The sequence below is a fragment of the Paramormyrops kingsleyae genome, chromosome 7, assembly GCF_048594095.1.
Source record: "Paramormyrops kingsleyae isolate MSU_618 chromosome 7, PKINGS_0.4, whole genome shotgun sequence".
NCBI lineage: Eukaryota > Metazoa > Chordata > Actinopteri > Osteoglossiformes > Mormyridae > Paramormyrops > Paramormyrops kingsleyae.
Genome location: NC_132803.1, coordinates 9,976,449 through 10,118,776, shown reverse-complemented (window position 1 = coordinate 10,118,776; position 142,328 = coordinate 9,976,449). Strand labels below are relative to the sequence as shown.

The following is a 142,328-nucleotide window of genomic DNA, read 5'->3' as shown; positions in this document are numbered from 1 at the left end:
TGAATCGCATTCTATTTCATTAACTGAAAAAATAGCTTGATTTATTTTTAAAAATCATTTTCTATTCACACTGTTTTCTTTTTTGTTGGTTGTTATATCGAAACAATTTGAGACACCTTATTTAAAACGGCTAAAACACGGAAAAGCATAACTGCATTCGTTTGGTGGATCAAGTTCCAGACCAGTTCAAATGGTTTTAAACTCCAGCGTAGCTGAATAAATCATTATACGCGGGTGGCTGTTTTTGTTAAATCAATGCCAGGTTTGTCCTGTTATCCAGTTTTGTTTTGCTTTTCACATATAAGTCATAAGCCTTTCCACTACCGTATTAAATTCTTATACTAAATGAATCGGTATTAGTTTCGCAAAGGCATGGAGATGTAGCCTACTGCTGGGTGGGACACATGTTCGCCGAAAGAGCCAAACCCCTAACGCCCCCTACAACTTCGGAGGACTTTCCGCTTTGCGCTGGTGGAAACAACGAATCTATCATCTATCCAACCTTTAAACGACATCCTTTGATCAGACATATATTTTGATTTCTTATCGAATTGCTGTAGCTGCTGAAGATATTCGAAAATGCCATTCACAGCTGAAAAAATATGTAAAATAAATATTGAACAGTTCAATAAACGAGTATAAATGATGAATAAATGAGTCCGAGTTCAGTTTGCACATATTATTTTAAGTATAAGAAATTTAAAATATTGTTAAAAAAAAACAAGTTATACTATATAATTTACATTTATTCTTACTATGGACATTTTAAAAAACAACAGACAATTAAAATTATTTGTTGACATCACTATGAAATGTACAGGTGTATATATGACAGAGATGGAAAATTTGTGTATTTCTGCTCTAATATGATCTGGACATTATTGCAGAATTTTATTATGACTTTATTTACTTGTCTGAGCATGCCTGAGTCCTAAACTGTGCTCTGTAATCCACTGAAAGCCCCCCTGCACCACCACCCCAGTGAGGCCACACCCACGATCGCATCAGCAGTTCTGAGAGGCTGATAGGTTAGATGTCTGCAAGTATCCACCTCCGCCTGGCGCCACTCGGCCCGGGAAACCCTGTGGGCAGCGCGGCCCCAGGACCTGGAAATTCCACGGGCCTTGACCCTCCCCCCGAGGGTGAAAGGTCGCCACGGGGTCAAGCAGTTTCCCCTTTCAGTACCAACAGAGGCCTTTGATAAGGGTGAAATGTGGAGCAGCTCTGGAGAAATATTTCAGATGTCTCAGGTAATGGTAATGAAGCGTCATTGCCGCGTGGCGTCCCTCAGAGACGCTACTCCTGGAGTCACAAAAACCTGAGATGTTCCAGCTGGACACGGGATCCCACGAGCTCCAGCGTGGCCCAGGACAGATATCCTGCTGGCGATCATGCTCACCTCTCACCATCCTGCTTTTGCGAAAATCAGACACGTCCATTGCTTATTTCGGTTAGTGGGGGGAGTTTGTTTGTTTGTTTGTTCATTTGTTTGTTTGTTCATTTGTTTGTCTGTTCATTTGTTTGTTTGATTACTTGGCAGATGCTTTAGTCATAGTGATATAGGGGTGAGGCAGATATTTCTTAACGATCATACAGATGTCAGCAGCAAATATAGGTACAGGTGTAGGTAAGCTGAGCTTCCAGTGAATGACCAGTTACAAATATAAAGAAAATATGTTTAAGGATCTAACATTGATTTGATAATTCGCTATATTCATTCCATGCAGAAATTTCGGTTTTCTGTCAGGGCTTTGGTTTTGAGGGCAACACGAGCACGATAGTGGAAAAGAGTGGAAAAAAAGAGAGTGAAAGGAGGGAAAAAATTATATCATAAAATGGGGGACTTTGGCACCTCAGCCAATCAGAGGGCTAGCTGTGCATCCAATGCGCTGCGAGGTGTTGTTACTTGTCAGCTGGTCACTGTGATGGACCACTGTTTGAGTTACAGTCTCCTGAACTTCCCCCTCATCCAATGAGGCTGGATGGCCCCAATGCAGATTCACTGAAGCCAGATCAGCTCCCCCGCCCCCCCCCCCCCCACACATCCGGTCAGCAGCTTATCGACCAGCATCCTGATCCCACGTTTCCTTCCTAACTGTGCCGATTCCCTCCCTCCTTCACGGCGGCTGTCCTGTGCTACCAACCCCCCCCCCCCCCCCCATTGCCATCCCAGGCGCCGTTTCGCACTCTAGGAAAAGGAAGTCTCCGTGGCCCTTGCTGGCTCTTTGGCTCTTATCCCCCTGGTTGCACCCCCCCCCATGCCTCTCCGGTTTCCTGTCCTGCTGCTGGTGGGATTTGTGCCCCAAAGCCAGGCTGTCACCATCGTTTTCGCCCCCCCTTGTGTATTCCCATTCCTGGTACCTTTATACACCATTATACGAAAAAAGGCATCGGAACCGATCCACTGCGATTCATAAAGACACTGGTAACGTGAGATAATTACTGCTGCCTGTCCAAATGCAGTGAGCACTGTGCCTGTTTTGTGCTGCCAGTTTACATTATTAGCACATTCGAAATTTCCACTGTGCCATGGATGCAAAGGAATATCTGATCTTGCAATTGTCATGTGACATATAAAGCAGACTTTGAAATGACCAGGACAGTTAGAGAAACTGAGTCAGATGCCAATGAACCACATGTACAACCTCCACAGCTGATTCTGACCAAAGAGGTGAGAGTCGAGGGAATCCGAGGAAGGTTGTAGTAGCAGCTAGGATGATAAGATCTGGGGGCTCCTTCTATTTGTATGCAGTTGCATCAGAAAAAGAGAGTGTGTGTGTGTCTGTGAGTCTGTGTGTCTGTGAGTGTGTGTGCGTGTGTAAAATGCTTGCGTTCCGGTCAGCATCAAGGTGCATATCTGTGTAGGGCTTCTGGAATCTTCCTGAGCACAGGAACAGCAGAAACACCACCCACCCGGTTGGAATGCCACGCATGCAATTAGCTCTGTCTTTTGTGGGGGACTGAGGGGTGTGGGGTGGAGTTGGGTGGGGGCAGGGATGGGGGTTGGGTTGGGGGTGCCTCAGGGTGAGTAGAAGAGGGCCTGAGCTCACGACCAGAGCCAGGGGGATGGTTTACATTTCAGAGTAAGAGGACTCAACCACCCCCCCCCCCCCCCCCCCCCACACACACACACACACACACACAAATACAGAAAAAAATCTACTTCATTAGCCTTTCTCAAGTCATCAATACCTATCAATGCCAACTGGGCTCCGGTCAATAGCCATTCTTCTGGGGGGAGAGAAATGATGAGTGGAGACACTGCGGTGGGGGAGGGGCAGAGGGAGGAAGACAGAACATTCTGGAGAGGAAGGAAATGGGCAAATGAAAATCCAAAGCACCAGAGAGCTTCACGTATCTGCAGCGATGGCAGCAGGAATCATATTATTGACAGCATTCGGGTATGAATCCCAGAGACAGTCCTCTCTGCGGACCCCCCCGCACCTCGCCTCCACACGACCCCTTCCTGACTGGGGACACCAACGTGTGGGAATTAGGAAGAAGCACCTAATCTGGTAGAATTTTTTATTTAAAAAAAAAAATCCAGCAGGGGAAGCATCGATTTAAGGAGACATTTTTATCGCCTGTGCTCTTCGTTGCTTCTGTCCGGCACAAAGATGAGAGAGAAGGGGATCTGATTACGCTAAAAGACGAGGAAGGACAGCAGATTGGTTCACACTCATGCACATTGCAGTGTTTTCTTCTGATCTTCAGCCTGATACTGTTTTGGTTGATTCATTCTGTCCTTTTTTCTTATTGAAATTATTACTAAATAACAGTAACCAGAAAAATCAGACCGACAGACATCAAAATAATTAAATTCAAACCAATTTTTATTATGGTGCACAGATACAAAAACATACAAATAAGCTGAAAGTCATTTATATTTCTTAATTAGAAGAAAAGGAAATAATCATAAACATGCCTATCGAAACATGTAAAGATTTTGTTCATGGCTATAACAAAAATAACCAGAGAAAATAATTTCAATGATATTAATAACACAACACACATGAATCAGCATTACTGAATGGCAATATAATTTTGGATCACCCTTTCAAATTTAATTGCTTTCTTCCTCACAGAAAAAGATCATGCCCCCTCCCCCCCATTTTAAATACATACTGTTCAAATAGCAAGCTAACAATTAGGATAGAGCTGTAAAGCATAAGGAAAACTATAAGAAATTTATAAGAAAATTTATAAGAAAAGGAACCACACCTTCTTCCGGAATATTTGTTCTCTTTATGACAGGTCCCCTGTCTTTTGTATTTGTCAACATTGCCTTAAAATTAAGGACATCATTAAAAATAGTAATACAATAACATCAACAAAGATAAAAAAAATAATAAGAAATTTCAATTGCAATTTTAATTGTAAAATACACGTAATTTTATATTTCAAAATAGATTTCTTACTTAAATATAAACAGAAATAATTAAACATACAAAAATAGACATGCAACATTTTTTGTGTGTAAAAAAATAAATGATTCAGTATTTCAATATATTTACAGGTATAATTATTATAATCAATTGTTTAAAGCAGATTTATGGGAAGCACCACCTGACACAATAATGCTATTATTATGCTTGATTGATAGTAGATACATAATCATAATAAGGAGAAAATATCACCGTGTCAGTCTGCAGTAAATAGTTATTCGTCCCCATGAAACGGAAGTTAAACATCACAGTAATTAATACAAATAACATGTGCAAAGAAACGATACAATTCCATTTTAATTATCGATAATTTTACACAGAACATCTGGAAGTTAGTGTACATTATAAAGTTTCTCTATGAAACTACTGTTGAACATCATACTTTTGTGCCAATTACACGGTACGTGTCCTTTTTATATCTGAAAACATCCTGCTTTTTTCTGTTAAGACGGTTACCAAGGTTTTTCTTTGTCTAATACTAACACCACTGTTTACTACCAACACATTTGCTATTTTGTCTATCTCAACTTGAAATTAAACGTTCATGTAAAAGAAGTAAACACAAAACTGTTAATTTCATTTACAAACACAAAGATTTCCCAAAGAAACAAACGTTTCGTTTTACTGCACAGTGGGAAGTGAGAGATTACATTTATTTCTAATTGTTGATGTACACAATATCACTATTAAATTTTTTTTTTAACTTACTGCAGATTTACATACATATTTTGATAACATTTTATTTTTACTTCGTGTTTGTATGATATTGAGTAATCCATGATACACACCATGCATTGCTGGTGTGATATTTACTGAAACATTTAAGCGTGTACTATAAGAATCCCCAATTAGGAGTCCTAAAGTTATGGGTTAAAGGGGTAAAATAAAGCCTCGATTTACCAGTATATTTTACTTGAACTGTATATTTAGCTGCAGTCTTCACAGTGATCCAGTGAAGTTCTAAAGACCGGTATAATTTAGTCGAAGTCGAAATGCAATCGTGGCAACGAGTATGAACATGGCGGAGCGCAACCCTAACTAGCAGACGTGTAATAGCCACACCCCGGTCTTATGCGCCCCCCCCGACTCTTTCAAGTAGTGTTTGCTCCGTTGGAAAAATTGCTAAACTTCAAGTCGTGAATTAACAGCAAAAACGCGCAAACGAAATGGAGAGAAATGGCTTTGTGCATAGCAAATATAACGTCACGACATAAATTTCATCTGATTGATCGCTGATATTTGAAAATAAATTGGAATGCAAACTGGGATGTGAGGTATTTACAACGTTTCCAGAGCTGAATGTAGTTTTAAAAAGTGGGACACCTCGTTTTTCTGCAAGAAACAAGGGCAGTCTATGTCGATTGAAAGAAACTAAAGTTTAAAATTTCATCAATTGCAGAATAGGCGCTGTCAGTCTTTAATTTCCTTATAATTAAAGTTACCATAACCGTGCACACAGTACTTTGGTTATACTACGACCAAGGTCCCTTGTCTCGATGAAAGACAGATATATTTAAGAGGCTGAAAGTACCGGCGTATAATCACAAAAAATACGGCAAGTTATATGCATACAGTCAACTAAGCAAAAGGCAAAGCAAATTGAATGTTTTCTCATCAAAAAAGTCAGCAGTTTTTTTCATTAAGTCGTGACTTTGGCCTATATATCAGCACTCACTTCAGCGTCACTGAAAACACCGCCAACAATGATAACATCAAAAACACAATTATGAGACACCTGGCGTGATTGCATAAGATTGCGTTTGCTGGAAAAAACGGATGTCCCGCCCTCATAATAGCTCGTCTCCATTGCGAGACCTCAAAACCCTCCAACCACAGGCTGGACGTGCATAAGCCCTCCGTTTTGCCAGTGCCCCATGGATTGTTTGCGTTTAAGGCACTCCCAATTACATTTAAGTCAATGGACAGCAGAGCTGCATAACAAATGTCTGTTTGTATACACCCAAAATTCTGCAAGGCGATTATCCTACCTATGCTTTTTTTCATCAACTCACCTTTTCCACATGCGTATCAGATATACTTTTGAAAAATACTGGGCATAAGACATAAAGTAAATAAAAATCATCAATGGCCCGTTTCGTACTTGCGCCCAACTCCATGAAAATTTAGTTCTTAAACCATTAACATCCAAATCTCTGCGTGCACCTGAAATATGAACGTAGGAATACATGGAAAATGTTACATTTAATTAATAAGGGATTGCCCTACGGTTATTTATTTCCATGCTTCTATACAATACAAACTCAAAAGGAAAAAAATGTGTAATTAATAGATACACGTATCCATGGGTGTGTTTATGTATCTGGGAATAAACAGTGAAGGATTGCGCAAGCACGTGCGTGTTCCAACGAACGGAAAGCGACACTGCACTCAGTAAAATCATACAACTAGTAACCAGCAACGAGAAAACAGTGACCTGGTGTACGAGAGTCATTGGGACATTTCCAGTTTGTGACTGCATGGGTTCAAAGCATATGTGACATCAGTCAGCACAGTTTAATACGTGGTTACCGAAAACGAGTCTTACTCTCACGACGTTTCGGGACAAAAACAATATGGATCAAGCGCGATTATTTGCCTTGTGTTTCAGTGTCTTTCCTTCTTTCGAAAAACCCCGCGTTTTCTATTAAAGTCCCCCGTCTTCGCACAATCCTTTCTCTTTCAAGGGTTTGCAAGTGTGTAAATATGTAAAACGCCCCTTACCTTTATTTAGTGTTGTCGCCACTACATTGTGAATTGAATCATATTTCACACACCGCAGCCTATGCAAAGCTGCCCGATTGTCTGCGCTTGTTCCCGTGAGTGTTTCCTAAGTGTATGTGCCCGCTATTAAAGAATATAAAAGAAATGGTTACTTGTTTAGAATTGTAGCTTGCAGCTATTTCGGAGTGAATAAATTATTACGAACCTAGAAGACTGGAAAGAGAGAGAGAGACCGACCAAGAGGAGCGTACTTCCCCAATCTTTGTGTCCCATTGAATTCACGCCCTGCCTTACATCAAACGCTTTTTTGCCGACCAACTGCACAATCCAGTTCCCGCATGTCACTGGTGAGGGGGTAACCAAAGGCGGGTCCTTTCCAGTGGACAATACCATTATTTCAGCTCCCGTGGCTTGGAATGCCACATTTTACAGCCCATTGCTCTCCTCCAGGCGTCGAGCGCTATCTGAGCGCCACCTTCGATTCCTTCCATGCAGCCCATTTGGGGATATATAGTTAATACTACCAATGGCATAAAGAATATTACGATAAATGTTAAGGCTTCGAACATCACGTTAAACGCACCTATATTATTATTATTATTATTATTATTATTATTATTATTATTATTATTATCAGGCTATTATGTTTTTTTTTATTCGCAATGGTAGGATTTCATTTAGTTCACACAAATCCACATGCCACACCCAGTTACTTCAAGGGGTTAAACCCAAAAGCGTTGGACACCAGCATAACCAGAAAACGGATTTTGTGGAATGTATCTACTACAAGTCACGTGTTGTCACCGGAGTTTCCATGTGTCGTTCCCATAATGCTTAAGCTGCGAGTGTTCAGCCGTCCTATAGCCTTATCGTGAGGTGGCCAGTTTTGACTGAATGGTTTAGCTGCTGAACTGCTGTGGTACAAAGACAACCACGATCTTTGACCTATACCAAAAATACCAAACTGAAAATAAAAATGATGCTTGTAATACTGTTTCACACTTTACGAAAGTCCAAATTTTCTTGCCACCTAGGTTACATCCGACTTAAACCTTAAATAGTAATTTATTAATGTTTTGTCCGAAGTATCCTCATTATAAAATTATTTGCCAATTTATTGCATTGTAGTTTAGTGAATAATTATCAGATACAATGATTTTGGCCTAGACCTGTTAAAATTGTGTTTCTTACCTTCAAAGTGATTATATAAATAGGCTACAACAATGATTTAATATTAATTCAACAGTGATTTAATATTCAGTCTAAATCAAGGAAATAGGTTATTGTTTAAGAGGAGAAGCAGAATAGAAAATAATTTTAAATAATGATAACCACGGATCACGTGTTATTTCAGTGTCACTTCCGTTTTCATTCTTTTCATCGTTAGAAAAATATCTACAAATAATTTTATGTTTTCTAAAATGTTTATTACAATTAAATACAATAGGCAACGCTTCATACAACAAACACACACACACACACACACACATATAAATATTTGTTAAGGTATCATGAAAGTTGCTGCCTCATTTCACCGATGAACTGTTTTCAAATTTTCTGATTTGCGTAAGGATTCAAAGGGGGGGGATCACAAACTATATTATAAAGAAGCATGTTGATAAATTAGCGTATGTGTTAAGCTTACTGTGAACGTACCTGTAGATTAATATAACTGTAATATATATATATAGCCTATAAAGATTAGCTGTTTTTTCAAGATAATACATCACTCATATATAAGGTTGACAGGGAGATAGCAGAAAATGTAGTAAGTGAAAATATAGTGGCATTCCGAAACAGAAGCGTGACAAGGGATTTGTGAATGGAAGACAGTAATTGTATATTCATTGTTGAAATAAATATATTCTATGACACTTTTGTTACATGACCAATCATGGAACAGATAAATTGATTAAATATCCCGAAATTCAACCAATAGCATGTCATGTGGCAGAGACTAGCGCAAGAAGCAGCCAATAGAAAAAAAGCATGCAAATAAGGAATTTGCTACAGCAGGATCTGAATGTCAACTAGTCAAAGATGGAGTCTGGAGCCGAGAGGCCGTGAGGCTGGCCGTGGACGATTGGCTTTTTTTTTCTCGTGGATCAGCGAGATGAAATCCTGCGGTCGCTGTTAGATAAGATGGAGTAAAACCCGAGGAAGGCGAGGAAACGAATTTTCAGTGGTTTACGAGACGCGTTTCCCGTATCTTTTGATCAACTTTCCCCCCCTTTGCCTTGCGGATTGTCGCTCTCTTGGCTAGGTACCATTCATGAAATTTGGGGGTCCTCGCTCTGTTTGTGAGTAGCATCCGGGTGATTGAGCGGAAATGGCGGGAGCTCAGGGCGAAACGGGGAAGTTGGGGTGGAGAGGGATGGGAGGTAACGGGGGTCATTTAAATGGATTAGGTGTGCGGGCTGGTATTGCGCGTTGCATGTGCCTGTCTTATGCAAAGCAGAAAGCGTGATTTTTTTCTCAAGAATGGGCAGCTGGATTGAGATGGCATGTACCCCACCCCTCCTAGGGAGGATTAAACGTCCCGTTTGCGTGAATATTTCTCTCCTTTTTTTTTTTCCATGCGTTGTTCTGCGTAGAGCGACTGATATGAATTTGACAGAGATTTGTATTAATTCGTTTGTCAGGCAGATGGGATCCCCCGCCTACTTTAAAAAGGTACGATTTAATTATTTCCAAAGTGCTGTTTGAAAAGGCATCGTTTGCTGAGCAGCTAGTTACGCTGGAAGCGCGATTTACCTTCTTGCAGTACGAGCCATGGTGTGTTTAGCAATCTTTTATTGTGTGTTGTGTTGTCGGTACGACTATGCCAGCGTTTGTACTGTAGAGGTGATTTGATTTTATAGCATTATCTTATCCGTGCAATTAGTTATATAATAATTTATTTTTATAAATGCATAGTATACGTCTATCTGTAATTTTAATTATCATACCTTAAATTGGCTGTATTAATGGCAATATGCGAAAGCAGAACTGTTAGGCCCAGTATTTAGAATGCAAATTAATGGTTTGCCTTGTGGGAATATTTAATACCTGATGCCAAACGTTTTTTTTTATTGCCATTATTCCCGAACATTTTGTCTCTAGTGCAAACATAGGGAAAAGAAGACCGGTCTGCTTATTCTCGGGTCCAGCGTTTTGATGTAATGCAGTATCCAGATGTTTCAGTATGCTGTATCTTTGTATCTGTTTGTGTCAGGGGGGTCTGAAGTGTTTGTAGAAGTGGGACAAGAATATTAGCTAAATGTATATATTTTTCGGAGCTCCAAGCATGCATTGCAGGTATACGTGCAAATGCAGTTAATTTTCAGTGGAACATTTATTGGTTTTCGTTACATTGGTCCATTCTTGACTTGAGTCTACTACTTAACAGTGGAAATAACAAGCACCTATGAGCCCCCGCCCATGAGGTGTCAAATTGCCCTTTTGGTAAAAGGAGTAAGAATAGTGTATGTTAAATTATGGCGTCTGGCGTTGCATAGCGGAATGTGCACTTTGTCCCATTTATTTCCGTGTTTTTTTTCCCAGGATTTGATTTTCTACATTAATTATACCACAGGAACATTTCTCATCTGTTTCGTGAAATTCTTTCGGTTTATCTTTTTAAAGAAAATTGTAAGCATTTTTTTCAAGTGAAGTCATTTCGGGCTCGTCTGGAACGAGCGCCTCTTTATTATACACATTAACTTAAAACGTACTCGCTGTGCACCGAGTTTCTTGTTAATTTGTATATTCGAGTTGGCTTAATTCAAATGCGTATTTAAACGTTTTAATGCCGTGCATTAAACGAAGTGGACATATTTGGGAAGTTCAAGAAAGTTAAGAATTGCCAAAATGTTTTTTTTTTAAATAATACACGCTAAAATCAAAGAGCTGTAATTTTCTCCACATGTGCTTATAACTGCTATATATAAATGATAAAAATCTTTGTGTTTTGAAAAAGAATAGCTAAGGTATGTCTGTGGCCTTATGGTTATGGTCTTGCTGATTTTTGAAGTAGAAATTTAGATAATAGTATTTTGACTGGGACCTGCAGGAAAGGGCTTGTTCTTTGCACCCAAAAAGCACAGTTTTAACCAAACCAAGCTCATGATGTAAAGTTGGTCTGTGGATTTTTCTGTAAAAATGTGGAGACGTGGAGAAGTTCCTGGCTTCACTGATGTTGTTGTCCAAAGCCCTTTTTCTGTTGTACTACTGGAAATTTAAAATGAGCAGTGCAATATTAAAAGGGCATTGGCTGACAGATGCATAACACACCATAGCCCTGACTGCCCTTACTTTGAACTGCATCCTTTGTACTTAAAACAATCATATTGAAGTGTACAGAGGTATGCAGGTTTCAAAAATCTTAGCTTCTTATATGTATGGCTAGGATTTGCTAAAGTAATTTTAAATTGTGGGCACTGACAATTCAGCATTTAACCCAAAGGTGAAAATGTGCATCATCCTTGACACAAATTAATAAATAACATTAAGCAAGTACTAAACAAAAAAGTTGTTTTTTTTTTTTGTTCCATAGATTTAAATGGTGTAAAGGGGGCTGGGAATTGTAATAGATTGTGTAAAAGGGTATCTTTTTAAATTGCTATACACTTAGTGGTGTTAAAATACAGCTTAGATTTTTGCCTCTTTCAAAGCATGTTTTTAAGAACCAGTTATGATTGTTTTGCAAACAATGTGTTTTTATCAGATGGAAGGACCCGATGTCCACATTGGGAAGGTGCCCACTGTAGTGCCTGTCAGAATGAAGGACGAGGGAGGAAAGATGCCTTCCCTTGTCATGTGCAGAGTGTGACTGCTGGCTCCCTAACTGAGTGGTGTAACGTGCAGAGTCACACACCTGGAGCCTAGTGTGTCGAAACTGCACAGTTTTGCTTAAACATAGCTACGCATCAATAACGTGCTGCACCCATTCGTACAAGTCAGTATCTATTATTTTGTGCAAGGGGTGATGTCGCTTTACTGGTGATTTTAATTTTTTTCTGATGCTGTGAAATGGTTCTGGTGGCTTTGTGTTGCGAGAAGGCAGCGATTCGGCCTGTTCTTTGTGTTCTTGCTCTCCTTTGGGCAGGATATCGCCTGATCCCCCTCGTTTTCTGATTTCTGTGTACCTGTCTTATACAAACACCTCCTCCCCCAGTTGTGTCCGTCCAGAAACTGCTGTAGCTGCGCCGTACGTCTGCTTTGTTTGTGTATTTTTGTCATACAAGCGGAGGTCAGTTGCTTTGACGACGTTGCACTACTGTCCCACCGTTGAAGCAGTGCAACAGTATTGTCATAGCATTCGCCCTCCGTGCTCTCACCCCAGGAGAATGCAGGAGGATAAGGGTGAATGAGAAATCCTGTTTTTCTTTTTTTTTTTTGTGGGGGGGGTGGGGGTGGTGGTCACTGGGAGCAAATGGCTGACTACATGTGTAAACAGTCACTGGGCCGGAGTGGATGGGGATGTTTCTGAAGGCGGCACTGAGTGTTTGTGTAAAGTTTGTGTAAATGGCCACCGTCACTGAACACCAGAGGATGTGTGCATGTGAGTGCTGGCTTTTTACTCTTTGTGTTCCTTTAGGCTGAGCCTGATTGGCTGATGCTGTATTTCCATTTGCTGTGAGGTTCCCTAACACTGTGTGTGTGTGTGTGTGTGTGTGTGTGTGTGTGTGTGTGTGTGTGTGTGTGTGTGTGTGTGTCTTTGTGTTTCTCCATCAAAACCATGTTTTATGTGAATGACAAGGGGGGGAAAAAAATCATTTTCTCTTTTACTTGTTTTTGTATGCAGAAATATGTAGGTATTTGTTTGCAACTCCTGTTTTTAAATGGGTTTATGATTGTCTTGTAAATATGCTGCAATGGGGAAATTATCGCGAGAAACACTATGAAGGGATTTCCGACTTCTTTTATTCCCCCTGATGTAATATTACTCGGTATATTTCCTCATATCGTAAGCAGAAGGTTATGATTTGTGTATGTCTCGTTTGGAAGTGTTTGAGGAGAAATTTTAACACATTTGCCCATGGTACCAAATCTCCCATAAATTAAAGATGGAAAATTCAAGAGTTTTTATTCCTAGAATTCCGAAGGTTCCGGAATAACAACTTTCATATATAAATACATAAATCACTGGAGAAAGAGTTTTTTTTTTTTTTTGTGCCATTAAATGGAAAAAAGTGTTTGTTTTTAAAAAAGCAGTTGTAATATATTAACAAACCTTTTTTTATATGTGTATTTTCATGAATTAATCTGTAAGGTTAATTCTCACTGACGTTTTTTTTTTATTATTTGGTCCAAAGAAATGTGTATTTAGGTTAATAGAGACTAAATGTTAATGCTCATGATGATCCTTCATAGTTACGTGGTGTGTGGACTGTGCGGTGGAAGTGTGAGGAGTGTGTCGTCCCGGGAGCGGTGTGTGATCTGTCAGTGCGTGCAGCATGCCGTCTCAGAGCGCGACTAGAAAGACTAAGGAACCGTGGCAACGGAAGGACAGAAGTAATGTTTTAGGAAAAGGGGGCAGGAGGATCCTGCAAGGAGAGTGTGCTCACGCCGGGGAAGCGAGGGAGAGCGTCTGGCTGGTAGCAGGTCGGTGGGGGAAGGGGGCTTATTTTTGTGGAATGTGAGGAAGGCAGGACCTCCACCGTGAGATGGGGAGGGGAGAAGGAGGGGGGCTCAATCCATCCTTGGTCACTGAGCTGTTCAAAGACACCCTGCAAACGCCGTCGTGTTTTCACTGCAGAGGTGTGTGTGTGTGTGTGTGTGTGTGTGTGTGTGTGTGTGTGTGTGTGTGTGTGTGTGTGTGTGTCTCAGCGGCGTCCTAGTGAATCTGTGGCTCGCTCTCTCTCCTCTCTCGCTAAATTAAGCCCGACGTGACAGAGTATTCTCCACACTTCGTGTCCTCGGAGCAGACGCCGTTCCTGATTGAAGGAACCGAACGTCAGGTTGCCGGAACTTCTCTGGCCTTCCGGAGATTTCCAGCTCGGTGTCCTGAGCGCATACTTGAGTTCGAATGTGACGTGGAGTTAAAGGACGCCGCGTGGAGCCGGCTACGGCTCTTCATAACATCACGCTTTATTTCCTCTATGACACCTTCTCACCAGCATTCCCAGTAGGAATATTGACTGTCTTTAACTGCACAGCTTAACAATATACAGAGTAACAACATTGTTACTGTTTTTGTGTGTGTGTCCCCCCACCCACCACAATACGTGAGGAAACCTTAAAGATCAAGCTAACATATGAGCATAAAAAGAAACTGGAGGGGTGTGTGGGGGTGTTAGATGGGAAACTGGGGTGGGGGGGCAGGAGCGACCTTACATGCAGGAAGGATGATCCGCGGAGATGGCAACAGACATGTTGCGGCTTGCTAGAATTTCTCTGTTGAAAATACCAGAATGTGCAGAACTGGAGAGTGAGAGCCTAGCCTAGCCGGGGCTAACATGTCAGGCAGTTGGTAATGCAGCCGATCCCTGCTTATGGGGCTGGTTGAACTGGGCGCTTTTAGGTTTTTGAAGCCTTTGCTGTAGTCTCTCATTCTTGGATATCAGTCCAAACTTGCTCTGAGAGTCATTTACTTATGGCTGAAGTGCAGTTTTGGTTTAGTTGGGGAAAGCAGTGCCCACATTTTGTGAGTGTGAAATTGTGAAATGCACCATTTGCGATCTACCGTAGTTGTGTAGCCTCTTTTATTCCTTGAAGTTGTTTATGCTCATGTATGAAATTTATGGTGAAACATCCTAACCTTCGAATTGTTGGTCATTGTTTAAGTGATCCAGCATACCGTTTAACAAGTTTTTTAGTTTATTTACAAAGAGAGAATTTGCAGATTATAAACACCACACAGGAGAGATTTGAGTATTAAACAAAGAAGAGAAGCCATGATTTTACCATCTAGAGTTAGTTTAAATGTTTATGTAGAAAATAAAATCACAGCTTAATGCGCTAATAGCATGAAGTTATATCAGAGGTTACTATAGATACCCCGATCTTGAGGAGTCTGTTAAGTACAACTAAACAAATTGAAATATGTAAAACAATATGAATTACTAGGTCACTACGGATATTGTGTAAAGAAGCAGCAAGAAAATGATTTTGGAGGGGTAGATATGAAATCTTAATTTTAAAACAATTCCTTGGTGTTCTTGCTTGCCTGCTTTCTTCCGTGGACCTGACCAGTCCATGCTGGTTTCTGTTTTTTTTTTTTTTTAATAAAGATTTGTGCAACACTGAAATTTTCCCAAAAGAATATGTGGGAATTTTGCAATAGTTTTAGTATAGGGAAGTTGCAAGATTGAAATTTGGAAAACGTAAAAATATGCAAAAAAACTGCAATTAAAAGGAGTCTATTGTGCTTATCAGAATGCCATACAAACAAGTTATGTGTTAGCAAGTCATTTAATTTAACATTGCTTCAAAATTCACATTGAATAATGATTTAGTGTAAATGAATTGATGCTTGAATTGTATTTAAGTTTAACAATTTTGAATGAATCAAATTTCTGTTTTATTTGTAATTTGAAGTTAATAATTTCCGTAACATTTACAAGTGTTTAGTATGCTTTCACAAGTACAAAATGTTTCAAATTAATTAAACTGTAGATTATTTATATCCAGGATGTTTCATTTGCTACAGACTCAGGTACACAATACAATGTAATCTTTTCCATTAAGTTAAACATTTTGTTTACTTTCATCCTTCCATCCAAAGAGCAGAAAGCCTAAATAAATGTTATTACTGTGTTGCATGGGCTTCTTTTATCAGTCCCTCTAATTATATGTTTACAGTTTTTGTTTTGTTTTAAATAAATTCAGTGTAGCTCTGACTCATGTAATTTTTTTCTGTCCTCTTAAAGATTAAGCTAGTGGGTTCTGATTGGATCAGTGTGCTTTCTGAATGTGTGTTTCTGTGAGCGTATCGCACATTTATGGCGCCGAGATGAGCCTGAGTGTGCAGCGGGTCGCCCTTGGGGCAGCCAGGTAACGTGCAATAGCAGCGGGGGCCGAGCCTCAGGGCAGCGGCCCTGGTCCCGGGCGCAGTGTCGCGACACGGCGAACTGCGTGCAGTTTGCCTGGAAGAGGCTGGAAACCATGCAAGTACGTATCTCCCTCCCGTGCATGTGTGAAAGAGAACGACAGGCCTACAGGTCAGGAATCTGTGTACCGCTTTCAAAGTCTGTTTTGCCTTACTGGTGAGACCCTATCAATATTGCCTCTGCTTGTTTTTATCTATAAGTAGTGCAATATTGCTTATAGGGTCTTTTCTTTCAGGAATTCTCTTCTGCATCTTACAGGAATCTTACAGAAAAGCAGCCATTATTGTGTTTTTGTTTTTTTTTTAAAATAGGCAGCTATGATGGGTGTTTGGCAGTTCAGGTTCCATCTGATGGCGGCTTCTTGCAGTTTGCTGTTAAATATCACTGTGCCAGATGTGAAGCTGAGCTGCGGAGGTTGATGCAAACGTCCAAGCAGGAATCGGTGCCTCAGAATGCAACAACCTGTCTGCTTGAGACTAATGGAGAGCTGGGTGGTACTACAATGAGCAATGGGGGGAAAAGGGTGTGTGTGTGTGTGTGTGTGTGTGTGTGTGTGTGTGAGACAGAGAGAGACACACACAGATGTTTGTTTTAATTAGCCATTCTTTTAAGTCCCCTTAAATGTTCAAAATATCCACACAAGGAGGTGACCAGTTTACTAATTTGCCAATATTTAACAGTCACCCGTTATCATAAATAGCCAGAAACGACATCAACGGCCCTGTACATTTGTAAGCTTAGTTCTAAGATCTTACGCTTGTGGTCTATGGTGCAAAAAGTTCCGTATGTTTTGGTGTGTAGGGCGGGATATCACATGGTGCTGAAGAAGGTAAGACTTGTCCAACTCAAAGAAATGTATAATTAATTATTTAAAATTGTTACATTGAACCATTGCTCCAGTTATTTCAGGAGGCAGGGCTTTGTCTTACCAAGCTACGTGTTTTCTGCTAACTTTTACTCTTTCCCTGTTGCACTACTGTGGGAACCGTCGCTAGCAGTGCAATAATGAAAGGGCATTGGTTAGCTCGACAGCGCCACCATCGGTGAGACGCGTCGGGATCTGTCCAGCAACCTCACGGGTGTTTCTGCATCACGGAAGCGTCAAAATTCTACAGATGGCCTAGTGCTTGTAATTATTTTCTAAGGTCAATAAAAACTGGATTTCATTCTGTTATTTGTATGTAGATATAAATAATGTTACGCTTACAAAGTACGTTGTATTTATAGAGTTGTTACCGCTAACGACAATAAAAAATAGATTCCTTCCTACATTACAGTACAACTGAGTGGTTTTAATTTTCTTGAAAAATGGCTTTAATGAAAAATGTACCAATGAAGGCATAAATAAGCTTATTTCATGGGGCATTATGCACTTTGTTACGGTTGTAATGCCTTTCCCGTGTACTGTCAACGATCCTAAAATAGTTCGCCACCAGCTGGACACAAGCGGATGTGATTAAACATACTGGCATCGTGTAACAGCTGTCTGTCTTTGGGGAATGGCCGTCTCGTTTTAAGGCAATCAGCGTTTATATTCCATAGAAATGTGTGCTTTGCTTGCATTGGGTCTTCTGTGACAAAGAGTATTATAAGGGGTTTTTCATTTAAGGCACGAGTGAGCAATTTAGTGTGAATTACGGTTTAAAATGTTTCATGCGATTAGCCTCCTGTTTTTAAAATAATTTAGTAAAATATTTTGCGTGCAGTAAATGAACGGCACGTTTTTAGTATTCAAGTCATTTTTTTCTGTATGTGAATGTTTTTAAAACTGACTTTTACTCCATCACAAACCACAAAAACTGCAGTGAGGTGTGAAGTGTACCGAGTCAAATTCTGCTGGCCATTATGTAATCTAACTTGTATCATACCATCTAAATATTATTGGAGAAGTTACGGAATCTCCATAAACAAAACGACATAGACCTGTCTAGGGTGTTTTCCCCCCGAATAGCTTCAAACAGACCACACTGCGGACACAGACCTTACTGCGGAAAATGAATTTATACTGGATGCTGACCTGCAACACAACACAATACAATGTATTGTTTGGACATATTGTGTCTCCATTAAATACCTTTATGTAAAGAAAAAACGCTCGAATAATGGTCTAATTGGTATGTTTTATATTAAATTAGGCTATTGGGTGAACTGGAATTAAACGTTTATTTTAAATAAAGGCTTCATTGTTAACCATTATTGTGGTTTCGGGTTTGTGTTGTAATTTAAATGTTAGGTGTTAAGTTGAGCATTTGGTTGATTTACATACAAATTTTGCTTCGAGATAGGATTTTAAAATAAAAATCCATTGTTCGCTGTTCATTGTTTTGCAATTAATTTAAGATGTTTTAAGTGCTTAGTAGCGTGCCTAATCCTGTGAATGATACGGAATATCCAAAGGCAAGTGCTTTCTATTGTATTCCCGTCATGCGGTAATAATGTATTATAGTCAAAATCCAAAACGGCACGAATTAATGGAGCTGAAAGATGGAAATCTCATTTACGCGATCTATAACTAAGCTTTTGTTATATATGTCTTTTACTGACAAGCTTCTGATTTCTATATTGGTTAAAACGCTTGTGAAATGCTATGTTGTTTGTACTTTAATAATAACTCGTCAGCCTACTTTGCGTAACTTCTTCAAAAAAATCACATTAGGCTATACAACCGAAACTGCAAAATATATAGATATCAAATGAACATCTCTCGTTTCACGCTGCTACATAATTGGCCATGCATCATCTTTTACTTTATTATGATCCTATAATATATATATAAATTTATTATGCATTGACTTCGTTAATGTGTTAAATTTTTAAAACACTGATTAAATGCTGTGTGATTGACTCCCGAAAATGTCTACAATTAAGTATCGTTCCCATCTCATACTAAGTTGCTAGATTTTTATGTTTGTCCAAAGTTAAAGAACTGTTATACTTACACTGATTTTATATAAAAAAAATAACCTTTTATAGACTTTTAATCTGCAGATTTTCTTTTATGTTTTGCTATGTTTTTAATATGAAATCTGTTTATAGAAAAATGTCGAGCCGCTTATTTCTAGAAATATCAATGACAAGTAGATTTTATCTGCGAGGTAAAAATAATCTTTATAGAGTCTGTATACATTTTTTTGTATAGACGTGGCTATAAGGCGACTTGGTACAGCGTTTGGAAACGTTTCCAGTCAACGGTGGTTTCTGCTTAATGGAAAGTTGTGTTTTGATGCCACCTTCCGGACAAAAGACACAACCCCCCCCCCCTCTTTTAACTACGGCTTTCGTTGTCATTTAAAAAAAACCTTCCACCATAAAGGCCCTGACATAACATAGGCTACTTACCTGTATTAATTACAAGGCAAACTGAATATTGAAGCGATTAATAATTATGACATTTATATAGGGCCTATTCCGTAAATTAGTATTTAATTTTGTACCGACCTTTTTTCGACGGATGAGGAATTGGTTTGTGGATAGTCTAACAGAGATGGTGTGTGTTGCTTAAATGTCTTTAAATAAATGTAAGTCTAATCAAACGACCAAAAATTAATAAGAATTCGTATTTCATGTAGCTAGTTATTACCCAAAAAAACCATCGCGTTCTTAATGGTAAGCGAATATATTTACACACAATTCTAGACATTTAAACGATACCTGCTCTTTTTTGGCCAAAAAATTAAATAAAAATGCAAATAACCGTTCGTATCTTCAACTTTTTCATGCAAACTCTAACAAACAAGAGACATTAATTTTATGCGCTTTATACCGCAGAATCGTACGATGTACGCGATCTGTTTTCACTAACGCAAATGCGACCACGTGGGTCAGGTAGGCTAAACAGGTATTTGGCTACGCGTTATTTCATATAATACTTTAAACTTGATGTCGAGGTTACTGCTTTGCAGTTCCACTGCGTAAAAGGTGAAATATTTTGAAATGGGTATACTTTCGGTTACAATTTTTGTACCGGGTCTCCTGCAGAGTAACTATAAAATGAAACCGAAGCGGCTCATATTCGTTTTAATGTAAATCGGAGAGCATACCGATTTGAACGGGAAGTATTTGTCCTGACTTTGGACATCCACGGAATACGTTGGTTTTTATTTTTTCCATACGTTTAATACATTAGCCTTTATTAGACTACGACGGATCAACGACACTACAGATAGCTGTCACAAATCACAATAATATTTATACAAGTAAAAAGTAATACTTTGCAGTCTGTCTCCCAGTTTACTTTTGCGCTCCTCGAACGATAGGCTTATGCTCAGAATTTGTTGGTCTTATATTAGCCGTTGAGTTTCCGAATTATTCGGGGGCTGGAAACAACTCGTTAATCTAGATGATGGGGTGCAAGATGGTAGGTCGCAAATAAATAAAAGACGGTGGAAAGTTGAGACGAAATCAAACTTCCACATATCGCAGAGTGGGAGAAATGCTAATATGCGCCAGATGATGCTGAAACTTTCATCTCAGGCACTTATTCAGTGGTGGGTTGAGGGAAGCTTGAAGTCTCTCCTAGGAAATGCATGGCAGGGGAGAGTTCCGGTGGGATGCCAGCTAGTCTATCACAGGACACACCCTCCAACACGCGCTTTGGGCCCCATAGCACACCTGATCACGTGCTTGGAACTGCAAAGGAGCAAAGCCAGGAGTATGATTTGCAGGTAAACGACAACCCCGTTTCCAAAAAAGTTGGGACGCTGTGTAAAATGTAATAATAAACAGAATGCAATGATTTGCAAATGATATAAACCCATATTTAACTGAAAATAGAACAAAGACAACATATCAAATGTTGAAACTGGGAAATGTTATTGGTTTATGACAAATGTACGCCCAGTTTGTATTTGATGCCAGCAACATGTTCCTAAAGTTGGGACAGGGGCAACAAAAGACTGGAAAAGTTGTGTGATGCTAAAACAAAACACCTGGTTGAATATCTCACAAGTAATTAGGTTCATTGGCAACAGATCAGTAAGATGATTGGGTATAAAAAGAGCCTCCCAGAGAGGTAGAGTCTCTGTGCAGTGAAGATGGGGAGAGGTTCACCACTCTGTGCAGTGAATATGGGGAGAGGTTCACCACTCTGTGCAGTGAAGATGGGGAGAGGTTCACCACTCTGTGCAGTGAAGATGGGGAGAGGTTCACCACTCTGTGCAGTGAAGATGGGGAGAGGTTCACCACTCTGTGCAGTGAAGATGGGGAGAGGTTCACCACTCTGTGCAGTGAATATGGGGAGAGGTTCACCACTCTGTGCAGTGAAGATGGGGAGAGGTTCACCACTCTGTGCAGTGAAGATGGGGAGAGGTTCACCACTCTGTGCAGTGAAGATGGGGAGAGGTTCACCACTCTGTGCAGTGAAGATGGGGAGAGGTTCAGCACTCTGTGCAGTGAAGATGGGGAGAGGTTCACCACTCTGTGAAAGACTGTGTGGGCAAATAGTGTAACAAATTAAGAATAATATTCCTCAATATAATATTCCAAAGAATTTCATCTACGGTACATAATATCATTGAAAGATTCAGAGAATCCGGAGAAATCTCTGTACGCAAGGGACAAAGCCGGAAGCCAGTATTGGATAGCCGTGATCTTCAGGTCCTCAGGCGGCACTGCATTAAAAACAGACACTATTCTACAGTGGAAATCACTGCATGGGCTCAGGAACACTTCCGAAAACCACTGTCTATGAACACAGGTTGTCGCTGCATCCATGTATGCAGGATGAAACTCTGCCATGCAAAGAAGAAACCAGATCTAAGCATGATCCAGAAACTCCGCCGTCTTCTCTGGGCCCAAGGTCATTTAAGATGGACTGAGGGAGGATGAAAAACTATCCTGTGGCCTGAAGAATCAAAAGTTCAGATTCTTTTTAGAAATCATGGAGGCCACATCCTCCAGGCTAAAAAATAAATTGCCATGTCCGCACTGTGAGACGCCTAAGACAGCGCTACAGGGAGACAGGAAGGACAGCTGATCATCCTCGCAGTGGAAGACCACGTGTAACAACACCTGCACAGGATCGGTACATCCGAATATCACACCTGCGTGACAGGTACAGGATGGCCACAACAACTGCCCGAGTCACACCAGGAACACACAAGCCCTCAGTCCAGCCTCTCTCAGCCTATTGCGGACAGTCTGAGCACTGATGGAGGGATTGTGTGTTCCTGTGCAGGTGTTGTTACACGTGGTCTTCCACTGCGAGGATGATCAGCTGTCCTTCCTGTCTCCTTGTAGCGCTGTCTTAGGCGTCTCACAGTGCGGACATGGCAATTTATTGCCCTAGCCACATCAGCAGTCCTCATGCCTCCCTGCAGCATGCCTAATGCACGTTCACGCAGATGAGCAGGGACCCTGGGCATCTTTCTTTGGGTGTTTTTCACAGTCGGTAGACAAGTCTCTTTAGTGTCCTGCGTTTTTAGAACTGTGACCTTAAATGCCTACTTTCTGTAAGCTGTTAAGGTCTTAACGACCATTCCACAGGTGCATGTTCATTAATTGATTATGGTTAATTGAACATGCACGGAAAACATTGTTTAAACCCTTTACAATGAAGATCTGTAAAGTTATTTGGATTTTTACAACATTATTGTTGAAATACACAGTCCTGAAAAAGGGACGTTTCTTTTTTTGCTGAGTATATAACAAAAAATACGACAAAGACCTCAAAATGTTGAGCAGTTGAAATCTTATATCATGCTATAATGGGACAAAAATTCACTTTCAAAACACCAGCAACTGGCCTCTTCAGTTCCCAGATGTTTACACAGTATTGTTAAAAGAAGAGGTGATGCCACACAGGGGTAAACACGCCCCTGTACCAGCTTCTTCTAAACGTGTTGCTGGCATCAAATTCAAAGTGTGCATATATTTGTCATAAAACAATAAAATTTCTCAGTTTCAACATTTGACAAGTTGTCTTTGTTCTGTTTTCAATTAAATATGGGTTCAATGATCTGTAAATCATTGCATTCTGCTTTTATTTACATTTTACACATTGTGTAACTTTTTTGGAAAGTGTTGTAAAAAAGGGGGATTTCATTAGCTAAACCAGGTTAGTAAAGTCTTATTTCGCGATGGGCAGGAAGCTAAGAGCAGGTCCATGGAAACGTAGTTTTAGAATCCATACAAGTAGGAAACCTATTGCTTAAACTGGTTTCTGAGACCCATTTATATAAGGCACTGCTGCTGCCCTGCTGTGGGGGACTGGGAACATCACAAGAACAGGAGAAATGAATCAAAACTGTCAAATTCATAACCTCTATTGGAACAGCAGTGACAACTCAAAACACTTCCCCGCATTCTCACAGGTACCAGGTGCAGGAGACCCCGAACCCTCTTAACAAAATGAATGTAAATATTTCACCAGCCTTGAAACCAAAAGGAGACACTCAAACAGAATAAATAAGCATTTATAGCTAGGTGAAAAAGCACAATGAAAATCAAGCATGGTACTTTCTGGTCTTCATATACCATGGGAGTAGCAGTGGTTCTTATTCCATTTACACAGAAACCAGATAATTTATGAAATATCTCAGCACCACTTATGGCACCTCTGTGTAACCATGCCCAAACTGTACATAAAGATATTGACCTACCTTTAATAACACCTTGGGGGGGGGGGGGGGGTGTATGGTGGTTCTTATTTAGGAAATTGCTTTTTCTGAAAAACAATGCATTGCCAAACCTGGGGGGGGGGAGGGGTGTACAGTTCAAAGTTCAACTTTACACACAATTTTTCAAAATCTAAATTAATTTCTCCTTAAAACACTCTTTTTCACTTCGGTATTCACAAGTGAGAGAACGGTAGCTGCAGAGGTTTTGGAACCAGAGCGGACAAGAACTTTAATTTTCTACAGAGTTCTTTCCAGGGCAAAGAATCAAGGTGAGGAGAAGATTATGTAGAGAACCGAATGGATGCTAGAGCTCATCATGATGGCCCAGCTCTGCACTCGTCTTGATGAACACGCCCTCCATGGTCTTCCAGTAATTGTGGTGGTTGGCGTGCGGCATGCCGTGCACCTCCCGCTGCCCGCGGATGGGGTGGTTGTACTGTTCCCCAGTGACGCTGAGGAAGACCTCGGTACCCTTGTGCTTGAAGCGCACGGCCTCATCGCGCTCCCAGTATGTCCCACTGCACTGCACGGTCCACACGTCCAGGTCGTCGCCCTCACCGTTCTCCCCGAAAGCACTCACCTCCTGGGGGGTGGAATGGATCATGGTGCGTCAGCAAAACTGAAACCAGACACAGGCCTGAGGAACACTCAGCAGTGCCCCCTGTCCCTCCTGGCCATATACGCTGGCCGCTTACAGAATACACAGTGGTTTCCAGCAGGCCAGTTAACATCAACCAGTCAAATGTTACCACTAGTGATGAACCATTTGCTATATTTTTTGACCCCACTAGATGGTGCTCAGATTTACATTGGAGCATGCTTTGTGCCCTTTTTTGAACAGAGAAAATCTAGTGGGGTCAAAAAAAGACAGCAAATCGTTCATGAAGTGTCATTTTGTTCACTAGTTAATACTAAAGACTTGCAGCTTTCACTTTGGTTCAGGGTGAACTGAACCATTTTATGTTTAAGACTACACAAGGTCAACCTATAATCAGCCAATAAAACTGACCAGCCTCAAAACTGCACCATTCCACCTAATGCAAGCAAAACAGGCAGACTACATATCTAACTCTGATCCCGATATCGACAGATGTCTACCTCAGCTCTCTGCCAGTCACATGCGATTCAGCCGAGTCTTTCAGGGTTTGTTTCAGGGATTGACATGTCTATTATTGGGCATGTCACACAGCACCACATCAGAACAGGAATAAAGAGTAGATTTTAGCGTCAACAAAAAAAAAAAAAAGAGGCACATTGACTGGCAACACCCGTACCTGGTTGCTGGACAACGGAGAGACGAAATGATGAGTGTGGAGGTTGCGGCCTGTGTTCATGTGAGTGATGCGAATGGCTTGGCCGCACTTGATGGGTGCGCCCCTCTCACATGGTGCGTTGGGCTTTCCCCGGATCCGCCAGTAGCTGTTGGCATCATCTGAGCTCTCCACCCCCGTGACTGACTGCTGCCCACTACCTGCAGAAAGGAGAAGAATCCTAAATCAGCTGCTGATATGTGAAACCTTGGGGCTATTGTGAGCCACCAGAATCAAAACAGGGCCCTAGCAGTGCAACAATAATAATTTCAGTACTTATTTAGCTAAAAAATAAACAGCCCATGAACACTACTGGAACTCTGGCTCCAATGTCCCCCACCATCCAAAAACAGAGATCCCCATCCAGCCTGCTGTCTTGCAAACAAAAATGCATTGTTTAAATGCAAAGTAGTTCCTATTTTCTTCAACCTACAAAAGTAAAGTACTGAGAAAGTTTCCCAAGAGGAATATGCCTATGTAAAGAAATTCACTGTTTAGTAGCTGACTTGACTTAAGCGTGGTGTTTAATAACACAGACTAACGACGTGAAGGTTGCCGGTTCAAATCCCAGAAAAAGCCCTGCGGTGATACTCTACGGTATCCTGTAGCCTACTTAAACGAAATCACCCACATAAAAATATAAATGCCAGATATATACATGAATGATGTCTGATAAAAATGTCAGATGAACTACTAAAAGCACATGTCAAAAGGCGGTCTGAAGTCTAAAATCAACCACTCGTTGATTGAAAAACTAACGCGAGGTGCCTCCTTGCTTGTCCCGCCCCCCACTTCCTCATCGGCACTTTCACCCTTCGGATGCCACCTGGGAGGCTGCAGGTCCTTTCTGGGGGACATACATGAAGGAACCATGAGGGTATCGTGTGGAATGAATAAGATATGAGGCCTGCACCTTAATCGCTCACTTTGATGAACGATTTGGCGGAGCTTACTTCATGCATGTTCAACTTGAGAAAAGACAGCAACGTGACAGCTGAAATGAGCTACAATCATAAATCGTAACAAAAATAGCCATGGTAGTGATGCGGTGCTTTGAATACCACTGAATACGTGGGATTCACATAAGCACAGAAACATCGCTGCCATGACCGTATTTTAAACACCCCACGCTGATCGGGCAAAGAAGCACACACAATGAACTTACCTGACCCATATTTAACGTCGTGGGAGTGCAGTCGGACGTTGTGCCGTGTGTTTAGCAACTTGACCAGGGAACCACACGTCACGTAATTAAACTCCGTGTCTCGACAGTCACACTGCAGCGCAATAAAAACGAGTAACGCCAGCCTTCCTAAACAACGCACGGACCTCATTTTGTTAAGCATTAGTTGTAGGAAGTGCTCCGCACACGGGATAATACAGTCAGTGAGCATAATCAGACCCCTGATCCCAGCCAACCACAGCTTGACAGGTAGAGTATACGGAAGTAATGGGTCCACATGCTACTTTCTGATTGGTTACAGTTACTCTCGGAGGGATGCGAACGGCTTTGATTGGTCTCTTCGGCGAATTCTGGAGATTGCGCGTGAACATTCATCTTTCTGGGTAGTTATGTACTTCTCAGGTACTGAGAGGATCGAGATTGTTATATTTAGAACGAACATTTTACATATATTAAGAATGACCTGGATTTTCATACAACATACAATTGTACTTCGCATGTATCTCATGTTACTTCAATTACTTAGGTCAGTTTATTAAATAACGTGTTTTATGTGCATAATTTAAAATGTATTTACTGGAAAAACCCGAAACCCCAGTTGAAAACTAAAGACAACTGCATGCGGATGCGAGTGTAATTTCTCATATCTGTGCAATAGGGCAAGAAACCTACCGAAAGACCATATGAGCAGGAATGCAAGAATATGTTTCAGGATATTGCTGATTTTAAAACCGATTTAGGGCATGTGTGGAAATATTATAGTGTTTGTCATGTTTTCGATATTTATTTTTAATCTATTTACAGTACATATCTTAATTAATCTCGCAGATTCCTTAATTCACAGTATATTTTAAAACATTTAATTAAACCCCGTATGTATCCTATGCACAGGATTCAGTCATTCATTTTCCATATCCGCTCGTCCCATGCAGGGCTGCGAAGGTCCGGAGCCTATGCCGGAGATAACAGGTGCAAGGCGGCGAATAACCCATGACGGGGTGCCAATCCCTCGCAAGGCAATTTGGCAGCTCCAAATCACCTTGGCATGTTTTTAGACTGTGTGGAAAACATGAAGGAAATCTCACAATGACACGAAAAGAAAACACGCAAATCCACACGCATGAGAAGGGGCGGGGAGGCGAATCTTGCTCAACAGAGGTTGATTAAATACTTTAAACCTAACCACGGTACCACCCTCTCAGCCCCACACACAGGATTTTAAACAGATAACTCAGTCCAGTTTTGTAACCACCCTAGTAGCACATGTTAGTTTCATTCATGCCATTACTATAAAATGGCAAGTTATCACTGTCGTCGAAAAACCTAACAATCAGGAGATTATGAAATCGAGAGCTTACCATCACGAATACTTTTTGTGGTTATTGAAAATGGACCTAAAGACACCCACATGTAACTTTTATGGAGATCTGCTCATAAATCCGCTACAGATTTTACTAAAACAGGGGCATGGAGTTTTTAAATCTGGAACACTTAGGTGTCTCTTGTATAAGACTACGAAAAGCATGTTCAACATAATCTTAAACAAACATGGTTAACCAAATGCAACACATTTGCCTTTAATACATATTTTTACATAACTGGTGTTACTCTACCTTAATCACAATCATAACATCTTAACACAATGGTAACTTGTCTAATTGCGGTGATGTGGCCATTCGATCTGAAGTTAAGTGTTTAATAACTGGCTTGGTTGCTTAACATATCCTAGAACATTCTGTTTAGCTAGTTTGCTATGATCTTTAAACAGCTAATCGGTAGCACAATAAAGTAACATCCCAGGATTATGGGTCTCTAAAAATATTTTTATTCTATGTAAAGTTATAGGGAGTTACACTACCCCTTGTTATTTCAAGGATGAGTCTACTACAGGAACCAGACGCCAGCAAAGCACTTTTGCCGCCGTGCGGGAAGCACAGGAACTTGAGACGCCCTGTCGCCGCGGTGCATTCTGGGAATAACCAGCAAATCCAAGATGGCGGCGAGCAGGAGGCTGCATAAGGTAAATTGTCTTATCCATTCTATTTTTTTCTTCCCCGTTCCTAAAAGAGTGTTGTTGGAAACTCACATAATCGTATCTGGTCATACGACTCTCTAAACCGTACATTTCGGCGAGGGCCTTCGACGTAGCTCATATGTGTGTCGCTCTAAGTAGTTGTCTGGTCGTTCATTACATGTAGCTAGCTGCCTTTTTGCGTGACAGTGAGTAAGCGAAGCACCGGCAAAATAGGCCGGGGCCGACCGGGAAGGAGCCAACTCTGCGGATGACGGAAAGTGATTCGTTCTCACAACATGAAATGCCATCGTCTAATACACCTGGGGAGGCGTTTTTTGATGTTAGTGACAGTTCGGCGTGTTATTGTGAGAATGATAAACAGCGCACTGGCTAGCGGGCTAGGTGGCTAACTGGCGACTTTTTAACGACACAGGAAGTACAGTCTTATTGTCTGAATCATCGGACCCGCGTTACATGGCTGGCAGGACGGCTGATCTTTAGGGCAGTTAATGTAAAGTCTGTTGTTTTCCTACAGTTTTCTTTCTAATCGAGCGGAAGTTTCTTCTCCCTTAACCGTGACTGTGAATGTGGCGAAGGTAACGATGTTCCCATGGCGTGTTGTCTATCTGTTCCTTTGGTGGGTAAAACCGTAAGTCTGGAGTTAGGTACGATGTTTTGTGTGATGGAAATATACGCAATCGAAATTACGAATTTAGAAGAAATCGGGGTACCATTGTACCGGTTTGTATACGTATTTAAATGGATCCTCGAGTCATCCAGGAAGAGGTGGTTTCCACGCGTAATTCACCCGTCATAGTTGCTTACTGTAAACACGTTATTTCCTTGTAGATGTTTGCTTATTTATTGGGCTGTCTTACGTGTACATTGTACACATCTCTTAATACATCATTGAAAACAGGCGTTAACCAGTGTTTAACAAAGTGAATAATTCGGTTCCTTAAGGGTGTTGGTTATAACTGGGAGTTTGCGTGTTCAAGTGGATACTCGTTTTAAATACTATGAATTTATTCAAACTTCTGTGGGCAGTGTTTGAACAGTTCAGATGGGGAAATATCTATATACATCTTTTAAATGTATTTTTACGACCGACTGTATAAACCCGGTTGTCCAGCGTCAGGCGAATGCGCTGTATGCGCGCAGATTCAATAATTCGAGTCAAATACTTAATTTCCTTGTTCAAATTAGCTCTGAAGAACCCAGAAGTCGGGATCTAATCGGTCAGTTGAAAGGCATTTCAAGTATCTAACAAACCGCCTTGTTTGTATTGAATGGAACAAAGTCTGTCACTGTCAAAGTTAGTTTCGCTATTGAAACAGAATTGCTAATGGAACATTCTGGAAGGAAAAAAAAACTTCTTGGAAACCAGTAGCATAAGCATAAATTGTAAACCAGTCATTTGTATTTGCTTGGCTGTTTGTATTGTTAAATGGAATAGATATCTCAAAAAAGTGTAGATATTTCTGAGAGGTTTCTTGGGTAATGGCTTACCAAGGCATTGTATGTAGAAGTTGGTCTGCATTTGAGATTTTGCTTAAGGAAGGGTATAAACAGGATTTGTCAGACATGGCAGTATCTGTTTCTTTGGCTTCCAAATGCGGTATGTCTGAGGCAACACTGGTGTGGAATTCAAGGAACTTCAGAACACTTCCAGTAAGCCCTGAACTAACAGGTTCTAGCACATCTATGCACAGGAGTCAGTGTTTTGATGGACAGCAGCAGGAAATTCTCTCCTCGTCTGACGCGGGATTTTCATCTACGCCGGCCTGCCCACTGGGTTCCGACTCCTCTGAAAACACAATGAAACAATGAAAGTGGAACGTTTTGAGGTCCTTTTTCAAAACTGAAATCAAATCAACTCAAATCATTACAGGAAGATGCCCTGTTCTCATGACATAAACAGAATTCCTACAGTTCATCGGCAAGCAGCAGAAGCATTTAACTATGTATAACGTACAGCGATAGGAACAGGGTGATTATGCAGATGAAAGGACCCCCTTGGTTCTTGTGGCCATCCACTAATGTCTGTCTTTAGGATGGGGTGCTGTGGATGTTATGTATTGCCAACCACCGACAGATGTTTCGCTCCTGTTTTCCCCCTATATTCTGTGCACAGCCTGGTTCAGCAGCTCTGTCATCTGCGGAGGCTTGTGAATATGATGTGTGGGTTTGTCTCCCCCCCCCCCCCCCCCCCCCCCTTGCATGTTGGGGTTACAATTACTACTTAATTTGCTTTGGATTCTCACACATTTTTGTTTTTATTTCTTTCACCTCTCAGGAACTTGAAGAAATCCGCAAGTCTGGAATGAAAAATTTCCGTAACATCCAAGTCGACGAGGCAAATATTTTGACCTGGCAAGGTCTTATTGTCCCTGTAAGTATGTGGTATTTGATTTGTGGTAGTTGTGGGGTCCTCTGGCTCAGCCTGCCCCATGAGAGCTTTTAGAAACTGTTTGTGCAGGTTTTTCCATTAGAGGGGGTTCAGACTACAGAGAGAGCGCCTCTAGCTGGGTAATAATAATGCCTGAGGTGTAAGAAGGACATAGGCAGTAATTTATGGAGGTATTTAACGTTGCTTACAAATCGATGACAGACGTACCTGCTTTCGATTAACCTATAAGCTGATTAAGGTGTATGAGTAAGTTACAGGTGGAAGTAAATGTTCGAGGATGACTAATAACTGAGTATCAAAGGTTTAGATAATAAAGCTTTTGTTGAGTTTTGTGGAACAAGCCTGTGTTTGTTTTGTTGACTTTGACTTAAGGAGCTTAATTGTGAGATAAGGAGCCAAAAGGGTGTAAATCACTGGATACAAGAATATTTCTGGTCCTCACCCAGTTTCTGCCTCTTCCCCAAAGGACAACCCCCCATATGACAAAGGAGCGTTCAGGATTGAGATCATATTTCCTGCTGAATATCCGTTCAAGCCCCCCAAGATCACCTTCAAAACGAAGATCTACCACCCCAACATTGATGAGAAGGGCCAGGTCTGCCTGCCGGTGATCAGCGCAGAGAACTGGAAGCCAGCCACCAAAACCGACCAAGGTAGGGAGCGTGATGTCACTCTTGGCAGCTGCACATACCCACAGTGTAGCTCCCTCCAGTGTCGAACATCTGCTGCATTTTTTGATGCCTGAATGAATGGCGCAAATGTGATATATTTTTTTTTTTATCTCATCCTTCTTTATTTTACTTAAATTTTAGTGGTTGTGTGTTACATTCTGTCTAACTCGCATACTTTAATGTCTTTATTTTCTTTAAACTAGTAATCCAGTCTCTCATCGCCCTGGTGAATGACCCCCAGCCCGAGCACCCCCTGAGGGCCGACCTAGCAGAGGAATACTCAAAGGACCGTAAAAAATTCTTTAAGAATGCAGAAGAGTTTACAAAGAAACATGGCGAAAAGCGGCCAGTGGACTGATGAGACCCTCGTCTGCATCCCTGCCCCTTTAGTCCCTCCCCTTCCTGTCTCTGCCCATCTCTCTGACCCCACCCCTTTCCAGAACCAACCAACCACCCACCTACGCACTTGTCATTCTAGCCAACCTGGAGCCCCGCCGCTCCGCCCACCTCCATCTTGAAGCAGGACTTTGAACCAGACAAGTCTCACCTTTTGGGGTTAAGCTTGAGGCTGTTACTAACTTTCTACTGTTTTCCTTTGTTGAGAAAAAAAAATGGTTAGAGGAGAATCTGTAAAGATGGGGGAACTTAAAGAAATGAGGAAATAAGGCAATTTGCGTAACAGATGTTGTTCCCATTCATTTGTTCAATAATAATGGTAATGGCTGCTTAGCTAGACTCCCTGCTGTTGCAGACAATTTTCGCCTTTCAAGGAAAGATGCAATTCCATAACGGGGATGAGTATTCCATCTTTTTCATCTTTGGTGTTATCTCTTTTCTCAAACAAATCATCTTTGTAAAAAACAAAAACAAAACAAAAAAACAAGTAAACAGGAAGACACCTGAAACAGCAAGGTCCTGGGGGTGTGTGACATAATGTTTGTTTCTTAACACCTTTTTTTTTTCTTTGCACAAGTTGCACCGTATTCTGTGGAATTAGCTTTTTAGGTTTTCATGAATCCTTCTGTTTGTAACGCATTGAATAATGGAGAGTTGCAGCTTGGCCACTGATATATTGACTTATGTTCCGAAAAGGGTAAAAGGAAAAAAAAAGACTAGGTCTGTGTGTGACTGAACATAATTATATATTTTTAAAGAATTACTGAAGTATTTTTTCTATATAATTCAATGCTTTCTTGAAACCAGGTTTGAGGAAATGTTACGTTATTTTGGCCTCGTCTTTTGCTGTACTGAGGAACACCACAGGGCTTGTCACCATCCAGATATCTATCGCCTGTGACCGTCGGACACCCCCCCCCCCCTCCATGAATGTGTGCTGAGTATGATGGGGCATTAAGTAGTCAAACACTGCTCTGAAGGAAAATCACACATTAATGGGCAAATGATGTAAAAATGAGTCCCCGTTACTCCCTTCTGTAAATTTCAGTGTGATCCTGAAAAATGAAATAAATGTACGACTAGTCCTACATCTCTGTGTATACGTATATGAGCGTATGAGACACATTTCTTAAAATCTGTGTCTTTTCCCCCTGCTAGTGGTTTTGTTTGATTTGACGCTGCCCCGCAAGACACTGCAATTTACATTGCAGCTTAATACCCGCTACAGTGACCAAGTTGATTCTCCGTTTAATAGTAATTTTCACGGCCAAATTTTTTTTCCCCACCAATTAAAATTACTATAGCAAATTTTCATTCAATTGTCCATTTTCCTGCATTATTTATTCCGTCTATCTACACTTATATTGATATACTTGATTACGATGCTTTCGTGTAAATCGTGAGCGTTTCGCGCCCCCTAGTGGGCAGGACCCAATCCTAAATCGCAGTTTTTCTGTGATTAGGTTCGCTGTAGATTTTCGTGGACTTTTTATGAACGCAGAGTATAGATTGGGGTTATTTAACCACAAATGATTTCGAAAAAGCAATGAATTCAGCTGAAATGTGTTGCCCCGCGGATATGGAGGCTGTTCAATTATGGCCCATCGGAGATAAACGAGTTTTCGTGTTTGTCATCGTGTTAATATTTAAGGAGAAACACGCCAGTATATCCGACATAGTACCAAACCGTACAAAGTCGCCCCGTTTTGTATGGAAGTTGAGAACAAAGGTGATTAAAGAAGGTGAGGAATTGAATTACTTATCTTTTCAGAGCAAATGAGAGGTAGTAATAGAAGTAACTGGTGGAATGTGTGATTGAATTCTTTTGACTAACAATTAGTCTTAAAAAAAATTCTTTAGTAAAGTAAGATGGTAACTAACTTCAATGCCTAATCTTTTTAGAATAGTGTTCAGTGCCATTGGAAAACATTGTGCCCTGACTTCACTTGAATGACTTGGAGGTCCGATGCTGTTTATACGTTGTCTGCAGTGTGTTAGTGTGTGTGTGAGTGTGTGGTCTGTAATGGATTTGCATGCCGTCCAGGGTGCCCCCGCTTTTTGACCTGTGCTGCCTGGTTCAGCCTACAGCCTCGTCGTAACTGTGCCCAAGATGAGGGCTTATGGCCTGCGGTTGGGTGGCATTAATTAAACGCTCGATGCCATGATCCGTCTTAATATCCCAGTGATTTATGATAATCCCTTAATCTTCCAAAATGGGCAGATTTAGAGAAGTTTATAAATCTGACTAAAGATTTGCCGGACCAGTTTGAGTCCGATCATGTATTTAGTTAAGCACCACAGACAGCTGCTTGGTTGTCTCTTGCTATAATTACATTTTACTTAATTTCAACAAATATACATACAACCCCCAATATCAAAAACGTTGGGACAGTATGGAAAATGCTAATAAAAACAAAAAGCATATATATCTTTAAATATACACTCAGATCAGATGACTGCAATGTGCTCCAAAGGTTGGGAGACTCGACTGTTACCACTATGTAACCAACATTTCTTTTAATGACACTTAATGAGCATTTGGACATTGATGACACTAGTTGGTTAAGTTTAGCAAGTGGAATTTTCTCCTCAGTCAGAGACAGATTAGGACTGCAGGCAGACTGGTCTTGTACGCAGCCTCTGCTTGTGCAGGCATGCACCGGCAGTCCGGGCAAAACGTGGTTTGGCGTTGTCCTGCTGGAAAGTGCAGGGACAAGTCTGGAAAAGATGGCGTTTGAATGGCAGCATACGCTACTCCACAATATACCCAAGCCAGGGACACTGTCACACGGCCATCAGGACAGATGCTGGCCTTTGGACCAGACGCCCATAAAACCCTCCATGGTCCTTTTCCTCCAACGAGGGCTGGATTCTCCCAAAACCTGTTCGACATGTTGGACCATAAAACAGGATTCCCTCTGTCACTGTCCACAGGATTCCCTCTCACTGTCCATCTCAGATGAGATCAAGCGTGAAGAAGTCGCCGGAGCTCCTGGCCAGAGTTGGTGCATGGCTTCTGTTTTGCATAGTAAAGCCTTAACTCGCATTTATAGATGCAGCAGTAAGTGATGTTGACCGACAAAGGTTTATGGAAGAATCCTCAAGACTACATCACGATACCCATAATTGATGCATGATAGTTTTTTAAGACAGTGATGTCTGATGGACGAGAGATCAGGCCCATTCAGAAGTGGTTTTCATACTAACCCTTTACATACCAAGATTTGACCAGATTCCTTAAATGTTTTCATCATATTGTGCACTGTAGTGGATGAAATACCCAAAATCATACTAATTTGTCTTCAGGGATTGTTGTTCTCAAAATGCTGGATTTTTAACATACAGGGAAAGTTGGCACATCTCAACCCATTCTTGCTTTTGGAGAACTAGGCCTTTATTGAAGGATCCTGTTGTACTATAACATGATTGCCTCGCCTGTGTAACATCACCTGTTGCACATCACCTTGTCATTTCAACTTGTCACATCGTTATTAGTCCTAACTGCTCTGTCCTAACTTTTTTGGAACAAGTTGCAGGCATCAGCTACACACACACACACACACACACACACACACACACATTATATATATACTGTTTTTTTATCAAACTAAATGTACAAATCCCACCTATTTTGCAGATGTTTTATCAAAGGATGTTTTGATATGGATGTTTTATCACACAATTTGAAACTCTTTATTCACAAAGGACACAAATACTGCTAGCACGATTAGCAGTGGTGGAAGTGGCTTGTAAGTGCCATAATCAGAATCAATACGTACTTTTATCCCAGAGGAAGCTATTTAACGCAGCCTAGGACAGAATCCAGGTGCCCCCCATACAGTTGGAGCAAGGATCGATTGTTTAATGGCATCTTGTGTATAGCTGTCAGTCATAAACTTACACTAAACATGAAAAGTTTAGTTTCTATCAGTAGCATGTTGAATGTGTGTATTTGACACAGCCGGATCTAGCAGTGGGCAATACCCACCCAAATTTCTGCTCTGCCCGCCCAATTGGTCAACTTTAGCCTGGGCCATCTGAATCTGCCAATCACGTTAATTTCATTCGTCCAGTCAGATGTTCTTCTGCGGAGCATCTGAAAAGTGGAGGAGGAATGTTACCTTATTCTCATTAAAACTCCTTCTTGTTAAATCGTGTCCGTTGTTGCTGTAGTTTTTTGTAATGTTGTGTTGAATAGGGACTTTGCTAGTAGGGGTTTAGTTAACTCTTCGATAATTAGCTAGCTGACATTACTGTTGGCTAGAAAGCTCACTAGAACAGTACAGTGGAACCGCTGATTTGGTGACGGTAGCCTCAGTGTAATTTACAAATTAAACTTTATCATAGGTATGTAAGTACACAGAAAACAAGTAATTTATTGTGTTCGCTGCTAGCCACGAATTCGGATCTCCGCGGTATGTGTTGGAGCGCATCCCCCGCGGATACGGGGGCGCTGCTCCTTCAACATTTGACAGTTTGCTAATGCTGACGTCAGCGCAGGGTTGCCAAATTTGATCAGTTGGCTGGAGTGAGATTTTCAGTTCGCACACACACACATACAAACACACACGAGCGTTACATGTATGTAACAGTTTTATTACCTTAACAACTAACAATCATAATAAATAATAATCTGTAGTTTTTACAAACTACCCCAAAGCTTTTGATGTCGCTAATTTTGGGGTTAGAATTGAATAATATAATTAAGATTTCTTGCGTGAGAACCTGAAAGCGTGAGTTTCACGCCAGGTGCGTGAGAGTTGGCAACCGTCATCACTCAGTACAGTATATTACTAAATTGTCTTCGAGCTGGCTGTCACTGCGGGCGGTTCAGGCAGTGATGTTACAGCTTCCCTGTCCACTTCTCACCAGCGCAGCGCAGGTCGCTTCCTCCTTTGTTTGCAAAGTCTGTTTGTTTATGGTTTGGTAATTAACTTTTAATGCATTTTCTCTTTAAGGAGCATCCTTCCGCTATATTACTGATCATGTTACATGTCCTGCTCTTATGTTCTTGTATACTAGTTCATGAATTTGAGTTCCAAATTTGCCTGTAATATGCCAGTAGATAAGCTTATGTTTAAGTTTATGTTTGGTTAGCAGACACTTCTATCCAAAGCATCTTACAGGAGTCACATAATAATAATAATAATAATAATAATAAATAATAACCTCTCTTTCCTGATTATAGAGATGACCATGAGAGCATAATGTAGAGTTCATAAATAGTTCAAACATAACATATGAATATGCCCATGTGCCCCCCCATTTCTCTGGTCACAAGCCCCTACTGCACAGTATAACCCATTGTGTGAAATGCTGCCCCACCAAAATTTCTAATTGCCTCCCCCCCAACCTGGTCAGTCTAGGTCAAGGTCTGGTATTTGAAATCTCTCGGTTTAATATGTATATAAATCTATGGATATTTTGGTGTTGTTGGATTGCAAAGGACCTACAAAACAAGATCATCAAGGCATCCATAACACCATAGGTTCTGTAGATGATTGTTAACTTGGAAAATGACTAAGTTGCAAAGCTTGTATCGCTCATGGTATAATTAATGTTAAAGTTTGACACCGTATTTTTCATAATGGTGCCACAAAGATGGAACAATTGGGCAAGAAAAGCCAGGGGGACCTTTTGTAAAACGGACAAAAAAGAACAACAGCAGGCACAAGCAGATTGTGGTGTGCTTTTCAGTGATGGGCAGCAGAGGGCGCCGTTTGTATGTGTGCATAATGCAGGCCTGCTTAGCTTGGCTTGGGGGGGGGGGGGGGCGGAGGGGGTGGAGAAGGTGTGGACACACCGGGCCCCAGACGGAGCCTCTGCTCTGCCCCCTTCTTTCACTGGCGTTAGCAGCCCCCTGGATCGTCATGGCAACCAGTAACCGACCGCTTAGGTGTTAAGGAGAGGCGTATAATGGTGGGGGTTGGGGGGATGCTATAAAAAGGAGACTGTCCAGTGCAGGCCGGCATTAACCCCCCCCCCCCCCGAAGCCCTCGGCCGTCTCTGCTGCTCTTCTGGGTTCCACAGTTACGCTGAAACAGTCAGGCTGCTCCTGCCTTACAGTCACATGTCCCTCCCTCTTCCTAACTCCTCACAGGTGACTGTTTTACTTATGGATTAAAGTTATTCGGCTCGTCAGGCTCATTCTCCTTCAGTTGATGGTATAAATAAAAAAAAGAATGCTTACCTGAAATTATTTGGCGATTTTCTGGAGGGACAGACATCTGATCATTCCATCCATATTTATATGTGGGTTATACAGCACCTAAGTGCCATTGTCAAGGCTCCATTGAAACACTGAGGCCCGATTAAAAGCCTGAAAGACTCTGTGTTAAACAACTGCTTACTCTATCAGACCCCTGGCAAACAGCTCTGATCTTGGTGGTGGGGGTTCTGATTTAAGAAGGCAGTGGTCTAGCTGGGCACCTGGGGTTGTGCTTGTGTGGTCTTTGTCTCTGGTGGTCTACACTTGTCATCCCCCCACCTGAAAACATTCTCAAGACTTTGTTTTTGGTAAACAGAGTGTGTGACAGAGCCACAGAAGATCACTACGTGTGGCTTTTTGTAATAACTGGGCAGCAGCCGGCGTTAGCATCATCAAACCGTGAAAAGAACTGGAAAAGCTGGCGAAGGTTTTAATTTCACCCTCCCGAAACCATTTCTCTATGCAGTCTGCACCCCTCCCACCGCCACCCTGATGGAAACAACCCTTTATCTGAGGTAGCTTTAAGCTGCATGGCAACCTGTAAATGAAGGTGCCCGGCGACCTTTGCAGACCGCCGGACTCGCGCCGAACCATCAGCCGCTTCCTAGGGAAGCCGCTACCCATTAAATAAATGTGAAGGTGAAAGACCCAGGTGCTTAACCTTCCCTCCTTCCCACTCCCGCGCCTAATCCACCCCCGCCTCCAGGACGGTCTGTCTTTGCCCATCACAGCGTGAAATAAGAAAGAGCAACGTATCACAAAAAGGCTGGAAACTCAGGTACTCTTCCCCAGAATCTGCGTTAATGGGGGACCTGGTCTTTAGGAAGCCCTACAGAAATCCATCGGTCCTCCAGGTGTGAACAGAGGAGGTCAAGCCTCTAAAACTGCATCCCATTTCCAGGGACACCTAGCTTCTGCTAGAGCAAGTATATCATCTGGAGGAGCCCTTAAGTTGCTCCTTAGGTGATCTGCTTGCCAGGGATTCCAGGTGCTGGATCAGAGTAATAAGGCAGTAAAATGCACAGAGTAACAGAGGTCCAGCAGCTTTTCCTTATAGGGAAAATTCAGATAAATTTGGTGATTTGCTGTAGGGGAAAATGGGTGGAGCTTTGTTGTAGGGCAACAAGAGACAAGATGAAGGGTGAATAGCAGCCAAGAAAGACTTTAAAGTACAGAAATAATGTGGGTGGGTAATTAGGGATAATAAATGAGGGCTTGTGTGGGCGGCGCTTAACCATAGACAACATGTAGAGTTTATCTGAAAAGCGGTGCTAAGCAATATTTTTAGGGATACTTAATTTTGCTTGTTGCTTATTTTAACTAATGCTTTTCCAATTTATTGAGTGCTGCTGAATAAATTCACAGATTGCACAGTATCTGGTACCGTGCTGGATTCCTGATTTGTTTGTGTGGGGCTTGCATGCTCTCCCTGGGTCTACCTGGATTATCTGGAGATTCCTTGTACAGGATCTCTGCTGCCTGGGATAGAATCCATGCCGACTGTAACCCTGTACTGCAGGGGTCTCCAACTCCGGTACTGGAGAGCTACTATCCAGTAGGTTTTCTATCCTACCTGGCTTCTGGCCCTGGTATTTACCTGAGAACAGGTGTGGCTCATCAGAAGCCGGGTAGGACTGAAAACCTACTGGACGGTAGCTCTCCAGGACCGGAGTTGGAGACCCCTGCAGTACTGGATAAGCTGTCCTGGAAAATGAATGGATCAACTGATCACCTTGCCTGGATATGGGAGGTATTTTCTGCAAAAAATAAAATGAAAATGATAAAATGAAAATACAATCTCCACAAAGTCTATGCGCAAAAATAAAAATGAAATAGCACCATTTGCATTTTAATTTTCCACTCATGTATGAGTCAGATGTGAAAAATTAAAAAATTAAATTAAATAACCTTATTGTCTTTTCATTTTCCAATTTGACTTTTCATTTCCTACAGTTCACAACATGCAAATTTATGTTAATTGGAGCAGGCAGTGGGCGGAGCTATGGATCACATTGATGTCATTGTACATGGTGACCTGTGTCGCCCAAACTAATGGCAAAGTAACACGCGGCTTAACTTAGTTACTTTTTTGCAGCTTCCGATTCATGTAGCTTCTTATTCGCAGCTTTAGCAGAAGAGAAGGTTTGCGCGGCACCTGCTGCAGTTTTTACGCAAGTCATCTTGGAAATACAAAATAATGTATGAATAAACGGTTTAAGCTCTAGCACGTGTATTTATCAGGTGAATTCATATAAGAATTTCACAAGTATCACTGTAATGAAAATTGTGGAATTACCCAGGCATAATGTGATATTTCTTTCATAAACTGAATATGAACTAAATATGAAATGCATAGAATAAACAAAGGCGTAATAAGCTACCTAGCTGGAAACATAGCAGTCTGGGCCATTGGAATTCCAGTGTTTGCTTACAGCGGCAAACCTGCATAAATACGTGTGCTACCGTTTAAAAATTCTATTCACATTTCATTTCGTGTTTTCAAAATGTGTTAAATATAAACTGTGTAGTATGTGGCTCTGCGGACAGTCCCCTCTAGGGAACCTGGGAATAACGACGCGTGAACGACGCTACGAAATAGAAGCTGCAAATGAGTAGCTAAGTTAAGCCACATGTGACTTTGCCATTATTTGGGGTGACGTGGGCGACCATGGGCAAGGAACAGGACGACGGAATCCGCAGTGAGGAAACGCAGCTGTGGGCCATGGCTCCGCCCACTGACCACTCCAATTAACATATATTTGCATATTGTGAACATGAACATGAAAGAGCAAAGTAGGAAATGAAAAGTCAAATAAAATTAACCTATTTTTTAATTTTTCACATCTGACTCATGAGTGGAAAATTAAAATGCAAATGGTGCCATTTAATTTAAATTTTTGCAGGATTTAATTTTTGGAGATTTTATTGTTTTTGCAGAAAATACCACCTAAACCTGGAAAGTAAAGACGAAAGACATACCCCTTCAGTCAAACAGAAATGAAGAACCAGAAAGCAGTGAACAGTTTCAATGAAAACATTTAATGAAAATATAAAATAAGGTCTTATTGATGTACATTTAAAAAAATGCGATTGTGAACGATGACAATCAGAAGAAAGAGCTTTCATGACACGGTGAGTTTCTAGCTACACACTTTGTAACCCTTTACCTGAACCAGAAGCTTCCTGAGGTTAAGGGTCTTACAGTCAGGGTGTTGCCACTAGCGAGAGCATTACGAACTGCTACATCTGAAGAGGTTACTGTAAAAAATGGATCTATACCACAGGGAGAAAACTGGTGTATTATTTTAAAAGGTTTCAAGTACTAGATTAGCAGCTAAGGCGTTTCCCTTTAAAACAGTGCACTTCCATTACAGTTCCAGGAAAAAAATGAGTTAAAACAGATTTCAGAGATCATTTTCTCAATGCGATTTCTCCAAATATTACATCGGAACTGCAGACTAAGCAAGAAAGAGGTCCTTTGCTACTATATTTCTGGCTAACAGGTTCTCTTTGGGTTACGTCCACCCAGTCACTGCGAGATAAGAAGCAGTGACGAAGGAGGAGAGTTTGTCCTTTGGCAAATATTTCTGGGGAGGGGGGGTGGGGAGGGCATGCACAGATACCCTGGTACTGGAGGGAAGGTGGAGTGATCACATGGGATTATTTAAAGCTCAAAAAACCTAGACTGGTAGATCACCTGTCTCCAGGTTCTGCATCTTTCCCACAATCCCTTGGGGCAGGAATTGCCTTTAACACAGTGTACATGGGATGCACGTGACTGCCGTTTAGTCAGAAAAGGATACAGGAAAGCAAAGAACATATACACAAAATTCCACACACGGGGCAAAGTGGGGGCCTATATTCTTGACAACCATTTAAAGCTTTTTTCTAATGCTGTATGATGAAGCAACAATGAAGACGAGAATAAAGTAACTAACAGTAACAATCCAAACCAAAATCGCTTTTACACTTATGGGAGAGCAAGAAAAGGTCTGGCCAGCTGGTTTGGTTTTAAGAACAGCAATAAAACATTTTTGCCGGGTCGAGCTACAACTTGGAAACAACCAGGAATCCAAGAGGGACGGAGAGACACAGGTGGGAGCGAGTGAGAGAGCGAGCGAGAGAGCGAGCGAGAGACCCGCCTCGGTAGTGGTTTTGAAAATGCCTTCTGAACCGGGTTCGCAGATTGGGTTAACATGGCTTCGCTCTCTTAGACACATAAACAGGACGCATTTACACACAAAGTAACTGACAACTAGAGGGGATGATAACCTGACTCAGTATCAGCTGGGGGGGGGGGGGGGGGCGGTTGTACATTCATCAGCCACAGACGAGAAAACAACAAAACATAAAAATACATAACACTTGTGAGTCCGATGCGATTCATGACTGTCATGAGAGGCCAAAAACTCTGAGGGCGCCCTGCGTATGAGAGCCGTGTCACACCCCCTCCCATAAGCACAGTGCTTGGTCCTGGGGGGGTTGGGGTGGCACAGTGGGATCCGGCCCTGTGCAGCAACGCAAGACGTCCCCAGTTCTTCTCATGCCTGCTGAGGTATGGAACGGTACGAGTCTGTAAACAAGGTGAACCGTGCGCTAGTCTGTGTGACGGCCTCCTCCCGCTCTCTGGCTATACAGCATGGGTGTCGTTTCAACGTCAAGCTGCCCTGCCTTGCCTCAAGGCTGTTTTAACTAGATCTCACAAAAAACTACGCCAGTGTCTTTTGTAATAATACAAAAAAATAAAGAATCAAAGGACACTCGAGCGGAGTGTCCTGCAGTCAGATAATGAACAAACCCTGAAGACGGGCACAGCTTGGAATTGTTTTACGATGCCCTTCCACAATAATGACGGTTAAGGCCTTTGTCCGCTGACACTTCCCTCTGGCTAGCAAGACATGCTAACCAGACCCGGGATTAAGGGCAGCGTGTCTTCAAACCCCAGGTGACCTACAGAGTTTTGTTATAAGCATCTGCTGAGATTTACCTGCTTAATTGGCACTTTTAACCAGAGGAAGTTACAAATTTGACACTGCTACAGGCCAAGGGCCGCGGCTGATTGGAGCACCAGCCATGGGTCTGCAGCCAGCTCCAGCGCAAGCCTTGTGTTCATCGGCCAAGCCCTTAACCGTGTGACACGTCAACTACAGGGCCTGTGCAGTGAGCGTCCTCAGAGATTCCTGACAGGAACACTTAAGGGTGCCTTGGGGGCTGATGAGGGTAGGGTTAGGGCCTATTCAGCATGCCTAAACCAGCCCAGAGAGCACATAAAACCTGAGCCCTTGATTTAGGGTTAGCATCTCTGGCAGCCATTTGGGGGAAGAACCACCTGGAGACTGGAGCCCCCACAGGACCAGCCTGCGAGGCGCTTTCCTACAAAAGCTCATTACCCCCCCCCCCCCCCCCCCACCAAAACTCCAGCCACATGTGACCCCTGACATTCATTTAACAGGGACAGGAAACAGGCTGGTGTTGGCTGGGGCTGCTTTGGGATGCTTCTGGAAACTTCCGACACCCTGAAACTCACCCTTTGTAATGCGTTTCTTTGTCCCTCATTTTAAAAAAGGTATCGTTCGCAACTCAGAGACCAAAAGCTGCTTTTTAACAAGACAGCAGCTCAGGACAAATTTCATTTTTTTAACTACATCGGTGCCTGATGTCATGCTGCTGATGACTAACATTTAAACTGACTGAAGGACGCCGTCTCTGTGCTGAACTATGCCTAGTAAATTGGAGGGTGAGAATATCACTACTGCAGAGGGCGTCCAGACAGAAACACATTTGCAGGAATGTACCTGCTACAGGGTGTCGGAGAGGGGGTGAGCTGAAGATGGGATCCTTCCAAACCCCCAAATCCCCGATTCAAAGTGTTTCTAAAATGTCCAAGTGCCTCGAGTTTCCAGTTCATCTGAAAAGTGACGGCATGTATCTCACCCAGTTTAAGGGTTAATTTGGTTAGAAGGATGATGTCTTGTTAAAAGGATGCCCCTCGGAAAGAAATCAATCCCGTCTAAAAGACCCCCGTGTGGAAAAAGAGCTTATCAAAATCCCGTTCAGTACGAGCTTCACGTTTGGCAAAAGAGAAAAAGATTAGATAAACTTCACACATTGTTTAAGGTTGATTTTCTTTTTTGGTTTGACTCAAAATTAATGCCCTTTTGAAGACATGTATGAACTACACAAAGATTCTCTAAATTTGTACAAGGGAAGAAAAAATTCCTAAAGCTTAAAATCAACATTACCAACCCACCAATCAGAAGATGTTTGTTGGTCTGCAACTTCTCATTGGTCAATAAAAACACTCCGATCCTTCCGCTACAGTGCTTTTTTTTGCGGAACACCTCAATATCCCCACATATTTACTTACATTAAAACTTTGGTTCTCAGTGCCCAGAGCACTCAGGCTACTGGTCTCTTTATCGCTCTTGCCCTCCAGTTCTCATCATTCTTTGGAAACCAAGCACATGTCCATCAGACAATAATCATCCACCCAGGCCAGGCTGAATCTTTGAGGACCCGTAAGGCAATTTAAAGCTGTTAAATAATAATAATAATAATAATAATAATAATACTTGCAAAATACAAACACAAACATCTTGAGTGGTGGGCAGGCTAAATTAATGCGCTGTTACGCTACAACCTTTGAACATATTACTAACATTTAGGACACCCCACACCCCACACCCCACCCCCAATTTCACTCATCAATGTATTGTTCGCGGAGAACAATTCAGAGGTAGTACTGTAAGAAGTCTATTCAGACAAGTCCCTCCTGTTTCAGAAAGGGGGGGTTTAACGTGAAGAATATGGCGGAGGGACAGCTGAAACAGATCCAGCAACAAAATTGACAAGGATTTAAAGACCCACCCATCCCCGGAAGAAAAGCCCCCCCACGCCATCCAGTTAAAACATTCACAAAGACATGTAAAGACCAACGGTTCGTTAAGACAAAGTACCATGGAAAGGTTCAGTTTTCAGAAAAGGGTGCATCCCTAGAGGCTAGAAATGAACATTAATGATAAAAAAAAGCTCCCCCCCCCCCCCCTGCCTTTCTGGGATTTCTGTAATCCCCCAGCATCGGGGAATCAGGAGCTTTGGGGCCCTGTGTGTTTGAGGTACTAAAATGAGAAAAGTGAGGCTATCAGACCCTACGGGGTTAAATATGCAACAGCGATGCGGCTGAGGGTAAATCAGCCGAGCCGTCGCAAGGAAGACAAACCCGACGGAAAGGAGGAGCACCCCAGAGGGCGGGGGCCCAGGTGAAGGTTGGGAACGCTGGTATCCAGTGTCCATGCCCCAGATGGAGGCTGACCACCAGCAGGCAAGTAGCCACCTCACCCAGGTGAGGGGGCACCACGGCTGGGTGGGCAGGCAGGGGCCTCTCTGGGTGTGTCTCACGCCGGGCTGGTGTGCATGCGCAGGTGGCTGATGAGGTTGCGCTGCTGTGTGAACTTGCCCCCGCAGAGCTGGCACTCGTACGGCTTCTCGCCCGAGTGCACGCGCATGTGCTCCGTCAGGCGGTACTGGCGGGTGAAGCGCATGCCACACTCCTCGCAGGCGAACGGCTTCAGGCCCAGGTGGCTGCGCATGTGGCGTGTCATGGTGCCGCGCTGCGTGAACATCTTGCCGCAGATGTGGCAGGGGAAGGGCCGCGGGAGCCAGTGACCCTTCTCGTGTTGCCGCAAGGATGCTGGGTCCTTGTAGCTCTTGCTGCACACCGAGCACTCGAAGGGGCGGGGCTCTGTGCCAGGGGGTGGGGCCACCCTTGCCGATAGGTCCTCGGCCTCCTCCTTGATGCACAGCTCCTCCTCGGTGTGCGTCTCCACGTGGGCATTCAGCCGCTCGGAGCTGGGGAAACCTTTGCCACAAGGAATGCAGACGTATAGGTTGTCGCCGACGGCAACCTCAAAGCCCTCCTGACGGTACACGTAATTGGCACCGGGACTCTCACCCTCGCTCTCGTCACTGTGATCCTTCCCGTTTTCCCCCTCCTCGGCGCTTCCGAAAGCCTGATCCGAGCTAAAGCTATTTCCGTTGGATGGCTGATCGCCGGTGACCACTGACCTCAAGTTGGCCGCTGCTGGCTTCTCTGTGGCATTGGCCACGCCCCCTTCCCTCTTAGGCCACTCCTTCTTGCGGGCAGACTGGCGGAACCTGGCACGTGGTCGGTCTCCATCTGGTAGAAGCGGGCTCTTCTCAAGCGCCCGTTCCCCCAGCTCCATGGGCTCACCATCCTCCAGGTCTGGGGGCTGGCCAGGTTCCTCAGACGTGGCGCTGTTGCCAGCTGATGGGGATTCAGATGGGGGCGACTCGTCCCTGAGGCTTGGGGGGCTGACCTCCTCCGTAACAGAGCTCTCTGAAGGACTCTTTTTGGACAGGTCCAGCCCCACCTCCTGACCATCCTCCTCCTCATCCCCGCCGCCGACCTCGCCACTGCTGCCCGTCTTACTGCCTGATGTGGTCCCTGGGGACCCACCCGCATAAACCTCATCATCCGACACTCTCTCGTCCTGTGGCTTGTCTTGGTCCCGCTGCTTGTCCTCAGAAACCAAACGGTGGACAGAGGCGGGCTTGGCAGAGGAGACTTTCTGCTTGCGGTGCCCCCGTACCATGCCCGGCTTCACCGGGAGGGGCTTGCCGCAGCCTTTAAGCCGTTTCCTGCAGAGGGCCGCCAGATCATGCAGCTGGAGGTAGCTGGCAGCCGTCAGGAGGGCGGTGAACTTCTGCTGGCAGGGCTGGTCTGTGGACGGCAGCTTGCCCGTGTAGATGAAGTCCAGCACTTGCCGGAAGACCGACGGGCTCACCATGTCCATGTCCAGATTCACCAGGTTGTCGTGAAGCATAAGCGATTTGAAGTACATGCTGCTGGCGGCCAGGACGTTCTTGTGCGCCCTGAAGAGGGCGTTCTCCACCACAATGATGACGTCACACAGGAAGCCCTTGGCCCTCTGCTGATTCAGCTGGAGCAGCAGCTGTCTAGCGTGATTTGGTAATTCCATCTCGCCTTCTCTTCCCCGAAAAGTACAACCTGAAATAAAACAGAAAAAACAATGAGTTGGGGAACTCCTATAGCCAATCACACGATTCGACTACAGCCCTAATTGAAAGGATACGGTCCGTGACTGAAAGCCATACTAGTATTTAGCCTAGAATTATTGCTAAATGATCGTTCTTCATGCTTGCATTCTTAACTACATGCAACATACCACTGGAACATGGCTAAAAAGAAAAAACTCATTACTGTTTTAGGATAAAAGGAGAGCAAAATAGGTAAGACAGTAACTTCTTTAATCTCTTTTTTATTATTTTTCCCTGGAGCACAGCTATAATCTTTCAAAGGGATTCCGGAAAGTTCCACCGCAGCCTCCATTAGCTGCCGGTTATGCACCAGGCAGGCCCAAGGCCCTTTGTCTGACAGCAGGGTGACGGGAGTGTGGGCACTGCACCGCTGGCTGTTTGCGGGATTAAGCGCAACTCAATCTGCACACATCACAGGCGGGGGCGGGGGCGTGGCGGGGGGGGGGGAGGCACGGACATTTAACACAGGGGGAAGGGTTTCTGACAGGGTGACTCTCGGGACGCAGGAGAACATCAACCTGCCATCAGGAGCTCTCTTAAAACCCCATGAAGGTATCATTTATCGGGAGCGTGGTAGTCTGACGGGAACCACCCCACTGGATCGACCGTGTGCGCTTTGACTTCGCCCCCAAAAGCCGCGCACTTAAAGAAACCCATCACCTCAGTGTGGATCAGATTGCGTTTAAATCCTACTATTGATCACTTGCTGCACCTCGCAGATGGGTCACATGACAGAGTGAGATGAGACCAGGCCCTGACCAGCTCAGAAAACCTCATTAGTGGTGAAGGTCAGCCGAACATGGCATAAAGCCCCCACTATGCAGCATCTGCAAAGCAAGAGCACCCAGCTTAAACAACACTTCCCCCCCTCCCCCCCACCAGCAGCTATCCAGCCGGCAATACACCCACCTAACCCCACAATCACCACTCTGCGAGTCATACTTGCCTTGGGCAAAAGATTTATAACTTTAAAAATGTTCTCAATTCAAAATGATTATCACTTATATACAGCATCAGCTTATAACACACGCATCCCAAAAGTCCACTTAGGTCATTGAAATTCACTACAGTTTTTGGTATCCCGTTATCTTAAAGTCACATTCAGGGACTGGAGGAAAAAAAAAAAAAAAAAAAAAGCGCTTAAATTGCACAATTTTGTCAAAGAAAGTATTTTATTGTGATTCTAATACCATTCTCTCAAAAAGCAGGTTTACCCGGAGAGCTGTTTTACGTGCCCTTTCAAAAGCAAATGCACTGGGGGTGTGTGCCTGACCGTTATCACGCCAGGCAGGCCTCACACCAACCACGTTATCTTTGCACTGCGCCGCCCTGGTGGCTGCAGGGCAGCATGGCGGGAGTGACCTCACAGGGACACCAAGACATAGCGGTGCGTTTTTAGGAGGAGAATACAACTAAATATCAACTAGCATATGTCTGATCCTTCACACAATCCTTAGGCTATGTTTCTATTTTAAACCATTTATGGGAAACCACAGACAAAATTCAGTTTATGTAAATACCAAAATAATGACCATTTCTGCCTGAAACCTAACCCTTCCTCTAAAACCTCTATCCCTTTGGTGGAAGGCTGTAGATCTCAAGCTACATCTGGAAAGGGGTTTAGACAGTAACCTCTAATCAAGATGCTTCCGCTCTCCTTAACATTCTGTTTTAGACAAGTAACCTGTAACATTACAAGTCTCACTACCACACCACTAGTTCATCAATAAAATGACCGCACAACAACATTTGGTGTCTGCTGGTGGTGATGTCCCTGCTTTTTGTACTAACAGGAGTAATTGCAGGCAAAGCCAAAGCACAGGCGGGGGCTGCTGCACGTGCAGGCCAGCATTGAGGGGGGGGACGCACAGCATAAAAGGGCTACTGGCCAACAGGAAATACTGGGCATTCCAGCTCTAGTGCCAAGCACCTGGAGGTCGCCGTGAGCACTACAGGGACTTCCCCTGCCCCCCCACGATCAAGCCACACACGTACACAGCGGCCTCACAGAACACCTAAGGGGACCCTCAAGATCCCAACCCAGCCCCCTCTTAAAGGGAACCTGCTGCTCATCCCAGCAGCAACAGTCAAAGAATCACACCCACCTCTGCAGAGAGAGAAACCCACCACGGGCAGAGACCAGCAGCACATAGACAGTGATTTAACACACACACACACACACACACACACACACACACACACACACACACACACACACACACACACAAGCAAAGCGCCAAGACAACCACGACTCCGGACATCAAGAAAAGTTACAAGTACACCCAATATAAACATCGTGACACAAACTATCGGCGCGACTTCAATAAGCCGGAAAATTACAAACAGATCGATAGATCGATCAAGCAAACTTTTGTAACCCCGCACTTAAAACATTTCGGTCCTTAGACTAAAATTAATCATTTCATGGGAAATTCCGAGGAATCCAGCCTCAGTCATTTCATTAATTCAAACCGTAGCATATCAGAAAGGCACATTCCAAAGTAAAACACAGAAATCACCTCACCTCCTTATTCACAAAACCTGACAAACCTTAATATGCGATTTGATATTGAATATGTGTCTTGGGGCCCGTTTGCCGACTCGCGATGAGCCGACACCCGCCAGCCCGTACACACTTTGCTGTGCCCCCACCGTAACACGCCCGATCTCGCCAGCTTCAGTCAGCTTCATCAGCTGCAGCACGAACTTTAAGTCGCGCATCTAGGGTGACAGGGTATCACCATGGATCAAACGCAGGTAAGGGAGGAAAAGGGGGGCAACACTACAAACAACACAGCAAAACATATCAGTGTCCTGCTTCTACCGAGTGACACACTCGGCTAAGCGCATAAGTCAGTGCGATTCATATTTTTTCCCCAATAAAGCAAACCACCACCACCACCACTACTACTATGTATAAAATTAACAACTACAATAGTTGATGTAAATCTAACATTTTAAGTGGCATGCTACGTTCTGCAGTGCTGCATAAGCAGAACAAAACGGCATTTGCCAAGCTGGCTGGCTGGCTTTCCCGGAGCAGGCACCAAGCAGGGGAGGTCCCGTCTCCCTGGCACGCCGTAGCAGCCAATTCCACCCCCCGTTTTAAAAAAAACACCGTAAAAGAGCTGCTCCGACGCGGGCCTTGGGACCGGTGCGCTCACGGGACGCCGCGAAGCAGAAAGCAGTCGTTCCGGTACCTTATTGCATCGGCAGGAGCCTTTCTGGATTAACCAGCCCGGTTTACCATCTCACAGCCGTCCGCGCGCCATCTTGCAAGCCTGTGACGTTGGTCTCTCACCCCTGACCCAAATTTGAATACAAGCCAGGAGGAATGGAGAGAATAGAGGGGCGGAAAAGAAAAAAAAAAAAAAAAACACACCCACCCACACACACACTCATCCACATACACACCCAACCCAACCCCGCCCCCCCCCCCCCACACCACACACAGTGTTTATAAATTTGAAGCTATACGATTAGTTGCATTTCAGTTGCCAAGTTAAAAATGTAGAAAAACCTTTTTTTTTCCCTCCTGACCAATTGCATGCTGTATCTTATTTAGTGCCAAAAACGTAACCACGTGCAGTTGGGTACTTAGTGCGAATAGATCAGAGATATTTCTTTGGAGATATATCATGCCTTTCTGGAGAGTAATAAAAATAATAAATAATTCACCATATATACTATACTATATATATATGCGTAAGTTACCGCTAAATACATATAAGGAATCTTTCGCAGAACAAGTGCTGGTTTGCATTTTTCGTCCAACAAAACCGAACAATATGATTTAGTCAAAAATATTAAAATAATTCTCAGATGAAACTTAAAAGCCTGCGTAAATTAGCCAACGACGTGAATTTGTTTAAACAAACTGATCACAGCACGGAGTCTACCATATAAAACGTCATTAAAAGCAATAAATTAATACTGGTCAAACAAGTAGTATAGTTATAGTTTTATTAAATTATGACAGACAACACAAACGACAGACAAAATAATAAGAAAGCTTTTCCATTTCTTTTCTAATTTGTTAGGCTACTATTCAGTTCAGCTAATATGCAAATGTAATTACTCATCAATAAATTGTTGAAACAGACTATTGATGAAAAATACTTTTGCATTTTCTTTTAGTTTGCTCTGATACTTTATATAGGCCTACACGTTTACAGCCTGAGTCGGATGTTGGCAGATTTGTGGAAATCCGAGTTTTCCTTCACTTTTTACCTTCGTGGCTCTGAATTGTTTAAAAACACTTTTCTGTAGTTTCTGTGTCCATTTGGCGACCTTCCCACCTTCAAAGGGACACCTTGCGGAAGACAGACCGGGCGCACATCTTACCTTAAGACGCGCGTCCCACCGTCGCGACAGGCTTTCTGACACGAGTTTTTTAAAACATACAACAGTGTGAAAATTGTGCCTTCGATTCATAACGGCATTTTTTCCCTGTTTGAAAATGCTCCTGTCTTCTAAGTAACGCGGCCACATTTGCTTCGCATCGTGAACTGTGGAATCAATGCACAAACGGCACTTCAGAGAGAGCGTCGGGGAATTGGACAATAAAACGGTAACGCCCGCGCGCCGGACGGGGCGCGCTATAGATAGGCTATATAACATACTGTTTAGCACACTTTTTCTCAGCGAGACCATCTTACACACAAACACACTAAAAATACAACATCCCATATTCACGAGAGTACCGTCAACTTTTTTGGCTTCTCTGCTCTTGAGTTTTTTTTTTTTAAGGTATTGAGATATTCAAGATCCTTCTTATCTGCACGATGTATATTATAATGTACTTATACTAATACTACCTACTCTCTACAGTTGTGCATAAGGTACACAAACACTGTGTCATCTGGATTAAATCTAAACATGTACTATCCTAAGTGACACTTTTAAAGACACAGACAAGGGTGGAAGCCAAGCCGATTTTTCACTCTCACAGCACAGCCAGAGACACGCTACCCCTCAACAGGAATGACGCTGCACAGGTTATTCAGAAATTGGTGCTTGATGTTAGGGAAGACTTGCCCCATACCTGGGACATCAGAAAACCTGCAGGCTGAGTGTGGGAACGACAGAACCCTCTTGTGGAATGGCTTCTTGGGTAACAAAAAAACCCAATCCTCATTTTTCAAGTAAGACCCAATATCTATATACAAAGTGTAAATAATAATGAAAAGATACAAGGAACACAGCACTTTTCTTAAAGGGATCCTTTCACAAGACACTCGGGCAGATTATGCTGAAGAAAATGGGCGAAGCGACCTTTACACTCACTGGGAATGCTGGGTAATTCCATTTCACATTGGGGATGAACAAGACCAGTGACAGTGACCAGTATACAGAATGCACGGAAAGGGGCACCCATGTGTTCTGCCCCACCCCCACCCCCCAGACTCCGGCAGCCTCCTCAGTATGGAATCTGGTTCTGGTAGTACTGCAGCATGTCGTAGGTCTTGCTCCTAGAGGTTTAAGAGGGACACAGAAACAATAAGGCAGTCAAGAGGGCAGCTGGCAGGACGACCCTCAGTCGTCACGGTTACAGGGTCCTACCTGCTACTGAGAAAGCAATTCTGGATGATCTTGATGATGAAGGCGGCTGCTTCCTTCTCACTCATGCTGGGATTGAACCTCTGCCTGCAGGTGAAAAAAAAAACACCCCCCAAAACATTCAAGAGTAGGAATTGTGAAGTAGAGGCTCTACTCACCTTCGTGACATACGTGACAGAAATAAGAACAGGTATCCCTGGCAGGTCTGACAGGTATGACGCCTCTCTTTACAGTGGATTGTGAAACCTGTCACCATTCATACATCAACAGCAGTTTGCAGGTGGGGATGTTTTAAATGACTCTTGCTTGGCGTGTGAGGAGCCTGTAACTGTGCAAAGCTGTCGTAACCAGCTCCGGGATCCGTTCTGCACGAGACACTCACTTGAGTAGTTTGATTGTCTGACCCCTGAAGCACGGCAGGCCAGTGTCCAGCATCAGCGTAACCAGGGAGACGACTGCATCCATGTAGGGCCTGTGGAGAAAAGATGCGAGGCGCTGTATCTCTAACTGCTGCTTGCTGCTGATCACATTCAGGAGATATGGAGTAGCCATCAAGACGAAAATGCAGAAAGACTATGGGCTCGACTGTGAACGCAAAAAATGCTACTGGTCGTAGTACAAATCCAGACCAAGGTTTTGTTTCAACCAACCGGTTGAGTACAGTATAAAGAGTCACAGTCACGAAGGACTCAACTGGTTGGTTGAAACAAAACCTTGGTCTGGATTTGTACTTTCTGGACCTGAACTTTCCATCCAGTAATGGATTACTTTTGTGATTACTTTTGCTGGTCGCTTATGTAATCTCACACCACAATAATAAAGCTCGCTGATTAAATCCTTGTTCAATAGGAGCTGGTCCAAGAGAAGCAAAGGGAGTAAGGAGGCTGCAGTGAAATGCTGACATTATAGGGACTCTGAAGGGGGGGCAGCACTAGGTCCAGCCACTGCCTCACCTGACGGCCAGGAATCCCCGCACGCACATCTCCATGAACCACCTGAAGGGCGTAGCTTCCATCTTCCCCCCCATTATCATCACCATCTCGTCTGTCAGTTTGATGTCCGGCTCCCAGCCCAGATTTCCACCAGGGGAGCTCTCAAACATAAACCCGAAATCTGCGGGGACAATCAGAACGATCGGTATCATGCGGAAGATTATTTACTGGCCAAACACTGAGATTTGACTCTGTATCCCCTAGGAAATGAGACAGTCTATTGAGATCGAGTCAAACAGGAGAAAGGGTCTAACATGGCGGAGCGAGATGGACTGTAGACGGATGTTCTGGTAAGATCATTTGGGACAGACAGTACCGACCAATGTGGATGAGGTGGCCCTTGCTGTCCAGCATTATGTTGCCGTTGTGCCGGTCCTTGATCTGCAGCAGGAAGAGGAGCAGGCTGTATGCGGCCATGCTGCGGATGAAGTTGTAGCGGGCCTACAGGAAGAAGACAGACAGACCAAACCCATTGGCCATTACATTGAACAGTCATTCTGCCTTAACCCTACAATAAGTCCATGACCAAAACTTCCTGCTGGACAGGAAGTATAATCCCCCAATCTAATGGGCAGCATATATATGCTGGAAATGGCCAATTCCCACGTCCTCACCTTCTGGAAAGCCAGTGTGGATTCATCTCCATACTGGTTCCTGAAGTAGTCGTACATCCCAAAGTCAGTCTGGCGACCCAGTTGGTCTCGAGACTTGCAGTCTGGGATGCACTCGATGACGCCGCACTGATTCATGGGAAATTACGACAACAGAAGATATGAGAGCCTTCGTTTCAAAAATAAACAATGAGAGAATATTGCACACAGTTCAATTGCAGGAAAAAATACATGCATGCAGCAAAGTTTAAAACATTCACAACCCAATGATTTATTCCACAGAACAAATCGATATTCCTCCTTGGAGAAGCAGGATTTCTGTTTGGCATTCTGCTTTTGGCTGCCTGAGATGCCCGGGCCCTTTCTGAAACAGGCTGAAATGCGGTGTGAGAATACATTGTGTGGTCTCTTTTCTGCTGGGCTGAGGCCCGCGCAGGGCGGGGGCAGGGGTGGGATTGGGGGGGTGGGGGGGGGTTGTGGGTGCCACAGCGTGGGTGGCCAGCTGCTAACTTACCCCGGGGGCTGTGGCCACTACTCTGTAGGGGAAGACAAAGAGGTCCAAGCCAACCAGCTGGAAGATATTTTTGAAGAGGCCAATGATCTGCAGGGCCAGCATGTCCTGCAGGAACAACCAGGGGCCAGGGGGGTGAGATGACACACTATATATATGTACACACACACACACACAAAAAAAAAAAAATATATATATATATATATAAAAACAAAGGGCACAGTAAGGCCATCAGCTTGTAAACAGACAGGTATACCAATAAATTACCTTTGATACCTAATTATTAATTTCAAAGCCATAACATACTGCCAGTATTGTGGTCCAGTAGATGACTGGTTCACAAAAATGAACTAATTACCCCAGCCATGCATGTGGACGGACAGCAGGGGGCGTTTACCTGTCGGCAGTCATCCCCCACTTTGAAGATGGCCGCCTGCCAGCAGATCCTCTGGGCGAGCTCCCCGGCCTCCTCCCCCTCCTCCTGGGAATCGGACTGGCAGCGCAGCCCTGTGTCGGCGTGGTAACGGGGTCATTAGTAAGAATGGTTGTATGTTGAATTTCCCTCCTTCTGGGTAATTTTAATTTCTTAAATTACCCACTATCTGTGATGAAGCACTTAGAGGAGGCCAGACTGTTACTGATAGCATATAATTATGTTAGACTGGTGTGTGTGTGTGGATTATGTTTATATTACATTGTGGGGACCAAATGTTCCCTACACTGTAATAAAAACCTGTTATTTTGAAGTTGTGGGGACCATTCTAATTGCGAACCTGTGTGTGTGTGTGCGCGTGTGTGTGTGTGTGTGAGGCCCACCTTCCCTCTCCAGCTCGCTGACTCCGCACCGCTTCACTTTGAACCTGGCCAGGTAAGGTGCTTTGGCAGCACTGAGTGGGGTCACATGACACGCATCTTACTAAGGCAACACAACTAAATTAGGTCAATAGAAGAGCAAACCAGTGCGGTCATACTGAACAGCAAAGCGCAGCGGTTTTATTCCTGACATTTAAGTCACAGGGGTGAACCCTTGTGACCATGACTCACCACTGAAGATTCCTGAAGCCACAGTACTGCTCACCTTTGCATTGGTGTCCCAGACTTGTAATCGATGTCCAGGACGATGGCCTCTGGGTTACTGGGCAGATAGCATCCTGGGGGAGGGGGTGGGGGGTGTGGGGTGGAAAAACAGATCGTCCCCTGCAGCTCAGATTAGGACTTATTGCATGAAAATTAATGAATTAAGGAAATGTCAGAACTGAAATCTCAGTGACTGCTACCTATCTTCCTAATGTATCATATTTTACTGAAATCAACCAACTGAAAACTCAGAACATCATGGGAATTTGATCCTTTAGCAAATGTTGGTGGGCTGGACGTTCTGCAAGCTGCCAGACCCAGTGGGACTTGTCTGATGATCTCTCTTAATTAAATTATCACGGCCGTAAGGAAACCAAACTGAACCTGAAAAGCAACAAAACTGCGACGAATCATACATGTCACCATAAATGCTGAAATGCTCTTACCAGGCTGGACTTTGATATCAGACAGAGCCTTCAGACACGCTCTCTTCCTCTCCTCACCCTTAGGGGTGGGCCTACAACACAATTAGCCACTATTAGTTTTAACATCCCCCGAGTATCTTGTCATTCGCAACCTCTTAACTCAAAAGGCTGACCTGGTAATGGTAAGAGACGTGTGGAACAACACTAACTACTTGAAGATCTTTACCTTCACTATCCATGTTGCTTTGCAAGTACATAGAGAGTGAGTGTGAGGACTCATCTAGAGTTTGTGTGGTTTTATATCAAGTTTTCAAATCTCAGCTGCACTATTCACAAAACCCATTCAGAGAAGCTGAGGGAAATCCTCAAATTCATAAGTCTGGGGGGGCATCAGTAATAGAGGCTGTACTTGATGATGGCTGAGACGTTGGTGATCTTGTTGAAAAAGTCGAACTCGCGCTGGTAAAAGTCCTTGGCCGGCCCCGACAGCGAGCCAGTGATCTCCTCCACCAGCTCTTCCAGCAGCTCCCCAATGTCAGCTAGAGACGGCGAACAAAACTTGTTTGGATTTTTGAAAGAGTTTTTGACGTTCCTCCAGTTCGGAAGGGTTCACTGCAGCTTAACTCTTAGGCTTTGCAATAATCCTATCAACATCCTATCTAGAGTCACGACATCAACCAACATGAACTCTGAAAACAACTGGAGACAGATTACCTAGCAGTACTGAGCAGTAATTACACAAGCTATTTAAATGTAGAAACTACCCGGTCAATGATTATAGTAAAAGCATTCTGATTATTACAGAGACAAAAACCTATTTAAAGACGCAAAATAATCAAAACATTAGACCACGGAAGGCATGATGACGTACAGAGAAGAGCGAATATAGGCAGGTAATCCACATCTAGAACCCAGGAAAAAAAACATATTTATAAATCGAAGAGGAGTGAAAATGGCAGTTTGCCAAAAAGAGAGGAACTTCCTGTGGAGAAGCTTTAAAGTCCAAACAGGAAGCTGAATGAAGGAAATAAACAACGTGATCTGAGACAGGCAAGCGTCGAAGGCAAGGAAGAGAAAAATAAAATGGAGGAGTAGAGTGAATGAGAAAAATCAGCTTTACGCCAGCTGTCCCGGACACTGGAGAAAACAACCTCTGTAAATTTGATCAAGTCAATGGAGCAGCAGCCAGAAGGAGAAGCTGAGAGGGATGAGCAAGGTGGGGGAGGAGACAGGGAGGGTTAAATCATGAGAAAACAAGCGGCTAAGTCGTCAAGGTAAAATAAGAAAATTGTGGGAATACATTCAGAAGACGTCCAATGGCCAGTAATCCATCATGAAACCTGAGGATCAGGACAGCATGTAAATTAAAGCAGACGACACAAGAATTGGGAGAACAACCCAAAGCTATGATGGAAAGAAACATGTTACAGCTTTTTAATATCCTCAGTCCACAGATTAGAGAAAAAATCTCACCTGCAAAAACTGACATTTCCTGAATTTAATAAATGTGTCTATTATGAGCAGATTAATGTTAAAGACAATGCAGTTGAACAGTGACCCTCTGATAATGGACTGTTCTGGAAGTTGTGTGTCTGCATATGTCTTTAACACGTTTTTTAGTTTTTTGTCTCACATTTGTCCCACTCTTGTGCACATTAGTCATCAACGTGACTTCAGGCACCATTCGAGATGGAATCCCTTCTCCACGCTGCCTTAACGTACGATCTTTCTGGTGACCCTCCTCGTCCAGAAAAATGTTGGTCTTCATGTTCCAGATGAACTGGTGCGCCAGCAGCTGGGATTTCTGGGCGGCCCACAGGATGTACTCGCGGATGTAGCCCATCTGCCAGAAACATCAAGGGCCAAAGGCCAGTGAGGTGGGGAGTCACCCAGCTGACAAAACCACCCTACGATTAATGAGAAACTCGCCCTAATCCTCCCACCCACAAGGGCCAAGCCTCACCTTATCATACCGGAGCGCTTGAACTATTTGAGGAATGTAAAACAAAATGGCATCCTGAAAGAACGACAAAGCATGACCCTCAGCATTTATCACATTTCTCTGGACATTGCTTATTTCATTTAACAACAAAAGAATGTAGTTTTTCAAGGTTTCAATAAGCATCTGTTAGTAATATATTTATGGCACATTAGGTACTCATGGATAATGTAGTTTTCTATTCCACGTATGTCAAAGGACTACATGTCTTTATGTTATACAAAGCAACATGGTTACAGTTCCAGGGAGCCGCCCAGAGCAGACGACTTACTGGGGGGAATGAGCGCAGCACTTTGACTCCATACTGCGCAGTGAGGGGGTGGGGGGGGTACATGCTGGAGAAGTAAGAGAGGCCTGTGGGGGGGTCGGCAGGTGCCCAGCAGAGGACGTGGCTCAGCTCTGGGGAGTCGGCGTCGATGGTGTGCCACGTCACCAGAAACTGCCCGACAAACACAGCAAGCAGACCTTAATTCCCCAACAAACATCTGCACCTTTAAGTCAGACATGGAACCAAGAATTCAATTTAAAAATCATGTCTGTTAAATGACGGGGCTGTGAAGTGTGTATCTCTGACAGTGTTTGGTTTCTGTACCTACGAAACAAGTGAGAACATGCTTGTCACGAAATCAGATGCCAATCCCACAGTGTTTTCCAAATACATAAAAATACACTATAACTTCTGTACATCAGCCCGTTTTCAAGCTGGTTTAATTCAAGCAGAGTTAGGTGCATTTCTTAGGGCACTGTTTCCCAATCTGGTCCTCAGGGACCCACACACAGTCCATGTTTTTGTTCCCTCCCAGCTCCCAGAGCTAAAGTATGGACAGTCTGGCAGGGAACTAGGAGGGAGCAAAAACGTGGACCGACTGTGTGTCCCCGAGGACTGGATTGGGAAACACTGTCTTAGGGGACCAAAATTTATATTCGGCAAAAACCTTTGAGGCTGAAGCCAAAGCCTCTATGCAGGCTTGTGAGATGCAAAACAAAGGAATTACCCCCCGCCGCCAACCCATCCCCTGGCACATCAGCACTCAGAGCGATACCTTGACCGCCTCCGGGACGTCACTGACCACACCCGGGTCCAGCCGGACCAGTCGGGTCACCTCTGCCTCAATGGCCTCTGCATTTTTGAATCTGAGGGTATGGAGAAAAAGGTCCGATTAAACCTCAGCAGACCAACCCAGTTCCTCACAGACTGAAACCTCAAGAGAAAAAAGGAAGCCTTGAATGATAACTTGACTAAAGCCATTGACAACTGTGGGAGTGTGGAAAGTAATTTATAGACAGTGACTCTCAAGTCACTCTTGAGAGTTTTCCCACCTGGGTACTTAAAGCTAAATCTAAAAGGCATTAGAAAAAGAATCAAGGCTGAGAGGCTTCTGGCCGCATACAGAGGGTGATCACCTGGCCGGCAGCTGCATGGCGAGGTACGGAGAGATGCTCCAGGCCAGGTTCACGTTGTCCTTCCACTGCTTCTCGGTCAGGTTGATATACTTGGATCTCCAGTTGGCGATGCTGGTCTCCACAGACTGCTCCATTGAGATGGCCAGCTCCTGCGTGCCCAGCGGGTTGTACCATGTGGTCAGTCGCTCGATCTCGCTGGCCTGCGGGGAAGAAGCGGCAGAAAGGGTGGGTTATTCCCACGTCATGCAGGCTGCTGAAGCTCCAGCACTTCGTGTGGTACGAAGGGTCCATTACCAACAGGGTCAGCAGTAACGTCCTGCGTTTCATGTAGTACTTATGAAGCTGGGTCCCCTGGCTGCCCTTCTTCGATTGCCCTGAAATGGAGGAGCGCATTGATGACACAGCAACCATCTGCCATCCCAGGTCCTTCAAAACCACTAAAGGCTAGTAATCTAACCATGTAACCCAGTATTAGTACATCACACATATCCCAATATAAAGCTCTGGAAAAAATTAAGAGACCACTCTATATTTTTAAAAAATGTGCATCTTGGTTTAATGGTGGTTCTGCTGGCAGAAGGCTATGCTGCGAGGCAGGATGCTTCCAGGCTCAACGTTTCTAAGACAGCAGTACACAAGAATTAGGTGAAGCAGGAAACACTGGGAATGACCAACCAGATATAGGACAGAAACAACTCTTTAATGTCGGAGATTTCCGTCAACTTATCGGACAGTGCCTTATAAATCAGAGGATGACGTCAAGTGACCATCAAAAAGAATGGGAAACATTAAGTAGTGTGAAGTGCAGTGCTAGGACAGTTTGTATCTGGCTCCTAGAAGCATGACTGAAGACCCATAAAGCCAGGAAAAGGCCCTTCATCAGTGAGAAGCAGGGAACAGCCAGGCTGGAGTTTGTAAAATATGTATATTTTACACAAGCGCATATCCATATATTGAGAAATGAATGAAACTGAAAATTTTGCTGTGGTCTCTTAATTTTTTTGCCAGAGCTGTACTTAAAGAATTACAACTTTGTGCCATATCACAGCCAAGAGCCCCCCCCGTCCCACCTGACTTTTTGGAAATGGTGGACACGCCGCTGGACAAAGGGTAAGTGTTCATCCAACCCTGGGCGGTCTGCTGTCGCGGGTCCATGCTGGCGCGGGTGTCAGCACCGGCCATGACGGACAGGCTGTTGAGGGACGAGTCCTGGCTGTCTGTGAGCACAGAGCAGAGCTCTATTGGATATCACGACTGTCACTCACACGCTCAGCACTCTATTGGATATCACGACTGTCACTCACACGCTCAGCACTCTATTGGATATCACGACTGTCACTCACACGCTCAGCACTCTATTGGATATCACGACTGTCACTCACACGCTCAGCACTCTATTGGATATCACGACTGTCACTCACACGCTCAGCACTCTATTGGATATCACGACTGTCACTCACACGCTCAGCACTCTATTGGATATCACGACTGTCACTCCTCGGTGAGGGAGGTTCTTACTCAGTATGGATATGGGGGTGGTGCTGGACATGATGAGGGAGCCAAATATTCCACCGGACAGTGAGCCTTGGGGGGGGTTGACGCCGGGCTCGGTGGGGGTCACCAGCTGGCCCGCCGTCAGGTACTTCTTGTCTGACAGGATGCCGGCGTAGAACTTGGTCATGATGCTGATGTCCTCGCGGAGCAGTTTGTCCCCCTGAGTCGGGGACTTGGGTGGGACGCTGGAGGAGGGGCAAGCGAATATCAGGACACACCCCCAGGGCTGTGAGCCCGCCCCCTGTGTGCAGAGCTCATTAAGGCTCATTTAGTTAGCTTAGGAGGCTTTTCCATCGTACCAGGTACCGTACTTTTGGTACTTCGAGAAAGTACCAAAAGTACAGTACTACAAGGTGTTGGTCATCCACTGCCGTAAAAACATCACAAAGGCGAGGCAGGGTATTTATTACTGAAGTCGAAAAATGGTATTTTATATTATATTATAGGGCTGGACGATGTACAATATTAAAACCAACATCGCCGCATGTTATGCACATGCAATTCTTGCATTGCTAGTGAGCCAGATTAAGATCAAGCTGTTTCTTACTTTCAATTCCGTACTGTCATTATAGCGCAAGGAATTTAAAGATTTGCTAAAATATTTTTACAGTAATAGAAAAAAATCATCATAGTTTTCGGAGTTCACAGCGGTTTTCAAGGCGGCATTTGTATCGTGTTTCAGAGGCAGGTTATTCGCATAACCAGGCGACAAAGAAAGCATCCCAAGACCCACCCCAAAATACTGGAGTACCAAAGAAGTACCCCAGCTGGTTTGGCACTTTCGGTACTGGTACTCAACTGGCAGTCAATGGAAAAGCGAAAGTACCAAAAGTGCCAAACCAAAAGTATGGTACTTGGTGCGGTGGAAAAACGCCCTTACTCAATACAGGCACTGCGTAAACCGCAGCGTGACCCTGCTGTACCTGAAGTAGTCAAAGGCTGTTGAGTAGGTTTTTTCCCTGATGACGTTCCGCACGGTGGCATTGGTGATCATGTCTGAGTGGAGAAGCGTCAGGCCCAGACTGAGCAGTCTGGGGGGGGGCAGGCCAGAGCAAACTATGATTAAAATCAGCAGAAGACCAAACCTGACCTTTCACTCTAATCATTTTTACTATGAGACTAAGGAATCACCATCAACTGCAATAATTAGCAATATAGAAATGAGTACTTAAGTGTAGCAGGGGGAGTAATGAGGCTTTTTTATATCCTCAAGTAACGCGACGGGGTGGGCACTGAGAAATGAGCACGCTCTCCAAACGTCACCTGAACCGGGGACCGATGGCTGCCACGTGGCGGTTCAGGGGGCTGGAGGGGCCGCCCACGCTGACCGACAGGGACCTCTGCAGGAGGTTGCTGAAGATCTCCACCTGGTCGGCGCTGCTGTACTTGGCGATCTCGAACCTCTGGGTGAGGAACTGTGAGGATGTGGGTGGAGACACAGTATGAGTGACCAACCTGAGGCTGCTCTCAGAAAGCTGGCCAGCCCAGTTTTACATCTGGAGCAAGAACCTGGAAATCTGGAGGGACCTCGAAATACAGGCGTCACTCCTTTGAATCTCGAGAGAAGTTGGCACAGGTGATTTGGGAATGTCCCAAGGGTGTAGCTGGGACACCTGGGGGGCTTTATCACCCAGGGGGGGGTGGTCTGAGGATCTCTCCAGGAGAAGCAGTATGATTAGGATAATGATGATGATGATGATGATGTATTACATGTGCAAACAGCTTATTGTATGTTACAAAAAAATTAAAGCCAGATCCAAAACAATGTAGAGACACTATATTTTCTTAATTCTAGCAAATCTTTTTGAATGCAATTAGAAAATTAGCAAAAAGTCTTCATAAAGTTTCAGTTCAGTGTTATTTTAATTAAAACTCCTTTAAACGTGGGTAATTTGTGCTACCGCCATCTTGATAGAGGCCAGTTAATTCAGAGCTGAGCTGGACAGTAAGCCGGCAGAGTCAGGGGGGAGTGAGGACCAGTGGTGGGCAAACATCTGGCAGATGAAGGAGCGGTCTGGCGTGCGGACGAGTAGGCCCACCTCGATCCAGATGTGGTGGGGTTTGACATCGGGGGGGCAGGGCATGGGCTGACTCTCCTCGGATGCTGCCAGGGGATCTGCCTCCACCTGTGTCTCCGAGAACAACCCCTTCTTCAGCTCCACTGTCATCTGCCACGCCCCGGCCATCTCACGTATGAACTGGGGGCACAGGGGTGGGTGGGGAGCAGGCATAACCCAGCTTACACGCTAGAAAACACCTACTGAGAAAACAATTCCCAATGAAGTACAGTGGGGGAACCTGCTGTTGTACCTTTGGGTGAAGTAATTAACATCATATCTAATATACAGATATACATGTGAATATATAATTTACTATACAAGTAACTTTGGATAAAAGTGTTGTTTGATTAACATGAAAATAAATTGCTGCAGTAACAACCTGCTTCCAAGCTGCTTTCGATTAAATATAATTTTCTATTCAATCAAATAATGATTGAAGCCATTTAGGATGAATTAGTTTATGGTTTAGGTTTAATTAAAATAGCTGCAATTAGTGACCAGAGCGCCCACTGCTGGCCGACGCATGCCTGCGCGTCCCTACCGGCACCTCCACGTCCACGCGGGCAGCCAGCAGCCACTCCCAGCAGGCAATGGCCGTTTCCATACCGTGCTCCGTGAACATCTTCAGGGGCGACCAGCACAGGTGGTGCAGCAGCTGGGGGTCATCATCTGTCGGCAAAACCCACAGGCAGACACTGGTGAGGGCACTCATTCCCTGTCATTGTGGGGACTCTCCATTCATTTCTGTGGGCATAACCCTAATACTAACTAAGATAACTCTAATCCTAACTAAGATAATCCTAACCCTTACCCAGCCCTGATCTGACCTTATCCATAAGTAACCAAACAAAATACAAGACTATTTTAGTTTTTTGATTGCATTCACGGATTTTTATAAAACTGAGGTTTATATTGTGGTGCCTGAAAAACCTCCTCACAAGCCTAAAAGTAACAGGATATTTGGTCCCCACAACATGGTAAATACAAACCTGCACAGACGCAAATGCAGAGACAAAGACACACACACACAAAGGTAGATTCCTAATTCTGGTAATTTTCTGGAAGGATGCTGGTCCTCATACCAGCTTTGATCTACTAACTTAATTCCATTTTTTCCCTCAGAGGCTGGGAGACTGATAAACTCTGTAGATCAATTATTAATAGCACTATTACTCATATTACACATCAAGGCATCAATTGCAATTGTTAACTTCTGCACTTTTGGTGAATTCTCATCCATGGTATACAACACGCTGCCATAAATGACCGATGTTACACGTCAGGCGTTGCTGTAGTGGTTAAGTTTACTGCTGCATTTTATTACTGTGAATCTGCACACACAAGTTGCTGCTTCTACAACCAGTGTTACATTTTTCAGAGCATTTGCACAGACGTCGATAATATCTTCTGCACTCACGCTGTTCAATTTATACTCATAGTCGGAGATATTCTCCTAATGCAGGGGTGGGGAACCTGTTCCATGGAGGGCCAGTGTGGGTGCGGGTTTTTGGGATGGCCTCTCAGTCAGCCAATAACAGAGGGTCCCCAGGACTGGAGTTGAGAACCGCTGCTTTATTATTGGCTGACTGAAAGGCCATCCCAAAAACCCACACCGGCCCTCCATGGAACAGGTTCCCTACCCCTGTCCTAATGTTATTTATCCTAATGTTATTCCATCCATCCATTTTCCAACCCGCTTATCCTTCTGGCTCGCGGGGCCCCCGTCCGGAGCCTATCCCGGAAGCTAAAGTTATTATTTATTTTTTTATCTTATTTTCTTCATTGTATTATTGTTTCCTTTCTATCTTATTGTGGCCACCTACACCGGGACCTGAGTACCTCATTTCATCCCCTTCATGTACAACACATTCTGGAATGACAATAAAACACACTTTATCTTTTATATAAAAACCTTTGCTGCCACAGTAAAAGTGGACATGCAAAGCGAGATCCTCCATCCTACAGCAAATATTCAGCTATTAGGGACCAACTTAGATTGTAGATTAATTCACAGGGTTTTAGGTCATGAGTCATACGGGCCAGTTTATGATGCATATATACTTAGAACACTGCAGTACTTGGAATGAAGGACTGATCACATGGTGGATAAGAGTCCAGGGCAATAGAGATGAGGGGAACCAATGATTGAGTGATTCACTTTCAGATGAAGACCGTGGGGGCTGTGACCAACCTCTGGGGTTGATGAGCAGAGCAGCCAGCTTGAACATGGCTTGGGTGTAGGCCTGAGGCTTCTCCTCCGCCAGGGCCTCGTCCATCTGCCGGATCACCAGTCTGCTGAGGTCCGGGGAGCTGCGCATGGCCTCCGAGAAGTGGATCATGCCCGCCACCTGTGAGCAAGGCAGTCAGTGTTCTTTGGAAGCCCGTTAAAGGACATGCAGGGATGAACGGCGGGGCCCCCATCCATACCTCCCCCGCGTAGCGGTTGCGGAGATTCAGAGATGCCATGAAGCTGGAGTAGTCCTTCTTGATGCAAGTCGGCCTTTCGCTTAACTGAGTGCTCTGCGTGAAGAGGAGCAAAGCAACCATAGGAGAATCATTCAGGGAAATGCCAGGAACTGAAGAGTATAACGAACAGTAAAAATGCATCCACTGGTCACGCCCACTGGGATCAGACACACCAATGGGGAGTGATGAACATGCCCATTAACCACAGTCTGTGACTTACCCCCAGTGTGATGCTCTGCCGATTGTAGCCAGCGAATTGCAGGATGCTCTCCGTGGCCATGGCCAGGCCTGTGTGCTGAGATAGCCCCGAGACCCAGTTCTGGTGCTTGTTAAGGTACTCCTGTACGACAGAGAGACAACCACACAAGCCATTTCCACCCTATCTGCCATCTGCTCAAACCTGTCACTTACAAGAAGATCCAAACTTTGAACACCTCACACGCAGAGGGACCCAAATATATTAGTCCTCATAAACTGTATAGTAGCAGGTGGAGAACATATTCAGTTACGCTGAATGTGATTGGCTGAGTGGCCTGCTTCTTCTGTCTGCAGCGATTGGCTGACCTGAAGGTGAGACTTGGTGGCAGAAGGAGCCCACTTCATTGCCTCCCTTAGGATCTCCCCACAGCGGGCAGCAAAGTCCTTTACAATTCCCTAAAACAAGCAGAAATGTTATCACAGTAGTGTCAGGTTATGATACAGTTGTACAGCTCCTACTGGGCCTTCTGGTTGAGCAAGTCCAGATTCTGGACTACTATGCAAATTACATCTCCAGTAATAATGCCGCTTGATGGGTATAGAGCCACACCTCACTCCTGGCTGCTGGTAACAAAGACTCCACACGATATTCTGACACTTAATGATCACCCAGCCCACAAAGGTGTGAAGGAGATGTACAAATGGCACACGTTACCTCTCTGGCCTCCTGCGTGTCTGGCGCAGTGATCCTGTGCGGCGTATCTGGGATGTCATAGTAGGGCTGGTCCTTGTGAATGTCCTAAGCGTGGAGAATCGTAAGCCGTCAGCCTACCAGCATGCTACGGCCTCCTATGTCTCATGAGCGCCACATGCTGAGGCACTCCCTGCAGGACACTCCCTAACGGGTACCAGCACGTGGCCGGTGATCAGCCTCATCAGACATGACACGTACAGAGCTGAGGGACAGAGACAGCGTCTGCAGAATGTCCAGCATGGTCTTCAGGACGCGGCCGCTCCACAGAAGGTGGGGAAAACTGACGGGGAGAGAAGATGGCAGAAGAGACAAGAGCAACATCTCTCAGATACTACTCACTGAAATTTGTAAATATTTAGATTATCTTGAAACCTATTAGTAAACATCATTTAAGTATGGAATTAAATTAATGTGTTTCATGGAACAGTCAGGCAATTCAGTACAATCTGAAAAAATCTGAACGTCTGAGAAAAGGCTGGATGAATGCTGAATGACTCAGGGGCTCTGTATGTACACATGGGGCTCTGAGTGTCCCTCTGTGTGCACCTGATTGTGTGCTAGAGGCACACTGGCATCGCATGACTTAATTGGCTCGCTCACGTTTCAGCCAAGCCAGACAGGTACTTGTCGGCCACCCGGCGGATCCTCTTGTGGGTGTGGTTGAAGTTGACCAATAAAAATTGGGCATGGCGCTCCAACTCCTCCTCATGCTCTTTGGTCTTGGGCTGAAGGAAGATGATGACAGAGGGTCACCGCTTCCTTAGAGAGATCCCAGCTCTGTTTTCACACTCCCTTCTTGTGAGAAGACTCACCTTTTCTACCATCATCTGTAGGAAGACCTCAAAGACCTTGTCACCCACGGCAACCACACATTGCATCATCCCTGGGGCAAATATGTGGAAAGGAGGGTGTTAGATACGTTGATGACATCTAAAGACTTGACAACAAATAGCTGATTAACTATTAACTGACTGTTCTAACCAACCAAATGTTAGCGCAAGATCATGTTCTGCTTCAAGATCAGACACACTGAGCAGATCCATTTCAAGTGCTTACGGAGCCCCGAAAAGAGCATTAGAAACCACAACACAAATCAATACAGCAGAGTAACCTTAAACCCCAAAGCCTCTGGAGCATCAGAAGATGTGGATACGAAGGGTGAACAGACACTGAAAGCAGCAGCCCCACCGGCAGCCTGGCCGCCTGCCTCCGCCTACCTGACTTGTCTTTCTGGATGGCCTTGTCCTCGAAGTAGCGAAACATCACCTGGAAGCGGTCCAGATCCCACGAGTGCAGCACCCTGGGGGGAAGGGGGGGGGGCATAGGAGAGCAGCTGCTGGGGTGTGTGATGCTGCAGCTGGCCTGCAAGCTGGTCTATCACCTCATCCTGTGGTGACCCCCCCCCCCCCCAGGGCGGTTTTTCAATGGCACTTCAAATTTGTTTATTTCTATTCCTTATTATTTATTTCCTTGATGTTCTTTTACAGACTGTGTGCCATCTAGGTTTTTTTTGCCGTTTGTTTACCACAATGTTTACCTATCTGCACTGTGTGTCTATACACTTTGTCTTGTTTTGCACTACATGTGTGTTTGTATACACTTTCCCTTCCTCGCTGCTGTATGCTCAAGAATTTTCCCCTGGCATCAATAAAGTTTATCATATTGCATCACATGTCAAAACAATCAATTCTTCACATTTACTGTAAATGCTTCTTCCTTGCTCTACCATCTGGGCCAGATTTACTGCATCCTGGTGTCACAGACCAAAACACACTCAACGAACGAGGCCAGTTCTCTAGCTACTACAGATTTACCTCAATATTTGCACCCAATAGTGGGTAAATCAGCAGAGAGGCGGCAGCCAGTCCTCACCTCATGTACTCCAGCCGGTAGACAGACAGAAGGTAGGTGGACATTGCAAAGTCCAGCTTGTTGACTAGGGCCACTACTTCAGGGGGCGGGTCAAGCAGGTTGATGATGGTGCTCCTCAAGTCATTCAGCTCTGCCTGGTAGGGGATTCCCTGTTTACATGCACTCAGCACATCCTCCTCAACCAATAATCTGAACAAGTCACTCCCCAACCATCACCTGACCAATGAAAATTCATAAATGAACCTAGATCAGCGTTTCCCAGTCAGGTCCTCCGGTACCTACAGTCGGTCCATATTTTTGCTCACTCCGAGCTCCCTGCAGGGGAACATGGACTGTGGATCCCTGAGGACTGGATTGGTAAACACTGACCTAGATGACCAGGCTATTTGACCAGGCTCTTAGTTCAGCTTAACACTCTATTAACGCTACTGCATTTCTGTCCTGTAATGGCACCTTATGATCCTAATTTATCTGTAATTTGTTTTATTTTCCAGTTTATGAAACACTGCTTTAAACTATCCATGACAGAGTTATGACAGACCAGGGAAGGTAAGGGATTCGAGACGTCTTCCACATACCGGGGTGACTGTGTCGTTCTTCAGCGCTGAGTTGTACTGCAGCTCTGAGCGCAGCGGCTCCCCACTGGGGAAGGTCAGCAGTGGGGACTTGGTGGCGATCTCACATACCCCTTCGTACCACTCCTGTGGCCAAAGGCCTGTGAGCAGGGGACAGGGAGTCCTATTTACCACCCAAACCATTTAACCATAATGAAACACAACCCCCCAGCATTAGCAATCATAATATACACCAGCCAGCCAGGACCCATCTCATCCTGAGAATATCTCTGCAGCTTCTCCAGCAGCACCTTAAATGGGTCAAGAAGGAGCATTTTAGAGAAACCAGGCTATGTGTTGTACTGCTTATGGGAATTTTACTTAGACAAAAATGTTCTGGGGGCAGAATGAAAAATGATTGGTTATCTCTCTGAACCAATCAGATTGTAAAGGAGATGTTTCCAAGCAACTACAAGAGGTAGGACCAAGATATCTGAGTCATTGTTCCCGCCTCCTCTAGGTGCTTGGACCCACCTCCACTACAATCTGATTGGTGATCACTCTGAACCAATCATTGTTTTCTGGCCTCAGAACAAGTAAAATTCCCATGAACGGTTAAACACTGGCTCACATCTCATATCATAAACCCTGTTTTGATTAATCAGAGTGTAAAAATATGAAGAAAATTCTTTACCTTTATGCCCCCCCCCCCATATACCTGAAGTCTCCTCAGCGAAGCCCAACACCACAGAGTACAGCCAAAAGTCCCGAAACAGCTTCTGCAGGCGAGGCTTCGCCTCCTTGATGGCCGGCAGCCGGCGGGTCAGCTGGGGGGTGGAGACAAAAACGAAGCCGCAAACAGACGTGGGCTTCGACACAGTCGGCAAGCGTGTTCGCACCTTTCGACGGGCCATATTTGCACTCGTTAAGGGGTAGGAAATGCATCTTAACACATTTTCAAGGGCAAAACCAGCCTCGAGTTAAGCGGCAGGGAGCCTAAAATTAGACAAGCTTTCTTGTCAGAAACTTCCCTAAACCAATATTGCCGCGGCTTCCATAAAATTACTGTCATGATTACATAAAACAACAAGGAACCATTTCTTACCACAGCGATGACTGGAATAAGGACACCGAGGTTGCCAGCGCTGCTTGAAGCCTGAAAAGAAAAATCATCAGATCCTCACCGGAGACCAATAATGGCCAAGTGCCAAGCCAATATTTTATCCATTGTAAGGCTGACTGTCTGGACAAAAGGCATCAGAATCCCCTCAGTTATAAACAATGGGGCTGAACCTTCAGTGAGCTGTTTATAAACACCTACAGGAAGAACTACTTTCAAAACAAGGTCAAAACAAGACTGACCACATGGACCAGAACCTACACCAAGATTTACTGCCGGTACCAGGGCTTGCGGTGAAGCTAACCACTTGGACCGAGTGTTGTGGGTTAGTCACATGGGGCACACCTTGAGGGCCGGACCCTTCTCACTGGCCCGTTCGCTGGCTCGCTTGCCCTCCAGGCCCAGCTGCACGAATAGCTCCAGCAAGTTGACGAGCAGCTCATCCACCATCTGCTCCCCCTGCAGGTTGGCAGCGATGTTGGCCAGGGCGTTGATAACAGCCAGGGAGCAGTGCCTGCAGGAAAAGCCACCCCATCACTCTCTTAAGGAGGCCACCGACAGAGCTGTTTACGCAAGTAATAGCTACTGGAAGCAAGACAACAGTGAGCATTTCCTGTGCGACTATACTCCCACCAGGCTGCATTGCGACCTCAGCAGATGCATTACTCCGAAAAAAGAGCAGATTTTCAAAAACCAGGTCATCCAAAACATATTTATATCTACAATAAAATAATTATTTCTCCTTTCTTGAACACGAGGACATAACTTTGGGTTGAGCACTGTCGGGGTTGAGGTCTCCACGCATTTAAGGGGGTCCAGGTGGTTGTATTGGCTGGTTTTGATTATTGGGGGGATTACAACCCCCCCCCCCAATTTCCCCTGAAATTTACACCCATGCTTGAAGATGTACCCCCAGCTGTCATATGATATGTTAAAGGGTATCCAGAAGTATCGAGGAAAATGTATCAGTTTGAGTTTCTATGTAAATGCCCGTCTCACTGTCTAAATTTCACCATTGCCCTACTGGTGTGCCACCCCTTTTTAGTCACCTGTATCCATGGTCTCTGTAGTCTTTTGTGGAGTACACCATCGAGCTGGCTTTGACGCTGATCTGCTGAAATAAGTTCCATACTTCCTGGTATATATATTGCTGAAAAACAAACAAACAGAAAGCAGACTAATTAAATGAGAATGTGAGTTTTTAGGTAACTGCATCGATCATCTGTGAAGAGCTATTGATCTGAGCGGTCTATCGCCGATTGCCAGACTAAACCAAGCTGTTATCAAAAGCTCTCTCATCCACCTTGGAAGAATCAAGGACATATAAAGTACTAAAGAAAGCCAGGAGACCATCAGTAGCTCTAAGCTCTAATCCTTGACCCCTTGGCTCAGGGTTCCTGAGTAACTTGGGTTCCCTGAGTAACTGGGGTACCCATGAGTATCTGGGGTTCCCTGAATTTCTGGGGTACTCATGAGTATCTGGGGTACCTCTGATTATCTAGGATACCCAAGAGTATCTGGGGCTCCATGAGAATCTGGGGTCCCCGGAGTATCTAGGATACTCATGAGTACCATGGGTTCCCTGAGTATCTGGGATACCCCTGATTATCTAGGATACCCAAGAGTATCTGAGGCTCCATGAGAATCTGGGGTTCCCGGAGTATCTAGGATACTCATGAGTATCTTGTGTTCCCTGAGTTTTTGGGCTACCCACATTGCCCGTGATGACCATGCAGCCTAGTTGGTCCACAATGAGCACGTCCAGCTGGGATGGAGGCTGACAGAACTTCTGCTGCAGGACTTGCAGGATGGGCTCCATCACACGAGGCGTGTCCCGCAGCGCCACCGCAATGTGGCCCAGTGCCCGGATGGTGTGGTCCGGGATCAAGTGGGCGTCCCTTAAGATTACACATCATCATCATCATCATCATCGCCATCACAGCTCATGTCATTATCAGCTGAAATACCAACTATCACCTCCCTTGCCAAAAAATCCTGTCTGCACACCCAATCTTCAACTGGACACCATACTTCTCTCCACATGATAAGGAGAGCATAACCAGAGAGCTGCTCACTTCTCATTCTCCTGAGAGATGTACAGCCGGTTAGAGAGGGTGGCCAGGAATGCCTCCACAATCACAGGGTCCATGGTCAGACCTGCCTTCAGGCACCTGTAGATGAGCACAACATGACCACTGCTATGTTCAGACATCATCTGCAAGGTTCGAAGATCAACTAGACTTCTGTAGCCCCAAGTATTTTCAGAGTTTTGTTGAAATTTTCAATACACTGCAGCTGTATCTCAGCATGCCCTGTAATGCTACGTGCTAGCTGTATCTCAGCATGCTCTGTAATGCTACGTGCTAGCTGTATCTCAGCATGCTCTGTAATGCTACGTGCTAGCTGTATCTCAGCATGCTCTGTAATGCTACGTGCTAGCTGTATCTCCGCATGCCCTGTAATGCTACGTGCTAGCTGTATCTCAGCATGCCCTGTAATGCTACGTGCTAGCTGTATCTCAGCATGCTCTGTAATGCCAAGCGCTAGCTGTATCTCCGCATGCTCTGTAATGCTACATGCTACCTGTATCTTAGCATGTTAGTAGCTAGCGGACATACTAGCAAGGCACCTTGTACCAAAGAGTAAGGACCAAGTGCTTGAGCCTGTGGTTGACTCGCCTGCATATGTTGTCGATGGAGATGTCCCTCAGCTGCTCATACATGGAGGGCTGGCCCTTCTTGCTGGACACGCTGAGCATGGACTGGGAGTGCTCATTGGTTACACTGATCCTCAGCTCCCCGGGCCCTGGTCGCAAGAACCCAAAAGACGCTCCATGTTCCCACGTCTCTCAGTTTCTCACTCAGTAAGTGCTAATCAGATCCCATGCAAACTAGGATTTGTGTCAATGACAAATTAACAGTTTTGTGTCTATGCATTATTCAGTTCTAACCATGTAAACCAGTATAATACATATCTGTTGACTGCAGGCACCTCTTGATGTTTATGTTCCTCCCTCATCTTCATCCCTTTGCACATGGTCTGATTAACGACACAACTTTGGACACCTTTCGAGTTTTCAGAGACTTACTTGTGCCATACCCACCTGTGCTGTACTGGCTGTGGTATTTATAGAGCTTGACCAGGACAGGTGAAGGCACCACCAGGAAGTCTCGAAGGGACATGGTGACAGAATGGGCCACCACAGGGAAGCGCTCGCAAAGATGCCCCAGACCCTATCAGAGAGCAGAGCCAGTAGATGTGTATTGGGACACTAATAGACTACCCTTTAAGACAGTATAGGCAACACTGGGACACTAGCACACTGCCCTTTAAAGTACGATATGTAGCATTGGGACACTAGCACACTGCCTTTTAAGGCAGTATAGGTAGCATTGGGACACTAGCTCACTGCCCTTTAAGGCAGTATAGGTAGCATTGAGACACTAGCTCACTGCCCTTTAAGGCAGTATAGGTAGCATTGGGACACTAGCACACTGCCCTTTAAGGCAGTATAGGTAGCATTGGGACACTAGCTCACTGCCCTTTAAGGCAGTATAGGTAGCATTGAGACACTAGCTCACTGCCCTTTAAGGCAGTATAGGTAGCATTGGGACACTAGCACACTGCCCTTTAAGGCAGTATAGGTAGCATTGGGACACTAGCTCACTGCCCTTTAAGGCAGTATAGGTAGCATTGAGACACTAGCTCACTGCCCTTTAAGGCAGTATAGGTAGCATTGGGACACTAGCACACTGCCCTTTAAGGCAGTATAGGTAGCATTGGGACACTAGCACACTGCCCTTTAAGGCAGTATAGGTAGCATTGGGACACTAGCACACTGCCCTTTAAGGCAGTATAGGTAGCATTGGGACACTAGCACACTGCCCTTTAAGGCAGTATAGGTAGCATTGGGACACTACCACACTGCCCTTTAAGGCAGTATAGGTAGCATTGGGACACTACCACACTTCCTTTTTATGGCTACCCACCTGCAGGCAGCATATAAGCAGTGGCATGTGTGCCATGATGACTGTGCTGGACGTCTTGGACTGCAGCTTTTCTGACAGCTTTGTGCAGAGGGTCTCAGCCCCTGGAAATAAACGAAAGGTTGGAGACCATGTGACAAGGGCCCTCCATGAGGCATCATGTAACTGCAGAGGGGGCCCTCATACCTTGTTCCTCAGTGACGGCCCACACCATGAGGTCCACACAGGCGGCGCTGGCCTGGCAGCGCAGCTTCAGCGGGCTGAACTGAGCGTTGAGACGCTCAGTGTCATGCAGTATCTTCTGCAGTTCTGCTTGGTTACTGCTGAACTGCTCCAGCACGAAGTCATGCACTTCCTTCACGAAGGAGGTGGGCAGGTCTGCCGGGGATGTGGTTAAGGGGGTGTCAGGTACCCACACTGACACATCGGGCCTACAAGCCATTAGTCGCTTTCCTTCAGTATTTAGAGCGGCAAATGGGGGTAGGAAATGCATCAACACATTTTCAAGGGCAAAACCAGCCTCGAGTTAAGCGGCAGGGAGCTTCACTTCACAGTGAAGCGCCGATCAACATCAAACATTACCAAGGTGAAGATACTCAAAAGCCTGACGATGGCTTCTGATGGAAGATGCCAATCAGAGAGATGTTCAGAGAGGAGACTCTGTGAGATTAGCTCATCCAGAGCTGAGGTGGGACTCACTACTGTAAATCAGCTAACCGCTGCATTTTGAATGAGTTACGTTTCCAGTGTTCCACCGCCCTCCCAGCTCCCCGAGACGGCAGAACGGGATGTGGATGCTTACGGAGGGAACTCACCTTTCACGTAATACAGGGAGTCCCTCAACATTTTAAACATGGCCACATACATGGAGTCACTGAAGGTCCTGTAGAACAGGTCTATACCTGGGTTTTCCTACAGTAAAAAACGTTTAAAGGATGAGATGAGTTTCTCCACAAATCCTGAGGTTTTTGTTGTCTTTATGAGAGCCTGTACAGTGCTCACCTCCAAGACCTCAACCATGGCTGCATCCAGACTTTTGAGGAAAGTCTCTGCGACACATTGTTCAACCTGAAAGAGTCATCAAAATAAAAATCAGTTCTGAGATGCTAACTACTTACATCAAAGAATACTTTCAGAAAATATTCTTGTCTTCCGAACATATATTTTAAAAAAATTAGCATGTATGACAGCTCCTGAATTTCTCATGGTCTCACTGCAGGTGCATAAAACACGGAGTTTTCAGTCCCTGTAACACACAGGGGATAAAATGTGGGGCACTTTGCCGCTTATAGTTAGACAGTTAGCAACCTTAATACGGAGAGGGGATCTTAATTACAGTCCTTCGTTCGTAATGGCAATTACTTCAATTAAGTGTTCGGCAGGATGGATAAAGTAGTACAGCCAGCAGGCTGGGGTTCAGATGCCCAGGCTGGAGGGGTGAGGCCTGGGGGGGGGGGGGGGCAATGTGGGCTCACCATGCAGAGCAGCTGCTTCAGCAAGTCCAGCGGTACGTGGAACTCCCAGCTCTGGCTGCCCACAAACAGCGGTGAGGCAGAGAAGCTGGAACTGATGGTTGAGAAGTAGTAGTCGGGGTCCATGGTGGTGCCGTCGGGGATGTCGGGGGCTGGGGGGGGTGAGAAGCACGGTCAGCACCCACTGTCCGCACCACCCGCCCCAGGCCTGAGCTATGAGTACCCTGAGCAGATAGTCGGGTGGGACACCTTCGAAGTAACGGGCGGATGAGTCCCCCGGGGAGGTTGGGGCATGACCGCCGCGATCCGGACTGGCCTGCGACACAAAGAGCATGAGGCTTAGGGAATAGCATGTGAGCAAGGCTGCGAGACGCAGGGTGCGGGGGAGCTTTCAAAGTCATATTCGGCCTAAAAGCACATAATGTTCTGCAGCACAACTCCCAGAATGCCTGACATCTGACAGACTGAAAAACGTTACAGTTAACAGAGCAGAAATAGGACAGAGTCACTTTGTGACTCATTTAAGGGTGTGAGCTTAACAGCGCCCCCTGGTGGAGGCGTCAGAAGCAGCGGCACCTACCTGCTGAGAGGCAGAGGCGCTGCCGACTTTGCGTCGGGCCACGTCGCCCTGATAGGTAGTAAGCAGGGAGCTGGGCAGTATGGGACGGAAGTCGTTAAAAGAGCGGCGGCGGGTGGTGTCGGGGTTATCACCCCCGCGCACCACAGGGGATGGTATGGTCCGTGGGAACAGCTTAGACAGCAGAGACTCTGAGGAGTTGCTGTATCGACCAAATGCGCGGACGACCCCCAGCAGGCTGGGCACCGTGTATCTGCACAGGTACTCTGGGAAAGGGGTGAAATTTCAGTAACCGTGCCCATCATTTCGGAGGCACATGGTGGAAGGACATGTTACAAATGTACCCACAGTAATACCTTTATCGTGATCCTCTGGCATCTGACAGATCCCCAGCAGGATTCGCATGAGGTCCATCACAACTTCTATAATCTGGAATAAAGTGCCTGAGCAGATGAGCTGCCCACGTTTTCCTCCTTTCCCATTTATCCAGCTGGATAGCAATTACATATTAAGGGTACAACAGCCGATCCCTTCGTGGGATCTGACCCCGTTCCTTCAGCATGAGCATTGGGATTAGTCTGGCTTATCCTTCCACGAGAATAACCTGATGAGTTTCTGCGCAGCTCCGTTACATAACGCACGCTTCCTAAATCCCCAGGAAAGCCAGGCTTGACGTGAACATGGTGGTAAACGTTCCACATGGCGCCCCTTTTCAAACAACCACTCCCCCCCCCGGCACCAACCCTCGTTAAGGACTGACCTGTCCCCGCAGTGCCACATCTCTCTGTGCCACGTCTGACAGCAAGGTCACCAGGCAGAAGCAGAAATTCTCGGCGACAGGGAGGGTTGCTGAGCAGCAGGACGAGGGAGAGCCGTGTGTTCAAGACAGGGGCGTTGTTAGGCCTATTTATTAAGACCCCTTTAATGTTTTTAGCCCCCCCCCCCCCCCCCCCCAAGAAACATACACTATTTTAAATAATGTGAGCCATTCCCACCAGACCCCCCTAATAAGGGCTAACCACCCACCAGACCCCCCTAATAAGGGCTAACCACCCCCCACCCCCCTGCTTACATACATCTCTAGTGATGCCCCTGGTTCAAAACGTACCTGTGTGACTCAGTCTACATTCCACAGCTAAAGAAACACCATTAATATGCATTTCTGAAGCAATCCCAGTAAAGCTGCCACCTCAGACTGTGTAAAATTCTGTGTAAAAAAGATGTAAAATTCTGAACTAGAGATTATTGTGCCTTAGATTTCCATACCTCTCCCCCTGCTCTGGGTGCTGTCCTCTATCCATTGTACCCGGGGCAGTCCCCTCAGCAGACCCAGCAGATAGGGAACAATTACATCTTTGTGCTGCGGGGAAATAAAAACGCCAAAGTGGGACATCTTGGCACCATGGCAGTTCGATCGAGCCTAGATCAGGAGCCGCCAGCTCACCTGCAGGTCGGACTCCACCAGGAAGATGCCAAGTCCGATGACGGCGACCCGGCGCCGCTCGTCCAGCTGGAAAACCCCTCGCTGGTCCACGGGACACATGCATTGCAGCTTCTGCACCTGCTCGTCGTTCGGATTATAATGCAACTGCTAGTAAACATCAACCGCTAGGAAAAGCGAAACTTTTCCCCCAATGTTTCCTTTAAATCGACAAACACGTGGATAGCCCTGTTCCACCCCCGTCCCCCCAGGACAAAATCCATGCCCTGACAGCAGTTATTCTGCACCACATAGTAACACCCAGTCGACTAGTGAAGTTTCACTGGTGTCAGCCAGCGGGTCAGCCGCTCGCCTTTGCACGCAAGATCGATCACGGCCATCTCAAAATTATTTAAATACCGATTTTTAAGGGGAAAATGATCACGTATTTGCAGCGGCTTTAAGGTACTTTAATAAAAACAACTAGGCTACCCAAATCCCCCAAGAGCGCCGCTTCAGAAAGTGGATCAGCACCCCGCCGGCAAACTGATTCCGAACCAGATCAGGCCTTGCAAATTGCAATACATTTAATCACATTTGATTCTTGACACCTATAAAAGTAAGAGAACCGAAACCGGGTCCTTTCATTGCCCCGGTCTGGGGAAAAGCGAGCTTGTCTAGCTGTCTATAACTATGGCGATGACATCTGCTTAACTAAATCCGAGCAAGAGCCGGTGCAGTTAAAATCCCGACAAGAAATGCAAATATAATTGAACTACCCAGCAATTTACACACACCTACCTTTTCAAGGGCAGCCGGCCGGTTCGCTGCCAGGGATCGAGCCAGCGACAAAACGGTATTAAAATAAAACCGGGTCGTTCCGCCTCCTCTCACCGACATCTTTTTTCCTCCATCCAACGAGGGTAAAAACGACGGAGCCGAAGGTGGACGTGCCAGGGCACGATGTGGCGCAAGGCTCTGCTGCGGCCGGCGGACTGACGGCGAGCCCCGCCTCCACCCCCCAGGGCCGAAATGCGCCGTTAAATTACCTCCGATCGGGTTTTTTCCTTCTCCGCGGCGATGATGCACTGGCCACGACCAGCTTAAAATATCAGCAAATCCCCTTCGTTACTGGGAACCATCTGTCTCCTACAGTTTGGATTTTCCCTTCGAGAAATAAAAAACACGGCATATTTTCTTCGGTTAATATCATACAGCTAACACATTTAAATCTGCTTTTATCAAATCTGTTTTACCTATAGGCTAATCTGCTGTACTGTTTTAAATACTTTTAAATGGGAAAGCAACCCGATTCTTACTTTAGCTAAATTATCGAGTCCGTTCTAATTAATTGTTATAGCCTATTATTAATTTTTTGGTATATTTTGGAACGTCACCCATGTAAGTCGTTGCGAAGATGACGGATGTTTTGTATATCGAAATGGTTTTATGGAACTATGACACATTTTGACTCATTTCCATAAATGACTCGAAGCGTTAAAATTATGCACATTAAATAAATGTCATGCATATGAAAATACAATAAATGGCTATCAATGACACAATCTAACCGTAATTCTAGACGCAAGGGTGCCCTTTAGTTCAACGATAGTCCATTAATTGCGCTCGTTTTATCCACAAACAAAATTAAATCAGGCAAAATTGAATCTTAACGTATTTAAAGATAAGTGATATAATCGTTAGGTGCACCTGTTACCCTTAGGCTATCATAGTCCGTTAAATCTGCATGCTATAGTTCTCCAGTTTAAAAGAATACGGCGGATAGGTTAGTTGCATTTTTCATAGTCAGACAACTTTTCAGCAAAAATCCAATACTGTAGATTTTAACAATGAAAAATTAATTCAAAGAACGCCTATATCAATACGAGCGACTTCTTAAATTTATGGTAGGAGAAACACACTAGCAAACACATCAGGTGGAATATTTCAGAATAATCGTCCTTCTGGCACTTTCAGTAAGTGAAGCGCAAATAAATGAATAAACGCCATATATCCATCCAGTTAAAAGAGGATCATGCCACTGTCACAAGAAAAAAATATACATCAGCACATCAGTTTTATTTCTTTGGTCTTTCCATCCATCCATCCATCCATCCATCATCTAATCGCTTATTGTGGACAGGGTTCCAGGGGTCTGGAGCCTGTCCCAGGCAGCACAGGGCACAAGGCAGGGGAACATCCTAAATGGGGTGTCAGTCCATCTCTGGGCACATACACACACACTATGGGGAGATCGGAGGTGCCAGTTACCTTAACTAAATGTCCCTGGACTGCGGAGTTCCAAAAGTCAGGCCACCTGACATGCCGAAAGGCGAGGAAGAGGTACAACCCAAAGTGCTGCACTCATTTTATTCATTAAAATGTAGCTGTGCTTACTATTTACTGACTAAACATTTTTAGCTAAAAATAAATAAACCTGGATATGCCAGAGGCTTAATTCTCATTAGAATAACATGAAATCGCAGCATCAGAATGATATTTTACGTTGAGTTTTTATTGCGGTGCAAAAAGCACAGCCTAAGGCCGATGTCACTTTGACATTAACAGAACGTTTCCTAGATGTGTCCCTCGGGGAAGCGGCAGCTCCCAGATGCTCCACGCTGCCGTCACGCTTCAGTGCGTCTTCCAAACCATGTCGAGGAGCCTGACCACCTGACCGTAGACCACAAACACTACAGCGACATTCATAGACACACGAGCCAGGCGTGGAACGGTCCCCTTGTAAAATCTATAAAGAGAAGAACATTTAGCAGACAAAAAAAATGCAACTTCCACAATGCTACCCTGTAGGGTGGCCCTGTGTGAAGACCAGGACAGATCAGATCTTACTGAGAAGACCAGAACAGATCAGATCTTACTCACAACAGACAGATGTCAGGACAACTTCTGTCCTAATGATTTTGAGAAGAGGATCAATGGCTTCCTATTCTTGGTGGTCACCATTACCAATGACCTTGCCTAGATGCAACACACCTCGACGTTCATCCAGATGCTACAATGACATCTTAACTTTCTCAAATTCTCAGATAACTGAGGAGAGCTTTAGCCACCTCATACCCAGGGACTTACTATGCTTTTCCGGTTTGTCCCTTTCTTTCAGTTTGTTATACAGCTTTATATGCATGTAAATGGTCTGCAAAGTTTTAAGGCCCAAACTAAACACAAAAGGGAGTAACTATCACTACAGAAACCACTCTTCTTTAATCTGCTTGAAATGCCTCGCAGGAATTCCATCCCTTACTTCTGTGACATGGTGAGGTCACCTCGTAACACAATCCTTATTGGCCGCGTGCCTGCAAGGATCTGCCTGCAGACTGCAAGACAGTGGTGGAACATGTAGGTCAAGCTGACCGATCAGGCAGGCTGGCCAATCAGAGCACACTGTGCTCATCAAGGGTGGGACTTAAACCTCTATCACAGTGTTTCAGATGGAGGGTGAATAGACATGTATAGCATGTGAAAAATAATGTGCTTTTGGAACACTGAAGCATGTAAATCTATTGTAGTAGATCCCAAAAATAAAATTATTGATAGTGAAAATTAGTAAAATAGGGCGCCTTTAATGTACTTTGGTTACTATGATGTTTTAATTTGTTTGTTTTGGATGCATCATCCATGTTTTACAAACACTTGGGCGAGAAGCGTGCATAACACTAAACGCTTATACGATGACCACAAGAGGGTGCTGTTTTGTGTTCTTGTGTCCAAGAACTAGTTTGCCCATCATGAAATTACACTTGTCTTTGCATTTTTCTTTAGCACGCGCACAAATTAGCCAACTTTTTTGCATATTTCATGATCCATCCTGAAACAGTTTGTTTCTTATCGATCAAGTAAAGCAGAGACTGGGGATTTTATCACTTGTACACACTGCGTGTTTTTCCTCTAGTACTTACGCCAGTGGTCCTTCATATCTCATGCTCTTCACTGCACAGTCAAGGGTGCTTTTGTACTTAGATGCTTCCAGACTCTGTCAAGGAAGAAGCATATGAGGATGCAGCAGATACGTGGAAAAGCGATTACTAAACTTCTGATCAGAAGATGCAGAAACGAGGTTGATGATATTTCCCACAGCAAATTCATCCACCAAAGTTCATTAGATAAATATAAGGCTAACCAGGCATATGACATTTCACCAGTGACTTTCAGTCTTGATCACATCCAGAGGGGTGTTTCCAAACACGCTTAATTGCAAACACGGCCATGATTCCGAACACCGCAGTGAGCAGCGGGGTGATTATTTGGGATTATCGCCTAAATGAGGGCAAGAATCTGGTTTCAACCAAGGCGCCTACCCGGATCTGCAGTGGGTAACGAGCTGTAAGTTAAGCATAAAATATGTGTTGCTTGCGCGTTTCTGATGCTTGCTTGAATATTCAGTTTGCGCATATTGCGGCCTTGTTTTCTACGGCCATGAATTTTCTCTCAAGTCACCAGCAGAGGGCAGAACGCATGTATATTGATTGAACCGCTATTAAACTACGGATACAATTTTCAAAAAATACATAGTAAAGTAAATGACACTGAACCCGATACTGAATGATATAATTCAATGATACTGAATTGCAATACAATTTAATGTATTAATTCTATGTGATGTTTGGATTGAATAAGATTGGTGTAGTTATTTACATTACCTATCAGATGGATACTGACCTCTGTACCTGGTTTCTAAGAGCTGTCATAACAAAGAATCGGATAGCCTGGTTTGATCCTTGTTTTAAAACAGTGGCCGCGAGACCCTGATACGTTCCCCGGAACCCTGAAAGAAATGAACACAATGAAATGTGTGTCACCGGCACCAATTAACACACATCACCCCCATAAATCCACCTGGGGGCAGAATATGTACATTTATAAGCATATGTATAACTACGTCTATCAATCCACGCATCCACCTTCCAGGCCATCATCCAGTACAGTGTTGTGTTGTTAGCAGTTACAGTATCTATCATGTTCTTTCCTCACCTTGACTTCTAATGATTTCTTTAACACCTTGGAAGAAACCTCTGTACTTTGGTTTGCAGGAACACTGGTCGTGGATGAATTTTACATTGAAAATATATGGCAAGTTATTGGAAAATTGAAACACAAAAATTGAGATTTCCACCCATTTAAGGGAGTCCAGGGGGGTGTATTGACTGGTTTTGATTATTGGGGGGAGTTACAACCCCCTGCCCCCCTATTGTTTATGCCCATGGTCTTGAATATGTAGTATTTTGGTTTAAAATCGAGATATTTAATGCTAGACTATCTGAGCTTAATGGGAATAAGTCAGCTAAAGGAATTCCTGAAAACACGACGGCGTGAATCCCTCGCTTCTTATGACGAGAAGTGCAGCTAAGCTGCTGGAGATGCACTGACAAGCTGGGGCTCACATTCAGCGTCTCCATGGAGCAAACCTCCAGCACGGCCTCGGCCACGCCCACCCCCAGCCCACAGAGCAGCCCCCTCCTGCTGTCCAGCCGGCCCGACTCGTCCCGCATCTTGCTGCTCAGGAACTCGAAGACTCCGAACCTAGAGCACACGGCGGGATTCAGCGCCTCTGACCATCTGTGGATATAACTCATCTGCAGCGTTTGCATCACAGAGCGGATGTTTGGCCGTTTCAGACCTGCGTTTTACCACAGCTGTGAGAAGGCAGCACCCACCTGAGACCCCAGTAAAGGCCCCTCACCCCGTGGATCCGCCTTGTCTGCTGTACGCAGTGCACTGTATGGGAAGGCGAGGCAGGGGCACGCTCAGGCCTTGTCACTGTACGCAGTGCACTGCATGGGAAGGCGAGGCAGGGTCACGCTCAGGCCTTGTCACTGTACGCAGTGCACTGTATGGGAAGGCGAGGCAGGGTCACGCTCAGGCCTTGTCAGTGTGGCAGTGTGGCCCTGACGGTCCCATCAGCCTTGCTACATGTGGCTACTGAGCAGGGGTGTTGGAGGGGATCAGCACTGTATAGGGGGCCCTTAAAAACTGAAAATAACTTTCCTACAAATTTGCTCTGTAAATTTTACTATGCCCCCCCCCCCCCCCCCGGCAAATTCTGTCTACCCATTTTCTCAGATTGAAATGGATTGAAATTTTAACGAAGCTTTAAGGGAAAAATGGCCTTGAATTAAAGAAACAATGACTTGAATTATTTTATGATAATTATCAATATTGTTTTATAGGGAAAAAAATGAATGATAAAATATCACCCAGCCGTACATACACCTACATTTAGTTTTGTATCAAAATATCAGTGACTAAAACGAGACTAAAATATTTGGACTTTTTATTGACAAAAACAAGACTATAATTAACCCTTTAGTGCATTGCCCCTATGGTATGTAATATGCATACAATGTATTAGTTAATAACTGTGAGAGATAAAGTTATTCTGAAAATTCAAGGGGTGTGCATTGTCCCCCAGAGTCCCCTGATGAAAGCACACTTCATATGACATGGCTGTCCCATTCGGTTTCAGAGCTATTAACCCTTTAGTGTGTTGCCCCATTGTACTTTAAATGGATGCAATACAATAATTAATAACTATTACAGACAAAAACAATCTGAAAATCCAAGGGGTGTGCATTGTTCCCTGTAGTCCACTGATCAAAGCACACGTAACTAGATGTGTGCCTGTCTTATCTAGTTTTAAAGTTATTAACCCATTCATGTATTATCCCATTGCACATTATACGGATTCATTCGAACATTCAAAAATTAATAAAAATTCGTACGTAAAGCAATCTGGGAAGCATCAGTCGCCATGAGCCCAAAATGCTAAACCAGCATGTCATTACAGCTAACAGCACCTATAATATTAGCTATTCACACGATTTTGCACAAATCACGAAATGGTTTGAAGCTCAAAAATAATCGTTGTGCATCGTTGTCTGTGTACTCGACAACACGATTTTGTCATTAAAAACGTCCCACCTTACTTCCGTGAAAAGTTATTAAAGCTAGAAAACTGAATATCGAATATGAGGCTAATTTAACCGCGGTAGGACTATCCAGCATCGAAAGCGCAAAGTATTGATCGGGGGGTGCTGAAGGAGGACCAGTGTGTGTGTGTGTGTATGTGTGGTTTCTGCTGCGGTACATGCAAGCGTCATATCTCACTCAAACAGAAGACTTTTGTTAAGGTGGCACTGCGCTGCCTCATACTTATGTAGGAGGGAGGACGTGATATCAAACTTAAGGCAGACTAAATCAAGACTTCCGGTCGCTGCTCGTGCGGTCGACCGGCTGGTTAGTGGAGCGACGTTTGTATCGTATTTTATCGTTTTTGTTGGTTTGTTTTTGTTTTTCTGTATGCTTCTGTACAGTATTGCACAAACTGCTTTGCACTTTAAACGGGGTTGCTTCTTTTTTTGAGTTTCTCTCTTATTTTTCCATACCTTTTTCTCAATATTCACGGAGTGCTCTCTTTGTTCTAATCGCGCTCACGTTACCAGGCTGCTTGTTACTCCGGACACTATTTTTATTTTTATTATTTATTTTTTAAAACCTATTATTTTATTTATTATTATTATTATTCCCGGAACATACCCCAGCATGAATATCTGTGAGATTTGTGCATTTTTATGGACAATAGCATGCACGCATTGGCTGCTTATCCGTGAGTGTGCGTCTGCTATTGGAATCAATTCTCCCGATGGATCGCGGCTTATCTACCACAGAGATCGCTTAATTCAGCTTGGACTTCAGACTCAACACTCCACAAACACGGTCAGCTTTCCAGAGGAAATTCTCCGCGAGAACTCCTCCAGCCAGCATAAATCAACACACAAAAAGGTAACCAGAAGAGGGAAGAAAAAGGGAGGCGTTAAAGCCAGGCTTAAAAGGGAAACCTTTAAACAGCGTGCGCTTCCGTCCATCATCCTGGCTAACGTTCGATCTCTCCGCAAAAAAACGGATGAGCTGCAAGCTAGCGTCAATCATATGCATGAATACAGAACTGCTTCTATCCTGGCATTTACTGAAACGTGGTTAAACGACAACGACAACGATGGCATGCTACACATTGATGGCTTCACCCCCCCGGTACGTCTGGACCGTGTCAGTGAGCTCTCCGGTAAACATCACGGAGGAGGCGTGTGTCTCTATGTTAATTCACGCTGGTGCTCCACAGTCGTAGTGAGGGAAAAACTGTGCACCACAAACATCGAGCTTCTGGCTGTCTCCCTCCGCCCTTTCTATCTCCCCAGAGAATTTCCACAACTTTTCCTCATTTTGGCCTATATCCACCCCAAAGCCAACGCCGCCACTGCTACAGAGCACATCGTCAACACTCTAAATCAATTTGAGCAGTTATCACCGGACTCCCCCAAACTCATTTTGGGAGACTTCAATCACTGTTCGCTTGACAAGTCCCTCAAAGGATTCTATCAGTACATCACATGTACCACCCGCATGGGGAAAATTCTGGACAAATGCTATGGTTCAGTCCAGAATGCATACAGATCTATACCCCTTCCCCCTCTCGGCTCGGCTGATCATCATACAATCCTGCTCGCCCCAGCATACACACCGATCATCAAAAGGGCAAAGAAGGTTGTTAAAAACATCAAACAGTGGACAGCAGAAAGCATCCAAACCCTACAAGGATGCTTTGAATCAACAGACTGGGACAATCTCCTTTCTTCTTCCAACAATGTTCATGAGCAGGCAGACACAGTCTCATCATACATCTCCTTCTGTGTTGACAACATCATCCCATCAAAAGCAGTCACCATCTTTCCCAACAATAAACCTTGGATCACCAAAGAGCTCAAGGAAATACTAAACAAAAAGAAAAGGATTTTCTTTACTGGCTCTGAATCAGACAAGAAGGAAATCAACAGAGAAGTCAAGCAAGCAATTAAAACAGCAAAACTGAAGTATAAAAACAAAGTGGAGCAGAATTTTTTAGAGGGAAACCTTCGCTCTGCTTGGCAGGGACTGAAAACCATGGCCTCTGTGAACACAGCTGTCTCCAGTCCCAGAACCATCCATGTGGAAGGCAGCAGCGACACATCACTCCCTGATGACCTCAACTCCTTTTACACCAGGTTTGAGTCAGACAACTCCACTCAGCTCCAGAGTTTAAGATCCTCACTTAAATCAGACAACTCTGCATTCACCTTCAACACTCTGGATGTAGTTAATGCCCTTAAGAGGACTACAGAGAGAAGCGCACCCGGCCCTGACCACATCTGCAGCCGAGTCCTGCGGCACTGTGCTCAGCAACTAGGTGGCGTATTCCAGACCTTGTTCCAGAGCTCTATGGACAGCGGCATAGTACCCCGCCTCTGGAAACATTCCACAGTTATCCCCATTCCCAAAAAAAGTATAACCAAAGCTCTGAATGATCTTCGGCCCGTGGCTCTCACCTCTCTAGTGATGAAAGCCATGGAGAGGGTCGTAAAACAGCACATCTTCAGAACAACTAACCCGCATATGGACCCTCTTCAATTTGCATATCGCACAGACAGAGGTGTTGAAGATGCAAAATCATTCATTATAGACACCATGCATAAACATCTGGAGCAGCCTAACTCATCAGTTAGACTCTTGTTTGCTGACTTTTCCTCAGCTTTCAACACTCTACAACCCCACATCCTGGCTGCTAAACTCTCATTCAACTTTCATCTGGACAATCAGTTAATCCTGTGGATATTGGACTTTCTGACCAACAGATCACAGAGAGTTCTGGTAAACAATACTCTCTCTGACCTTCGTTATACCTCTACCGGGTCACCCCAAGGATGCGTGCTGTCTCCTCTGCTCTTCATCTTATACACGGATGACTGCAGAACCACACAGCCCAACTGCCATCTGGTGAAGTACGCTGACGACACAGTCCTCCTGACTCTGCTGTCAGGCCCCTCACACAACCATGGTCAGGCTCTGCAGAAGTTTGTGGACTGGTGTGACACCTCATGTCTGGAACTAAACGTCAGTAAAACCAAGGAGATGGTGGTGACTTACACCAACAAACAGAGGGACCTGGCTGCGGCAGTTACCACCTTCATCCATGGTAAACCAGTGGAGCTAGTCCAGGAGTATAAATATCTGGGCACCATCTTTGACCATCTGCTGAAATTCTCCTCCAACACAGAGGAGATTCTCAGGAAGTGTCATCAGCGGCAATACCTCCTTAGGAAACTGAATTCCTTTGGAGTCAGGAAAGACATTTTACGGTCCTTTTACTACTCCTTCATAGAGAATGTCATCTCATTCTCCATCATCTGCTGGTTCCATTCCACCAGCACGCAGCACAGAAATTGGCTACAGAGCACTGTCAACGTGTGTTCTAAGATTATTGGTCTGCCCTTGAGATCCTTATCACACATCTGTGACCAGCAGACACACAGGCTAGCACTCAAAATCATTAAAGACCCATCACACCCGCTGAACACTGCCTTTGAGTGGCTCCCCTCCAAACGCCGGCTCCGTTGTCCTGGTTGCAGGACACAGAGGAGGAGGGCCACCTTTGTTCCTAAAGCTGTCCTTCTTTTGAACTCCTGACACCCTCCCAAACCCACCATTATCACCTCACACTCCCATCTGCCCCTCCCCCCTACAATCCAGACCTCCTCAGATCTGAGTCTCTCACTTCCCCCCCCCCCCCCCCCCCCACTTTCTCCATCATGCATACTATTGCCTCTGTACTTTTACTCATTATTATGTTCATAGTTTATTGTGTGTGTGTGTGTCTGTGTGTCATCGGTTGCGTTTAATGTTACTACTGTTATTTGTGTGCGTTGCTCCTCTATGCCTTTTAAATTGCCCCTCGGGGACAAATAAAGTTTTTTGAAATTGAAATTGAAATTGAAATTGAAAATTAAGCTTGATTAATCCCCTAGGCTCTGAGAGGCGGTGACACTGTGTAGCAGCTTAAGCCGCGCTGTTCTGACGCTATCAATTTCATTTACCAGTATGTACGGGTGATACGATCAAACACATGTCACTGATAAGCAGACTGACATCGACATACATTATCACTTTTTGCAGTCTTAAAGAACACCAGTGGCTCTACTTATGCGGTGAAAAGTTATACATTTGAATTACCGTATGAATAAACGTTGTTTCACTTCTGTCACACACCTGTATCAAATAAATAGCAATAAAGAAATCGTTATCTGCCTTGACTGCTTCACAAGATATGGGACACCGAGGTGTCATTTAAGAATAACTTCATGTCATGCACAGATTAGTTTGTATTTTTGGAAACGGTAATAAACAGTGTGCTGCACAACTAGTTTTCTTGCAAAAAAAAAAAACATTTTTACGGTAGAAATGGCTCCTGTTTTAGTGGAAACAGAAATTCTATAAATAATTACTTGAGCGCGAGACCACTCAGCCTGTCGCCATATCACCGCCTGAAGCTGGTCAACCCGCCACTGCTACAGAGCTCACTGCTGTCCCACTGCGCACCATTCCTCTAGAGTCTGCTGGCATCACGAGGCTCTCGAGTGAAGCACGCTGGATTCCCTCAGCTCGCCCACCACACATCTGCCTACCAGCTTCCCTCAGCTTGTTGCAGATCCACCCGCCAGCTTCCCTCAGCTTTTCACAGATCTGCCCACTGGCTTCCCTCTGCTTGTCGCAGATCTGCCTGCTGGCTTCACCGAGTTCGCCACACATCCGCTTGCTGGCTCCCCATAGCCCAGCACAGTCCAGTCAGCCATTCCCAGTTGTAAGAAAAAGAGGCAGAAGAAGCTAGCTGTTCCCATGGCCTCCGCCTCACCCAATCCAGTGACTCTAGAGCCTTGTCCTGAGGCCACTGCCGTGCCTCCAGAGCCTGGAGACCCCAGTGAGACCACTGCTGTCCCTCGAGCCCATCTTCATCTTCGTCAGTGGTGTCTCCAGAGCTCATCCACGCTGCTTGTGCACCCTCGGCTTCTGGCCCAGAGAGGGTCTCTCTGCCCAAGCCCCAGACTTCCGGTCCAAGAAGGGCCACTTCTCCTGCACCTAACCCGGCAGCAGCCGTACTTCCAAAACCAGAATCAGATGTTACGGCTGTGCCCTGTTCACCCCCAGGTGCCCCATCCCCTGATGTCCCGCCAGCACCCGCCTCATCATCTCCTGACATCCTGCCGGTGCCCACCTCATTGTTTTCTGACGTCCTACGTGACGTCACTCCTGACGTCCCACTGGTGCCCACCTCATCATCTCCTGACACGTCACTGGCACCCACCTTATCTCCTGTCATTGCCCTGGTATCTCCAGACCTGGTCCTGCTCCGTGGGCTTCAGTTCAGTGGTCCGGAGGGGGTCCTGCCTCCCTGGGAAATTGGCCCAGAAGGACCCACAACTTACGTACTTCGCCCAGCTCCCTGAGGCTCAGAAGACTCCCTGGACTCCCATTGTTTCTGTCTGTTATGCCTCAGTTCCTATCCTGTCCAGCCTCTTCGTCTCTCCAGTGCTTCCTACTCCCGCCTCTGTTACCCCTCTACTTGTCCATCCTGTCCTGGTGTGACCTATTCTGTCTGTCTCTGTCACCACCTCTTCTCTTCCGTGGTCCCCGTTGAGGTCTAGTGTTTGTCCCTGGTGCTTGGTTGTGTCCCATGTTGCCCGTAGGTATGAACGTGTGAGTGTTCCCTGCGTTGGGCTGGCAGCCCATCCTGGTTTGTGCCCATAGCCCCGAGGATAGACTCTGGACCCCCTACAACCTGAATAGGACAAGTAGTTACAGAAAATGGATTGCTGTGTTATTATTATCATTTTATATTTTGTGTTTGGGTTTTTACATTTTTTCTTGCAAAGCACTCTGCGCACTCTGGCTTGAAGAGTGCTACATAAATAAAGTTTATTATTATGCTCATAATGCTAACTGGCTTTCGAAAACACCACCTATTTCAGTATTGGGCTTTTGCAATTTTGTGCATTGTTCATCTAAGCGAGTGCAACAGATATACCAACTAGAAAATATTCATAAATGCAGGGTAGTTTTGAAAAAGTGCAAAGGGCCTTTGAAGTCTTTATATTTATTTTGAAGTAAACACAAAAAGAGAAAGTGTGTCTCAGCACGCAGATCATCCATCCTATCAATCATACTTAAAATGATAGGTACCGATACGTAGAGCAACAAAGGGCAAGCGATCTTTTGACCTGACAAGGGTGCACAATTAGGAAATTAAAATTATAATCATCAATAATGCGACGAGAGGTAAAAACAGAATCGCACAGCCATTCAGGCCCATGTAGAGGATTGCAGTCAGCGGCACGGATATGCTCATGCAGCAGCCACTGCACGGTGGCCGTCTGGATAAAAGCCACGACCCAGCCAATCTCTCCACCTCTTTGCATAGCGTTACTGTGTCCTATCAGTGTTACTCAACTTCAGTGATGATCCTTATGCAACCTCTGCTCAATTATTTTGCCTGTAAAGCATATCTGAAGCAAAATCACAATTTACTGAACTTAAAAAAAAAAACTCTATTTGATGTTATTAACAGGACATCGCAGTAAATGATTCAACCTCATCAAATCAACGATCAATGATATTGGATCCTTCAAGCTATTGAGATAACTGTTTAGAGGGGCCTATTTCAATCGATAAAATACAAGGAAAAAAAGAAAAAATATATATTATCAATAGACCTTCCAGTACTGGCTTATGACACAGAGCCCAGTAAATTATTCAGTGAGGTAACTGGTTTTGGGTAAACCCAGGAACTTACACTGAGGATGTATTATTTAAGGGGGGGGCAGTTCAACACATTTGTCACGCAAAATGCTAAGAGTGTATTATGGCCGTCTTTCCTTGAAACGCTCACCGTTCAGCTGCTGTTCCATCATTTGGGTCATGGTGACACTTGACCAGACCAAAACATTGGCTACTATAAGGTTTGCATGTTTGCCATGTTTGGTGGTAGGGCTTGGGCTGGGGGGGCTGGGGGGGGCTGGGGGATGGAGGTATTGCTATCTTCAGGAGGCGTTCTCAGCTCTTCATCACTTTGTTGCTCAATTTGCTCCTTCTCTACACCTCAAGCTCAAAGCCCAACCCAACTTTGTGCCCCCCAGTATTAAAGTTTTTGCCATCGATCAGCGCAGAAAGGGTGAGCTTCACACCTGAACCGGGGAGGGAAAGTGAGAGAGAGGTTAATTTAGACCAATCGTACCATAATTAGTATTCTTAATAGCTATATATTGATTATCTTGCATCACTGACAGCTTCTTGGAAATTTTCCTCTGGGATAAATACCAGACACATCATCCATACAGACATTTTTAATAGTTTAAAAATAAAGTGGGATCAGGGCATCTTCGTCTGCTCAACAGAGGGTATTTTCACTGGTTCTGAAATAGCCAGTCTGGACTATGGTTCAGTTCAGTGGGAGAACCAGGGCCCACATTCAGCCCAGCACTGAGCCCACAGCTAATCTGCAGGTGATTAATTGTGCTCTAGGAAGCACCAGTTGGGCTCAGAGACCTGTACCTGGTTTTATTACAAAACTGTGAGTGAGGCATTACCTGGCCGCAGGCTATGCGTGTAGCCTACTCCAACTAAACTTGCGTTGTTAACTTTGGCCTGTAGGGGGTGGTAAAGAGAACATTATGCAATATATATTCATATATCCACATGATAAAACGCAGAATGAATGCATCAGCTAACCAGGGTTTGAATGTATAGCTTTTGGGCACACAGGCAGCATTAAAGACATTACCCAGAGTGCACTGGGGCTCACGTATCTGGAAGACACTCACCGACAGAGAGGTGTCCTGGTCCAGCTGGTACTTGCCAGCGATGCCGAACCGCGTGTTGTTGCTTCCGGCAGTCCAGGCCAGGCTGACCGCTGTCTCCAGTTTGTCGTTCACCTTCTGGTAGATGGAACCTCCGAATTCCGTACCTTCGTTCCTGGAATGAGAAACGGTCCCCATGAGGAGCCGGGATCCCCAGACCCCCCCGAGGAACCCCCTGTCACGCCACTCACACATTGGTGTGCAGCTGGAAGTCGCCGGCCTTGTAGCCCAGCGCAAAGTTGTTCTGGACCAGCTTGGACTTGGCTGTGTCGAAGGCCATCTGATAGCCCACCAGCCAGCCCTCGTAGCCCAGCACCGTGGCGGCGTGAACCGTGGGCCCAGCGAAGTCGAAGTCCACGTCGCAGCCCAGGTTCACGTACTCCCGCTTATAGCCGGCTTTCAGCTTGCCGCTCTTCTTGCTGGGGGGGGGGGGGAATAGGAGCGTTCTTACTGTGCCAGTCACACTGTCAATGAAATGCTGAATCCCAGAGCTCATGCCGCCTGCATTACCAGCCCTAAACACATTTAAATTCATGCTTTCCTAACACAGCTTACCAGGCACTAGGAAAGAACCCAAACGGTCAAAAACTTACCCTGTGTTTGGCACAAATGAGGTGTCAAAAGTCAGCTTCAAACCCTGAGCAAGCTGTAGTACGATTACAACAATAATTAAAAAGAATCTGTTAGCTTTGCAATACAGGTTGTATAGCAATTTTTATTTGAATCTGCCTGTTATTCACTGAGTTAAAGGAGAGGTACACTGATATGCCCTCAAGTCATATACGGCTGCAGACTCTCAGACCCCTTCCAGTTAAGGTGACACATGCACAGGGAACAAAAAAACAACGGTACTTTACCGGTTTCACAAGTTATCAAAGTGTAGATCATCTGTATAACGTTTGAAAAAAAATTCCTATGCATATATTTGTGCACGATCTTTGCTTCATAATTGTCAATCTATTTTAAATCTTAATGTTTAATATGTTTTAATTTTGTTTAATTTAAATTTAGTTTTTTGTGTTTTTTTTGCGTTTATGCATATAAATTAACACAACAAAAAACATGAATAACATTTTTTAATTGATATTGGCAGTTATCTATGATACTTTGTCAAAGTCCTGCATAGATATTTATTAATCTGGATATTAATTTAATTATTAGATTCTCAATCGTAAACAGTTTAATCCCGTTATAGTGGACTCACTTATAACTGAATATTGTCTATGACGGACGAAGCATCGGATATAGTGGACTCGCATATAACGGAATTTCGCTTATAACGGACAAACAATTTGGTCCCCCGGGCTGCTTTCAGGCTCTGCGTGGCGTGTCGGTGATATCCAGCGCAGATACGTACGTAGCCGGGATTATTAATAGTCACGCATCTGGTCAGGTAAAGTTGGATTACTACATGTACAATATAATAATCTATACCACAAGTGTGTCTGCCTAGGTGTGACATGAGTAAATGGTGTCCTGTAGTTGTCCTGTGTTCTGGGCATAAAGCAACTTTGGATATAACGGACTTTGGATATAATGGACTGTTTTGTCAGGTCCCTTGATGTCCGTTATAACTGGATTTTACTGTAATGTTTTGGAAACATTGTGTTATTCATTATGGATACGTAAAATACATTTACATCAAGTTTAAAATGGTACTGCAGCAATATCAATCATTTCAAACATGATGGTATTTATTGTTTTAATTTGTTCTCTTTTGCGTATGCGCAGTCCTAGGGTTGGCTTGAGAGTTGTGAATTGTTCAGCGCATTTGTGAGCTAGATGGATGAAGAGAGTGGTGGGCCTGAGAGTGGTGGGCCTGAGAGCGGCGGGCCTGAGAGCGGTGGGCCTGATAGTGGTGGGCCTGATAGTGGTGGGCCTGAGAGCAGTGGGCCTGAGAGCGGCGGGCCTGAGAGTGGTGGGCCTGAGAGTGGTGGGCCTGAGAGTGGTGGGCCTGATAGTGGTGGGCCTGAGAGCGGCGGGCCTGAGAGCGGTGGGCCTGATAGCGGTGGGCCTGAGAGTGGTGGGCCTGATAGCGGTGGGCCTGAGAGTGGTGGGCCTGAGAGTGGTGGGCCTGAGAATGGTGGGCCTGAGAGTGGCGGGCCTGAGAGCGGCGGGCCTGAGAGTGGTGGGCCTGAGAGTGGTGGGCCTGAGAGCGGTGGGCCTGAGAGCGGTGGGCCTGAGAGTGGTGGGCCTGAGAGCGGTGGGCCTGAGAGCGGTGGGCCTGATAGTGGTGGGCCTGAGAGCGGCACCAGCAGCCAGACACTACTCCCAACCTCAGTGAATTAAAGGGAGTGTAGGTTCCGGCTGGCTAACTCACCTGGTCCTCCAGGGTAATCTCGCTGGTCAGGGTATTGTCCGTGTTCCACTTCTGGCTGAAGCTGAGCCCCAAGTCAGGCAATTTGTACTTGGTTTCCAGGTTTCCAGTGGCCTTGCCAGTGTCTACGCTACTGGATCCAGAGGTAATGAACTCCTTAGACACAGAGACCCAAGGGGGGTGGGGGAGAGGTAGAAAAAGAGAGAGATTGCGCGATGCAGCGGGGTTCAAGTGAAGCGCAAGCAAGAGTAGAGACAAGGTCAGGAGGCAACAATGGAAGAGTGAAACAGAGGAGAAGGAGGTAAAAGAGGAGGGCAGCGAGGAGGGGGGCAAGAGACAAGAGACAAAAGAAATTAGGAGTGAATATAGCCCTGGTGAGCATAGCTACAGCTACAACACTGCATTGTGGGAAAGGCAGAAAGAGGCAGGCAGCGAGAGAGTGAGAGACAAGGAGAGAGAAAAAGGAAGAGAACAAAGGGGTAGAAAAGAGAATGAAGGAGAGAAAGAGTATAAAAACAACTGTTTTTCCTTCCTGTTTTCATTTCCAAAATAAGTCACTGTGTTGTGCAGATTGAATTCCACCCCCCCCCCCCTTCTAAGAAGAAGAGGCAGGCTTCAACAAACAAATACACTTTCACTTACTCATTTAATCATTCACTCACTCATTCAAACACTTTCATTCGCTCACTCATTCAATCATTCACACACCCATTCACTCACACTCAGTCATTCTTTCACTCAATCATTTGATCTGACACTCACTCATTCACACACTCACTCATTCAATCATTCAAACACTCGCTCATTCACTCACATGATCATTCTCTCACTCAATCACTTACTCTGACACTCACTCAGTCACTCACACTTACCATCTGACATCACGATCCAGAATGGAAGCAGGACAGGAAGACAAGTCAAAAGTTAAAGAAATTGACACACTCTCACATCATTATACCGCGAAGGTGCACAAATATGCCAAAAAAATGCAGGGTGAAAACAAACTGTGTGTTTTAAGACGACTCGCAAGCCTATCAGTCAGTGTGAGGTACCGCTGAGGTGAAGCACGTGACAGGCTTTCCACACACAGAAACGAACTCCTCTGGCACACTAACATCAGTCTGCTTTAGTTAAATTTCCAATTTTCTCAGGAAAAGAATCCCTGTTGCTAGAGACAGACAGAGACACAAACAGAGAGGTATAAAGCGAGAAACTAATAAAGCAGAATGTTAATTCTTTTATCGTTAATAATTAATGCAAATTGCTTTGGAAAAACAAACATTAACTTCCACTGCAATTAAACTGAATGAAAAACCGAAATCAGAGGTAGAGATGGACATCACAGAGAATGGAGAAGGCGTGTTGATTTCCCACAGGGAAACTGTGGGGGGGGCGTAATCTGCAATCAAGCTTCCCTGTTCAAAATGTCTGCAGCCCTCAAATTCAGCCCACATAAGACTGAGGAACAGAGGATGCTGGACCAGGCCAATGGATGGGGAAGATTTAACCATTTTACTACAGGGGCAACCAAAGTGTCAGATACACCCCAGTGTGACCAGTAACCCCACTGACCAAGAGCAAAACGGAAGTTCCAGAAATTCAAAGCTTACGAAGTTTCAGAGTTACACGGTGCCCACGATACTCATAATCAAACTAACGACATTTGCCCCTCCTGATTCTCAGATTTGACATTCGCGGTGTTGGTTATTCACAGGATGGCTGTGAACCATTAAACCGGAATATTTGTGGAACTTGCTAAAGCCAAAAATATAACAATACTTAAAATGATTTGGATCACATAAAATCATATCATATATAAATATTAGTAATACATAACGTTTGTTAGTGTACATACGTACTATCTTTGATGTCAGAACCCAGCCTCACATGTTAGCTGTCCCAGTGACTGTGGAATCTTTTGTTTCTTGCAGTAGCTTTTATAGTTTTCAATGCCGTTAATTTTGCATTTAAAGAACACTTAGCATCGTCTTAAAAAAAGGAGAAACCGTTTCTATGGTACGATTTACGCAGCAAGTTTTTATCACAATGAATTTTCCTTTGTATGTCTGAACATAGACTCAAAGATAATAGTTTTTTGTTTGTTCATCTAAAACGTGAAAAACGTCCATCACAGCCTAATGAGTTCAGAAAGGGTGGTTTGTCTGTAAGTAAAGGTTAGTCAGACTCGAGGGAAGTACTGCAGAATGACTTACGACCCCACTCTCCGACTTGGTCTTCAGGTCCAGCTTCACGAGCCCAAATCCTGGGGGAGAGATGGAGTATGGAGGAGACGAAAAAACAAGAACAGTGCAATGAGTTACGTTACGCCCGTAAACCAGAATGGAACACAAGAGAGTGCAGTGTCCATATCTCCATCATAAACAAGCAATGGAGACCTTTGCATGTCTAGTAGAGTCATACGCAATGTTTGATATTCAGCGGCTAGATGCCTGCAGGCCATCCTGTTAAACCTTCGATTTAGACTAGAATCCTGGATTAATTAGACTAGTTTTGGATGACAGACCAGTCAAACACGCTGCCTTGCACTCGTTGCTGATCACTGGGAATCGTCACCCACTGTCATATCAAACTGGTCACAATTTAAGACCCTGACTGGTCAATGTTTCTGCGGGGCCGCTAACCCGCATGTCCACCACACGCGCACCGGCAGTGGATGAACAACAGGTCAAGCAGCTGAAGGGGAAATCAAGCTGGCCGGCAACACAGAGAAGCAGCCGTATCATCGCACAAGATTTCAAGATTATAAACACAGACGGCAACAGGTCGCTATTAAGGGCAATAAATCCGGACGCATTATCGCAAACAAAACCTGATGCACGCCAGGCTTTCGATCGCAGCCTGCGAAACGCTGTATCCGCTGCACCACTTTTTCTGCGCAAACCGGCTCAGCGCCGCTGTGATGTTGGTTACTTACCATAGCCCTTGCTGAAGACATCCTTGGCAGATTTGCCCAGGTCAGAGTATGAGGGGGGGACAGCCATGATGTCTGTGACAGGACAGGTCGGGGGGATCAGTATCTGGCTCTGGGGGAAAAAAATGCAATATTCCTTCTTTTTCCTGAAAAACGGTCTCTATTTCTGACATCGAGACAAAAAGAGGCCACAGTCCGAAAGAAAGAGTCAGGATATATTAAGAATATATTGAATCCTCCTGAGTAGTTTAGCAGTCTAGCCATATTTCATCATGGCGCATGTTACAGGAATGCCACCATGTTCCGGTGCCCCTGCTGAAATCCGCGCCTCATAATGACGGTGGGTTTCCGCCCTATCCGTGTCACCTCTGTCCCCACCCATAGCAGATAACAAAACTGAACGGGCCACGTCACAAATATGGCCAAACTACACTGTCTGAGTAAGCGTCCACCTGACATGCGGTGATGTGAATAGTTTATGGGTTGCTGGCCTGTTAAGTTACTCTCATTGAGTACTACAATTAAACACCCTCAAATCCTTGACCTTCAACATCTGTATCTGTTTGTACCACCCATACAAAGATGTTATATTCTAAGAACCAGGCACTATTATAGTGCTTACGAGACAACACCTCAAGGCTCAATATTGCTGCCAAGATCAAGAAAATCAAGAATGCCAGTTCCCTATTTTATGGCTACTAGTCTCTGGTCCAGCAGTGCCGTGGAACGGGATGGTTTGTGCCAGACCTCAGCTCATCTTCTGACGTGTTACTTATGACTTGGGTGTGAGGTCAAATCGACTTGCAAATGACAACAGGGTGATCAATCAGACAATTTATGGAAGGAAAATTAAATCAACCTCAATTGCTTCTAGTTAAGCCTCTTAGAATAAAGCTCCGGGCTTCGCAGTTGGTGAGCAAAGTTTTCTCCTTAAGGAAGTCCTGTATTCCGCAGTGTCTGCGACAGGCAAACCAATTCCTTTAACACTGTGTACTACTTCAAACCGCGGAGATGTAATAATCCAGTCCCTTTTATTTTGGCCATTAACGGATGTTAATTAAAGGCTTTCACTGCCACAAAATTCCGGGACACATAAGGATCAATATCCGTAACCTGTACCGATGCTGGCCTGTTTAATTTTCATTCAACCACGTCCATCAGTCAGTCGTTTAACCTCACAGTCACTCGATCGGCATCGCGTTTCAGGCCTAAATCACCTGCAAACGAATGAATTTGCAGGACTTCGGCAGAGGTACAGTTCAATTACATTAAACGACTATACACTGGGTTTATTAAGATACAGAGACATTATCTTGCCAGAAATAATCCGGAGGACCTTGGTAAGACAAACACGAAAATTCAACACTATGTGCAGAAACAGCCAGTACAAGTGCGTTATAAGAACGAATATATTTCACAATTATGGCTACTATATATTTTAATCTCAATGCCATCGTCGCCAGCTTGTTTTGAAATTGCACATTCAGATCATAAAAGGACAAGTTTCGCTACTGCACATTCTAATTCTACGGACATCTGCTATTTATAGTTTTAGTTAATCGCATCCACAGTTTAATCTCGCCGAGAACAAGACCAGTTATCTCCACATGGTCATGTCATTGGGCTTGGACGATCGGAGGTGCAATAAGCCTCAAAAAAATCACCAAACCAGTCATGGGATTGAGAAATAAATGGTACCAAAATACATAAACCGCTTAAACATTTACTGATATAGGTACATTCAATTACGCCGGGCCTGTTATTGCACCTAAGATTGCAGAATTCAAAGCTAAAGTGTCCAGGAACACGCTCAAGAAATAATCTGCGCTTTAAGAGGAGAATCTTCTTTTTAAAAAACATTTTTCCCCACAGTCAGACTTAGCCGGATAGCCAGCGATCTTACCGCTTTTGTCCCGCAAAGGCAGCGCCTCCTTTTGCGTCACACGGTAGAGGACAAGGTCTACGGGAAGGAGAAACGGCGCGAGCGGCGTTCACTGAGCAGGCGCGTCCGGCAGCACGCGGCGCTGCGCGCTGCTGGTGCGACTACAAACACTGGCCGCAAATTTACTGTAATGATTATATTATAGGCTTATTTAATTTAGACAATAGTGGTGGAGAAATTCTATTAACTAAACATACAAATGAAATGCATGCTTTTGCACATGTTGATTTTGCTTTAATATGTATGGTTATTCAGTGCGGGTGTAGATAGGCCTATTTTTTTAAGAATATTTTGATCTTTACACCATGCAATTATTTTTAAAAATCAGACGGAAGATTTTCCTTACGTTATGTACATGTTCTATTTAAAGGGTGATCTGGGCGTGTCGACAGACAGACGTGAATTTCAGGGGACTGATTTGTGGCTCTGTTACACCCAGAGCTTGTACAGCAAAATCCTAACGTATTATATGAAAAAAATATATATAATAAAATGTATCGTTCATAGGATAAGTGTAATTTAAACTAAAAAGTGATATAAGCACGGAAAATGTACGGATTTGTTCAACGTCAATGTGTTATTAAGTTAAAATTTGCATTTTTGTACTGTTCCACTTCCACTATACGTTTGTGAAGAGTATTTTCATTCCGGTGGGGAACGCATTTCCCTCGCTTCCTCTCGCGATTCAAAGACTGGCATTTGAGCCGAACGCCTACCAAATTGCCCATCATTTATGAACGTGAACGTGCGCATTTATATTCCCTGCGATGGGCTGCTATCCCGTCCAAGGCGTACATCAGCACTGCACCCTGTGCTGCCTGAGATAGGCTCCACGCCCCCGACACCCTGACCGTGATAAATGGTTGGAAGATGAACGAATTGTTGTTAATTATCTTGTATATTAACCATTCATATTAAATGGAACATGTACACTGCTGTTAGTGTTTAAAGCAACAAAATGTCAACAATATATATCATATATCTCCACCAGAGGTCGCCACACACCAAAGAGTACTTTTTCCACGTAATGTTTATTGTTAAGGACTTGACATATATCTTTTGGGGTTTTTGTTCTGCAAGCAAATTTATCATGCTTAAGGCACTTGAACAAGACACTTTTACAGCATGTTTAGTGTTAAAGTTGAAAACATTTGACTATTTCTTAACCACCTGTTACAATGGCTCTTACAGTTGTTCTTTAAAAAGGAGGACTTCGTTTAAATGTCTCTGGCCTGCAATGCATCATTCCAATTCAGTTCTTTTGTATAGTTTTTACTGTATCAGGACATGAACTATAGTTGATTTTGATATTTGCCAATACGTTGTCCTGCACTTTCCAACATGTCTTCAGACAACCCAATCACAGGCTGAAAGCCTTGTATTGATCTTAGGGAAAAGTTAAAGCACAAGGCAGGGGAATACCCTGGATGGGAGACCTCTGAATCACAGGTCACACACAAACTGGACAATTTAGAGGCACCAGTTGACCAATTCATGACAAATTAAGAATGTAAACTCCACACACACACACACATTTATATTTACAGTATATGGCAGACTTAGCCAGAGCAATTTACAAGTGTTTAAAAGTCTCATCAGTGAATACATTCTGGTACTGGTTCAATAGAACCCAGTTAAGAATACTATCACTCTAAAAAATTCTGTTGTCAAGTAATACATTTTTTTAAGAAGAGTATAATCCTAGAAGTGCTAATCCAAGTCCCTCCGAAAGAGGAAGGTGTTTAGTTGTTGTTTGAAGGCACCCAGTGACTCAGCTGTTCGAACATCTAGGGGAAGTTCATTCCACCACTTAGGTGCCAAAGCAGAGAAGGGTCTAAGTAAACGTCTTCCTCTAACACACATTGGCGTACCTATTTAAATGGGGACCATCCATTCATTTCTGTGGGAAAAACCCTAATCCCAATCACGACACCCTTAACCCCTACTTAGCCTGAACCTTAACCACCGGTAACTAATCAAAATACAAGATTTTTGGTGTCATTGGCATCATTTTTACTTTTTTGATTGCTGTCACAGATTTTTTATAAAATTGAGCTTATCCAAATGGGGACCTGAAAAATGTCCCCAAAAGAAAGCAAGTGTCAGGTTTTACCGCACTTTGGGGACATTTTGGTACCCAAATGTGATCTATGCAAACACACACACACACACACACACACACACACAGCAGTGCCTGATTCAAAACCCCAACCCCGGAGGTGTGAAACAGCATCGGTCCTCGCTGAGCCGCCTGTATTTTGAACTATATGATATCAAATATTAATTCTGTCTCACCAGTTTCATTAAACATGTAAGTTGCTTGACTAGTGCCTGAAATGCAGTCTGAGTAAAGTCTCCGGGCAGAGCCACTCCTGCTCTTCGGCACACTGGACCACGGGAGGTTTCTGACTCGCCTCTGCTTGGGCTGATTCATCAGCACCTTTGTGTTGTGAAGACTCGCTGCCAACCTTCCCCTCAGGACAGGACCATACCAGTGCGTTTACTGGAGCCTAGTGCTCTCTCTCTCTCTTCCCAGTTTCTTATTTATACATGATATTTTTCCTCTTAATGCACGACGGCACTTAGTTCAGTCCCTGACACATTTGCTGTTAAAATTAAATGGTCAGGATGTATTTCAAATCCAACACCTTTGATCCAAGCCCCCTGTTACCCCCCCCCCCCCCCCCCCAAAAAAAAAAAAAAAAAAAAACATGATCAGGCAATGGAGACTCTGAACCTCCTATCCCACCACTCCCCCCACCCCCACAGAGCCTAACATCCCGGTGACTCGCCCCGCTGACTCACCGCAGCCTGCCTGGCTCCTGGGCTCCGGGGGTGGGTCGTAATAAGGTAATCACAGAGAAATCGTGTCGCCACCAGATATACAAATAATTTGGAATGTTGGGGTCACATGACCCAACTGACCCTTCTGACAGTTAGCCACATCAGCAAGGGGCTCATTAAAAGCAAAAATGATACATATTTCAGCCATTGTGGGTACAGTATAAAAGGACAATTACACTGTATGTTTGTTCAAACTAACCACTTAACATAATTCCCGGGAAACTGCACTTAAGACTGCCTTACCTGACTTAATCATTCTCTGTCACATCACTTTACCCCCAGCTACCACCTCTGTGCTTCGCACCATCTGCAGCAAATGGCCCCATTTATGACATTCGTGTTTTTCCCCCAGTGGCTCTTTGTTTCTGTATATCTGAGCATGACTGGTGAATCTTTGCGGCTCTGAACAGTGTGAATATGGAAAAACAACACAGGCATACAGAATCACATGCAGACCTATAAAAAATAAATTCGTTTAGCAGGGATAGAGTATTGATTTAAGGAGGGCTTTACTGGCATGCGGAGCTACGTAATTATGCTTAATTTCATCATGATTATATCCTGCAGCTACAGGCTGTCATTGTGAGCAGCTTCAGAGCTGGGCACATAGACTGGGACCCCTCTGCCCGCCTTCAAAGGCAGAGTTTCTACGCCCGGTTTCCAGGCACACGCCACTACCTTACCATACCACCGCAGGGTAAACAATGTGGTCGTCATACCAACCTGGGCGCAGGGCCTGCTCTGTACAAACAGCTCCCCCGGCATAGCCCGCAGCGAGCGGGTGGCTCTCGACAGAACATGGGCTGTGGAGGAAGGGGATGGAGGGTTAGGGTTATGGAGTGAGCTGGCTGTAGGACTGAGACCTAAAGGAATTGGATTGAAATGATCCCAACGTGCAGTAAAGGATTACTAAGGTACGCTGTCTGAAAAAAGGGTACAGTTTTGTTCCTCAAGGTACAAACAACATTAATGTACCCCCAATGGTACAAAATGTGCATCAGAGTCGTTTACCAGAGTACTTTATATTACACTAAAAGGTACCTACAGTTAGGATACAGTCCACAGGCCCTTGAAGGTACAGCCCCAGGCACAAGTAATTGTACCTTCAAAGATACAACTTGGTACTTTTTTTCTGACAATGTACAGGTCAGAATAAACTTTGGGTGACAAGGTTAATCAATTCGGAATACATTCAGTCCTCTTGTAGTGATCGATTAAAGTTATGCTGTTGTACTTTTCTCACAGTTCTTTGTGATTTTCAGTACTTTATCCTGTTGCCAACACGAGCCTACACAATTTCAAAGAGTGAATATATCCATAACAGTCTGGCTTTCCTCGAGACGACCCTTACAAATTTCGGGACAGTTCAAGTCTCACCCATAAAGCAGGCGGATTGTTCCGTTTCTCCTGACTACAAACTAAAACCTGTCCAATGAAAACACGGCGATGCAAGATGCCAGGTTATTTCTCAGAGCAAGATGCATTCCAGCAATAAAAATATGGTTTTCGAAAACATTACACTTAAACCTATAAAGAAATTCCCCAGAGAAGCAGAGGGAAAACTGGACTTTGAAAAAAAAAAAAAAGTTCCTTCCTGTCTCAAGACACAACAAATAAAATAATCTTTCCCAAGCGCTTTCACCTCTTCATATACACATTAAAAGAATAGAATAGTTCTCAGTGGGCGCCTGAGGAAACCCTTTCTGTCACGATTTCTTTCATCCCAAGACACTCAGAGAAAAAGTTTTCGGCACAAGAGGACCCACCGGAGGTTTGAAATTGATACCAGGACTCAGAAACACCCCCTCGTCCATTTCTGCAGTCGGTGTAATTCATGACATCTGTTCTCACCACAAGCAAACATCACTGCCATTCCGTAAAAAAATAAATAAATAAATAAAACTCTGCCCTTTAAGGAATTTATCTCCTTTCTCGTAAACATTACGATCTTAAGCGCTCTAACGGAGATATACCGCCCGCACTAAACAAGCAGAGGAATTAACGGGGCACAAGATCCCCAATAAATACGAGGCAACCAAAATCAGCCGCTTGGCGCGTACACTTCATAACAATGTATTTTACGGCCTCTCAGACGTTACTCGTTAAATGTTGCTTTTTTCCCCATTTATGTGTAATTTGTTGAGTTTCACTGAACATTTTTGGTTTGAGTCAAACACGTCTGAGGTTTCTAAATTAAACCAACAATTGTACACCGAGAAGAAAGATCTTCTAGCATTCATTTTCGTATCGGATTCGAACCTTGGTTAATTTGACATTTTTGTTCTTTCGTTTGGTTCTGCTCATTTTTTGAAAGCTTTTCTTCGCATGTCACTAAACGAAAAAAAGATCTTCAGTTCTTGAATCACCTTTAATCATCACTCCTGCAATTCATTTTGGCAAATATAGATTCCAAAAAGCATCCATCCATCCATCCATTGCAGATTCGCCATGAACTAAACACATGATCGCACTAGTCCATTACCAATCTAGTATGTTGCCATGTTCAGGTGCGTAATGGTCGCTCTTTCACCCACCCGTGGGACCAGTGAGACCAGCTGATCTCAGTACTAGGTTTACCTTTATATCCGCAACTGTCCCAACAGCCAACACCTCACCTGCACAGGGTACCTCGTAACGACGTCGCAGCAATACGTTCGTTTTTACGAGGGTTGCGTTGATATGAAGTGACAGGCAACGACTTAACCGATTTTACAGCTCGATTTTTTTTACAGGAGCAATGCACCCGAAGTGTGTTTTTTTCCAGCACACACTAGCAGGATGTCTCCAAGGATCTTGACCAGGCAAACTGAGACTTATGCTCTCACGATCTAGTGCCTTCTGGGGGTTTTCCTGCCCCAGATACAAATATGGTATTGTTCAACTCCAGCGAAGCACGTAAAAATACCGAAATCATCAGTGCAGTACCTTCACAATAACATAAGCCGTTTCCAGGCAGCTGGTTTCCATTCAATAAACAAAAGATATTCTACTACCATGTTAATTTTATTACCCATTGCAGAAAGATCTTTTTCAGATTATCTGAACTTTTGTTTAAGTCGATTCAAGAAAATTGACATTTCTGTCAATATTATTTACGCGCTAATGCAACATACAACTTTGACATGATGTTCTTACTACCTGGGCTGGTTTGGTGTCTAGGGAATCCTCTGCCTTACGGCTGGCTTCGGGTGACCGTACAGGCATCACCAATAGTCTAAGGGCCATCGGTCAAGAATTACAAATCAGTGGATGAATATTTTATTGAAGAAAGGAAAACACTGTGTAAACAGATTGATTTGTGATTTAATGTTTTGTGACGACATGCGGACACTGATCATGCAGCGTTACCTGTTTTAGTAACAAATTCCCTTCACTAACAATTCCGGTGATTCATCTGTTTTTCGTTTGTTGGCAATGTCCAGTTTTCTACCAGTTCTATGCTCACAAACGCAAATGTTTCTTGGTACAAATACTAAATGCATAATCCGTAACGTATTACCACACAATACATTCCCTCAGGTAAACACGATGTCCTGCAACACTATACATCAACAGTTAAGTCCTTACAGTAGCATGCGGTTCTCGTTCTTGTGGTAGGCTATTCCAAAACGTTGCAGGTTTAATTCTATTAACAAACCCACTTGGAACCGTAGCTTCAACAACGTTAGATTTAGCACGGCTACAATTAAATCGTTCGTGCAAAAATGTTGTCATATAAGCGTGCCGTTCCTGTCGATTTTGCTTTGTGTTACGGACGTAGCTTTGCATAAAGAACCAATTTAAGGAGATGGATATTTGCCCAGAAGGTTGTTAGTTCATATCCCTGCTTCAGTTTTTGTGCCAAAGTGGTCAGTTGTACTAACTCCAACTATTTTGAACGATAACAGCGCATACAGTTAAGTAAATATGTCATGTCTAATAATTAATCTAACATTATAGTCAATCATTAATCTATTATCGGCCATTATATCATCGACATTAATGCACTGCAAATTCCAAAATGTCATAGACGTAAATAACGTGCAGGTAGACCTACAATTTTTCGAAGTTTGATACTATGCTTAATTACATTTCATAAATATGTTTTTTAATCTATGTATTGCAGTAATAGATGGGAACTTTAAACGGACGAAAACAATAATTATAGCTTAGGAATTCACAGCAGCTGTTAAATACGGACAGGATTTCACACATTACAATCGAGTATGTTCATAAAACGATGCACTAGCTTTTGGCGCCGTCGCCCGCTACACAGCAGGTGTCTACAACGGGACTTAAAAGAGAATGAACTAAAGAGTAAGTGATTACCCGCCCCTGGAGACGATGACAGCAGAGCCGCGTGTGCGCACTGCCAGCAACGCGCCGAGGATCGCAAAGCGCCTGCAAGTAAAAGCGGGACATCTACTCCGCAAACTCACGCAGCAAAGGACAACAAAAGACTGAGAGGAGGCGTGCGATCATCCGAGCGACTGTCTGACTACTTCTGCTTTTAATGATGCTGCTGCTTTAGATGACCAATACTGCCCACTTTCAGCCCGAAGGAGAGTAGAGAAAAGCGACTCCGAGTCTCCTTATCTCGCTGCGAACTACAAGACGTGACACTTGAAAGTTTTAAGGACGGCATGATCGCTGCGGTTGCGGGCCACGTCGAATTTCTGTTTTGTTAAAATAATAACCATGATTACCAGGTAAGTGCGACTTGTACAGAGAGCAGTGAATCTCTTGTATATATATATGAACAGAAGTGTGGCTGTCCTAACTAAACTCAAGAACTTCACTTATTGGTGCAAAACTGTCTGTTAAGTAGAACTGTGATCACTTTCCCTAGGTGGTTATAGTGTAACAAGGTAAGCTTGGATGAATTATGTTCTGCTAGAGAAAGAAACCCATCGCCTATTTGGATCGAACATTGTTTTGCCACGGAGCTGCCGCTCTTCTCAAATATTTCTTAAACGGTCGTCTTGGCCGTTTGCGTCATGTTCAAGTTATTCTCGTAGACATGCCTATTCTTAACCATTTATTTGCATTTTAAACACAGTGTCGTAAAATGTATTCTTTTTGCCGTAGCATTTTAATAAATGTGTCAAACTGATGTTTGAATGAGAAGTAAAATTGTTTACCCCAAGTTTCAGCATTTATTTTAACTTAAACTGAATTTTAACAGAAAGTGGTTAATAATTCAACTTAGTCACTCGACTTCCTTTAGTTCTTAAGAATGTACTGCAGGCGATTATCGTATGATATTTTCCAACGCAACGCAGACACGCTCTGTTTTAGCAACGGTCGGTAATTCAGTTTCGGCCGGACATGTTTCACTATGACAGTAAGACCTAAACCATACATTTTGCATCCTCCTACAAATCCCAAAATCCGTTCCCAGTGCTGTCAGGTACTCATGAAACAGATAATACCGTAACTCCTTATGGACCACAGGCATCTAAACTTCATAGACATGGTCAGATTAGCCACAATTAAGGCCATAATTTAAATGTTATTATAAGATTTAATACTGAATTCAAAGAACCGTGTGGGGGTCTGCCTTGTCATTAATTACTCATGTCATTAATTAATTAAAAAAAAATAGCGTAGTTTAACAGTCAAGCGATCGTGAAGCACAAGTTCATGCGTGCAGTTTCTTTTACTTGTAATGACTTATTTTTCACTTTCTGGTTTTCAATTGTTTGTTTGTTTGTTTGTTTGTTTATTTATTGATTTAACCAACCCAGCATCTCCGATGCCGAGGTGTAAATTGCTTAAGCCTTAAGCTATTAAATGGCTCACTGGGGATACTGTAATTATGCTATTTTAGCACTAGGAGGCGCTATGCACGTAAAACAGTACTCAGGGTAATTCACGCCTTGATGGTACAACATAAAACTTTTTGTAGTGAAGATATGACTCACAGGATTACACAATAATCTCAGGTATTTGCGATGAATTTCGTTCAAATAAGTGATACTGATGAATACGTATATCGAATTTTGAACCATAGAAATAATGCGAGCACTTTAATGAAAGAATTTAAAATGAACGTACTGTCTGCGCCTTTATGTCTTTTAGAGTCGCATGCCCTTGGTCTCATTGTATAATGTAATACAAAGAGGCAGCATGCGTTGTAACATACAGAGGCCGTTTAAGGAATACAGTACCTGAAATTTACTTGTTCTGCGAATAGGAAGGTGGATTTCACTCACTGCCACGCCTCTGTTGTCAGTACTGTCAGTGGCTGCAGTCTTTATGGTGGTTGGTAACTGTTTAGAGACGACATGCTGACCATGACCGTGCAGCGTTACCTGACTGACCACAGCAGAAAGAAAAGTACTAACTTGGACAGAATCAGTCACCTAAGTAATGATGGGCATTTTTAAGTCATCTTAGACCCCAATGGAGTTCAATACATTACAGTAGGATGCTTTCCTTTATAGAGTGAATCAACGTTGATTCTTCATGAAAAAAACACACTACTTTATTTCTGTGCAACTTTCAAGTTTTCAAAAGATCTATTTTCCTGCTGGTTTGTACTGGGGACATTGCTGTTGTATTATTTTATCTGGTAGAAAACCACAGCAGCTATGGTAGATGTCCAGCTTAAGGAGTGGCCCATTATGCAGTAGTGGTGATTTGACTTGGGGTGGCACAGCGCCCCCCTCAGGCAGAGTTCCCACACGTCGTCTGTCGGTAGGGACAGGTACTCCAAATTGGGTAAAGCATGTGAGACCTGAGGCAATGAGTCCAGACTGAACCGTTTTTTTCTAGCCTGCGTTTCCTGGGAGCCTGGATCAGTACTGGATCAGTAAGTGAATAAGGAATTAATATGAATTGGATGGATTTATTTCCTTTAAATGTGATTGGATAGCTGTAAACCAAAAAGGGAGAGATGGAATGATTATCTGTAAATACACTATGCCTGTTACTAGCCCTGCCTCTCTGATTGGGGATTATATTAACAGTGAATCAGGCTGGAGTTGGAATGACCCCACATTGGCTGAATCACTCCTTCCCATGATTCCACGGGGCACACAGGTAGACCGTCACAGGACCGGCCCGTGCTTCCCCAGATGAGATGAACGGGAAAGTGTGCAACCTGGTGGTTTCCCCAACCACAGTGCCCCGGTCGATGGGCGCCATGGCCAGGCACCAGACGGCTCCCGTCAGGGTGCATGCTGGGAGTCCTGGGCATCATGGCCTCCACAGCCCTGCAGTGAGCCACACCAGCTCCGGGGGCTACTCACAGAGACAGAGCTCCACGCTGCTGCCTGCGCTCAGCCTCCGGAGACAGGCGCTGACCGGGGGCAAACAGCAGATCGGACTCGGCACACCCCAGCCACACCGGCAACAAGCCCCCGCCCATCTCCATTCCCCCAGCATCTCCTCCTCCAACCAGGACCTCCTGCCCAACTTTTCTGAAGGAAGGGTTAAAGGTACGTTTCCCTTCAGAACCCTGAAACAAGAAGGTTGCTGGTTCAAATCTCATGAAGATTATGCTGCTGAACATTTGAAAAAAAAAAAACGTAAACGACTGTAATCAAATACCTGTCTGATGGGTAACATTCTAAATTACTTTAGACGAGACTCGATTTTGGATAAATGTAATGTGAAACATTATAATTCCATTTTGCTAGTATTTAGCTGTCAGTCATTGTGATACAAATTGACTATGATGTCTTATATGTGTTCATATGTAAGTTGACCTCTTTGCATTTACAATGTCAGCAGGACTTAATCCAATTATCAACAGAGCAGAAAGATATGCTGGGCATTTTCATAGATTGACAGAACTGGAAATTATGGTCAGGTGTACAGAGAATGGGGAGGGGCAGCAAAACATAAATGACCTTTAACTGGGATTATTTCCCTAGCACTTGCTAAGCATCAGCCGATCCTATCAGCTTTGCCAAACATGATGCCAAAACATTACTCTGCTGGGATGAACTGAAGCAATAAGCATCCAATGACAAAAATATCTGTGTGTCGTTGTGTTAAGTATCTTCATGAGGCCATTCAATAGAACTCATTTGCAGGTTATGTTGCCAAAAAGCACCTTTGGTTCAGGATGCTTTATTATGCTTTTAACTGTGTAGAAAATTGAATTGCGTACTGTATGAGTATGTCTGCCGTTGCCATGGAAACCTAAATGGAAAACAGTCAATAATTGACCTGAAATTACCTCCATATGCTTTGCTGAACCACATGTGAGAATTAAGCTATGAAAAGACTATAATAACAGTTCAAAGTAGCCACTCAACGAATGTTGCTATTGTAATAGGCAACTGCAGGGGACGTATCAATAAAGCACTGTCATAGAGGTTTAGGCAGGCTAAGGCCATGCATGGAGACTCACAGGAAACCCTAGCAGCCAACCACGTTGAGTCTGCATCTGCGAGTGGCCTTTTGCAACAACTGGGTGGGCGGGCAGATAAATGATTGTTATCTTGTTAGCTTAAAGTTTACACCAAAAGACAAGGATTCAGTATTAATGCTAACGACATGAATTCAGCCGGCCCAAGCAGGCCGAGGACGAAATGGATCAGAGAAGATTGTGGAGCGGCGCAAGATGGTGTTATGGACATATAAGCTTTAGGAAATGGGATGGAGAACGTCTGAATCTCCTGCAGCTGGAGGGGAGGTGCAGTAGGATTGGAAATGGTCACCCAGGAAGCTGGTCAAGGTTTCAGGAGGTTCCCAATGATGAACATGTGGCGCATCATGGGAATTAATTATGCGGCATTGATGTCATCCTGCCTGAACTCCTGCCCATTTTATCACTAACTGCAAGGGATCTCAAACTGTTGAGGAAAAAAAAACAAGTCGTTCACTCTTTGGGTCACTCCTGGGGACTTGTTTCCTTGACAACGGCTGGCCAATCAGATTTCACTTCACTTTTGCTTTATTTCTGAGGAGCAGAGTCACCACTGAGTTCATGGCTTTGTTGCGCAACAGGCTAAATAGTGACCTCATGCAGCTTAGTTGGGAAGAAGTAAATTAAATACTTATGTAGCTTTAAAATTGATTTTACTCTTGGTTTGGTGATTTATGTGAGTGGTGATAAGATGCTGAACCAAGTTTCTTTAGCAGCCGGAACCTGAACCCCCCTCCCGCCAGCTCCACAGCACTGCTGTGGCTTCGCTATGGCAGGAATGTACTAGAATGAAGTCACCCAGCCCTGTCTGGAGGTACTGCGGATCCCACTCACATGAGCGCTAACCTGCAATCTGAAGAAAACATGAGACTGGTGCCAAGTTATTGGCAGAGGTTGTGGATTTTCACCTTAAGCTGATGGACTGACCATTTATCGAACAGGGTTGAGGGTATAAACCTTGGTGTGACGTTGCTCTTTGCCTCATCGATCACGTTGGGTGAATGAAAAGGTCGTTTTGAGTTCTGTCTTCATGTGAAATGACTCAGCGTGCCATTCCTCAGAGGGAACGTAAAAACCCCTTTAAGCTCGGCGCTGACCGTGAAGACGTAGAAGCCATGGCAAACTGCAGAGACAGGATGCCCTGAATTGTGAGGATCGATCAGTTGCCTCGGTCTCATTCCAAGGTTTATAGAAACGGGTGTTTTCTTTTCTCCCTCCCTGGTGTCTCTCTGTGTTTTGTGTTATGATGTCATGACCCCTTTCCTTCCCAATCCCTGTTAAATCAGAAGAGGAAATCCCAACAAAACCATCCTGCCTTCCCCTTGTCTAGTTCTGTTAGAAATGAACTCTACTTTCAACTGCAGCAGCAGTTCTAAAAAAAAAAAAATTCACATTGCAATTATGCTTCCTGAACTGAATCATCCAAGAATGGTTTTGGTCCTGACGTGATGTTTTTGGCCTCAGTTTCCAAAGAAATGCAGCGGCAGCACATCCCTGTTGCGTCCCTGACCCCCTGGCTTGCAGAGGGGTTGATTTGCATGCCCCGCCCCCATTCCTGACCACACCCACTCAAGCTTGTCCCTATGTACTTCTGCTGTGTTTATCGATATTTAACCAGGCATAAAGTTGTCCCCAAACAAACCATGGAGGCAAAGTAGGGGCAATGAAAAGCAGCGATTAGTGGCTAGTGGAGCAGAAAGCATGGCTGAGCATGTGAGGACACCCAGGTTTCTCTCACGGAGAAAGCAGAACTATGCTCTTCTCAGGTGCTGGGAAGTCAGAGCAGGCTTCCAAAGCCCAGATTTAATTTTTTTCACCTGCGTCGCTGTGATCACATAAATGCCACGAACGAAATGAATGGTTAGCGAAGAGCTTGGGTCATAGTGCGAGTTTGACCCTGAGTCGAGCTGTAATTCATTGTGTTCAGGGGAGCACGGTCCTTCTGGCGCAGCATGTACGCTTCACAGCAGTCAAGTCCGACTGTTGAGGTTGAGCTGTGGAGATGATCGTCCCAAGGTGCTTGTAGATTAGTTGTATCCTCCACTCATTCCACCACTTAGATGATCGAAAGGGTCTAGCGCTGTCTTAAGAGAGAATAGGGCTACAGAGGGGTGGTACATTTCCAGAAACTTTCCATTTGATGGGAAGTTAATTTGCGGAATTTTGGAAATACTCAAAGTTACAAACTTTCCATGAGAATGACCGGGAATATATGGGAATTAACTGAAAAATTCTATAATTTTGCAACCCTAATAGAGAATGAGTCCGACGCAAATCAGGGGGGGGGGAGGCATACCGATGCATTGAATCGAAATTCTCCTTCTCACCTCTAAAGCCCTCAGTAATCTTGCTCCCACTACTTCTCTGATCTTCTCCTGCCCTATCAGTCCTCTCATGCTCTTAGATCTTCCTCTTCTGAGATCCTCACTGTTCCTCCTTCCAAACTCCACAGCCTTGGTGACCTCTTTTGCGGCTCTTAGTCTCTGTGACTCCCTTCCCCCGTGACACGCGTAACTCTCCCTCTCTCCCAGTCTTCAAATGTCATCTCAATTCCTTTCCGTTCTGTAAAGCTTTCCAGTTCGCCCTGCTCTGTATTTTATTTTTTTTTAATATTGTCATCGTCTTTTGGTTTTGAAAAGCGTTGTACAAATCTAATGTATCATTGTTATATATCAGATCTGGGGGATTGATGCTGTACCCTTGAGTTAACATGAATGGCTACAGTGGAATAAGCTCAGTGTTGGTCGCTCTCTGGTGTCCTCCATCTCCCCAGGGAATGCTGTTTCTGGAACCTGCTCCTTGACACCTGGGTCACTTGGAGCCACCAACCTGGTGGTGACCAGCAGCCCCATGGTGGTCTCTCCTCTGTCCCAGTTCGGTGCCCCGGGTCCTCAAGCCCCACCTTGCCATCCAGCCGGCCTGGCCCCGCCCTACACTGATGCCAGGTCAGCCTGCGTTGTCTTACCACTGTGATGCTTACCTCTATATCTAGCTAACCCCCACTGCTTCACTGAAAGACAAAAACCAGTGGGACGGATTCAACATTTATCAATGGCTGTCAACAGCAGAGAAATACGGAGTTTTACTCGGGGGGGTGGAGCAAGTTTCACCACTTATCACTTTTGTTTCCATAAACTTTTCAAACAAATGAAACATTATCCTCCCTTCATCGGCACCCTCTAGAGGCCTGAACCCCTCCTCCTGCTTTTGACTGAGTTTCACAAGGTGGAATTAATCAAGAAACCCCCTGTTATAAAATTGCTCTTTTTAGACACTCTTCTGAGAGTAGGTTTGGTACCATTTTAATAAATTTTTATGTCACCCTTTCCAAAATGGATGCATGTCACAACAACCTAACAAACTCACAGGAAGACAAACTATCCTTACCAACAGACTACCCTACAATAGACTGGAGCTCTGTTTCCCAATCCGGTCCTTCGGGCACTCAAAGAGAGTCCACGTTTATGCTCCCTCCCATCTCTCGGTAGGGAGCAAAAACGTGGACCGGCTGTGGTTCTCTGAGGACCGGATTGGGAAACGATGGACTGGAGAGTCATTAACGTTGTATGGTAGCAGTATGAGAAAACTGAGGCAACGGCTAGGCAACAAAAAAAATAAAAAATCACACACGCCCCAGGCAGTCATTCTAAAAGTAAATGGCTAGGGGCTTTAAATATCTCAAGCAGGATGCTATGCATTAGCGTTAGCATGGGCACCATAGCAACCTAGTGTCAAAAGTTTGAGGAGCAGGGATGATTTATACCTGTTAACAGAGCTTGCTCACCTCATCATTATCCATTCAAACAAGCTTTTGTTGATGCAGCAGAACACATCCACTGCAGGAAAAATGCTTCCTATCTCTATCTTTTGGGGTTTGGAGTTCCAGAATCCCTGGTACAGTAGATTATGCAGCAGCGATTCTGGTACCTTAGTCCTGTAACCTTGGTTTTAACTAACAGCTCTGATCTGCTCAGTGCCATCCATCTGTGCGAGGTCCTTTTGTGCAGTGTTTCCAGCCTGAAATCAGACTCATCGATCCAATATTTGAATTTAAATAAATCTGTATCAGGCCTTGGATTTGGGGCAAAGTGTGTTTATGTTTTACGAAAAATGTTACCCAATTTAAAAAGCCAAACTTATCACAGTTAATAAGACATGCTAACTCAACTCAACAGGAGAGTTATGTACGTTTTCTAGAAAGCAATGAAAAAACAGAAACCATTTAGTCATTTATAACTGGGACTCTCCATACTTCAATGACATTTTGGGCCTCCTGCAAATGCTTTTTAGGATACATGACAGCAGAACGTTATTTGATATTTGTTTACGCAAAGTATTGCGGATATTTGGTACTGTACCTGGAAATAACTTTGCCAGCTTACATTTTTTGGTGAGAGCGGCTGGGATGAGAGAAAGGTTGTTTTTGTTCCCAGTATCACCACCACAAAGAGATCTATTCATACTCCGTGACGCTAAACCTGGAAGTCAAGTGGAATTGAAGTGCTTAGTGACCTCCACCATCTTCAATGGTCTTGAAAAGGCTGATTTATAAATGACAGGTGCCTTCATGAAACATCACTCTTGTTTTTCCATTCAGGAGTAATTTCAAGCGTCTGTCGAATGATTCAGCCATTTTCCGTTCAAATTACATAACTCAAGAGGAATTGTGTTTGTTTTACGTTAATCTTTACTCCCTCCCCTGGGGAAAAATTTCTGCAATGTTAGAGGAATGTAAAAAATCTCAAGAGTTAGTGGATGGGATCCAAAGAGCATTCAAGTGTGGACGAAGCTGGTCCCCGTTAGGGTGCAGTGGAGAATAAAACCATTAGGTTTAAATTAGTGGAGTGAACCCTAGCATTTCCTCCTTCATGTTAGCCATTAGCATTTTGTTTTAATGTGCTATATCCTCAATGTTGGCCACGTTAGCATCTTAATTATACTTTTTTGAATAAGCTATGTTGTTGTTTTGAGTGTAGTATTTCTTCCATGTAAATCTTGTTATCAGTGTTCTGTTTGAATCTTACCCAAGTCCGAGTTATGACCGTGTCTTTAACAAATCAAGTCCGAGTCAAGATTAAGTCCATGGGGGTCAGTCGGTGCCGAGAGCAAGTCCATCACGAGAGCTGGGCAGTCAAGTCCAAGCTTGAGTCCGGCTCCGTAAAAACACAAATTCAGTTTTAAACCAGGAATCTAAATTCAAAAAACCATAAATTGAACACTGAACGAAACCTCAAAATATTTACTTATTTCAAACTATTTATAAACATTTATTATTGAAAATTATTTTTCAAATAAATGATTTGTCAAACACAAAGGTAACAGAAACATGCCCCACTGCATCCTGTGGTGCTTATTTTCATTGTAACATGATAGTATCCTGCTGAACATTTAAAATGGTTCTGAAACCAAAGATTATGCAAAAAACAATACAAAGTTCCCTTTAAAGAACTGTTTCATTTAGCAAACATACACATAATGTCACTAAAGATAAGGTGCAAACACAACTATGTTACACTATGTATGATATCTGTTATAATTGGGACTCTCCATACTTCAGTGACATTTTACTTTTCAGAAATGCATGTGCAGTGAGTATTTTATGCCTTAAAGGTGCCTGATGGGGTCTCATGATGATGAGTAAGCAGAGCATAACATCATTGCTTTTAAAATATGGTCCAATTACTTCATTTGAGCATGTTGATAATGTTTTGTTTAGTCAGAAGAGGTATATGACTCAGAGGTTTAAGACTCCTGTGTCTGAAAAATTGTTGGTTTGATTCCCAGCAGATCAGTCACTCCACCATTAGACCCTTGGGGGAGGGACTGGGCACAATTGCTGAACATGGTCAACTTTTAACCAGATGTGGAGATTCCAGATCCAGAGAGTACAAATCCAGATCGAGATTTTGTTTCAACCAACCAGTTGAGTACTCTGTGACTGTGTCTCTTTATACTCAACTGGTTGGTTGAAACAAAATCTTGGTCTGGATTTATTCTCTCTGGACCCGAAATCTCCACCTCTGCTTTTAACACACTTCAATAAAAGTCAGATCAAAGACATGAATTATGAATAATTAATATTTTAGGCAAACTACTAATCTGCTTGCCAAACTGTGGGCGCAAGTTAAATAGCGTCCGTATAGTATCGAAAAGCCAGCGTCATTTAAAGCCTAGCGATTTTTGCGCAATGCGGCGGGATCGCAACAGCCGTAAAGTAGTTTGTAAAAACTGAAGCAGCTCAAAGTGTCCTCGCCGAAACAGATTATCTGGTCACCCTATTTCATGTATGCAAAGCGGGTAATTGTTGACTTGGCAGACGTGATAATGAGTGTGTGTGCGCACAAATAACGTTGAAGGTGATATAAGAAACTCCTGTATACGTACGTTTTACATGCAGACTTCCGCTTACTCTCCTCTATCTGGCCCACAGGTCTCTGATGTCCCGGGATTCCTTGGCCTCCACCACGCTCAGCTTGCCCGAGAGCCAGTCTACCCTGAGCAGCAGGCAGGAGTGGCCCTTCGGCTACCGTGTGCTGCCCCCCCTGGCTGCCCACCAGCCCCCCCAGTGCGGAGGCGAGGGCCCCGACCTGCCAAGCCTGCCCCTCGGCAGTGCTGCAACCTCCAACTCCACCTCCTTGCCCGCCTACCTCTTCAAGGGGGACAGTTCGCCGTTCCCCAGCCCCCGCCACTCTGCCCGCTCCAAGAAGAGGGCTCTGTCCATGTCGCCGCTGTCTGACGGCATGGGCATCGACTTCAATTCCATCATCCGCACCTCCCCCACGTCCCTAGTGGCCTACATTAACGGCTCCCGCGGCTCCCCTTCGTCTCACCTTGGCCTCTCCCCGCTGCAGTCTGAGGTGTATGGCCATTTTCTGGGCATCCGGGGTAGCTGCATACCCCAGGTCACCCTGGGGCACCCCGGCTCCACCAGCCCCATGCCTGGCCCTCTCCCGCTTTGCCCTGAGGCAGAATGTGCCCGCATGCAACAGCTTGAGGAGCAGGGCGTCCCGGAGGGCAGCACGCCTCTGTCCAACATGGTGGTCCAGCCCCAGGTCTTACCACAGGAGGTTGGCACACTGGTGCCTTCGACAAAATGCCAACCCAAGTTGCCCAACAGCTGCGCCATTGTTCCATCTGGGCAGCTGGATCTTGCTGCCCTAAAGGCCACTCCCCCACCTCAGGGGCCCCCGCCTCCATACCACTCCCACCGGCACGTGCAGCAGTTGCCGGCAGATCTCCTGGGCTATGCCCAGCTGCCCTTGATCTGCCTGTCCCCAGGGCAGAGCTCCCATCTTCCCCCCCTCCCTCCCTGCCCCATGCTAGAGGAGGAGGAGGCGGCTGAAGCTGAGGACTTGGGCACGGGGCACTGCTGCCGCTGGGCGGACTGCAGCGCCGAGTACGACCAGCGGGAGGAGCTGGTGAGGCACATCGAGAAACAACACGTGGACCAGCGTAAGGGAGAGGACTTCACCTGCTTTTGGGCGGGATGCCCTCGCCGCTTCAAGCCATTCAACGCCCGCTACAAGCTGCTCATCCACATGCGCGTCCACTCTGGCGAGAAGCCCAACAAATGTACGGTATGTAGTGCTTTCAGATGGCTCTGACGGGTATGTGCAAGGGGAGAGCAATATGGCTTCCTCTCCATGTGGAGAGACGGCCACACCTTGAACTCTGCATTGTCCCGTGGTTGCAGCTCAGTCTCAGTGCAGCATCCCCTGCATCTGTGTGTGTATAATTGGCTTCCCCCGTGATTTGTTTGCTCTGGGGGGGGGGGGTTCACGTCAAACCCCAGGGCCAAGGGATTCAATCAGCAGAAGTGTTCCTTAAACAGAACCAGTAGAGGAGGTGTCCCATCATGCATTGCGTCACGGAGGAGTTAGTGGGGTTTAGGCAAACATTTCCCCTCTCTGTTATGCAGTTACAAACTGAACGCAGGAGCCGTCCCAGAGCTCAGCAATGTCCTGCTCTGACACTCCGCAGGAGGTCTTCAAGTCCAGAGCCCCACCCAAGCGATTCTGTTCCGTGTAGTAGGTCTGACTGACTCCCCCTCTTGGAACCGGCACCAAGGCCCGGAAATATTTACGAGAACCCCCCTGCCTGGAGATGTCCCAGCCTCCACCCCCAATTTCCATTGCAAGAACCCTGCCCGTTGAGCTGTGCGGGACAATAACCCCCCATAAGTGACCACACCCGCCCCCCCAGCTGTTGTTCTTGGCTGCAGTGAGCCAACACAGTGTGATGAGCAGCCTCTACCCCCCTCCCATACTGCTGCCTTGGGTCTGTCACTCATTAACACGCCACATACCTGTGGTCGACCTTTCTTTCCAAACACTCACTTATTACTCAGAACCGGCCCGGTTTCCATAGCGGCCATGGCGGCCAGATGGTTTGGTGCACCGTGTAATCTCGGTTGGGGCTGGGGGAGGGTCTTGCCTGGAGGGGGGCAAATCAAGCATGGCTTGGCTGGCGGTGTGCAGCTAGAGGCCCAGGAAGAGGGTTCTGAGCTCCTCTGCTGTTTGCCGTACCTGAGCGTGATTGACAGGAAGACAGCCAATCACAGCTCAGAACACCTTCATTACCCCGCTGATGTCACGCGCAGCTCTCACGGACGTGCCGTGGCTCGCCTTGCCTGCTGTTTATTTATTGGTGCCATTAAATATTTCTGCATTTAGAATTTGTTCTGATATATTTCAGAATGTGGATTTAAAAATCTGTTTTTTGTTAAAGACGGCGGGAGGGGGGACCCAGAGCTGTAATTATGCTATTTAATTACCACATACTGAATGGTGTGACAGATAAATTGCAACTTGTGACCTTGACAAAAAAAAATAATTACTATAAAATTGCTAATTTCTTAATGGTTAACAGACCTCTGCAGACAAATGTTGTACTTTTTGCCATGTGCATTGTGCGAAATGCTCAAAGTAATGTCCGTGTCAGATATTAGGAAAGACAGAGGTCATATTCTGGCCTTGAAGAAACAAAGAATTAACCCCCCCCCCCCATACACAGAGTCCATTAAAATGGCTTGTAACTAATTCTTCCCATTCTTATTAAATCATGCTATTTTCCTACAGTTCTATGTAATCGAGTTACCCTTGCACCATTTGGAGCTCATGTCCAAAAACATATAGACAAAAAAATGGTCTCTGGGTGCCCTACTCACACATGCCATCGCGATGGCAAAAGCCACAGATGGAGTCTGTCCCCTTCGCTGTCAGGAACTGCAGGAATTTGGCAAAGGTTCCGGAACCTGGAGCGTCCAGGAAGCTGCTCTGGGGTGACAGATCACAGACACAAACAATGCAGACTGTAATGTCCTTTTTAAAGTAATGCTCGCACTGTTAATTGGACTTGACCCGACCACCTCACCCAGCACACCACAGAAAAATTACCCGTTAATGGGCCCTGACCGGTTTCGTCTCTTTTCACAGCAGGCTGTGCGAAATGTATCGGGGTACCGTTAATGGTGGCGTCTTAGCTGCGTGAAGGCCTGTTTCCCATTGTTTGGTGCTTATGAACAGGATTAAATTAATTTTACACCCACCCCACCTGCTCACCCCCCCCCCCCCCCCTTTTGCGTCGTGCTTTCAGCTGCAGAAACGCGGCGCTTGCTGAGTTCAGGACAGCTAAGCGGCTGCGAAATTCACTCTTTTTGTTCTTGATTATTTACACGTCTCCACATGCTTTTAATTATCCATCCCGTCCGCCGGGTTCAGGCCCCAGTACCGGGTCGTGGGCCTCTTGTTCCTATTTTCCCATCAATTTAACATTGCGGTTTGAGCCCCCCCTCTTCATCACCCACCCCTTTGTACCTGCATCCCTCCATATTTTATTGCCCATCTCTTCATATTCATCACCCCTCCTCGTTTGTCGTAATCATTTTTTAATAACTAATTTTAATTTAAACAATTAAAATATTTACTGTGTGTATAAAAATGGAGGGTTAAGTAATTGGGATATTCCAGTAAACTATAATAAACCAATACGGTGCCCATAAGGAAATATATATATTTTTTTAATTCCCATGATTCTCTGTTCTGTGTGCTGTGCGGATTTTCACACCTGTGGGTGTTTGATTCCCTGTTGTTTTTATTTATTATTTATGCATGTGCGTGGTTACAGTACATATATGAAGAGGTGAGTTTTTTCAACCATCCCTCTATGACGCTTTTCACGTGGACCCTATCCCAGGAAACAGGGGGAACCCCCTGGATAGATGCCAGTCCACCGCAGGGCACACTCACTCACACACACACACACACACACACTCACTCATACAGTATGGATGATTCAGGGACACCGGTTCCCACTGCAAGTTTAAGGACTGTAGGGGGAAGCAGGGCATGCAGTCTACACATGTACAACCTCTGGAGATCTTGGCTCATGAAGTCATTGTTAAGCAGCGCTGTGAAGGAGAAATTCCATTAATTCGTCAGACGCTGGAGCAGGGAGAAGCGGCACCGTGTTTCCTTATGGCTCATCTGCAGCGGGTTAAACAGTAGCCACCCCCCCACCCCCCGCCTTCGCCCTTCGCCACAAACTTTGTGAATATCTCCTTAATTGGATGCTATATTACTCTCGCAAACGGAACACGTTTGCGTATGTTAAACACAGAGCTACAGTATCTTTTGCAGAGACTCCCTAGTGGGTCAGGAATGTAAGCAGAGACGCATTCGCCGAGGAACAGTAAGGAAACTGAGCGTGTGGGTGGATTCAGGATTTTTAATTGTGTTAAAATCAGTTATGGCAGAATCCTCCCTTAAAGAGAAGAAAGAGTATCTGTAATAATCATAACCCCTTTCTTTGTGTTTAGAGCCGGCTTTGACACTAGTTAGACAAACATCGTTAGACACTTCCTGGAGGAAGGTGCATCACCTGTAGATCTCTGTGATGTTTGGAGATAAATCCCCAGCAGGAGAGTGGCAGGATGCGGAAGGAATGTGGAAATGGTGGATGAGGATTATTAATGTTCAATCTATAATACAATCTCACATTGAAAGTACGTTGAGATTTAGTTAAGAGGTCATTTATTTTCATGAGTATGAGAAGGGGGGCGTGGCTATGACAAGTCAGGTGACCTGTGCATTATTACCAGTGAAGTAAAATAGCCCAGCTTTGTGGCATGTCTGATGCTTGCTGTCCTTGCTTTTGGTTTTGTCCAATGTTCTTGCAACCTGCCCCTGTTCTGTCCTCCTGGCGCGAGGTCGCCTGTTTCAGCCAGCTGGCTCTTAGGGGCGGTGTAGCTAATCACAGATCGCACCCGCCTTTTGTAGTCATCTCTCTCTGGCGTTTCTGAGGCGCGGCTCTCCGTGGCAACAGGACCCGTGAAGGTGATGAGCGCTAATCCAATTCCAAGTTGCCGCGACGAGCAGCTTGAAATTCTAACCCTGTCCTGATTGCCCCTCCCACGCCTCCTCACCTCCCCCCACGCCCCAAATAACCAGGCTGGCTGATGTTCTGGTTCGCCAAGCTTTTCAACGGCGGTGCGCCCACGTTGTGGAGGGAAAAACGAGGCGCCTGGCGCCAGAGATGAAGACTTTGGAGCCCAAACAAACCCCCGATTAAAAAAAAAAAAACCAAAAGATTTCTTTTTCCTTTCTTTTTTTAATTCGGTCTCTTATCTGTATTGAAATGTGTCTCTCTAAAGAAGTGTGCGAGCACGTTTATTGGGCTAAGAGGCTGTGCCCTATCCAGCCCACCCCCAAAAGCTAGACAGGATTTCAGCTAAGAAAAGACCGGCAAGATGCATTGAATTCGTAGCGTGGTTGATGGGGTCCAGTCCAGGGCCGGAGCGGGGGTCCTGGTGCCACTGCCTTGCCAATTTCTGCCGTCCTCTTGAAAAGCAAAGTTGGGCACAGTGTTGACTGAAGTGGCTGTGGTTAAGGTTGTCATTCAAGGGTCCAACAGCCCTTCCTCTTGTGGCATTTGAATAGCCCATTTGCAGGTCAGATGCCAAACTCTACAACTGCGTTAGCGGAGGGGGCGGAGCCTCGGGGCCTGTGAGGAAGGTTTAGCCTTAACGCACTGTTAATGACCTGCTCTTCACTGTGACGCCACAGGGGACAGTTGTCCCCCTTTTCAGCCGGCATCCCTGGCACATCCCCTCTGTCTTGTCACCCCGCTGAAGAGCAAAGTTCTTGAGTCGCTGGAAACTCAGGTAGAGCTATATTGATCACAGACAAATCCCAGCATTCCTCAGCAATGGTGGGGGGAGTTCGCTGGCAGGCCATGGCGCGACCATTGTCACCCACCCCCCCTTGCCACCAGCACCAGCCGTACCCCAACCCGCCGTGGATGGTTGCCACGGCCTGTCAGCGCGGGCCACGCCATTGAGCGGCGTTGGGCAGCTGCTTCGCCGTCTATTCAGGGCTCCCGGTCTCTCGGGGCAGCGGACGGGAATCCGGGCTGAACAGAGCCCGTCTGCGGGAACGCTTCACTGATGTCATTCAGCTCCAGGACCCCAGACCCCACATGGCCCCCCCATCCACTCACTCACACCTCCCCATCTGTTGGTCCATTTCCCTTGCTGTCTCTGATCAGGCCACTTTGTTGACTTTATTCGGTCATATTTTGTGTTTGTCTTTTTTTCAGTAGAAGTTTGCTGAGCCGTGGACTAGACAGTATTTCAGTAACACAGTCCTGTGGTTCTCCCCACATAGTCAGTAGCTCAGAAAATGGAGACAAAGTTCACCTGACTGCCCCAGTTCCCTTTTTGTGTTTGATCACAGGCTGGGAAAATCAGCATAAATGCTCAGAAAAGTAACATTTTCGCAGCCATTGAAACTAAAAGCGTGTAACGGCCAATGAGCCGGTTTCATTAGTGCTGCTCACAAGCAGGAGCCAGGAGGCAGCGCTCTGAAAAGGTCCAGGCCGCGCGTGAAGAGCCTGCGAAACGACTTGGCCTTTCTCTGCCGTCTTTAACAAACAAGCGCTTAATCCTGTCCCCAGACACTGGGTTTCACTAAATAAACAACGTGTAATGAGCCGCCGGGCTGAGAGGAGAACGCGGGACTGATGCAGCCTCATGTGCCGCCGCCGGTGTGCCACGCTGGGAAGGACGGGGGTCTGCTCACGCTCCGGCTCGCGCTCCGGCTCGCGTTCCGGCTCGCGCTCCGGCTCGCGTTCCGGCTCGCGCTCCGGCTCGCGCTCCGGCTCGCGTTCCGGCTCACGCTCCGGCTCGCATTCCGGCTCACGCTCCAGTTCCAGTTTCAGCTCCTGGCGCACTGGGCTCACGCGGTGGTGCCTCGGATGCTGCCCGACGTGTGCTCTGTTCCCTCTCTGTGCCAGAAGACAGCCCTCGATCCACTGATGATTCAGCACCCCCCCCCCACCCCAACTTTTCTGCTTCCCTGCAAGCCTCACAGTGAGGAAATGAACCACCAACCTGTTCCTGGACAGGGTGTCGTCTCAGGTCAACATGAACAATGAATACAATTAATCACAGAGGCTTTTTGTAAATAAACACGATAATGTCTGTGCTTATGCTGTACCAGCCATCTCTTTCACCCAGATTCAGACCCACATGGCGCCCAGTATGAAGTTTTGTGTAATTTGTCCACATCCTGACGGCCATGAGGTAACACAAGGTGTTTATTTGCTGTAATTTATTGCGCCTTTGCCTTACTCACTAACCTTGTGGAATGTTGGACTCAAGTTATCTACATATGGTATTTGTTTGATAGTTTGCAACTCAGAGTTTTGGAGCCCTAGCCTGTTTGTTTCGACATGTGTGTATAACTTGTTTTGTACGACCTTTCAAAATAATCAGATTTTAGTAAGCCAATTGGGTCCAGGGAGATAGGATATGAATAGAATGGAAAGTCCAGGCCCTCAGAGACAAATTGGCTAGAGTCAAGTGCCTCATGGATAAACCAGTGTGTGTCAAGACCCTGATGGACAAATCGGCGAAAGTCAAGACCCTCATGGACAAATTGGAGTGAATCAAGACACTCATGGACTAACCAGTGTGTGTCAAGACCCTCATGGACAAATCGGCGAAAGTCAAGACCCTCATGGACAAATTGGAGTGAATCAAGACACTCATGGACTAACCAGTGTGTGTCAAGACCCTCATGGACAAACCAGTGTGTGTCAAGACACTCATGGACTAACCAGTGTGTGTCAAGACCCTCATGGACAAATTGGTGTGTGTCAAGACTCTCATGGACAAACCAGTGTGTGTCAAGACCCTCATGGACAAACCAGTGTGGGTCAAGACCCTCATAGACAAATTGGTGTGTGTCAAGACCCTCATGGACAAACCGGTGTGTGTCAAGACTTTCATGGGGGAACCAGTAACAGCCTGACAGATCTCTGCTTAAGCAATTCCTCACCAGCCCCCCTCCACCACCACTCACTGATAGGATGTTCTCCCCTTTATCACTATCTGCGATTTGACAGACCCTTTACTGGAAGTGAGGTCTGTCTCACAATTTCATCAGTGCTATTTTTGAGGCTAACAGCTCCTTGACATCTTTACTTAAGCTCATGGTTAAGGTAAGCTCACTGGTACCCAACTGGAACTAACCCAGGACTGCTGGGGCTGTTACTGTCACTGGGAAAATGCCTGCTTACAGCAAGAAACCCTGCTGTAGCTTGAGTTTGATAGTGGGAGAATAGAGATGAGACAGCGGGGCTATTTCAGGAGGATCAGAGAATATGAAACTAAATCCTTAATACGACAAACATTGCTGAGAAAATGACTAACTAGCACTGGTATTTCACTTACATATCTGCCTGTCTTCACTATCCCTACACCTGTTTGATCTGAGCCTTTTGGATTGTGTCGAATAAGGAATCAGAGATGAGTCACTTCGGCCTGGCGAGGCCAGTTGCTGGCCCCCATTGTTTACAGAGGCCAGCCCTTCTGTAGAGACCCCATCTATTATCGTAGCACAACATCCCGCTGACGTGCTCATAGGGCAGCTAGCTGAGTCATTCATGCTCATTCCCTCATGGAAAATGAGAACAATCTCCTTCCCTACCCGTAATCCTCTGCATAAAGTGTGTTGTGTTTACCTCTGATATTGTGGACATTCTACAGTTTTGGGTCCTATTATCTACAGGCACAATTGTATAAACCTGGGGTTGAGTCACATTGAAGGATGTCACATCCCAGGAGGGGCCCTTCTGGTTTGGCCTTAAGCAAGACCCTTACTCTGAATTGCTTCAGGGGAAAAAAACTGATGGTAAAACTAAGAGGGTCAGCTGGACAAGAGTCTGATAGAAAAATCTGAGCTATTTTCCCCATAAGGCACTGGGATGTTCATAGCTATGCGATTTACTCAGCTGACTTATTTGTTGGTCGGTGGTGGTGTAACGGCAGTGGAATGCGAGAAATGCGCGCAGTCGACATAAAATGTAAAAGCCTGCAGTTTTACGCGATGTTCCTGCGCGGCGGCCAAACGCTAACAGCCACTACCCAGAGGCCAAGAGCACAGTGGAGAACCGGATTAGGACGAGGGAGGCTAGTGACAGAGTCCAGGGTTGGCAGAGAAGTTGCAGCTCGGTTTGCTGCTATACATGCGAGCAAGAAGAAGCAACCTGAGGCGTTCTAATGAAATAATAATAAGATTAAATCTGCCGTCAGATATCTTTAGGTGAGAAATTGGGGCAACACTAATAACAATAATGAATTTACCGATAATAGGGAGAAGTGCCTTGGAACATGTGGTGTATGTGTGTGTGTGAAATGGCCAAGAGAAGGCTGGCTGACTCTGGATCAGTAGGATCTGGCCATTTAGCTCCCTCCCCCGCCTGCCAGATGGCAAGTCTCGGTCTTATTCTTCATGAGGAAAGGATCTGGAGGTTTTCATTCCAGAAGAGGTCTCACTGAACCATGTGTCTGAGCCCCAAATAAGTGTGAGTGATGCTTTTTTTTTAAGAACATAAGAACTATACAAACGAGAGGAGGCCATTCGGCCCGTCGAGCTCGCTTGGGGAGAACTTCACTAATAGCTCAGAGTTGTTAAAATCTTATCTAGCTCTGATTTAAAGGAACCCAAGGATTCAGCATGCACTACGTAATCAGGAAGACTATTCCATACTCTGACTACACGCTGTGTAAAGAAGTGCTTCCTTAAATCCAGCTTGAAATGTTCTCCCGCTAATTTCCACCTATGGCCACGAGTTCTTGTATTTGAACTAATGCTGAAGTAACTATTCGGTTGAACACCATCCAAGCCTGTTAGAATCTTATAGACCTGGATCATGTCCCCCCTCAGTCTCCTTTGCTTGAGGCTGAACAGATTTAGCTCAACTAACCTTTCCTCGTATGACATTCCTCTAAGACCAGGAATCATTCTTGTGGCCCTACGCTGCACCTTTTCTAAGGCCGCAATGTCCTTTTTAAGATATGGTGACCAAACCTGCACACAATTTTCTAGGTGAGGTCTCACCAAGGAATTGTATAATCTTAGCATTACCTCCCTTGACTTAAACTCCACACACCTGGAGATATACCCCAACATCCTATTGGCCTTTTTTATTGCTTCCCCGCACTGGCGAGAATGAGACATGGAAGCATCAACATACACACCAAGGTCTTTCTCATAATCAGCTACCTTTATTTCAGTAGGTCCCATAAAATACCTGTACTTTATATTTCTGCTCCCTACATGGAGTACCTGACATTTGTCTATGTTAAATTTCACCTGCCAGGTATCGGCCCAGTCACTAATTAAATCAAGATCCCGCTGTAGCTGCTGAGCCGCTAGTTCAGTATCTGCTACACCACCCACCTTGGTGTCATCTGCAAATTTCACCAGTTTACTGTATATATTGGTATCTATATCATTTATGTAAATTAGGAACAATAGTGGTCCTAAAATTGAACCCTGCGGTACCCCACTATGAACGCAGGCCCACTGTGACATTGTGCCTTTATAACTACTCACTGCTTCCTATCTGTTAACCAGTTATCAATCCAGGTCGCTACAGTTCCTAAAATACCTGTCGCTTTGAGTTTAAGTAAGAGCCTCTTGTGGGGGACAACATCAAAAGCCTTTTGGAAATCTAAGTAGATGACATCATAGGCCTTATCATCAAGTTCCTGAGTAGCTTCCTCAAAAAACTCCAACAGATTTGTTAAACAGGATCTACCTCTCCTAAATCCATGCTGGCTATCCCTCAAAATGTTATTTGAGTCCAGGTAATCTACCATTTTCTCTTTGATTATAGCCTCCATAACTTTACCAGTTATACAAGTTAGACTGATTGGCCTATAGTTTGACAAATTACTTCTATCCCCCTTTTTGAAAATGGGCGTTATGTTGGCATGCTTCCAATCAGAAGGTACCACACCTTCAGATAAGGATTATTAAATGCTCAAGTAATGTTTGTTAAGCGATGGACTGGCATCCTGTCTAGGGTATCCACTGACTTGTGCACCATGGGACGTGCTCAAGGTGTGTGACTCAGAACTGACCCTATAAGAGGTTATTAAAGAGATCGATACTCATCTAATGATTTTACCTAAAGAATCGTACATGTTTCGAACATGCATACAGCTGGCTGGATGTTGCACTAAATTAATTTAGGTTCTTTGCTCTGTTCTACAGTAAGAGACACTCTAACTGGACCTCTCCTGGGTCTAGTTCTCAGTACCCAAAAGTCCATTTCCTTGGTCACAATGCATGCTGTGCTTTGGGTGTCCTCAACTCTCTTCATAACCTCTCTAGTGCTGTGCTCTTCCTCTTCCTCGCCCCTTTTGATGGCTGTTTGAAGGCCTTGCCGTCTCTTTCCCTCTTCCTCTGTACTTTTCCTCTTCCTCTTCCAGTTTGATGGCTGTTTGAAGGCCTTACCGTCTCTTTCCCTCTTCCTCTGTACTTTTCCTCTTCCTCTTCCAGTTTGATGGCTGTTTGAAGGCCTTCTCTCGTCTGGAGAACCTGAAGATCCACCTGCGCAGCCACACGGGGGAGAAGCCGTACCTCTGCCAACACCCTGGCTGCCATAAGGCTTTCAGCAACTCCAGCGACCGCGCTAAACACCAGCGCACCCACCTGGACACCGTGAGTATGACATACACATCGACACTCATATAACATACCCCCATGGCCTCAGTATCGGCCCATCCGTGTGATGCATATTTGGCGAACACGCATGGAGTTGATGTGGTGTGTCTCTTTTCAGAAGCCGTACGCCTGCCAGATCCCAGGCTGCTCAAAGCGCTACACGGACCCGAGCTCACTGCGCAAACACGTGAAGGCACACTCCTCAAAAGACCAGCAGGCCCGGAAGAAGGTGAGTGTGGTGAAGCTCTTCCTCCTCGTCTCAGAGCCAGGCCTTTCACCTGCCTTTCCTGCGATGTCCTCCAGGGGGGGCTGCGCATCACTCTCTTTAATTTGCTCAGCCCTGTTGTTAAGGCTGCTTGGTTTTTTTGTGTTTTCCATTCCTAAATATGTGCCCTGGGAAAAATATATCTTTACTCCTCCGGTTAGAGTGTTTTATTATTATTTTTTGTTTATGAAATGATTTCTTTTGCCGAATGCACTGCTGGCATCCGAGGTTAAGGTCGTACGCTGACTCACGCGAGCGATGGAAACTCTGCCGAAAATTCAATGTGTGAGGAAACAGCTGTTCCGATAAGCCACAGCTAAGGGGCTTGTCAGTGTGGACATGGGGTGGGGGGGGGATCATATTGACACAGTGAGTATCACCAAGCATGGAGAGCGTTTTGCTGGGTGAGTTTGTGTGGAACTGAGCCCACAGGGACCAGGTGTGGGGGGGTTAATGTTGGCCAATCACAGCACAGGCATTGTTTTACTGCCAGTCCTAATTCCAACCATGCAGAGCAGCATCAGATGCAGCCAGGGGTCCAAGTAGGAGACACAGTGAGGGGTTCAAGACCCGAACCTCAAGTCCACTAGCTCAGAATGTGTTACGAGGCAGTTGGGTCACTCTAATTGCTTATGTATCGTTTTCGGGGACCAAGCCCACAGCCTGCAGGGATACCAGCCTCAGCATAGTAAAGGCATTACGGACTCCGCATATGGGCAGAAAAACAAGTCACATGAGTCACTCTGTGGCTGTGAAAAGTGAGGACTAGACAGTGTTAGGGAAATAACATGACATGTCCATTGAAACGACAGATTTCAATGAAGTGCCTTTATATAAACCACAGCTGTGGAGAATCAGGCTTTCAGATGCAGTGGGTGGGATTACAGTGGCCTGCCAATCACTGCCCGGTTCAACAAGAACCAGTTATATCTGTGACTGACAGCACATGAAGGTTCTGCCCACCCTGGATTTCAAATCACGTAATTCCTCGTATTGCAAATGTAGATATATGATTTTGGGAGCTGGGAAGGAATGCCTTCCTGAAGCTCAGCGTCAACACTAGATGAGCATTTTTCCGGTAGGCTCTGTGTCCCGCTGATCCAGCAACAAAATCACGACTCCAGCTGCTGAGCTCCGGCCCGCTGTCACAGTACAGATGTCAGAGGTAGTGTTAACTGTTAACATGGTCACCTGGCTTGGGCTGGGATGAGGGGATGTGGGGGAGGGGCAGAGCAGCATTGACCTTGTAAGAGGAGGGCGTTGGCCACAGCCCTGTCACCTGATTGGCTGAGGGGGGTAAAACATAAAACAAACCAGTTCACAAAGTTTCTAAGGATTGTGGAGTGACTACTAAAATATTAAAGTCTTATCTGCTTTATTACTTACTGATTTTATTTTTAGTCTGGGCCTTGGAAACCTTCAGCTTAATTTTCTTACCAGTCAGGCCGTTTGGCAGAGGAGCTGGGAAACAGCCTGTCAGAGAGCCTCCCACAGACAGAGTGAGTGTGACCATGTGACACTGGGACCCAGCACTGGGTAATACGATTGTTAGGGGGCGTCCTCTTCGGGAGAAATGGTGATCACACGAAAAGTGAAGGGGGCCGTCAAAAGGGGTGACGACAAAAATATAGAGCGAAACCTGGTGGTGAAGGACGGAAATGAACCAAAAAGTTCATGAACCAAAACGTGGCGGGGTTAATGGGTGTTTTAGAACATATATGTAATTATTTTAAATAATCAAATAACTATTGTTATCCACAGCTTCTAAAACATTAATGTAGTACTGAAGTAGATTTACCTGATAGTAGATTTACTTTTTCAGTAAGAATTTAAATGAATTTTTTTTATATCTGTGTTTTTTAAAAATAATTTTCATCATTTGTCACCTAATCCAATTATGGAAAAAATAAAATGAAGAACTCTGTCAAGTCCCCAAACAGTATATTTGGTTAAACTAAAGTTTTGTGTATCTTTTCAGACAGATAGTAAATAAGAATGAAAAGGAATTAAATTGAAATGAGTTAATGAGTTAATCAGAATGAAATTTCGTGTTGGATCCAATAGCAGTGTGCCGGAGATTTTGGACGGGAAAAGAGAAAATGTTCCAATTCCGCTGCTGGCTTCCGTGTTCCCCCGAGGGCCCGGAAAGCGGCCCTCAGCCTCCGCGTCTCCTCTGCCGCGGTGCCGACTTGGCCATGCGCTCTGTTCCCACAGCTGCGGTCCAGTGCCGACCGCGAGCAGGACGGGCTGACGGACTGCCTGACCATCCAGCCCCTGCAGCCCCCCCTGCCACCACATGAGGTGGGGGAGTCTGTAGGTGGCCCGTCACCCGCACCCACCCACGACCTGTACAAAGGTAAACAGACACCGTAAAATTCCCCTACAGAATATCCCTCACGCCTTCTTATGGGTGTGGAAAAGTGCCATGTCTCTGTATATTTATATGTACATTGATTATTCATAGGGCTTTAATCTAAAGGATTCTTTGCAGAGCTGCCTGTTTAGTTCCTAGTCCAGAACCTTAATTTTACTGAAGCATCTTGATAGCAGGTGATCGTGCTGGTCATACACATCCCCTTGGAGTTTTTGTCTCAAGGGTACAACCGCTGATTCTCTTCCAGGGATTTCAGAATGCAGCCCTGTGGTCAAACAGCTCTGTCTGTCCAGCTCTCAGTTTCGGTCCCCATCCATTCCCCCCTCTTAACCTCAGGTCTGATGTCCCAGTCGCCGGGAGCAGCATCAGGTCACCTCTGTGCAGGTCCAGGTCCAGCACACCTGTGCCCCCTGCAGGACAGTCACAGGTACAGCGCCTCTAGCTTGCTCATCTGACACACAACAGACACGTGCAGGATTCTCTATTAAAATGTGAGCCGCTAAAATATTCCGATTCCCATCCAGCAACCGACTAAGTGGCTCGAAGGCAGGTCTCCATTCTCTGTAGAAAAAACGGCAAATGGAGCAGAGGTGATTGTGAAACTCGATATAGTTTGTCCCATCAAGTGCCATATTTCTGCACGATGGAAGCGCTCTACTCATTGTGTTGCTTAACTTGCTTATAAAGGCTATAATCAAATCGTGCGTTTTGTTGTCACTTGTTGCTACGATGGGTTAAACAATGTGAGAGCTTAGCAACCACTGAATAGGGAAAGTACTGAGAGGGTTCGCTGATGCCGCGGTGGAGTATGGAAGTGGACAACTTTTACTATGTTTAACCGTGGCTGGCAATCCCTCAGGAATCCATCCGAGAGGATCTTTTATAGAAAAGTAAGCGACTTAGAGTAGAATGTTCCTGTTTGCTTTGAATGCTGGGTAATGAAAGCGCGGCGGTGAGTCCCAGAGGAGCCCCCCCCCGGGCTCCGCTCCCCCCCCCCCCCCCCCCCCGTTCCCGCTGGGCTGCTGATTGAAACTCCACTCAAGGTTTCCATTCACACAACATGAAAGGGGAGAGAGAGAAAAACATACACACACACACACATAAGAAAAGACTTATGGTGTTCAAAACGGCGTGATTAGGAGAAGAATAAGGGAAAGAGAGTGTGCATTATGCCGGAGAAGTAACTATCAGAAATAGTTAGCAGTTTGTGGGTTATTGGGGGTGGGGGGAGGGGGGGGGGGGGTTTGTCTCAGAATCCAACTTGCTGTGCCCTAAAGTACTACAACCCTGGCTGCCCCACCTAGGAATCCACACAGAGACTGATCTGGCCTCTCTCAGCTGTGATACTCACCATCTCCCCCCTACACCATACAACTGGGTTATATGCTGCCATGTGACAATGACACTTGGGGGAGGGGCTTGTACGTTTGCATCGGATCTCGCGTCTGCTGGCTCCCTGTGCAGCCTGACGTGGGCGACAAGGCCCCCAGCCCACGGGGCACATAACCAGATTACCTCTGGGGTTCTTTTTCATCTCTCCCAATCCGTGCTGAAAGACGGGAGGATTCCGGTGAGTGGGGGGCGGGGGGGGGGTTGGGAATAGAGGGGCATCTAGCGGTTATGGGGGGGCTTTGAGCTGCCATCAGCTGCCGGTGAGAGGAGCCGGTCGGCTCAGCGCGGTCAGAGAGCCCCACCCTCACTCGCTGCCTCTCGTCAGCCCTTGATTGTTACCTCAGCAGCGGTAAGCCGGGGGGGGGGGGGGGTAGGGGGCTCGCGGATCCCAAAATCAGCCCCTTCTCTGGGCCTGCATCAGCCTGTGCTATTAGCCACCAGCAGGAGTTGCCCAGGAATTCAATAAGCAATTCATAAAATCTGGAAAATAGCGTTAAAGCTTGGCAAAGGGGATTTTGCCGTAATGGCTTTCGGGATGTTAAATCGATTGTTAAATCCCCGCAGCTGCTTTCTTCTCTCCTCTCTGCAGGTCTTCCTTCCTCCTTAAGCTCCTGCTCCATAAGTGCTCTCCCAGCAACACACACACTGCCACAGACATTGTTTCCATAAATCCCATAAGTCTCTGGGGAAAAAAATAAAATAATAATAAAAAATAAAGTGAAAAATTCCTGCGGTTCCCAGGAATCTCGGGCCAGGGGGGGGGTTGTTCTGGGTGTTAGCCGTGATGGAGGGGCGCAGAGTGACTCAGGGGGCTTAAGGGGGCCATATCCAACATGGCGGCACCTCCCAGGTGATTCCTCCCACACAGCCACCAGCGCTAGGCTTTATGTAGCCATATGTGTTTTTAAATTTCACCCACTATGTTGTTACTGTGCCACAGTTATGGTGCCCTTTCGCCATTCCACCTCAGCCCTGGGCAGGAGAGGCTGCCGGCTCCGCCCACCCCCCGTCCACGGAAGGCAGAGGCCCCGTGCCAGGAGACCTGCTCTCCCCTCAGCCAATCAGGCAACACAGCCGTGGCCGACGCCCTCCTGCTACAAGGTCAGTGCTGCTCCGCCCCTCCCTTCCCATCTCCCCATCCTCACGTTTATGTTCATCTGATTCTTCAATGATTTTTTAAAACTGGGAGACAAAGTTGGGGACTGCTTGCAGAATCCATCCCATCTCCACCCACCATCAGATTACAGGTGTGGGGGGGGGGGAGGGGGGGCAGAGGTTGAGGAGTAATTAAACGCATCACCAGAGCAGTGTTGCATTTCCTAAGGGTCACGGACCTGATTCAGCTCATATAAATAAATGCCATCTCATTTCCTTCTAAGAGCTGGATTTTCCAGGAATGGCTGTACAGCGAGTATTACCAAGCATGATACAGCAGATCCTCCTTATCGGGCAGCCCATGATTAACAGCTGCAGCCATCCTGGTGGTCTTCCAGAGACCAGGACCCATTTAAGCAAGCTCCAGTGGTACGTCATGTGACTTACCAGCTGTGATGTCAGCATTGAAGACAGATCAGATCGGCTTTTACAGATAAATCGCCCCGTCGTTCGATTCCCTTGTCTTTAAGTAATGGTGGACATGTTGCACAAATAGAAATGTACTCATTTATCGGCAGAAATAACATTTGGAGAAATGTCAATATCTGGGATGCAAGTCAGTTTTGGGAGAAGGCTGGAGAAAATCCATAAAAATGAATATGCTGGAGGAATAAAGTTTGTAAAAAGGGACATTGTTAGGGGACTTAAATGCTATTGGATCCAACACTCGTGACTGGCATCCCATCCAGGGTGTCTTGCGCCTCGTTGGGGCTTTTGGGGACAGTGCTGGATAAATGCCCATGGATGATGAAAAGCATGATGGACACATGACTGCTGTCCCGTCCCGGGTGCCCCGTACTTTCTGAAAGAGCTTCAGGCTCCCTAGTTCTGTAATAGACAAGCGGTCATACTTGTACGATGACGTGTGCAAATAGCATTTCTGTATCTATGGCGTTCCACCAGGCTTCTACGGACAGATCCACAGCACGTGTCCACCGCTGTACAACAGCGCCGCTGGTCCGGCCAACCCAGCCACTTCCTGTCACATGGCCCCAGATGCTGGCTTCCAGGATGGTCTAGCTCCCGGAGAGGTGACTCAGTATAGTCTCGACATGTTCCAGAAGGTTCTGTCTGGAATCACAGGTAACTGGCTAATGAACCGAGGAATGTCACACCTAGAGAAGGTGCACCGAATATGAGACCCATCAACTGTGTGTGTGTGTCTGTCTGTCTGTCTGTGTGTGTCTGTGCATGTGTGTGTGTGGGTGTCTGTGTTTCTATGTGTGTGTCTGTGCATCTGTGTGTGTGTCTTTATGTATATCTGTATGTGTGTGTGTGTGTTTCCACGTCCACAGTGAATGACTTCCACGGGGCGCCCCAGGAATTTCTGGAGGACCAGGGGCCGGCCATGGCAGAGGACACCAGCTTCCTGCAGATCAGTGCCATGGACCGTTCCACCAGCCAGCTGTCCTGTATCTACTCTGAGGGGTAAAGCGCAAGTAGGAAAGGAACGTTCTAGAACATGGTATTACAATGACACTGACTGGAAAGAGATGAGACCTCGAAGGAATGTCACATTCACACCCAAAAGAGATCATCTCCATCTGGATATGTGGAACCAGAACCAGTAGCACCGGTCAAACAAACCAATCACAGACACCCGTGTGGTCATGTGAACAAACAATCTCCAATGCGCTTTACAGTCTTTCTGACTGCACCTCACTTCCTGTCAGCCGTCCACGTTTTTTCCACGGTATTTGTGACCGTTCTCATCTGATTCGCCACATGCCATGACATTCCCAGCAAGTCCACTGGCAAACATTTTGCAGAACATGGGCGTACAGATTTAGACACTTCAGTTAAACTCTGTTAAATGTCATGAGAAGCAGAAATAATCTCCATGTCTGGGGGAAAGAGCAGCTTGTGTAATCTTGATTGGTAATGTAAATGCTTGCTAGCTACTGGCTAGCTACAGTCATCAGTATCGGTGTGTTTGACAGTGACATACTGATTCCCCCAACTGAGAGGGAAAAAAGTATCTCATTCACAGGAGCAGAGAATGGGTGTCTGTCTGACTGCAGTAAGCAGGCACAGACTGACTTTTTTTTCTGATTTCCCGGTGCTCAGAAAACATTTAGTATTCATTCTGCAGGATGGTGAAGACACCGGGTTTTATACTGGCATCTTTATCTTGTATTATCATTTAATATTTTAAAGAAGTGCCTTAAAATGATTTCCTATGACCTCTGCATACTTTTATAGAATCGTTACTGTTGACAGCAATAACGAAATGGTGCATATACCCACAATTCCCTTTTAATCTTTGTGTATGCCTCAAAGGTATTTGATTGGAAAAATATCCCAGAAGCCAGGGTGCAGACCCCCTAGCCTCATCCCAAATGACTCCTTGGATTGCCAAGAAAATATGAATGTTACATTTTTATGACTGGTTACTGATATCAGTGATTTAGCAGTGCAGCAGGGGGAATGGGAGGTGGAGGAATTAATTTTTAAAATGCTGCTTATATCCCAAAAGTCAGAAATCCACAGAAGGATCTTCTCCCTCGCGATTATTTTTTGTGTTTTTCTTGATGCACTGGCTATCCAGTTACAAACTCAAATACTCTGGAGTAAAAACCGGCAGAAGAAACTGTTTTCTGCCGAGCAGATGTGTATCTCATCATTAACAGGAGAGGATCTGACCGGTACAAAATGCCCGAAAAACATTCTTGCACATGAACATGCTTTTTACAAAACCATTGCACAATAACTGAGTTTTTCTGCACTATTAATGTTTCAAAACGCCCGTTTTCTGAGTTTAAAAGGGAGAATGGCACTGGTATCGTTTTTCAGCAATCTCGCCACACCCCCCACCCCCCACGATACCGGCAATTCTTGCGAAAGAACCATTTTTGAAACTGGAAAAGACCGCCACCTCCTGGAAGAATGTACGAACTACACAATGCAGAAGCGATCTGAAGCGCCTTCCCGGGAAAGGGTTTTAAAAAATGTGTTTACGTCAAGTAGCAATGCACTGTGTTCTTCTGAGTAATTTAAGCGTTTTGTACATTTGTTTCGTTCAATATTATGCACTCAGAAGCCACTGTTGTTTCATGACCATACTGCTATCCAGCTGGGTCAAGATCGTCTGAGTCTGCAGTAAGGCTTTCACTGTGACGTCATCACAGTCTAAATCAACGATGGGATATTAAACTTTTTTTTGTAAGTAGAGCATTTTAGGAATTGCGATGTTATAATGTTGGTTGAATAGATTCTGTGAAGATCTACAACTGCAGTAGATTCACTGTAGATTTTTCACTTAGTATTCTTTGCATTATGTCTATGAATGTATTAGTCCATAACACTACTATGTCGTTCTTAATTAATACACAGAGCCAATTTAAATCCGTATCCTATGAACTGTGTGGTGGTAACCCTGTTATTGGTATGTCCAGGTCTTCAGCCCCCACTGCTTTCACTTTTCATGTGGGACTGACCTGCAGCAAAATCAGCCATGTGCCTTACTATTGGGTGTGTGTGTGTGTTTGTGTGTGTGTGTGTGTGTGTGTGGGGGGGGGGGGGTCAATAGCATGCCTCACCGATGAGGTGAAGATTGGTTGAATCACATGCCTCATTGTAGAGGTGTGGATGTATCTGGCCACTGTGCTGCATGTGAAGAACCAGTCTGACCTGGATCTGCAAACTGATTGACCATAACTGCAACCTTGCCCATCAGGCGCTTAATGTTACCATCAACTGCTGGGTACTGAGCTTGTTGTCCTGCAGACTTACCTGGTTCTTTAAAACAAACACTAATTTCTTCCACAAACAGGATGGTCCAGGTGCATCAATTTATGCTGGATAAAAAAGTATGTAAATTCATAACTCCAAATGTGATAATTGATTTATTTTCATTCTTATAAAGAATATGAAGTCATTTTGTTGTATACATGCATTTAAAATGCACAACTGATTCCCTTTATCTTTGTTAGTAGTTGTAGCAAAACAGAATCAATGAGTTATTGTAATGAAACTAACTGTGGTCTATTTCTGTGTTTTCCTATAAAGTTTGGTAAAGGTGCCATATGTATTTGATAGAAGTTTCAACTGCTGTCTCAAAAATGTGCTTGATTTTACCTGAATGAAAATGAAAAACATAAATCAACTTTGGTTTTTTTTCCACATCTTCGGTCAATTTGTATATTTTTCTATTGTTTTGTCAAGGAGAGACTAATGTTGATATATGCATGTTCTTTTACTTTTATCATAAAAAAAACTTTTGGAATCAATATTTTGTAGTGTTTTTAAAATGACCATAAACGCATTCTTACATTTAAAACCTTCTCATCAGCAGTAATATGAGGTGAATCGGTAATATTGGCCTCCAGCGATATGCTTTAGGTGTTTGACATTATTTAGGCCTGACGGAAAACAAGCTGGAATCAAGGACTGAGCGATGATGTTGCTCTAGACCTCAACCAGGATGATACAATATAGGCAGTTCTTTCTTGTCACAATTAGCAAGCTATTCACACTCCCACGTGGAATGTAGGACGGTGTTGTAGCCTTGAAGAGCGGCTCTGCTCTCCGCTTGTCGCTCAGTCATCAGAAAAATAAAGACTCAACATCCACAGTGTAACAGAAACGTCGTATCAAAATAAATCGTAATAATAATGGAAATTCATTTAGAGCATGTAGCGTTCCAGTTTATTTTTGTTCGTTACATTTTAATAGCGATATTATACATATTGCATCTGATATTACGTGGCGAAGACAGCATGAAGTATGAAATCATTTGCATTTCTGAATGAAGAAACATGAGCGAGTGATCTGTGGATAGCGCTATGATTTTGTGGTAATGCGCGAGGGCATGCAGACTTAATTTCCCAACAAATTGAATTAGTTCTAATTATCCCTAAATATGAGTTTTGGGATATTTCAAAAATCGATTGTTACAAAACGTACATATTTTTTCGTAAACAGCTTCATAATTTAGTATTATACATTAAGCAAGATAATATGCTCTGGACGGGTATAATGAAGTGTACTTTTGGGACCAGTGAGTAAAATTTAGTTATAGGCCTACACCAAGCCTGTCCATTCAAGTCTATTTTTCGGAAAAAGAGAAAAATCCAGTAGTTTTTTTTTGTCACAGGAGAGATTTGCTTAGACTTGCAAAGCTTTTCATGTAGAAGTGCAGAGTTAATCTATAATGAATGTACAGTATCACACAAGACCAATGTGCAGAAAGTCTGCAAAAACGAAACAAACTGGTATATATTGATGAAAACATAATCACACGTTCCCTAGGGATGGGAAAGGGGACACTTTGAGCTAAATCAGAATTTGTAAACCACCATTTCAATTAAAACGACCTGGATTTCACTTAAGCACTGAGTTCTTGTTGAATGCTGATTGATCTGTCTCTTATAATCGTGTTTGTCTCACTAATGTTATTGTGAAACAGCTGGACGAGTCTTTCTATCAAGAAAACAAGCCAGTTAAAGCATCGGGAGAACAGGAAGCTTTCAGTTTAAACGTAGTTTATAAACCCCGAAGTAGCTCAGTGTCCTCTCTGACGTAGATTACCTGGTCACCCTATGTTAAAAAGGGCATGCATTACGTCGATGTGTTTGGGAGTTGAGGAGGGTGGCACGTGATCGGATCATACCATTTAAATAAGCAGGCCTCGTGTGTCATGCGCACACCTGCCTGGAGTATCCCCACCACTGGAATATTCCAGAAAGATGGATAACAACAGCAACAATTCTTGTGGGTGTGCCTTGTAGTGCATTCTTTAAGATATATGGAAATGTTCTTGTATATTTTTACTTTTCGCGATAAATGCACAGTTAAAATAGAATGAAATGCGCTTTTCATGCATGAAGTACAGAAAACTCAAGCAATGCAACAGGCAGCAATATTTGTGCGCTCCTGAATGGCAGCCGAGGGGGGGAGGGGGGCGGTGTTCAACGAAGCAGGATTTCTCGGTTAGCTGGGTTTATCTTAGCTAGAACTCATGATTATCCAATAAGAGTTTAGGTAAGGGGCATTTCAATTGGACAAGCATGACTTCTAGCCAAGTTAAGCCAGCTAACCGAGAAATCCTGCTCTGTGGAACACCCCCGGGGGCCACATTGAAACAGGAACCTGTAAAATCAAACAAATTGCATAACATCTTAAAGCAGTGCTACTCCCCTGAATCACAAACAATCATCAGAGGCGGGTTTACGTCAAAATACAAGATAAATTGCAAAACGAGAGTCTGGTGAATTATATAATATGCACAAGAATACTCCGCATTATTATTAGGCCTATTATTATTATTATCAACACATCGACGTAATGCATTATCAATAATAATAATAATAATAATAAATCAACAACAATAATAATAATAACAATAATTTTCAACCCCGACTCATTTCAGGCGATTGTGTCCAAGACCCCACACTTAATTTCTCTGGTATGCGTTTTGGATTACACAGTGCATTCTCATTTATGAAGGGTAAACGGCGGCCACGCGCAGTCACGGGTAACGCGATAGCACCTGGCCGCCTGAGGTTTGGCGAAGCCTGTTCTTACATCCAATCAGAAAGCAGCTAACAGACCCCGAGTCCCGAAAAACGTCAAGCCTGATTTGATTTAACAATTTCATTGTAGGTCTTTATTGTATGTCTTGTTTTTGATAGCCCTGTTTTGTCTTATAGCCTAATGATTTGGATTCGACAATGATGTCTTATCTCACATAGGCCTAAATATGGTGAAATGATACGTTGTGGTTTTTAAACAATCAAACTTGTCCTGCCACAAGGCATAGGTTAAAAAAGGTAAAACGAAACTGAACTTAGTGTTAAAGCTGACACTATATATGACTGGAAATTAACATACTCATTTAACATGCATTTTCTTCGTCTACTGTTCTTAAAGTTAACTGGTACACTAATTTGAATTAGTCACAGAACACAACCCCCTTGTCCCATAAATGCAACCTCCAATGTCAAAATCTAGATTCCATTCTTATGCAATGAAAACACTGTTTATTGAAGATACTTTTTCCCTCAAATGTCTTGACAAGTAGGCAACGGGTATTGCAAAGCATCTGGTTCTCTCTCTATTTTATGAAGCTTTCATAACACGAGTAGGATTACAAAAAAGGGGGCATTGTAAAATTTAAATAGCGTCGTGTCAATCACTGCCAGGTTTTATTACTGCTATATTATGTTAAAACCCCTGTGTGCTAGTCTATAATATGGCTGCCTAATTTCACGGCTTTGTCACTGGTCCCTGTTCTAAGTGACTCTTGGTGCACGTTCACTAAACAGCGTGTTTCCAACCTTTCAAAGTGCAGTTCTTCTCAGGGTATATGCGATTGCATCTGTAACAGTGTCAATCTCTCTCACTTTATATGGACATTGATTAAATATTCTTTACTGTGCCGTATATTGTGCCATAACGCCAGTTTGTTTTACACAAATGATCGATGTCCCCATATCAGAGCAAAATCAGTGCAGGTGGGTGAGCCGGGAGGTCACTAGAATTTACCGATGGCTAAATGGCTTTCGCAGGAACCACAGAGTTACGGGGATCAAAACCGGGAACTAAAAGTCAGTTTTGACTATTCACTTTCAGTTTTCAGCCTACACACCGTCATTTTTTGAATGGCTGTTTTTCTGTTGTCAGAAAAAAAATTATATGTTTTTAAAAGTTATTTTTTTAACTACAAACGGAAAGTAAACCGTAAGACTAGTTAGAAGCAGAATCAACGGACAAGTGTAAAATAATGCGTCATTTAGCAAATATATTGTTTATCGGTAATTGAATAGGTATGAGGTAGCTAAAACTGACATAGAATAACGGGAAAACGGGAAGGTAGGTCAATTAACAGATTAGGCACCATTTAAATGGCAAAAATAATAACAACGTAACTGTATTGCATTTTATTTAGTTTATTAAATCACTGTACATTCAAGGTTTTTCCATATGGCAAGCAGGTGAAAACATGGCACCATTAACCGAGTTTTTCATGGATGTCCACTGCTCTGAATTCACCCAAAATCGCCTCATATATTCAAGCATAAAACTTTACGTAGTCGCGTTCATACCACTGCAATGCCATTTTCAGCACGTCTAATATTTCAATTAATAGAGAACGAACATTAAGATTTTCAGCAGACTACAGCTAAATATCGCAAGATAAAAATGCATGCATTTAGAGACTGCGTTTGCATAACGGACATTCACAAAATAAATTATGTGGGAAATTTAAAAAATAATTAAAAGGAAATGCTAGGTTAGACTATAAATGACCAGAAAGCCAAGGAACTGACAAAATATAATTTTGCCAGCAATTCGTTAGATTTAGAC

The 142,328-nt window shown here is 44.7% G+C and overlaps 6 protein-coding genes and 1 pseudogene across 16 annotated transcripts; 2 read left to right on the top strand and 5 right to left on the bottom strand.

Annotated features, from left to right (window-relative positions):
- Positions 1 to 23,444: 23,444 nt before the first annotated feature.
- On the bottom strand, positions 23,445 to 26,541 carry sdf2l1 (stromal cell-derived factor 2-like 1). The gene is made up of 3 exons (XM_023808279.2): positions 26,290 to 26,541; positions 25,089 to 25,285; positions 23,445 to 24,397 (listed from the first exon to the last, which is right to left on the bottom strand). The coding sequence occupies exons 1-3, from the start codon at positions 26,516 to 26,518 to the stop codon at positions 24,119 to 24,121; spliced, it is 705 nt and encodes a 234-aa protein (XP_023664047.1). The 5' UTR covers positions 26,519 to 26,541; the 3' UTR covers positions 23,445 to 24,118.
- A 1,665-nt stretch (positions 26,542 to 28,206) lies between these two features.
- On the top strand, positions 28,207 to 32,886 carry LOC111842021 (ubiquitin-conjugating enzyme E2 L3). The gene is made up of 4 exons (XM_023808235.2): positions 28,207 to 28,327; positions 30,618 to 30,713; positions 31,198 to 31,384; positions 31,606 to 32,886. The coding sequence occupies exons 1-4, from the start codon at positions 28,301 to 28,303 to the stop codon at positions 31,758 to 31,760; spliced, it is 465 nt and encodes a 154-aa protein (XP_023664003.1). The 5' UTR covers positions 28,207 to 28,300; the 3' UTR covers positions 31,761 to 32,886.
- An 8,139-nt stretch (positions 32,887 to 41,025) lies between these two features.
- On the bottom strand, positions 41,026 to 51,564 carry LOC111842246 (hypermethylated in cancer 2 protein-like). Of its 2 annotated transcripts, none has more exons than XM_072714243.1 (2): positions 51,429 to 51,564; positions 41,026 to 47,034 (listed from the first exon to the last, which is right to left on the bottom strand). In XM_072714243.1, exon 2 carries the CDS (start codon positions 47,003 to 47,005, stop codon positions 45,401 to 45,403), a length of 1,605 nt encoding a protein of 534 aa, XP_072570344.1. In that variant the 5' UTR covers positions 47,006 to 47,034; positions 51,429 to 51,564; the 3' UTR covers positions 41,026 to 45,400. The 2 variants fall into 2 exon arrangements, with proteins under 2 accessions (XP_072570344.1, XP_023664432.2); XM_023808664.2 differs by lacking the exon at positions 51,429 to 51,564 and adding an exon at positions 50,285 to 50,401.
- LOC111842230 (phosphatidylinositol 4-kinase alpha-like) lies at positions 51,034 to 79,398 on the bottom strand. Of its 5 annotated transcripts, XM_072714242.1 has the most exons (57): positions 79,267 to 79,398; positions 78,745 to 78,862; positions 78,497 to 78,522; positions 77,720 to 77,836; positions 77,542 to 77,635; positions 77,036 to 77,124; positions 76,632 to 76,704; positions 76,279 to 76,541; positions 75,948 to 76,014; positions 75,702 to 75,850; positions 75,229 to 75,294; positions 75,042 to 75,138; positions 74,413 to 74,604; positions 74,230 to 74,330; positions 73,344 to 73,473; positions 72,919 to 73,045; positions 72,316 to 72,411; positions 71,955 to 72,138; positions 71,290 to 71,390; positions 70,586 to 70,754; positions 70,226 to 70,276; positions 69,839 to 69,947; positions 69,145 to 69,281; positions 68,567 to 68,700; positions 67,912 to 67,994; positions 67,507 to 67,577; positions 67,295 to 67,419; positions 66,893 to 66,974; positions 66,656 to 66,739; positions 66,307 to 66,396; positions 65,963 to 66,082; positions 65,704 to 65,796; positions 65,468 to 65,624; positions 63,818 to 63,945; positions 63,256 to 63,414; positions 62,480 to 62,631; positions 62,140 to 62,247; positions 61,181 to 61,401; positions 60,733 to 60,879; positions 59,957 to 60,036; positions 59,663 to 59,862; positions 59,302 to 59,392; positions 58,530 to 58,697; positions 58,223 to 58,276; positions 57,982 to 58,102; positions 56,669 to 56,798; positions 56,281 to 56,351; positions 55,836 to 55,908; positions 55,574 to 55,644; positions 55,155 to 55,264; positions 54,761 to 54,865; positions 54,250 to 54,375; positions 53,956 to 54,076; positions 53,597 to 53,756; positions 53,026 to 53,115; positions 52,647 to 52,730; positions 51,034 to 52,555 (listed from the first exon to the last, which is right to left on the bottom strand). In XM_072714242.1, exons 4-57 carry the CDS (start codon positions 77,816 to 77,818, stop codon positions 52,504 to 52,506), a joined length of 6,255 nt encoding a protein of 2,084 aa, XP_072570343.1. In that variant the 5' UTR covers positions 77,819 to 77,836; positions 78,497 to 78,522; positions 78,745 to 78,862; positions 79,267 to 79,398; the 3' UTR covers positions 51,034 to 52,503. The 5 variants fall into 5 exon arrangements, 4 of the variants coding, with proteins under 4 accessions (XP_072570343.1, XP_023664411.2, XP_023664412.2 ...); XM_023808643.2 differs by lacking the exons at positions 78,745 to 78,862; positions 79,267 to 79,398 and having other exon boundaries at positions 78,497 to 78,728; XM_023808644.2 differs by lacking the exons at positions 51,034 to 52,555; positions 52,647 to 52,730; positions 53,026 to 53,115; positions 78,745 to 78,862; positions 79,267 to 79,398 and having other exon boundaries at positions 53,603 to 53,756; positions 53,952 to 54,076; positions 78,497 to 78,728.
- Positions 79,399 to 79,818: 420 nt separating this feature from the next.
- On the bottom strand, positions 79,819 to 83,301 carry LOC111842100 (tricarboxylate transport protein B, mitochondrial-like; annotated as a pseudogene).
- Positions 83,302 to 90,652: 7,351 nt separating this feature from the next.
- Positions 90,653 to 106,864, bottom strand: LOC111842143 (non-selective voltage-gated ion channel VDAC2-like). Of its 4 annotated transcripts, none has more exons than XM_023808468.2 (10): positions 106,771 to 106,864; positions 103,186 to 103,265; positions 97,680 to 97,788; positions 96,958 to 97,007; positions 94,748 to 94,900; positions 93,021 to 93,073; positions 92,619 to 92,846; positions 92,392 to 92,542; positions 92,158 to 92,215; positions 90,653 to 91,755 (listed from the first exon to the last, which is right to left on the bottom strand). In XM_023808468.2, the coding sequence occupies exons 2-10, from the start codon at positions 103,225 to 103,227 to the stop codon at positions 91,664 to 91,666; spliced, it is 936 nt and encodes a 311-aa protein (XP_023664236.2). In that variant the 5' UTR covers positions 103,228 to 103,265; positions 106,771 to 106,864; the 3' UTR covers positions 90,653 to 91,663. The 4 variants fall into 4 exon arrangements, with proteins under 4 accessions (XP_023664236.2, XP_072570340.1, XP_072570341.1 ...); XM_072714239.1 differs by lacking the exon at positions 106,771 to 106,864 and adding an exon at positions 105,078 to 105,237; XM_072714240.1 differs by lacking the exons at positions 103,186 to 103,265; positions 106,771 to 106,864 and adding an exon at positions 99,580 to 99,721.
- Positions 106,865 to 106,893: 29 nt separating this feature from the next.
- glis3 (GLIS family zinc finger 3) lies at positions 106,894 to 138,250 on the top strand. Of its 3 annotated transcripts, none has more exons than XM_072714236.1 (11): positions 106,894 to 107,150; positions 109,486 to 109,883; positions 113,595 to 113,766; positions 117,252 to 118,398; positions 128,671 to 128,832; positions 128,954 to 129,064; positions 131,315 to 131,456; positions 131,811 to 131,901; positions 133,837 to 133,967; positions 134,925 to 135,104; positions 135,317 to 138,250. In XM_072714236.1, the coding sequence occupies exons 2-11, from the start codon at positions 109,526 to 109,528 to the stop codon at positions 135,451 to 135,453; spliced, it is 2,631 nt and encodes an 876-aa protein (XP_072570337.1). In that variant the 5' UTR covers positions 106,894 to 107,150; positions 109,486 to 109,525; the 3' UTR covers positions 135,454 to 138,250. The 3 variants fall into 3 exon arrangements, with proteins under 3 accessions (XP_072570337.1, XP_023664234.1, XP_072570338.1); XM_023808466.2 differs by having other exon boundaries at positions 133,807 to 133,967; XM_072714237.1 differs by having other exon boundaries at positions 133,807 to 133,967; positions 134,925 to 135,450.
- Positions 138,251 to 142,328: the final 4,078 nt, after the last annotated feature.

What these genes read in the sequence shown, in the direction of transcription:
- LOC111842230 (XM_023808643.2), bottom strand. Translation starts at nt 78,595, where the DNA reads ATGTCGGTGAGAGGAGGCGGAACGACCCGGTTTTATTTTAATACCGTT. An exon ending in GGCCGGCTGCCCTTGAAAAG is followed by an intron (nt 77,837 to 78,496) that starts GTAGGTGTGTGT and finishes AACGACGAGCAG; the next exon opens with GTGCAGAAGCTGCAATGCAT. An exon ending in GGCCGTCACTGAGGAACAAG is followed by an intron (nt 74,331 to 74,412) that starts GTATGAGGGCCC and finishes GTTTATTTCCAG; the next exon opens with GGGCTGAGACCCTCTGCACA.
- LOC111842021 (XM_023808235.2), top strand. Translation starts at nt 28,301, where the DNA reads ATGGCGGCGAGCAGGAGGCTGCATAAG. An exon ending in CGAGCAGGAGGCTGCATAAG is followed by an intron (nt 28,328 to 30,617) that starts GTAAATTGTCTT and finishes TTCACCTCTCAG; the next exon opens with GAACTTGAAGAAATCCGCAA. An exon ending in GGCAAGGTCTTATTGTCCCT is followed by an intron (nt 30,714 to 31,197) that starts GTAAGTATGTGG and finishes TCTTCCCCAAAG; the next exon opens with GACAACCCCCCATATGACAA.
- sdf2l1 (XM_023808279.2), bottom strand. Translation starts at nt 26,518, where the DNA reads ATGCTCACTGACTGTATTATCCCGTGTGCGGAGCACTTCCTACAACTA. An exon ending in CGACGTTAAATATGGGTCAG is followed by an intron (nt 25,286 to 26,289) that starts GTAAGTTCATTG and finishes TCCTTTCTGCAG; the next exon opens with GTAGTGGGCAGCAGTCAGTC. An exon ending in CTCCGTTGTCCAGCAACCAG is followed by an intron (nt 24,398 to 25,088) that starts GTACGGGTGTTG and finishes TCCACCCCCCAG; the next exon opens with GAGGTGAGTGCTTTCGGGGA.
- LOC111842246 (XM_072714243.1), bottom strand. Translation starts at nt 47,005, where the DNA reads ATGGAATTACCAAATCACGCTAGACAGCTGCTGCTCCAGCTGAATCAG.
- glis3 (XM_023808466.2), top strand. Translation starts at nt 109,526, where the DNA reads ATGAACGGGAAAGTGTGCAACCTGGTGGTTTCCCCAACCACAGTGCCC. An exon ending in CCGCCCTACACTGATGCCAG is followed by an intron (nt 113,767 to 117,251) that starts GTCAGCCTGCGT and finishes TCTGGCCCACAG; the next exon opens with GTCTCTGATGTCCCGGGATT. An exon ending in CGACGCCCTCCTGCTACAAG is followed by an intron (nt 133,968 to 134,924) that starts GTCAGTGCTGCT and finishes GCGTTCCACCAG; the next exon opens with GCTTCTACGGACAGATCCAC.
- LOC111842143 (XM_023808468.2), bottom strand. Translation starts at nt 103,227, where the DNA reads ATGCCGGGGGAGCTGTTTGTACAGAGCAGGCCCTGCGCCCAG. An exon ending in TCATTTGTGCCAAACACAGG is followed by an intron (nt 92,847 to 93,020) that starts GTAAGTTTTTGA and finishes CCCCCCCCCCAG; the next exon opens with CAAGAAGAGCGGCAAGCTGA. An exon ending in TTCCAGCTGCACACCAATGT is followed by an intron (nt 92,543 to 92,618) that starts GTGAGTGGCGTG and finishes TTCTCATTCCAG; the next exon opens with GAACGAAGGTACGGAATTCG.